Genomic DNA, 144179 nt, shown 5'->3' on the forward strand with positions numbered 1-144179 from the left:
GCATGATCAAGGAAGTCCTCGTCTAGTGGAAAGACACCTCTGTAGAAGATGTGACCTAGGAACCAACCATTATTCTTCAGCAGTTTTCGTAGCTTCAACCTTGAGGGCAAGGTTTCTTTTGATGGGGGAGGGCATGTTAGGGTCTCACCCTAACCCCTTTATTTATGTAATAAGACCAATAGGCTGAGTCATAGTCATAGTTAGTTAGAGATTAAATAAAGCCCACATTAGTAGTTGTAAGTGGTTGACCTGCATTAGGGAAAAGGGACCACAGTTAGTTGTAAATGGGAAAAGTGGTTAACCCGTGTTATGTAAGGGACTACTAGTTAGGGTTTTGGATGTCATTTAGCTATAAATTGTCTTAGTTAGTAAAGGAACGATCATCGAGTCTTATTGTAATCGAGCTCTTCTCTGCTGGAGGTTTCCCCCTCAAAGAGGTAAGTGAACATTAAATCTATTTTTGAATAATAAAATACTTGCAGTTTTTCTTTGTTTATTTTGTGTTCTGGGCTATACTTTTTCGCATTTCTCGTATTCTGGAATTTCTCGTAGGTCAATAGCATAAAAAAAATAATTATGCAATTTGCTTGGTTAAGTTTGTTTTCTTGATGATGCTCGATGTGATCTTCTTTGTTCTCTTGTTTTCTTGGTTAAGTTTGTGCTCTTCTCTGTTGATGATGCTCGATGTGATCTTCCACTACTTGAACCTTATAATTTTCTGTTAAAGATGATGTGATGGATGGTGGATGATATCCATAAAGTGCTAATGCATTATAAGATATGGTTAGATTCATTTATTTTTTCTCTAGGGTTGGTTCCTGGTGTATATCCTCTTCTTTTGATGTTTCTTGATCCTTTTCTTCCTCCTCTTCACAATCTATGTAAATTAATTTCTTCTTGGCACACTTATGACCTTTAATGTATTATTATCACCACTGTAAAAAATCCCTTTCACTCTTTTTTCCTCCAATTGTTTTGGTGTCAACCTTGTAGGTTGTGGAAGGATAGGAGCAATAACACTTTCATCTTGATAGTTGTGAGTGGTAGACTTCCTTATTGCGATAATTTTTCTTTCCACTTTTCTTGCCACCCTAAATTCCTTCTCCAATGAATTAGGTTTCCAAATGCGAACCTCATGTTGGATTTTATCCTTTAAAGTCCCTATTAAGACTTTAATCCTATTCTTCTTTGGAATATTATTTACCTTTATATTCAACTTTTGGAAGTCCTCAATGTGCTCTACCATTGAACCCTTCTGTTTCAGATTTATCAATTGGTTAAAGAAGGTGTTGCTCTTTGTATCCTCATAATGTGCTATCATTTCCTCCGTGAAAATTGACCAGGTGACAAGTGGTTTATGAGAACAAATCCATCTATACTATACAAACTAATTCGATTCTAAATATAAATATGCAATACAGTCCTTTTGTAATGGTTGCACATCATGTAGATCAAAATATTGCTCCATCTATAGTATCCAAGTTACCAGATCCTTGCCATCAAACTTCCTCACATCTATCTTTGGAATATGGTGGGTATTCAATCCAACGTTAGATTCTATGAAATCTTGATTAACATTTATTTTTTTATCATTATGAATTTCCTCTACTACCTCTTTTCCATCAAGAAGCCTTTCTTGTAGCAACTTTGTCCCACCTTCCTTCAAGCCTTCCTTGTCTTTCTTCAAATCTTCCATGTTTCCTTTCAATTTTTCTTTTATACCATCAATATTAGCTTCCATACCATAGATAAATAATTTATCTTAGCTTCAATCACATTCTCCAAATCATCCATCCAATTTTTCTTACTAGGTGTTTCTAATTTCTTTATTCGAATAATTATTTTTCTTGCTTTTAGGAGCTCTATCTTCAATCTGTTATATCTTTGTAATCTCACATCTCCAACTCTCAAAATTGCGTCCTGTGGTAGCCCTATGAGTCCTCTTTCCAAACCCATAGGTCTGATCTAGAATTTATTCTCCAAGAAAGAGTTATGCCCAATCTCTTAGGATGACCTGAGTATAGACTGGTTCAGTAGAGAGAATTTGTACGAAGTGCCACGTATCCCTGTTTCGCTTTCAACCCTGAAAATGATATCCCCAAAACTACATTCTATCCTCTTTCTGTCTCTTTTTATGAAATTTAATCCGATGCTCAGAGAGATATTTATGATGAGTTTCCCAAGGTCACCTGTTTGATATGGAATTCAGGAACCTACAAAAACCCTAAATTCCTTGGATCATATCTCTGAAAATATATCGAACAAGATTTGAAATTCGTACACGAGATTTACCAAGATTTCATCTCAAATGTATTTTAATTTCTGCTTCTGAAGCTTTATAGAAACACATTTATAATGCAAATTCCATGATGACCTATTTGAAGCAGCAACACCCTATAATCCAAAGCTCTGATACCAAATGTTATGCAACCATCTCACAAAATAGAAGAAGAGATGGATCAACGACTTCAAAATAAGCCTCTTCTAGGGGGAAACCTCCTTTACATTACACAAATGAATAACTCTTTGATGATACAAATGAAAAGACCTCCTTTCTATATAAAGGATTCTAAGGGGTCACAATATAATCAAAGCCTACATAACAATAATATTCCAAGGGCACAACAATAGCAATAGTGGGCTTCTACAAAGGCAAAACAATACAATAAGGGGTTGCACTAATAACAATAAGGGGCTACACTAGTAGTATAGGGACCTAACATGAAGATTTTTGTGATCTGTACGAATCGAGAATTTGCTTCCTAATAGATATTAACACCACTTATTTAGTGCATGTATGATGGAAAGAATCTCTTTTTGGTAAGTAGACTTCAATATTTCTCTTTTGTTGAGATTCCATCTCTCGGAAGTTATGTAATTACTATCTTGCATTAACACTGCTCCAATACTAAATCCTGAAGCATTACACTCTACCACAAAGGGTTTAGAGAAGTCTAGGGTTGCTAGCATTGAGTAGATGACATTACCTTTTTAACGACTCAAAACACTCATATGCTTTGTTATCCCATTGAAAGGCATTTTTATTTAACATGTAATTTAGGGGTGCAATTAATTGCACATAGTTTTTTATAAACCTCTTGTAATATCATGTTAATCCAAGAAATCCTTGCAATTTCAATATGTTTTTTGGATTTTTACATTACTTGATTTCCTTTATCTTAATGAGATTTACTCTAACTCCTTTATTGGATATGATGTTCCCGAGATATTCAACTTCCTTTTTACCAAAGGCACACTTTAATAGTTTGGCGTAAAATTGATTCTCTTCTAGTAAGGAAAGTACCTCTTCTAGATGCTTTAGATGCTCCTTGTAAGTTTTTTTGTAAATAAGGATGTCGTCAAGAAAAATAGTACAAACTTTCGTAGGTATGGGCAAAAAATCTCATTCATTGTTGCTTGGAAGGTGGTTGGTGCATTACCCGAATGGAATTATCTTGAACTCATAATGTCCTTCATGATATATGAAAGCATTTTTCTCAATATCTTCCAACCTTACTTGAATATGATAATGACCTGATATTAGATCTAAATTGGAGAAATATTTTGCACCATGGAGCTTATCTAACATTTCATCTATAAATGGAATTGGAAATTTGTTTTTAATAGTTATTTTTTTCAATCCACGGTAGTCTATGCAGAGTCTGAAAGACCTATCCTTTTTTTGAATTAGCACTACTAGAGCAACATATGGGCTTCTACTCTTTTTAATAAATCCACATTGTAGCAAGTCTTGAATTATCCATTCTATATATGTTTTGTGAAGATGAAAATAGTGATATGGTTTGACATTCATGGGTATCTCATCTGGTTTAACTTTAATGATATGTTCTGTCTTCCTTTCTAGAGGTAATTTCATAAGTAACTCTTTAAATACTTAGTTATATTTCTGGATGTAAGTTGTTGGTGAATTCATTCCATAGATAACAATTCTATCTTTTTTATTATCACTTTCTAACTCCTCTTGAGTTTCAATCATCTTCTTATGTCCTTATTCTAGACATGTCTATCTTTTTTCCACATTATCAAGGCGATGGCATACCTTATCAAGTTCTTCTTGATATTTAATAATTTCTGTTTCATCATTATTATTCCTGATTTTCATTTTTTTCTTCTTGGAAAAACCCAATTTTTTTATTTAATATATAATTAAACTAATTATATCATTATAAAACTATATAAATATTAACTATATAATATAATTATATAATTGGTAAACTATATAATTATAACTCTATATATTATAATTATATGATTGTAAAGCTATATAATAATTTAATAATTATATAATGCATTTTAAATATATATATATATATATATATATATATATATATATATATATATATGAGATACAAAGATGCAAATGACCAGGCGATGAAATGCACCTGATGTGAATGGTCCGGAGATGGACAATTTCGACAACTGAAATTGGTCAAGAGGATAACAGCACAGTTCGGGGAAGAAAATTAAACGAACGGTGATAGGGGGGATAGGTTTTAATGGAAATCGAGAAGTGACAGACAGAGGTTTAGGAATGATGTCAGAACAATAGAAACGACTAGATAGGGAAGCACAATCGGCAGTAGACTAGGTTGGGTTTTTTCGGATCATGAGAACAAGGAGCCAGTCACGATGTGATTGGAGGGATTGTGACACATGAACGGGTGAAGAAAAACCATGAGAATTGTTCACAATGATGGCTTGAGTTTTTTTGACCAACAGGGGACGAGATGGTTGGAAACAGAAGTGGGTAGCGACAAAATATGTTAGTAGTGGATGGGAAAGGCTGGACGCGGTGACATGGAACATATGGTGGAGTAGAGGAGCACGAAGTGGTGGCGAAGATCAATGGATGAGTAAGGTTGGTTTCAACGAATGCAGTGAAGGCGATGTCAGAATGACAGGATGCAGTTGTAATCAACGTGGCTTTGATATCACTATTGCAACAGAATTGATGATGGAGACACAAACTTTGTAATTACGCCGTAAGGCGTTCCTCTGGGAAGAACTCCCTTCCATTGCCACTCTGTACCTTTCTGCACCCTTGATTTCGTTGTTAGACGATGGAATTGATATTAGCCGTTTGATTTGATTCGATTCGAGGGGTTCGATTCATTATCCCTCCCCGCGCATAGCACCTGGCATTTGGCGGCTCAGGGCATATGGTATCTGGCAAGCATGCGCGTATGGTATATGGTATCTGGCAAGGATTGCATATGGTTTTTGTTCCCAATTTGTCTTTTCTACTGCCTCTCGGTCATTTGCGTGTCTTTTCTACTGCCTCTCGGCCATTTGCGTGTTTTACCAGCTTCTGGCTCATCTTTACATTCAGCGCCCTCTCCTCTTTTCGGTTCTCTGTTTTCTTTTGTTCTGTAGGTCAGGCAATGTTAATGAAGCTCTGAAAGCCTTTAATCAATCGACATCTAAAGGATGTGCTCCAAATACAGAGTCATGCAAGATTCTGGTTGATACTCTTCACAGTGCAGGCAGAAATAATCTAAGTTTTGTTTAAAATTGGATTATGAGGGCCAAATGCCAACTTTGGGAGAAGAAGAGAAAATTAATTAGGCCCAGAGTATTGTCTTGAAAGCCACAATTGTTCGGCTAATTTTGTTGTTGGTATTGTGACTAAGGTTCATAAAGCTTGGTTATTATCAGAGGGCAATGCCAATCCAAATCATTGAACGAGTGTCCAAGGAGAGCAAATCACCAGTCGAAGGCCTCATTACTTACTCTGCGCAGATTGAATGAGAGAGTCGATCTGTAGAAGTAAATTGAAGTTTCTTTCTCTTATTTAAAGGCCGCAATCATCCGCTTAAAGAGACCAGAATTATTGTGCCAGCACAACGAAGATGCCATAGCATGAGGAGCTAAATACACCATGCACGGAGCCTGTGTGACAGTGCAATTACAATGGTTGTACATTTCCCGTTGATCGAAAAGGAGTGTATTGCAGCACGTGACCATAAAATAAGATGGAGTGTGCGAAGTAAAGAAGCCAATTACTATTCTGCGGAGCTTCCATTTTCATAGTCCAATTGTGTTTGTTGAGCGAGTGCCAAAATTTGGTGTGATTAGCAAGCATTTCCTCTTCTGATCGAATTCTGGGCAGAGTAGAATCAAGGGACGCGTTGCCTGGGCTGGAGGGATGAAGTCCTTTGTATAATTTGTTGGACAAGCATCCTGTGGTATATTTTGCATGAGTTTCATAATTTTTTTTTGAAGGGATGTGTATTTATGGTGCGTTGTGGGACCAGTTAGACTATTCTATCCGTTGGGCACAATTTGAAGCAAAGTAAGACCACAGCCTGCTTAGAACCGAGCTTACTTTGCTGCGTGGAGTTTTCTCAAAGCCTGAACCCCTCATTCTGAAGTCAAATGAGTTGAAGAGTTGACTGTTCAAGCTTATTCAGGATTGCATGCAACTCAGTGGCTACATGATTGAGGAACATTCCAGAGGCATCCATAACCAACAATGGTCCAATTTCAAGAGAGGGGCGCAGTTACTTGTTTCACTGCCCATGAGTTTGCTTATCTGGAATGGTCTACGTGGTTCTAAAGGAGCTATAACAGAGGCTGGAACACACCCAAAATCCCTCCCCACGCATAGCATCTGGCATTTGGCCGCGCATGGCATATGGTATCTGGCAAGCATGCAAATCAACTTAAGTTACAGTTTTTGTTCCCAATTTGTCTTTTCTACTGCCTCTCGGTCATTTGGGTGTCTTTTCTACTGCCTCTCGGCCATTTGCGTGTTTTACCAGCTTCTGGCTCATCTTTACATTCAGCGCCCTCTCCTCTTTTCGGTTCTCTGTTTTCTTTTGTTCTGTAGGTCAGGCAATGTTAATGAAGCTCTGAAAGCCTTTAATCAATCGACATCTAAAGGATGTGCTCTAGATACAGAGTCATGCAAGATTCTGGTTGATACTCTTCACAGTGCAGGCAGAATAAAAGAAGCCCAGACTGTATTAACAAAGCTTTCCCGTGATGGTTCAAATGAAAAGCTTTTTGTTATGAGTCAAGCAGTTCACTCTCCATTGAATTAGCTGAAATTTGGAAGAAGGTGGTGTAGAAGTAAATGCTATTTTGAAAGCCTGCAAACCAGGGAGCAAATGTTAGTTCCTATCCAATATTTGTGTGTTTGACATCTTAGATTTGCCATTTTTGAACAAGGTCTGTGTGGGAGGAAATCTTCTGAGAACTGCTTCTTGTATTGCTTAGTTACATTAGTTGCACATCAAAAGAACATGCATTGGGACTCATTCACCCAGATAGCGGCACTTGTTGGAATGACTTATTCCTATTTAAAGGTTGAAGTACAGTTTGTTCAGCTATCTTCTTTAACTGGAAGGGGAGATGATAAGGCTAGAAATTTGTTGAATCAAATTCCCACAAAGGGCTGCATGCCTAATTTTGTTGCTTTCAACATTGTCCTGTGTGGGCTTTGTAATGTCAGAAGCCGAGGAGCTTATGAAGACAATGTTTTGTAAAGGTCATCCACCAGATGCCACCACCTATACTGCAATGATTATGCGGTACTGCAAAAAGGGAGATGCAGAGAAAGCTCTACACATTTTCGATGAGATGTCACAAAAGGGTTTTAGTCTTGGGCTTGAGAATGGCTCTGCTGTTATTGGTTGGTTGGTTGTGCAAGGAAGGCAAGGCTTCAAAGGCAAAAAATAGTTCTGGATGGAATGTGCAAAATGGGAAATGCACCTGATACTGCTATCTATACACGTGCTGCATGCCCTCTGTAAAGAGGACATGTTGCATGAAGCAATACGGTCCTTGATGATGTGGTGAAAAATAGAGGGGTGCCTGATCTTGAAACATACAGGACTCTAATTGAGGGCTTTTCTAAGAAAGGCGAGATGTTGCAAGCATTGAAGCTTTTGCGTGCAATGCTAAAAGAAGATTGCTTACCTGAGATCAATACCTGCAGTACCTTGATAAATGGCTTTTGTTCAAAGCAGCAGGTGCCTGAAGCATATATGCTTGTTAGCTTATTGCTTGACAAGGATTACATTGTAGATAGTGACATTTATAGTGTATTTATAAGTGCACTTTGTAGGTCAGGCAATGTTAATGAAGCTCTGAAAGCCTTTAATCAATCGACATCTAAAGGATGTGCTCCAGATACAGAGTCATGCAAGATTCTGGTTGATACTCTTCACAGTGCAGGCAGAATAAAAGAAGCCCAGACTGTATTAACAGAGCTTTCCCGTGATGGTTCAAATGAAAATTCTATTACATAGAGAAATGAAATTTAACCGGAAGGATATGGTATTCAAGTTAACATCCTCAGGAAAAATAATTTTTAAGGTACATCAAAAATAATTTGAGCTAAAAGAGGGCAGGTCTGATTGTTTGGGGTACCTCAATTGGTATGCATGTACCATTCGTATTCAGTTTAGTGGCTTACAAAAGTAAGTGGACTAGACCAGGGTTTCAGTTGGAAAGGGTAAGGTATTTGCTTTTTTGTTTTCTCTTTAGATTTCAACTTTTAGATTTCAGCTTTGGTATTTCAGTATTATACGAGGGAAGAAAAGAATATTAGATAACTGTTAATGTTCTACCTTCTACCCAATGCTACATGGCTAATATACAACCAAATCACCTTAAAAAAGTTTTTACTCCGACAGATTCCGAATGGCCATTACTAATATCCCACGTGGTTATTACATCCATGTAGAAGAGCAGCAAAAATAGAGAGAATTCAAAATCACAAAGTGGCTTTTTAACCATCTGATGGTGATTTGTAATTCACAACCACGTTTATGCCTCCAAGATTCCTATTCCAAATGTTGTATATCCTGACGGTCTGCTTCAGTGAACCATCTAGAGTCTTGTCTGCTTCATTAAGGTTTTATGACTCTAATTAGTAAGCAATCCCTCTACAGCCCGTGGAAGAAATTTTGAATGGTAATACCACTCCCTGATGATCAGAGACCTCGTTGTATATTTGACGATGGCTACTGTGGAGTAAGTGAGACTTGCCAGCACTACACAACGTGTCATCCACATTCAGATCTGATTTGGAATGTCCATCTACAGACAGTCAGAGAGGAACTACCATGGTTTCTTAATGCAATGTGTAATCTTCAGTTTGTTGAAAAGTGGGTCATGGTGATTACACACCAAGAGTGTTGACCTCAAAGGATATGGGAATGGAGTAATTCAAGCACCACACCAAGAGTGTTGACCTCAAAGGATATGGGAATGGAGTAATTCAAGCACCACACCAAGAGTGTTGACCTCAAAGGATATGAGAATGGAGTAATTCAAGCACCACAACTGAGTACATACGAGACACACCTTAAACAAACGAAGATTTTAATATTTTCCTAAACGCAATGAAAGCTGCAATGGAGTTGGCTCTGGAGCTTGAGACTCTTTAAAGGTTTCAGATTTCTCATATTCTGTGTTCTATAGATTCTTTGAGCAATACTTGTACAGTTGGGCTCGGTGCCATGTTTATTATTCGCGTTGTCATTACTTGGAGTTTATGGATTTAACCACTAACAATTTTGCTTATACTGAGAAATGATTGTACTGAATATCATGGATTCGATGGCCCTGCTAGGTATTCAATTAAATGTGAAACTCTAATGTCGTTGCTCTGGAAGCCAAGTTGTGTGTCCACATCACCCCATACTGCATACATTCTCTGTGAGTGAAGGCAACAAGGCACCATTCTCAAAAAAAAAAAATTACAATCATGGTGACTTATCTCTTCAATGGATTGAGTGCTACTTATAAAATAATTTGTTGTGCTTGTAATGTGCTTTGCACGGTCAGCAATATTCGAGGTCTACTACTTTCGAATGTACGGTCAGCAATATTCGAGGTCTACTACTTTCGAATGTACCTTGCCCTTGTGTTGCTATGAACACACTTTTCTATTAGCGTTGTTGAGTTTCTATGGTCTCCCATCTATCAAGTCTATGATAAGTAGAATAGTTCTATAACGCTTCCAGATCAGCATGATAAGAGATTGTATAAAATGCAAAATGAATCGCCAGCTTCATAATATACTATCCATAATTACACTCAGTTGTTGAGTACATGGTATGTAGTTAGAATACTATGTAATTTTATTTCTAAATACATGGTATTATTCGTTTGGAATTGTTCACACTTCATTTATAGTTGATTATTATAATGATTACTATGACTTTGAACCAATTAATTATTATAATGATTACTATGACTTGGGGTCCTGTATAAAATTCTAGGAAGTGACAATGCTAGAGTTGTAGTGATCTATGGTTCTATACTTTTAATCTGCAAAAACTTCTGCAATGATGCTTCCAAACGCTTTTTGTGTGTTAAAAACATTTACATTGATGAAACAGAAAGATGCCTTCAAACCATGCCACCATCGACCTAGAACACTAGAAAATATACTGAAGAAATTCCAACTCCTTTACCATTTAAAACAATAGAAAATACACTGAAGAAATTCCAACTCCTTTACCATTAACATTTGGAAAAGTTTGTACATAAGCCGGAAGACAAAGGATAAATTTTAAAAGGGGCTATACCTAATGACAAAGGATAAAGCTTAAAATGCCATGTGCTCGTGGATAGTATTGAATTCCTTGAAAAGGAATACAAATTAGAAGCTGTATACGAAGGATAGTTAAAGTTTAGAGCAATAGAAATTACACTGAAGAAATTCTGACTTCTTTAATGTTACAAATTGCAGGGTCAATTTATATGAAATTGTGAGGCTTTTGCATGTGCTATTTGGTAATGTATTGGCCCCAAACAAAATCTTACAAAATCTCTTATTAAATTGCTAAGACTATATACAAGGACAATCAGAGAATGAATCCATAATATCATACACAACAAGTGCCTCTCTGGCCCAAAAACGTTCGGATTATCTACCTACCTACTTGAATTCTATGATCTAGATACTTGCACTTACTTGAATTCTATGATCTAGATACTTGCACTCACTTAAATAAGGTGACTGTACTTCAATAAAACCCTGCTTTGAAAAAAGGGATGTAGCGATGCAACATCATTTGAGTTCTGGAAAGAGTTGAAGTCTGCTTCAGTAGTGTGCACAGAATGCCCTTATTGCCAGTGAACAGGTTTATGGGGCAAAAACTGTCTAACAAACTGAACTAAAAATTATCCATGGTCATTCAAACAACTTCAATTCTATGATCTGGATACTTGTACTATCTTAAACAAAGTGGCCATACTCCAACGAAACCCTGCTAAAACAAATTGATGTAATCTAAGCAAAAAAAGTCCTTTAGATAAACTTATAAACCTTTTATTCGAGGAATACAATGTTTCAATTACTGTTGTTCACCTCAAATTTTGCAATTCTGTACACTCAGAGAGAGAAAGTGATACTTGCCAGCACTACACAACGTGTCATCGACATTCAGATCTGATTTGGAATGTCCATCTACAGGCAGTCAGAGAGGAACTACCATGGTTTCTTAATGCAATGTGTAATCTTCAGTTTGTTGAAAAGTGGGTCATGGTGATTACACAACAAGAATGTTGACCTCAAAGGATGTGGGAATGGAGTAATTCAAGCACCACACCAAGAGTGTTGACCTCAAAGGATATGGGAATGGAGTAATTCAAGCACCACACCAAGAGTGTTGACCTCAAAGGATATGAGAATGGAGTAATTCAAGCACCACAACTGAGTACATACGAGACACACCTTAAACAAACAAAGATTTTAATATTTTCCTAAACGCAATGAAAGCTGCAATGGAGTTGGCTCTGGAGCTTGAGACTCTTTAAAGGTTTCAGATTTCTCATATTCTGTGTTCTATATATTCTGTGAGCAATACTTGTACAGTTGGGCTCGGTGCCATGTTTATTATTCGCGTTGTCATTACTTGGAGTTTATGGATTTAACCAATAACAGTTTTGCTTATACTAAGCAATGATTGTACTGAATATAATGGATTCGATGGCCCTGCTAGGTATTCAATTAAATGTGAAACTCTAATGTCGTTGCTCTAGAAGTCAAACTGTGTGTCCACATCACCCCATACTGCATACATTCTCTGTGAGTGATTCAGTTGGAAAGGGTAAGGTATTTGCTTTTTTGTTTTCTCTTTAGATTTCAACTTTTAGATTTCAGCTTTGGTATTTCAGTATTATAGGAGGGAAGAAAAGAATATTAGATAATTGTTAATTGTCTACCTTATACCCAATGCTACATGGCTAATATACAACCAAATCACCTTAAAAAAGTTTTTACTCCGACATATTCCGAATGGCCATTACTAATATCCCACGTGGTTATTACATCCATGTAGAAGAGCAGCAAAAATAGAGAGAATTCAAAATCACAAAGTGGCTTTTTAACCATCTGATGGTGATTTGTAATTCACAACCACGTTTATGCCTCCAAGATTCCTATTCCAAATGTTGTATATCCTGACGGTCTGCTTCAATGAACCATCTAGAGTCTTGTATGCTTCATTAAGGTTTTATGACTCTAATTAGTTAGCAATCCCTCTACATCCCGGTAGAAATTCTGAATGGTAATACCACCCCCTGATGATCAGGGACCTCATTGTATATCTGACGATGGCTACTGTGGAGTAAGTGAGACTTGCCAGCACTACACAACGTGTCATCCACATTCAGATCTGATTTGGAATGTCCATGTACAGACAGTCAGAGAGGAACTACCATGGTTTCTTAATGCAATGTGTAATCTTTAGTTTGTTGAAAAGTGGGTCATGGTGATTACACACCAAGAGTGTTGACGTTTAAGGATATGGGAATGGAGTAATTCAAGCACCACACCAAGAGTGTTGACCTCAAAGGATATGAGAATGGAGTAATTCAAGCACCACAACTGAGTACATACGAGACACACCTTAAACAAACAGAGATTTTAATATTTTCCTAAACGCAATGAAAGCTGCAATGGAGTTGGCTCTGGAGCTTGAGACTCTTTAAAGGTTTCAGATTTCTCATATTCTGTGTTCTATATATTCTTTGAGCAATACTTGTACAGTTGGGCTCGGTGCCATGTTTATTATTCGCATTGTCATTACTTGGAGTTTATGGATTTAACCAATAACAGTTTTGCTTATACTGAGAAATGATTGTACTGAATATCATGGATTCGACGGCCCTGCTAGGTATTCAATTAAATGTGAAACTCTAATGTCGTTGCTCTGGAAGTCAAGTTGTGTGTCCACATCACCCCATACTGCATACATTCTCTGTGAGTGAAGGCAACAAGGCACCATTCTCAAAAAAAAAAAAAAAAAGTTACAATCATGGTGACTTATCTCTTCAATGGATTGAGTGCTACTTATAAAATAATTTATTGTGCTTGTAATGTGCTTTGCACGGTCAGCAATATTCGAGGTCTACTACTTTCGAATGTACCTTGCCCTTGTGTTGCTATGAACACACTTTTCTACCAGCGTTGTTGAGTTTCTATGGTCTCCCATCTATCAAGTCTATGATAAGAAGAATAGTTCTATAACGCTTCCAGATCAGCATGATAAGATATTGTATAAAATGCAAAATGAATCGCCGGCTTCATAATATACTATCCATAATTACACTCAGTTGTTGAGTACATGGTATGTAGTTAGAATACTGTGTAATTTTATTTCTAAATACATGGTATTATTCGTTTGGAATTGTTCACACTTCATTTATAGTTGATTATTATAATGATTACTATGACTTTGAACCAATTAATTATTATAATGATTACTATGACTTGGGGTCCTGTATAAAATTCTGGGAAGTGACAATGCTAGAGCTGTAGTGATCTATGGTTCTATACTTTTAATCTGCAAAAACTTCTGCAATGATGCTTCCAAACACTTTTTGTGTGTTAAAAACATTTACATTGATGAACCAGAAAGATGCCTTCAAACCATGCCACCATCGACCTAGAACACTAGAAAATATACTGAAGAAATTCCAACTCCTTTACCATTTAAAACAATAGAAAATACACTGAAGAAATTCCAACTCCTTTACCATTAACATTTGGAAAAGTTTGTACATAAGCCGGAAGACAAAGGATAAATTTTAAAAGGGGCTATACCTAAAGACAAAGGATAAAGCTTAAAATGCCATGTGCCCGTGGATAGTATTGAATTCCTTGAAAAGGAATACAAATTAGAAGCTGTATACGAAGGATAGTTAAAGTTTAGAGCAATAGAAATTACACTGAAGAAATTCTGACTTCTTTAATGTTACAAATTGCAGGGTCAATTTATATGAAATTTTGAGGCTTTTGCATGTGCTATTTGGTAATGTATTGGCCCCAAACAAAATCTTACAAGAGCTCTTATTAAATTGCTAAGACTATATACAAGGACAATCAAAGAATGAATCCCTAATATCATACACAACAAGTGCCTTTCTGGCCCAAAAACGTTCGGATTATCTACCTACCTACTTGAATTCTATGATCTAGATACTTGCACTCACTTAAATAAGGTGACTGTACTTAAATAAAACCCTGCTTTGAAAAAAGGGATGCAACGATGCAACATCATTTGAGTTCCGGAAAGAGTTGAAGTCTGCTTCAGTAGTGTGCACAGAATTCCCTTATTGCCAGTGAACAGGTTTATGGGGCAAAAACTGTCTAACAAACTGAACTAAAAATTATCCACGGTCATTCAAACAACTTCAATTCTATGATCTGGATACTTTTACTATCTTAAACAAAGTGGCCATACTCCAACGAAACCCTGCTAAAACAAATTGATGTAATCTAAGCAAAAAAAGTCCTTTAGATAAACTTATAAACCTTTTATCCGAGGAATACAATGTTTCAATTACTGTTGTTCACCTCAAATTTTGCAGTTCTGTACACTCAGAGAGAGAAAGTGATACTTGCCATCACTACACAACGTGTCATCGACGTTCAGATCTGATTTGGAATGTCCATCTACAGGCAGTCAGAGAGGAACTACCATGGTTTCTTAATGCAATGTGTAACCTTCAGTTTGTTGAAAAGTGGGTCATGGTGATTACACAACAAGAATGTTGACCTCAAAGGGTATGGGAATGGAGTAATTCAAGCACCACACCAAGAGTGTTGACCTCAAAGGATATGGGAATGGAGTAATTCAAGCACCACAACTGAGTACATACGAGACACACCTTAAACAAATAGAGATTTTAATATTTTCCTAAACGCAATGAAAGCTGCAATGGAGTTGGCTCTGGAGCTTGAGACTCTTTAAAGGTTCAGATTTCTCATATTCTGTGTTCTATATATTCTGTGAGCAATACTTGTACAGTTGGGCTCGGTGCCATGTTTATTATTTGCGTTGTCATTACTTGGAGTTTATGGATTTAACCAATAACAGTTTTGCTTATCTAGGCAATGATTGTACTGAATATCATGGATTCGATGGCCCTGCTAGGTATTCAATTAAATGTGAAAATCTAATGTCGTTGCTCTAGAAGTCAAATTGTGTGTCCACATCACCCCATACTGCATACATTCTCTGTGAGTGAAGGCAAAAAGGCACCATTCTCAAAAAAAAAATTACAATCATGGTGACTTCTCTCTTCAATGGATTGAGTGCTACTTATAAAATAATTTTTTGTGCTTGTAATGTGCTTTGCACGGTCAGCAATATTCGAGGTCTACTACTTTCGAATGTACCTTGCCCTTGTGTTGCTATGAACACACTTTTCTACCAGCGTTGTTGAGTTTCTATGGTCTCCCATCTATCAAGTCTATGATAAGTAGAATAGTTCTATAGCGCTTCCAGATCAGCATGATAAGAGATTGTATAAAATGCAAAATGAATCGCCAGCTTCATAATATATTATCCATAATTACACTCAGTTGTTGAGTACATGGTATGTAGTTAGAATACTGTGTAATTTTATTTCTAAATACATGGTATTATTCGTTTGGAATTGTTCACACTTCATTTATAGTTAATTATTATAATGATTACTATGACTTGGGGTCCTGTATAAAATTTTGGGAAGTGACAATGCTAGAGCTGTAGTGATCTATGGTTCTATACTTTTAATCTGCAAAAACTTCTACAATGATGCTTCCAAACACTTTTTGTGTGTTAAAAATATTTACATTGATGAACCAGAAAGATGCCTTCAAACCATGCCACCATCGACCTAGAACACTAGAGAATATACTGAAGAAATTCTTCTTTGTAAGCACTCGGGCTTTAAGTCCCAGAATGACAGGAGCAGCCATGATGCACCCTACTTTATACATGAAGGTATGGATCCTTAAGTCATCAATCTTATCTTTATACAAAAGGGATCTCAGTTTTAGTTTTATGCCCAGGGGCACACCATTTGGCTCTAGTAAAATTATTTTCGAACTCTTTGCATTCGATCACTCTGACTATAGGTTAATGGATTTAATTTCATTGACATAGCTCCATTCCTGTAAATTGAATTGCAGTGTCTTTTTTTTGACTTAATGGACAACAATACTATGTGCAGTGACGCCGATGTTTGGAGCAGATGATAAAGGATGATTGTCAGCCCAATGTGTTGACCTTCAATGCTGTCATCAATGGCCTCTGCAAAGCGGGCAACATTGAGGAGGCCAGGAATATGATGACTCAAATGCTGCTCAGCCGTGGGAAAGCTGATGTCGTGACTTATAGTACCATTATCAAAGGTCTCTGTGCAGACGGGAAGATTGAAGATGCCATGGAGGTCTTGAAGGAGATGACGAAGAAGGAATTGTGTCCAAATCCCATCGCTTATGGGAGTATAGTCTCTGGGCATTGCAGTAGAGGCACGGTAAATGATGGTATCAAGGTTTTTGATGAGATGCTTGAAAAAGGACTTGTGCCAAATATTCGAACTTACAATTTACTAATCAGTGCTCTTTGTGAGGAAGGGGAGATGATAAGGCTAGAAATCTGTTGAATCAAATTCCCACAAAGGGCTGCATGCCTAATTTTGTTGCTTTCAACACTGTCCTGTGTGGGCTTTGTAATGTCAGAAGCCGAGGAGCTTATGAAGACAATGTTTTGTAAAGGTCATCCACCAGATGCCACCACCTATACTGCAATGATTATGGGGTACTGCAAAAAGGGAGATGCAGAGAAAGCTCTACACATTTTCGATGAGATGTCACAGAAGGGTTTTAGTCTTGGGCTTGAGAATGGCTCTGCTGTTATTGGTTGGTTGTGCAAGGAAAGCAAGGCTTCAAAGGCAAAAATAGTTCTGGATGGAATGTGCAAAATGGGAAATGCACCTGATACTGCTATCTATACACGTGCTGCATGCCCTCTGTAAAGAGGATATGTTGCATGAAGCAATGCGGTCCTTGATGATGTGGTGAAAAATTGAGGGGTGCCTGATCTTGAAACATACAGGCATTTTTTAAAATGTGGATGTGACAAAAGGTTGTTGTGGAAGGTGTTGTTTGTATATGGGAAATTTCTTGATCATTGTGTATAATCCTAATGTTGATAGATATGTCTACTAAGTGGTTCCAGTTAATGGAGGATTAATTTGAGCGTTCAATATATTTTTATTCTTTATCAAAGTATTCTTGTGTTGTATTTGTGTTCTTCAATTTATGCCTTACGGCGTTTCCTTTGCAGCATTTGATGCAAATGCTAGTATATATTTTATTAATGAATGAAAAATTGAATGATGTTACAATTTCCTTTGTGACGATTTTGTATATAGGCATTGACTAGTCACAAAGGTGACGACCCAGGTCTTTCTTAACCTAAAAACCCTTCATAATTAATAATAATTACAAATGATTAAATAATTTATTTTTATTTTTATTATTATGATTATGCATTATTTATTCATAACTATCTCCTAAAAAATCCCTTTGATAGTTAAATGAATTAAAGCCTAACAAGAATAATCTTTCATTTCCCCTTCCTCAACTTTCTTTTTGTTTTAGTTCTTTTGTTTTTAATCATTTGTTTCTCTTTTTTTTTGTCTTATTAAGCTTTGATATTGCATTAATTTACGTGGTTTGTTGAACTTCATAAATTGTCAAATATATATTTCTTTAAAGAACCAAGTATTACAACCATTCATTAGTTCGGATCCACTTCATATGCCACCTTTCCATTGAAAGTAATTTTGAATTCCAAAAACTAGGAAACTAATCTGGATCAATGCACCAATTTTCTTCATTGAAATGTGGCTTATAATGGCTACCCTTGCATCAACTTATTATTGTCAATAACCTCCTTCACCGTTATAGATCCTTGACTATCTTTTGTTCATTGGATTGGAGATGTGTGACACGTCATAATCTCTAATATTCATATAGTCCATATCCTTCTCTTGGTGTTACGAGATAAAATCTCTGGGACTGGGGTTGGTAGCCCCAACATAGAAAAAGTAAAATATCAACAAAGAAAACTTAATCAATCTGAACATTCACTTAGAATTCACAAAGTAGAACATGGGTACTTATCGGTCGGTCCTGCGCTTGATATAAATATTGAAGGGTTCAAAACCTCGTTCTTCCTCCAAAGGTGCAAACCTGCAACACAAATACAAACTGGAGAGTAGAATGAAGAATTCAAAGCGGACAAAGAGAAATATTCTTTTTTAATCCATCATTTGTACAATAAAACAACATAATCATAGCATATGACCAAGTTGGAATGGAAAATGAGATTCTTTATTGAAATTTGTGGTAGCGGGGTAGATACACTCACTTGATCCTAGCTACAGGCACCAAGTGGAATCTTCATACGAATCCTCCCTTCTCGAGCGACTGAATTTATCCTCCAACAAAGCTACATGAGAGTCAGATATAGGAACTCAACACCACAACAAGGAAACTAAGGTTTCCTGAAGCAGGGGATGTGCTTAAAGACACAAAGAAAACATACTTAACCTGGGACAACTTTGTTAGAGTTTGGATGTGAAAGCAAATCATGACTTCGAGGACCACTCAAGGTGCATATAAATACCACCATCAATTGGTTTGGGTGGTTATGCCATGGGTTGGAGTAGGTGGATTTCTGGTCCAACCCATAAATCGCACATGAAAAAACGCATTATATATATATATATATATATATATATATATATATATATATATATATATATATATATATATATGGGTTTCTTTGGGAGTACCCATGTATATACATGTTTTACATTTGGTCAGCTTTTGTATAGAACTTGAAAGAACCCTTTTAAGTTAAGGTCAAGATTGCATAGGGAAGAGCAAATGTTGCCTTTCCCAACAAGTGTATCTAGTGACATTCGAGGCAAAAGGTGTTATAATAGATGTCCCCTAATGTATGAGGTTAGAAGGGGGTTTGATGGTCGATATACATTATGTATCCACGTATACACACAAGGACACATCAAGAGGGTTTGGGAAAGAAAGCATGGCTACCAATAAAGTACACTATGGATCCATGGTGATGTTTTTACAAAAATATTGTCAAACATTTTATAGCGCGCATATTAGGGACTAGTAATATTTGTGCAAGTGTATCTTTGTGATTTGTGAGTTTTTATTTTGTTGTTCTCTAATATTTGTATAGTTATAATTTGTGCACATATACAATTAACAATACTTAACACATCTATAAAATATAAGAAATGAACTCTCACAATTTCGTATTTTAAGCATGATTTTATCATATCTATTGTGAAAAATTGTCTAATAAAATATAAATGCAAAAGCCTCTAAAAATATGTTATATTGTTTTTTAATATTATATAAAAAGAATAAGATTCCTTCCATTTCAAAGATCAACAATATATCATATTTATTATTTATACTTATCTTATAATTATTATTTATAATTATCTTATAATTATTATTAGATTTCATTCGACTATTACCCATATATATCATTAACATAAAAATATATTTCCTAAATGAATAAAAGATTATATAACATCAAAACTCTTACTAAATAGTATATTTATCACGTCAGAATACATTTACATAAAAATTAAAAATTATTATATATTCATAGAAAAAATAATCTAATAATAAAAAACAAACGAAAAATAATATGCGTATATATTCTATGTTGTTTTTCAAGAAATGAAATTACTTTAGAATGGGAGGTGAAATTTTTAAATCTTTTCAAAATAATAAGTTACGTGATGCTTTATATTTCTTTAATTATTTTTCCAAAATATATATTTTTTTTCAATTTAATATTTATTTTTGGTGTAAACATCCCAAAGTTAATGGTGCAAAAAAATTATGAGAATGTTTATCATGTGAACGACACTAAAGTGTTAAAAAAAAACGAAAAGAAAAAGAGCAATTTAAGATTTTTGTTGATATAACTATTTTTAACAATTATTAAGGAAAAAAAAAAATTAAAATGCAAATTAATAATTAAGTCTTACTTGTATTTTACCATGGATTTCTTTTACTTCTAATCTTGTTTTATCTAACTAACTATTAATTTCCTTTTCTAACATAGTTCAGAATAATTTGATATAAAAAAAACACATCCAAATAATATAATTAGAATGCTTATTTTTGTTTTCAATTTTATAAATAAGTACGGAAATATTTTCTGGTTTGTTTTCATGATATTTTTAATAGGACATGGTTGTGAGAAATAAGATAAAGTTACAAATTTTAAGAATTTCAAATGTATTTTTGTTTTTTGTTTTTTTATGTTTATTTATTTGTTTTATTTGTTTTTATCTTTTTATTATAAATTTTTTCATATAAAAGAAATAAGTTGATTTGAGTGTGTAAGGGAAGAGAAACAATGCTAATCATATATTTAGAGTTAGAATTGTTTAATATAACACTTATATTTGTTTAGTGTATAGAGGGACATTTTACAATTTATATGATGGTGATGTGTGATTATGTAGGTGCTTACCATGGTGATATATATCTATATTAAAATAAAAATTAAATGTTCTTTAAATAGAAAAGCAATGTCAATTATAGTAAAAAACAAAAATGAATATGGATGTTTAGTTAATGTTAATTAAAATCATTCCATTTGTTGTTGATATTACAACCCAATGTGGTAAAAATATTTCACTTGCTCTTAATCATAAATAAAATATTTTCATTTATGAGCACATGACATAATATCATTTATATGAACTTTAAATTGATGAAGTAATTAGAAATTTAAAAACAAAGTGAGTAAAATGTTTAAACTTTATACTTTTCAAAAATATTTAACACAAGATTTAAATAAACTATTTAAAAATCTATGTTAATTAATTTATGTTCAACTTCATATATATATAGAAAGAAAATGTTAATAGAAAATATTTTAATCTCCTACATTAAAAATATTGAATGTACAAAAAAAGTAATTCAAAGTTAAAAAATTAAATAAAAATATCAAGTACTTCTTAATAGCAATAATAAGAAGGAGATGTGTAATTCATTTAATTCTTAATATAAAAGTAATGTGGTACTTCAAAATTATTCATAAAAAAATAAATAAAATAAAATAAAATAAAAAATCAATGTGAGACATCAATAAAATATTTTAAGTAATATTCATGTATGCTTAAAATATATTAATAACTAAAAAAAATTATCATTTTAATGTGGACAATGTAATTTATAAATAAAATGTCTCATTGTACATGTTATGTAAAATATTTTAATGTCAATTATGTATATATTATATATTGTTTTAAAAATTTGTGTATATATCTTATAAAGCAATCGAAAAAATGAACTTTTATGGTTAAAATGTTTGAATTAGTTCACTATTTTACATTTTGGTCATTTTTTGGGTATATTTTTTTGTCAATTTTCTTTGAAACCCAACAAAGAATTTTTGGACTTGTAAGTTTAAATTATGTATTGTATATAGCATTTAAAACTAAAATTTAAACAATGAAAAAGTATACATTGTATATAGAGAGAGGAGGGGGAAAAAATTGCGCTCTAAAAGAGGTTTTCACCTAAAAAGATTTGATCCCTCTTAAGGCATGCTAGATCCATCCTTAAGAAGGATCTATACTGATAGAAATCTCAAGCTCAAGTATAGTTTTTCTATGAAGAAATTGTTTCTAAATTTGTTTTTTCTAACTTGCCAATAAAAATTTAAAATTTTATATTTTATATTCTTTCATCTTTTACCTATTATTTATACTATTTTAAATTTATATATGTATTTATTATTATTATATCATAAAACTTATATATTTATGCTAATAAGCATGTATATTTTGGAATATGCCTATTCAAATTTTAATTTAATTACCAATAATTATTTGGTAGATAGTAGGAATTTAAACTCCACAAAATATTATGTAATATGTTTACTAATAGTTATATATTAAAGGTTGAAATTTATTACCAAAGTAGTTATGGTCTTTCCACCTTTTTAATTAAATTGGTTAATTATAAAAAAAAAGACCATATAAACAAGTGTCATATGAAATGAATTAAGACATATTAACATGTTATATTAATAAATCATGATATTAGTCCATGATATTGAAACAAATCATATTTACAAATTAAAAATATATATAATAAAATTAAACTAAATCACTATAATTAAAAAACTTATTACATATTTAAATCTATATATATCTAACTCACATATTACTTTTTTATTTTTTATATCAAACTAAATATTTTTTTTTTTAAATTATATTAAAAAAGAACAACAAAATTAAAACAACCCCTATTAAATACTTTTATACTTCATTTTTATTAATCAATCCACACATACACATTTAAATATATATAATTGAAATAAATTAAAAAACAAACAAACAAAATTTTATATTTCATATTTTTAATCAAGACTCATACTTATCGAAATACATACAATCTCAATGAGTTAAAAGCACATAACTTTCTAAAAACATAACAAATAAATTTACGTACCATTCATATTTTAAAACATATCAAACAAAATAAAACATTTATATTTCATATTTAACAAAGATATTTTTTTGCCAATCATTTTCCATTCAATAAATATTTTAATTATGTGTATAAATAATATTTTTTTAATTATGTGTATTTATTTTGAAATAAAGATAATTTAATTATTAATAATTATTAAGTAAATAATTGAATTTTAATTTCTATAAAATATTTTAGAATATTCTTAATAGTATAGATAAATTAAAATTTAAAATTTATTTCTAATTTTTTTTTTTTTTTTTTTTAATTAAATTGATTAATTAAAAAAATTGTTATATGAAGAGGTGTCATATGAAGTGAGTTATGGTTTTTTCAGGGTATATGGTAGTGATAATGGATGGTATTGGCCCATGATATTGTAATAAAACATATTTACAGATTAAGAATCTTCATAATAAAATGAGGATAAATCGTCATAGTTAATACCATGCTTAATACTTGGTACAAGCATGGTATTAAGCATTTGATTTTTCCTTTGACTAGGTACTACTTTGTTTTTACCAAAAATTAACATTATAGATTGAATTTCATTATTTTTTATTAATATTCAAAATTATTTACCTGTAATATTGGTTCAAATCTTATTCTATAATAATTGTTTTCGATACTCTTATGACATTTTCATGCATTCTTCGCCCCTCATAGTGCCACCTTGCCCACAATGTATTCGAACATGGCTATAGTTCTGGCACATTTGGCGTTCCGAGATGACACAAATGATGTCACTCTACTTATTTTTTGACGTATGTAGATGAACGAAATTCCCAAATTTAAAACTAAAACTCTACTTTGGATCATAATCTAGCCAATAATAAACTTGTTGATCTCAAACAACATTTAGCAAGAAAGCAAACTTACTAATGTAACTTGGACGATGAATGTATTTTTTGACGTATGTAGATGAACGAAATTCCCAAATTTAAAACTAAAACTCTACTTTGGATCATAATCTAGCCAATAATAAACTTGTTGATGTCAAACAACATTTAGCAAGAAAGCAAACTTACTAATGTAACTTGGACGATGAATGTACAGAGTCAAATACATCATATTCTTCCCATGGTCCAAGGTAGTTGGTATTGTGATATCGCACATCAGCAATCAGTTCCATGTATTGGAGCTTTGAGCAAATCGAAGCCGTTATGCGATATCGCACATCGGCAATTGGAAGTGAAGTGATATTGCTCATCGACGATCGGAAGTTTCAAGTTGTGACACATAATAAAAATGTTGATACGATATCGCCGAAAGGGTTTTGTTATATGCATTGCGTTATGTTACAAAAATATTCCAAAGTATTATTTTATCACTCCATTAATAATTTATTATTCAAAGCCTCCGTTTAACTTTGGTTCAAGATAAAAGGATTAAATGCATAGGATAATAAAAGTCTTGGACTCGTGGGCTATTTGATTCAATTATTCTAAAAGAAGCCAACAATTTCACGGTTGGAAAACACTCGCCTAATTGCCTTCTCTACCTCCTCTACAATCACCAACTCATTCTCATCCACCTTCGACCACTTCTTCACTTCCACGCCCATATTTAACTCCCCTACCACTAGAATAAAATTCGCAAAATTATTTGAATGCAGAAGCCAAAGAACCGGTGGAACCCCAATGTTGATGCTCTCCAATGTTTAATTCCACCCAAAGTGAGTTACAAACCCTCCTGTGGCCTTATGTGACAAGATATCAAGCTAGGGCACCCATTGTCTCACAAAAAACCCGTGTCCTATAATCCGACACTCAAATCCTTCCGGACGCAGTTTGAGGCATGTCGTTCCTTGAAAGAGGATCTTCTGATTGAAATCCTCCGATTGTGGTGCTCCAAACCAAATCAAAGAAATCATATCAATGCTTTTTATTATGTGCCACCACTCGAAATTCTGATTTCTGATGTTTAACTCTGATCTCCAACTCCAACTCCAATCTCCGATATGCGATGTGAACCTCCAATCTCCAAAATGCGACATGGACCTCTGATCTCCAATATGTGGACCCAGCCTGTTTTCTTTAATAACTATTTAATTATTAAATCACATCTGCCTATATCGAAACTTTTTTAATAGCACCTCCAATAAAATCCCCCGATAAAACCAAAGCTCCAATTGTCGATATGGTTGCGTACCTGACTGGCCTTTATCATAATGTTTTAATGTGATATCGCATATGCCACGTCACAACTTTCCTATCACAAGTTTTGCAAGCATGTCATGTTAAAACCTCTGATAATATCATCCAATGAGGCCTAATCTTTGATTGTGATACGCTTTTTGGAATTGACTACCCTTATTATAGAATTTTAAAATGTAATTTCGCGTTCGTGCATCAGAACCTTCATATCGCAGCTTTGCAGGTCATGTGATGTTAAAAGCTCTGATTGCGATATGTTGCGGACCCAATGGATATATCAAAACGATTTTATTGAAATATCGCATCCGCACTTTCGGTGTGGTGACAGGTGTTGCCCGGATATGCCCCCATAGGACCCCTAAAAATGCAAAAACTACATGACATGTGGCCTTCCTCACTGCCATGTCACGGTGCCATCATCCACCACGTGTCCTTATCAGAGCCAAGCTTGAGCTGCCACGTGAATCTTATCAGGACTAACCAGATGCCACCACACGTCATTATTAGAGCCAATCCTAAACCGCCACTCGTAATTTATCGGAGCCAATCTTATGTCATCATGTGTCCTATTAGAGAAGAGAGAAAAGGACCTACCCTCCTTTGGTTTTGCGATGAAATTCTTTGTTAAACTTCTTCGGTGTTCCCTATGGTTTAACACGCAATCAGAACTTTTCCATGTCACAACTTTTAAAAGGTTGTCACCTTCAAAAGCACTAATTGTCAATATTGCGATGCTTCGATGTATTAGACCTCTGATGTTTGGGACCTTCGATATGCAAGCCCTCTGATTTGTGATCGTCAATATCTCTGATGTTGCAATCGCAGATATTCATTCACCTCCAATCCTCGATAGGCATTCACTTCAACCTCTGATCTCCAATATGGACTATAGGAAAGCTCCGACAAAGCAGATGCGATATTATATTAGAAACGTTATGATAAAGCCAGTTGGGTCCGTGGCCATATCGACAATTGGCAATCGAAGGGACTTATCGTAGATGCCATTAAAAAGTTCTGATAAAGTGGTGGATGTAATTTAATAATAAATAATTAAATTAAATCAAGTCGAGTCCATATATCGCAAGTCGGTGATCGGAGGTCCATATCGCATCGGAGGGCCATATCACACATCGGAGATCATAGATCAGAGATCGGAGATCAAAGATCAAAGTCGGAGATTAGAGATCATAGTTTTGAGTGGTGATGCACAATAAAAAAATGATGATACATTGTGAAAATCCTCCTTAGACCTTTGTATATTGTCCTTCTGCCTTTGAAACTAGCGAAATAGCTGCGGAATCATACACTTTTTTCTCTTTGTATGGTCTTATCAGAGTAGTTTTCACCTTAATGCTTCACAGATACCTCCCCAACCCCTTGTGCTCTGTTCCTTTAACATTTATTAGTTGGATATCCTCGATATCATAAGTCTTGGGTGCATTTAACAATGGTTGTATTTTATTTGACGAAGTACCCACATATCTTGTAATTCTCCTACGCTTAAGTATATCGAAGAATCCCTATCAGATTTTCATTATGTGTCTCCACTCAAAACCTCTAATATCTGATATGAAATAAGTATTCACCTCGATCATTGATATCCCTAAAGGCTTCTGCTCTGCTCCGATTTGTCGATATTCATCCATCTCCGATCTTTTGTTGCTTGATAGAAGTGAAGACCTTGACCTGAATTGTCATGTGCCATGTTATTGCTGCAAGTGTTTATCGCGAAAATTTCCCTTGTGCCTCCTTTTAATATTTTTTGGGTTTCCGCCCTCCGATATCCTTAGTTCCCAATACTGAGTTGTTATTTCACGTGTCAAGAGGGCTGTGACCATAGGAAAATATATCGAAATTTTTATGAAATGAGAGACTTTAGTTGTATTGTCACTTTGAATTGCGTGGGGTGTGACCTTTGCAATATGCCTAGCCCTTGGGTTTAGGCGAAAATTACATGACTGGGACCTAGGGACTCAGGGTCAAAACCTTTAGGAGCTTTAACCCTATGGCTGGGACGAAGGCTGATTCTTTGAAATACCACCTTAATGTTTGGTCCTTTGGAACCATAATTCTACTTATAATAAATATTCAGGACTTGGTGAAAAAAGGGGGCAAATTGTTTGGAATATTGTGTTACAAACAGTCCCCATGTGTAACACATGATACCACAGCATATGCGCCTAGGCCTTTTATAATATCAAAAATTTCTAATCGATGATTTTATAATGCTACATTTTCACCCCCCACCAAGACTTGTGATCTCCAATATGCAATAGCCCTTAGTTTTCAACCCCGACCTTTGGTTCTTTGAACTATTTGTGATCATGGGCTAACCCCCACATCGGATCCCCTTAATCGAAGCATTTCAATCGGCGAACTTACTTTGATGCAGTGACATTACTTAACCTCCAATCACCAATTACCGATTTGATGTCACCCTCTACCATGTAGCTTATCCAATGCTAAGTTTTTATTTCATGTCTCCAGAGCGTTGTGACCATAGGCTAATATATCGAAAATTTTATGAAATCAGAGCTTTTAGTTGTATTGTCACTTTAAATTGTGTGGGGTGTGAACTTTGTGATATGCCTAGCCCCTGGGGTTTAGGCAGAAACTACATGACCGAGGTCTAGGGACTCAGAGCTAAAACATTTAGGAGCTTTAACCCTTTGGCTAGGACGGGGGCCAATTCTTTGAAATACCATCGTAATGTTTGGTCCTTTAAAACCACTTATAATAAAGATTTCGGGAGTTGGTGAAAAAGGGGGCTAATTCTTTGGAATATTGTGTTACAAATAGTCCCCATGTGTAACACATTGAACCATAGCATATGCACCTGGGACTTTTATAATATCATCACTTTATAATTAGTGATTTTATAATTCTGCATTTACACTCCCCCCAAGACTTGCGATCTCCGATATGCGATAGCCCATGGTTATCAGCCCTGACTTTTGGTTCTTTGAACTATTTGTGACCGTGGGCTAGCCCCCACATTGGAGCCCCTCAATCAGAGGATTTCAATCGGCGCACTCACTTTGATGCAACGACAATTCTTAACCTATGATCATCGATTGTTGATTTGAAGTCACCCTATGCCTTGTAGCTTATTGGAACCAATCACTGCGGTGAATAAAGAACATGATCAAACCTTAGAATTTAGTTTTTGTTTGACAAAACAAGGTATTTCGAGGCTTACAATGCACATCTTATGATCTCTAACTGTTGGATTTCATTGATTTTATGTACATCCACAATTTTCTATAAGTGTTTGTACAACAACGTATGAATTCCCATGAGAAGGTGGTATCCCAAACAATGTTTTGATAGAGTTACTAGATTAATGACGAAATATTCATTTACAAGCGATTATTATATGATTAACCACTAAGGGTAGTGATTGCATTTTATTGTGCATATTTTATCTCATTAAACAAGATGAGTAAAGAATAAAGGATGACTTTGAACTATGCACTCTTATAAAAATAAATCAAGAACAATAGACATATTAAGAAACCATAATGAAAACATAATTTCTACTGTGGAAACCCGAATGGGAAACATAACTTTGACTGGGGCTTAGCTTTACATTTTGACAATCTATAGTACAAGTAGATTGTGGTTTTTTATGCATCTTTGTTGTAGCAGAATTCATCCAGAAGACACAAACTGTGTAATAGATATTTTTTTAATGAATGAAAAGTTGAATGATGGTACAAATGCCTTCGTGATGGTTGCATATATAGGCATTGACTAGTCACGAAAGTGATTGGTCATGTCTTTTTTACCATAAAATCCCTTCACAATTTATAATAATTAAAAATGATTAAATAATTAATTATTACTATTATTATTATTTATTATTACTTGTATGAATGACTTATTCATAACAATCTCTCTTGGCTAACAAAACTCACTTTTACAGTGAAATTAATTAAAGGCTAACAACAATAATCTTTCATTTCCCTTCCTCAACCTTATTTTTCTATTTTCTTTTATATCATTTATTTTTCCTTTTCCTTTTGCCTTATTCAACTTTTATATTGCATTGTTTTATGTGGTTTTTGGACCTTCATAAATTGCCAAAATTTTCGTATAAGCACCAATTCTTACATCCATTCATTAGTTCATATCCACTTCATATCCCACCTTTCCATTGAGAGTAATTTTGCATTCCAAAAAATAGGAAACTAATATGGATCAATGCACCTATTTTCTTCTTTGGAATGTGGCTTATAATGGCCACCCTTGCATCTATTTTTTGTTGTCATTGACCTCATTCACTTTTATAGCTCCTTGGCTATCCTTTTTTCATTGGATTGGAAATGTGGGACACTTAATCATCTCAATTTCCACTGTCCACACCCTTCTCTCGATGTTATGAGATAAAATCCTTGGGGCTAGTGTTGGTAGCCTTAACAGATAAAAAGTAAAAGATAAACAAAGAAAACTTAATCAATCCAACAATTCACTTAGAATTCACAAAGTAGGACATGGGTACTTATCGGTGGGTCCTATGCTTGATATAAATATTGTAGGGTTCAAACCCTCGTTCTTCCTTCGATGGTGCAAAATCGCAACAGAAATACAAACTACATAGTAGAATGAATAATTCAAAGTGTACAAAGAGAAACATTCTCTATTAATCCATCATTTGTACAACAAAACAACATAAACATAACATATGAACAAGTTGGACTAGAAAATGAGATTCTTTATTGAAATTTGTGGTAGTGAGGTAGTTACACTCATCTGATCCTAACTAAGGGCATCAAGTGGAATCTTCATCCAGATCGTCCCTTCTCGAGCCATTGAAGTTCTCCAACAAAGCTAGATGAGAGTGAGATAAGGGAACTCAACATAACAACATGGAAGCTAAGGTTTCCTTAAGTAGGGGGTGTGCTTAAAAACACTAGAAACAACAAACTTTATCGGTGACAATTTTGTTAGAGTTTGGATGCGAAGGCAATTCATGACTTCGAGGACCACTCAAGGCGTGTATAAATACCACTAGAAATTGGTTTGGGTGGTTATGCCATTGGTTTCAATAGGCGGGTTTCTTGTCTAACCCGTAAATCCCACTTGAAAAATCACATTATATATATACATATATATATATATATATATATACATATATATATATATATATATATATATATATATATATATATATATATATATATATATATATATATATATATATATATATATATCTAAAAGCATATGTGGGTTTCTTTGGGAGTACCCATGTATATACACATTTTACATTTGGGTGGATTGTGTATAGAATTTGGAAGAATGTTTTTGAGATAAGTTCATGGTTGCATAGGGAAAAGTAGATGTTGTCGTGCCCAAAAAGTGTATCTAGTGATAGGTGAGGCAAAAGATTCTATAATAGATGCCCCCTAATGTATGAGGTCAGAAGGGGGTTTGATGGAATATACACATTATGTATACATGCAAGGACACATCAAGAGGGTTCGAGAGGAACTCACCAAATTTGGGACCAATCAATACTTGCAAAAGGAACTAGAAATAAAACTCATATCCAAGTATATTGTTGATCCATGATGATTTTTTTACAAAAATATTTCCGAACATTTTACAACGTGCATATTAGGGACTAGTAAGATTTTCACAAGTATGTGTTTGTGATTTGTGTGTTTTTATTTTGTTGTTCTCTAATTTTTGTTATAGTTTGCATACATATGCAATTAACAATATTTAACAGATCTAGTAAATCGAAGGAGAAAAAAACTTTCACAAATTCGGATTTTAAGGATGATTTTTTCATATTTATTGTGACAAATTGTCTAATAAAATATCCATGGAAATTTACAAACTATTAATACTTTTGAATTCAAAGACCTCCAAAAATATGTTGTGTCACCTACAAACCAATCAGGCTTTTTATTGAATATGATAAAATTATTTTTTAGTATTATATAAAAAGAATAAAATTCCTTCCATTTCAAAGATGAAAACCATATCATATTTGTTATTTATATTGATCTTATAATTGTTATTAGATTTCATCCAACTATTACTCATATATATTATTAACATAAAAATATATTGTCTGAATAAACATCCAAAAGGAAATTTTTATATAACATCAAAAATCTCATCAAATAATACATTTATCGCATAAAAATACATTTACATAAAAACTAAAAAATATTATATATTCATAGAAAAATATTTAGTTATTTTTCTAGGATATTATTTTCAATTTTATATTTACAATAGTGAAATTTTGAGGTCTAAAATGGACCTCAAATAAAAAAGGTATAACCAAAATCAAATTTATAAGAACCAATAAAATTCAAAATGTACAACCAAAATCAAATTTATAAAAACCAATAGAATTCGAGATGATGATGTACCATGCGGATGGTTCACCATTTTTAGATTAAAAAAAAAAAATATTAAAAAAAAAAACCTACTTGTATTCACAACTTATCTCCCTAGAGTTTCAGTCAAATTTTAATCAGGAGAACTCATTGGATGCATTATTTAATTCCTCATCCAAGGAGTACCCATGTTGCATACTTTCGATGTAACCTGCTACATGAAAAATGAGAATACATGCAAAATGTAACTGCAATCATGTTTTTTTCTCGTATTTATCTTTTTTCATGTAGCATGGTCCATCGAAAGTATGTAACATTGGTATTCTTTGGATTAGTAGTTAAATTATGCACACAATGAATGCTCACACTCAAATTTGAGTAAAATCGTAGGGAGATAAGTTGAAAAAGAAGTTTTTGCTTTTTTTCCTCTATGATTTGATGATGTAACCTAATCTTATTGTATTATTTCCACTATTATTTTATAATATTCCTTATGATGCCTATTTTAGAGCTCAAAATTTCTCATTAAAAATGTTAATAATGCAAAAAATATATATGAAAATGTTTTAGATGAGTATCATTTTTTTCCATTATATATAAACTTACCATATGAACAACATTAAAAGATTTTTCAAAATCAACAAAGGAAGTAACTTAAGATTTTTAATTTTAATAATTATTTAAAAACAATAAAAATGCAAATTAATGGTTAAGTCTCACTTGTATTTTACTTTTTTGCCTGTAGCTCTAATCTTGTTTTATATAGCTAACTATTAATTTTCTTTTCTAACCTAATTTAAAATAACTTGATAATTAAAAAGAGCATCCAAATAATATAATTAGAATGATTATTTTTGTTTTCATTTTTATAAAAAAGTATGGATGGATTTTCTTATTTGTTTTTGGGGATATTTTTAATAGGATATAGTTTTTCTGGTTTTTTATTGGGATATTTTTAACTGGATTTGGTTGCGATAAATAAGGATAAAGTTACCCATTTTAAGAATTTCAAACTGATAGTCTCCCATGTTTTTTTATTTTTTATTTTTTATTATAAATAAATTTCTATATCCTTTTTTTAATTTCATATAAAGGAAAGAGATAAATATGTTGGAAATAATACTGAGGGGGGGGGGGGTGAATCGGTATTAGCAAATCAATAACTTTTTATTTACATACTTAGATTCATATACACTAACTTCAGTTAAGGGAACCCGCGTGTACACGCAACTGTGTCTAATGCAACTAGCATATATCCAGTAAACTTATGATTCAGTTAATCCATTAAATGTTGATCTTTAATCAGTGCATCGAAACTTCATTAACCATATGAATAGTAAACAGGTGTAGTAAAACAAAATAGATCATCACACATGAACACCATGATGTAAGGTGGAAACCCAATGTGGGTGAAAACCACCTGATGTAATTCGTCTCTATCTTCTTTTAATAAGAAACTTCTTTTTACAATATTTCTGTACTGGTGTAGTCTTATACCAGTACGCAGGCTTCTACTTGCAGAAGGCTACTACCTTCTCTCATTCTCCAGCTTCTCCTAGAAGGGAGCTACAACCCCCTTAGCTCTTGTTTAGCTGATGTACTAATACGTAGGTGCTGACCTATAGAAGGTTACAACCTTATTTCTTCCTCCAGGTACCACATTTCATAAATTTTCAAACTGGATACTCTGGAAAACAACATCATAATCTGAAGACCACATTTCATCCAATTTTCATACTGGACCCATCAACAACATTGAAGCCCAAAATCAATCACAACTACAATACAACTATTGCATCAACCAATCACCCAATACTGAATCACTGAAACCCTGTCACCAAAATAGAGCAAAACCCAGAACTCTGCAACAACATTCAGAGACAACTGTATCACCAAAAATCATGTACTAGAGTGCATACGCTACTTGGAAGAGCCGAACCACCATGTATACGCAACTTCACCAAAGCAAACCAGCGTATATTTCATCAAATACTTACTTATAACTTCACTGCACTTCCCGACTTTAGACATACCCAGATCATTACATATAAAAGGATAATACGTGTGTTAGCAACCAGATCTAGTCCATCAGATCACATAAAGATAAGTCATTATGATCCTGATCCATTATTAGATCTCATCCATCAACACTGAAGCTAATCACAATCAACCAATCTGAATATGCAGAATACTGTCACCAGTAAACAGTCACCAGAACAACTAGAACCATTTGTAACTTCAAACATCATAGTTCATATGGTATACGCTACTTAGATGTATCTAACCTGCATGTGTACGTGCTTTTATCAAAGTCAACAAGCGTATACATCTGTAAATATTCATTCATAATTTGCAACTATTCCAGACTTGAGTTAGATCATAATATTTACAGAACATTACATGCGTCAGTATACAGATCTAGAATAAGCATGATCAAACCATATAGAGATGATTCATTCCAAGCCATAAGATCCCGATCCATCATTAGATCTTTTCCTCCATCAACCGCTGAGATTCCTCCTTGGCTCAGATCAAGTAAAGCATCATAAACCCATAACCTGCATACTGGATCTCACACTTCATCAGATATTTGAGACTTTCTGAGTATCTTTGCCTAATGATCTTCTCCTCCTTTTATAGTCTTAGGCCTTACTCAATACCATGGTCCAAAACCACTTAGAACCAATACCTTGGTCTAAATACCTGGAATCAATACGTCAGACCAATACTAAAATACCATGGTCCAAATACCATGGAACAAAAATTTAGTTTCCGACATGTATGCGCTTTTCCTTGCGTGAAAGTGCGTGTATATGCATATGCGCCTTCTGGTCAATGAACCTGCATGTATACGCAGCTTGGTCAAGGTAAACATGTGTATACCTCTTTTTCTTTCATTTTGTGAGCCTAAACTATAATTCAATACTGTTAACCTGTAGTATTTTTATCTTCATAATCAAGGACAGCACCAATATCATAATGTTAACTTGCTGCACTGCGAACTGTCATTTCCTTTGAACTGCCATGCATCACATCTGTTAACACAACTACCATGTATTAATGTAACATCTGATATCTCTTATGGAGATTCTTCTAGTTACCATGTATAAGTGAGTTGTTCTGCTACAAGAGGGTTGCCATCAAGTAGTACAACACATTCATCATAATGCCAACAATCTCCCCCTTTGGACTTGATGGTAACGACAACACCAAGTCACTCTCCCCCTTTGACATCAACAGCAAAGGGTGGACCAAGATCTTCTCCCCCTAAGAGCAGAAGACTTTCATATCTAAATAGATAAATATTAATCATGCCCCCCCTAGGCACATGTTGAAGTCTTTGATTGAACTCCCCCTTTGTTCATGCTGAGATGTACTATATCATCCATACTCCCCCTGAGCACATGCAGAGTCTGAAAACATTTTCAAGAAAATGACTCTATAACTCAACTATGTGAGTTTGACCTTCCTATCGCTAATGACTCATACATTCATTTTCCTAACCAGGTGGGGATAAGCTTGACTCATCCACCAACCAAGTGGGGATATACCAGATACCAATTGTTTATACATGACTGAAATATTACATCATCCTTCCCATGCATAGTGGGGGTACAAATTACATCATATGACTAAAAGGTATTCATCAGACAACTATAATAGACGAAGACAAACTATTACATCATGAGTCTTGATATGGCCTTTACATTGAATGATATACATGACATTTATAACAGAGACCAAATATCTAAACAAGACCATGATAGTCATCAACAACTATCATACACAATGTATGATCTACTCCATAGCCATCTGTCAATAGCATCCAGAACAGCAACATGTATATGTCCATTAGTGTAGATATCATCAACATGTAACAAGGTATGTATGCATATAGATATCAACTCATCCTTTTGAACATTATCATAGCCTTCCATGAATGAATTCTCCATATGTCATACAAAATCGTTCACATTATATCATATGTGAAAAACACCATAGTCATCACATCATCATCAAGATCTGCATGATCTTTTATACCATCCATGTATCATCACTCGAGAACATCCCTCATCTGATAAGCATCAATCAACATATGTGAGTATCAACCTATCATCATATAGGTAATGCAATATTTGAGTAATCATCCATGTATCCAGCATACTGTATATAGCACTATGTATCTTGAGCTCAAGATCTTTTGTCAAGACTTCTTGATATCATCAACAGCAACAATCCTCAACCATGTGAGAGCCAAGAACTATAGGAATCCTGCATCATAACTATATTATATGATCTTTATGCATATGACGACAATAGCATATGAGTGACTCATCATCAAGTAATGAAGTTGTGTATTCAAGCTTTGTACTTCTCCTTATCCTTATGAAGATCACCATGTAAGCAACATATATGCATCATCAGAGAATCAACCACAAATCTAATCTGAACACCAACTATGTAACCCCAAGAATCATATGAGATTTTGTCATGGACAACTCATAACCATATCATAACAAGATGTATCATAAGCATCATCACTAAGGACTTCTAACCATAATGCCAACAATGCATTATTCAAAGCATATGCTCCCCCTGAACCTGTGCCATCTATTTACTGTCAGATCTGATCATGCATATATCAGCAAGAAGTATCAAGGCATCATCATCATCAAGTTAGGATAAAAAACACTTCTAAACATCTTATGAGTATCAAGACATTTCCACACATCATCAGCAGATTGTAACCATTATCAAACAGAGCAAATAATGGACTGAATCATATCAGGCCCTTTTTCCTGAGTCTGTATTATTGCATTTCCTCAAATTATCATATACGCGACTGTGCAATGTCTCACTCGTGTATATACGCGACTTCTCTTCATGAAACTTGCATATGAGATTTAGAACACTGATGTTTCACACTTTCATCTCCCTCTGAGTCTGTCATGTCTGTGCATTGTGTTGTGCCACCTCTTTCTGACTGTACTTCCTTTTTCTTCCATATCTTCAAGTGTGATGATGTTTTCTCCTTTTGGTATGGTGCTCGTACTTTGTTCCTGCATTCCTTTGCTATATGTCCAAGCTTGTTACATGCATAACATCTCATATGTTTCATATTCCTTCTATAGAAGTCAATGGCTTTGTGACCAAACATATTGCAAGCAAAGCAGTATCCCTTAAAATACCTGGAACGTGATGATCTTTTTGTGTGATGGTCTTGAACCATTCTTCTTCTACATCTATCTACCACATGTCCATAATTATGACATACAACATTCAACGTTATTCATTTGAGGAAATGACCGACTATCACTTCCATAGTTAGGATTAAAATATTTTCTTTGTTGTTGATGGGATTGACCTCTCATCTCCTTGTTGAGCATTTCAGATTTTGCATTAGATTTCCTTGTCTTACTGTGTGAACTAGATTCACCTTCAATAGATTCATGAAAACCAAGACCAGTTTTGATAGCAGGAGACCTTTGACTACTAAGAATATCATCCAAGATCTTAGTACTATCTTGATCCTAGTCTTCTAATTTATCTTTTAGAATATTTACCTCAACCTGATGTTGCTCTTCCTTTTCAAGATACTGCTTCTTCATGTTCCCTTCAGCTTTTCTTCCTTCTTCCAACTAATGTCTTAATTCAAGAACTTCGTTTTCTTGTTTTTCAATAGCTTGGAGTAGTTCTTTGTTCTATTTATTTGATTCTTCAAGATCTTATTTTAGCGAGAGGATCTTAGCCTCAAGACTTTCATAGTAATTGGATCTATCTCTGAGTTTCTTGATTGTTGTGCTCCTTTCATTTACTTCATTTCTTAATGATGTCACTTCATCCTGCAACTTTTGACATTGATCTTCCTTTTCCTTGAATAGCTTCCTTACCTTGTTTCCTTCCTCTAGTTGAGCCTTTAGTTTGGGAACTTCTTCTTTGGAGACACATTCCCTTTTGTGCAATAGATCTTGTTGATCTATAATTTTGTCTGTAAGCCTTTTAAATCTACCTCTATTTGATATCTTTCTTTCTCACCCGTAAGAGCAAATTCAGTTGTTTCGCTATCACTTTCATCATCTGCAAATGGATGGAGAAATGTATCACCAAAGGATAACAGATTCATACCTGATAGTAATTTTGCTTGTTCATCTTCATTCTGAGGTGATTCTGAATCTAAAGTGTTGCTTCCACATATCCCCCAATCAATTCTTCCACTGTCATAGTTCCTCTGAGATGTCTTCTTCTTCTAAGGCGCTTTCTTCTTTAGCTTCTTTCCTATTGTTTTACGGATCTCCTTCAAGCGATCAAGCTTCTACCAAAGGACCTGCTCTGATACCAATTGTTGGAAATAATACTGATAAGGGGGGGGGGGGGGCGTGAATCAGTATTAGTAAATCAATAACTTTTTCATTTCCATACTTAGATTCATATACGCTAATTCAGTTAAGGGAACTCGCGTGTACACTCAATTGTGTCTAATGCAACTAGCGTATATCCAGTAAACTTATGATTTAGTTAATCCATTAAATTTTGATCTTTAATCAGTGCATCAGAACTTCATTAACCATATGAACAGTAAACAGGTGTATTAAAACAGAACAAATCATCACACATAATAAGTACACATGAACACCATGATGTAAGGTGGAAACCCAATGTGGGTGAAAACCACCTACTGCAATTCATATCTATCTTCTTTTAATAAGAAACTTCTTTTTACAATATTTCTGTACTGGTGCAGTCTTATACCAGTACGCAGGCTTCTACCTGCAGAAGGCTACTACCTTCTCTCATTCTCCAGCTTCTCCTAGAAGGGAGCTACAACCCCCTTAGCTCGTGTACTAGGTGATGTACTAGTACGTAGGTGCTGACCTATAGAAGGCTACAACCTTCTTTCTTCCTCCAGCTACCACGTTTCATAAATTTTCAGACTGGATACTCTAGAACACAACATCATAATCTGAAGGCCACATTTCATCCAATTTTCATACTAGACCCATCAACAACATTGAAGCTCAAAATCAATCACCACTGCAATACAACTATTGCATCAACCAATCACCCAATACTGAATAACTGAAGCCCTGTCACCAAAACAGAGCAAAACCCATAACTCTGCAACAACATTCAGAGCCAATTGTATCACCAAAAATCATGTACCATAGTGCATACGCTACTTGGAAGAGCCGAACCAGTGTGTATATGCAACTTCACCAAAGCGAACCAGCGTATATGTCATCAAATACTTACTTATAACTTCATTGCACTTCCCGACTTTAGACATACCCAGATCATTACCTACAAAAGGATAGTACGTGTGTTAGCAACCAGATCTAGTCCATCAGATCACATAAAGGTAAGTCATTATAATCTTGATCCATCATTGGATCTCATCCATCAACACTAAAGCTAATCACAATCAACCAATCTGAATATGCAGAATACTGTCACCAGTAAACAGTCACCAGAACTCAGAACTTTGCATCAACAACTAGAACCATCTGTAACTTCAAACATCATAGTTCATATAGTATACGCTACTTAGATATATTTAACCTGCGTGTGTACGTGCTTTTACCAAAGTCAATAAGCGTATACATCTGTAAATATTCATTCATAATTTGCAGCTATTCTAGACTTGAGTTAGATCATAATATTTACATAACATTACATGCGTCAGTATACAGATCTAGAATAAGCATGATCAAACCATATAGAGATGATTCATTCCAAGCCATAAGATCCTGATCCATCATTAGATCTTGTCCTCCATCAACCGCTGAGATTCCTCCTTGGCTCAGATCAAGTAAAGCATCATAAACCCATAACCTACATATTGGATCTCACACTTCATCAGATATTTGATACTTTTTGAGTGTCTTTGCCTAACGATCTTCTCCTCCTTTTATAGTCTTAGGCCTTACTCAATACCATGGTCCAAAACCACTTAGAACCAATACCTTGGTCTAAATACCTGGGGTCAATACCTCGGACCAAATACCATGGACCAATACCAAAATACCATGGTCCAAATACCATGGACCAAAAACTTAGTTTCCGACATGTACGCACTTTTTCTTGCGTGAAAGTGCATGTATACGCATATGCACCTTTTGCTCAATGAACCTGCATGTATACGTAGCTTAGTCAGGGTAAACATGCGTATACCTCTTTTTCTTTCATTTTGTGAGCCTGAACTATGATTCAATACTGTTAACCTGTAGTATTTTGATCTTCATCATCAAGGAAAACACTTGTATCATAATGTTAACTTGTTGCACTGTGAACTGTCATTTCCTTTGAATTGTCCTGCATCACATCTGTTAACACAACTACCATGTATTAATGTCACATTTGATATCTCTTGCGAAGATTCTTCTAGTTACCATGTATAAATGAGTTGTTTTGCTACAAGAGGGTTGCCATCAAGTACAACACATTCATAATAATGCCAACAAAATAATGCTAACCACATATTTAGAGTTAGAATTGTTTAAGATAACAATTACACTTGCTTATTGCTTCACATTCTATAGTCCATATGAAGGCTATGAGGGCAATGTGTGATTATGTTTGTGCTCATGGTGGCGCATGTCCCTATTAAAATAAAAATAAATTATTCTCTAAATAGAAAAGCAATGTAGGCTATAGTAAAAAAATAAAAATGAATATGCAAGTTTAGTTAGTTTTAATTAAAATCATCATAAAACATCAATAATCTCAACCTCATTATGGTCACTCCATTTGTTGATATTATAACCCAATGTAGTAAAAATATTTCACTTACTCTTAGAGTCATAAATAAAATATTTTGATTGATGAGCACATGAAATAATATAATTTTATATCAACTTTAAAAAGAGATAAAGTAATTGGAAATTAAAAAACAAAGTGTGAGTTGGATGTTTAAACCTTATACTTTTCAAAAATATATGCAAGTTTAGTTAGTTTTAGTTAAAAGCATCATAAAACATCAATAATCTCAATGTCACTATGGTCACTCCATTTGTTGATATTACAACCCAATGTGGTAAAAATATTTCACTTGCTCTCAGTGATAAATAAAATATTTTGATTCATGAGCACATAAGTAAGATGTTTAAACCTTATACTTTTCACAAATATTTCAACGCATGATTTAAATAAACTATTTGAAAATCTATGTTAATTAATTTATGTTCAACTTCAAAGAAAATGTTAAAAGAAAGTATTTTAATGTTGTATATAATAAATATTAAATGTACAAAAAATAAGTAGTTGAAAATTAAAAATAAAAATAAAAATATCAAATACTTACTAATAGCAATAATAAGAGGGAGATGTGTAATTCATTTAATTATTAATATTAATGTGCCATTTAAAAATATTCATAATAATAAAAAAGTTTCAATGTGAGTCATCAACAAAATATTAAGTAATATTCATATATGCTTAAAAATATATTTATAACAAAAGAAAAAATCATCTTAATGTGGACAATGTAGTCTATGCAATAGGATAAAGTCATTAATAATTAAATGAAAATGAATTCAAACCATAAATATTTATTTAATATATGAAACTTAAAAAAAATTAACATATATTTATTTAATTATTATATAATTATTTTAAAAATAAAAACCAGTGATATATATTATCTAATATTTATTGGTTATTACAAATTTTAGTTTAAGCTCATGAAAATGAAATGAATTTTAACAATTTAATTAAATTATAGGGAAACAATTATATAATTTTATTTAATATAATAAGAAATAAAAAGAATTAATAATAAATTAAAATGGTTACCAATTTAAACAACAAATAATTAAGTAAATAAAACAAATTCATTCCTAATATTTATATTTTTTTAAGGGAAAACCTATTTTTTTAACAGATATATTTGGCAAGAACAAGTACCCTTTCAAATATATTTATCTACACTTTATGTAGAAAATATAAAACATTATAGGTAACCTTCTCAACAAAAACATTGTCATTATAATAAAACATTATTATTGTGGTTGCTTAGGGTTATATTCTCCATAGCCACCATCCATCATTATAGTTAAGAAAATGCCTTGATTTACCAATCAATCAGTAAAACCTAAATTACTAAATTATAAACCTTAACACACTTGAATTCAATATTTTTACTTTAGTTTAGCTATATTGAAACTAAGTGGCAAATATTGGCTACAATGTAACACTTGTTATTATTTTGTAGTATTAATAATAATTTACAATAATTTATTTAGTTTTTAAATTTTGACAAAGTGAGATGTATCATATAGTAAATGTAAGTATTTTAATACTTATTATGGATTGATTTCTATCAATTTTTACCAATCATTTAAATTATATAATTACTCTAATGGTAAAAAATATTTAAACTTTTTTTTAACATTATTATTATAGAAAGAAAATATATTTTCCTTACCAATAAAAATTATGTACTATTTAAAAATCTAACTTAATTGTAAATTTATAATTTTATTATTATTATTATTTCTTAATATACCGAAATAATATTAATATATAATGTAATTCATATAAATATATTAAAATATATAAAATATGATTTATCCCATTAACATAATAATCGAATCCCAAACTCTTCCTTAAAATGGCATGAAAGTGCTTATACTTTAATCCAATTTAGTTGTGATAATTATAATAATTGTGACTTAGACAAAGCACTCTGACTACATATACGCCATCAATTCAATGGTATATTGATTGCAAATCAGTCAGTTTTTCAAATTTCCAAAGCATAACTACCTTACCATCACATGCTAACAATTCCATTCATATCTATCTCACAGGAAAGTGAGAAAAGGTGCGGGCAATACTTCTACCCTCTTGAAATCAATGACACCCGAGCATTTAAATGTGTGCATATTTTCAAAGCATTCGCGGGAGATGATCAAACTGTCAAACTGTAGACGTTCAAATTGTATTAAGTTTCCTAACGAATCTAGAAGCACCTGTAGACTAGAGCACCCGAACAAGTGAATAGTTTGGAGATTTGTCAAGTTTTCAAATGAATTTGGAAGCACCCTCATACTACTGCACTTGGATAGGTCAATAGTTCGGAGATTCGTCAAGTTCCCAAACGAATATGGAAGCACCTGCAGCCTAGAGCACTAGAACAGGTCAATAGTTTGGAGATTCGTCAAGTTCCCAAATGAATCTGGAAGCACCCGCAGCCTAGAGTAGTGGAACAGGTTAATATTTTGGAGATTTGTCAAGTTCCCAAACGAATCTGGAAGCACCCGCATACCACTGCACTTGGACAGGTCAATAGTTCGGAGATTCGTCAAGTTCCCAAACAAATCTGGAAGCACCTGCAGCATAGAGCACTCGTAAAGGTAAATAGTTGGGAGATTCGTCAAGTTCCCAAACGAATCTGGAAGCACTCGCATACTGCTGCACTTGGACAGGTCAATAGTTTGGAGATTCTTCAAGTTCCCAAATGAATCTGGAAGCACCTGCAGACTAAAGCACTCCGAAAGGTTAATAGTTTGGAGATTAGTCAAGTTCCCAAACGAATCTGGGAGCATGTTCAAATTGGAGCACTCCACGAATCCAATCTGACATTGGAGTCCTACAAGGTAAGATAATGGAAATTCGTTAAGCTCCGAAAAGAATTCAGCATGGACTCTATTTCAAAACAGGTCCTTGAGTTCGCAAAATAATTTGGTAGGTAGTCCATTTTTAGATAGTAATACCAATATAAAAAAGGGAATTGTACCTTCCATTAATTCGAAGTGTTTCAATGATTGTAGATGGAACAGTTCGTCTCATAAAGTTACATGCTCAGAAAAAGAGACCACAATTTTTTCGAGATGGGTCAACTTCCCAATAGACTTCGGAACCTCCACATGTGTAGCGTTGACATACAATTCCCTCAACTGCTCAGGTGCCTGCAATCTTTATATTATCAAAATTGGTTTGACCCCTAGTATGCTAACAATACTAAAGATGAAAGAAAATCCCCAAATAAAAATATCTTATGTTAAGAACTTCAAATGAGTACCTGTGATTCATGTAGCCACAACGCTTGAGATTGCCCCCAGCACCCCTCTATTCTTAGAACTCTTAAATTCTTGAGTGAAATCCAAGAAGGTAGGTTGGAGTACGGAAAGTCAACCCAACAGAGCCATATGGGTGACATGGCACCTCTGAATATGCTTTTCATGAATCTCTTTTCCCCAAAACAACCTTCAACCCTAATCAGCTGCAACCCCCTCACATAATTTGTGAAACGACTACCTGCGAACTCCGCAAGCTTTCTGAACAATGGTTGAGCCCTTTAGCAACCTTGTGAGTGAACGGTGCTAATTCCGCGCACCTTATATATTGTTTTCTCGAAGATGTTTATTAGAATCACGATTAAGAATTGTTTTCTCTTAGACGGACATCCTTGCGAAGGTTAAGTATTCAAAACATAACGCACACAACTTTGATGTAATGCCCCGGGATAAAAATGTAAATATTTGATTTACTGTGGTAAATATAAACTGAACCTGTTATTATTATCTATTTAAAAATTTAAATATAATTTGTTTTCATTATGAGATGAAGAAAGTGTTTCCTTAAAAGGAGGTAATTCTCAAGGAGGAAGTTTTCCTCTTGAGGTAGAAAGACAGTTGCTGTGAAAGCAACCCTAACTACCTCCCCTAACTGGAAAAGTTTCCAGAGAAAAGGGTGGCAGGAGAGGAAAATCTGAGCTGTAGTGACAGGCAGAGGAAAAAAAAAAAGAATCCAATAAGGAAAGAAAAGTGGCTAAGTCTGGTGATGACCAGATAGCCCTGCTCACTGTACGAGCACTTGCGGGGGACTGCAGTCTAGCAAGAAGCAAGGGGGGAGATTCTGGTCCTAAAAGATGAATCTCATGGTCGAGTGGCTTGAAAGACACCAGACCCTGATTCGGGTGACTGTCAGGAACGACTCTTCAGCTGGAGAACTCCAGGTACGTAAGAAACCTCTATGTTGGGACTATTTAGAAAGTTGTATAATGTTATTCTTTTTCTCTGTTTCCTCTTTATATTGTGAAAGGGGAGTGGGAGAAATTTTCTTATAGGGAATCAGGACGGGAAAATGAGCGGAGGTATGGTTGTCCTCCTAAAGAAACCTTTACTGATGCTAGTGTTTAGTAGCTTGTGAAGATTTTTTAATCTTGTTCCTTTTTAAAAACAAATCTGGGAGTCGTATGCATGAGTGGTCTGCTAGGAAATATTTTCAGAGATTATAGAAATAATGGAAAAACAGAAAACTCACATGCTCTCCATAGATTAAGAGTCTTCAAAAAGATTGTCATTATAGCAAAACGAAATACATTCCATTAACAACAGAAAGACCAACAAGGTTCTTTCTTTATTCTCTTCACATGCCTTATTTCAAGAAACGCAGAAAAGTATAACATTTAAAATTTGAAACCTCGGAAACATTCATGGAATGAAAAATATAATTAGACTATAAAGAAAACCCTGAGTGGCAAAGTCGCAACCGCGAGGGTATGCAGACTTCATTCCCAGATTTTAATTGCTTCCACTAGCATGCAGATAAAATCTATTAGATAGCAATGTAAGCACACGAATATACATGTACAACGATAGAAAAGAAATCTTTCCAATCTCGGCACCATTCGGTGACGAGTAAAAAAGAGAGAATGCATAAAAGTATAAACCTGGCTCTGAGGAGCGAATTCAGGTAATAATCCTGTAGGTTATATGAACAAGAATCTAGTAGTGCGAAGAGCCAGACTTATATTCATTGTCGAAAAAAGAACATAAACCTGCTAAGCATAAGCCCTTTACCATCATGCGAAGAGCACTACGCCGTGCACCATACATTATGAAATGTCGTGCACCATACATTATGAAATGAAAACCCCACTGGCAAATGGAGGAATGTACAGAACAACATTATATATATATTTACAAATATGCACTGTCACAATGATAAAAACATCATAATTCAATAACTCATGAACCTTAACAATATCAAGGAATATGGTAATGTGCCGCATAGAAGGCGCCCATCCCTCAACCGACAGAACTCAGGTCGTAAAGACCAGACCAACGGTAGAAGAACTGGAGCATATATAAATACAATTTGCATGGACAATCTTGAAAAAAAAACGTAGGGAGCCACAAAATGTTCACCAAGGGAAATAACCCGAATACAATTATTTAACAGAGGACCCATTACATAAGCACATGTATAAGAGAGCTCGAGGGCTTGTCAAAATATAGTTAACAGTTCAAAAACCATTTCAAGGGATGGATTCCCAACCCTTATATGAGCTGGGCGGACCTGCCAGGCTCAAATCCTGCCAATACTCTGTACATTAAGCAAAAAGGAGAAGTCGTAAGGGACGGGGCCAAAGGGCCATTACTAACCGACAGAGATAAAGAGCTCTTCATATCATGCTAAGAACCCTTACTTCTTACTGCAGAATTTTTAAGTAGGAACTTACCTGTCAGCCGAGCTCTCAGAAGATAGGACCGGAAGTTGGGCAGCTACACTCGCACCCATGCATAACTTGTTAGAGTAAGACCCGTATTCCTCGTCCATAGGAAACCGAGACAAGCCTGAAGCATATTAGAAGTACGGGCCGAACAGATAACAAGGAAATATAGTAAGGGTGTGAAAAAAAAAAAAAAAACTTACAGACAGTAGAGTGAAATTCTTGCCACAAGGCAACTGCTGCTGAAAACCCGGTCCCAAATCAATCTGGAACTTGGAAAAGCTCCAGAGCCAGAACCATTAATCGTCAAGCAAAGGTTCTTAACGTGTTTGGCACCAGGAAGGAGAATGGAGTGGTTGCAAGGCCTAGGACAAATTCTTTTGGAAACATCAATGGATCGATTAACTGAGTTGATGTGTATCGAGCCAGCCTCACCCTCGGATGGGCTACCTTGCCTCCACACCGTCGATGCGGGGAGGAACAAAAGGGCGCGGAAATAGAGGGTTCATAGACCATACCCTCATCATGTGAGTGAGCCAGCAGACATAAATGCTAAGGCCAGGTGTAGGGAGCAGCTTTGCCAGCATTAAATTCGACAGACAATTCTCTGCCCTCCACGGGATATTTCCAATTGCGCTCATAACTGACCAGATAATTCTATACATAGTCATTTCTATTGTGTTGCCTGCGTGTAGGTAGCATTAAAATTGAAATGTTTGCATTCAGAAGCATGCAAGGGTGGTATAGAATATGTGTATTTGTAAAAAAAAATAAATTATTACACGCAGGTTAATTCGTGGGGACATTACAAGTGGTATCAGAGCCAGTATCAAAAACTGTGGCCTCTGGGAATTGGAATTGATATACAGATTGAATATAATTTATTTCCATCTCTAACGAGAAGTTAAAAAATAAATAAATAAAATTGATGCATGACTACTCACCTGTTATTTTTATGTTTAAGTACAGGAGAAAGATTGACAATATGAGGAGAGCAGACAGTGCGTCACACAGATTTGTAGTGGGACAGGGACCTGCAGAGAATAACCCCGAATTATGGGTACAGCTTGGAGAGGAGGCTCGCAATACAAACCTTGCAATTTTGGAGACGGTGCAGGAATTGAAAAATGAAATGGCCCAATTGCGGGAGGATAACGCAAGGTTAATAATGGAATAGGAGAGAATTATAAAGAGCCTATCTGACAAGCAAAATCAGCAGTCACTAAATCCCAGTGCGAAGCAAAAAAGGGTGTCAGGGGAACAGAATCAAAACACAGAACCCGATGAGTCAGAAGGAAGGGAGGAGGAACGATCTGATAATTCCTCCGAACAGCAGACATCAAAAAGGCAACGGATAGAGTTGCAAGGGGAATTCCGCAAGATCAAACCACCACACTTTGACGGAAAACAAGAGGAGGCAGCTGAGGCATGGTTGATTAATATGAACAAATATTTCAAGCTGCATGAATATGATCACAATCTTAAGTCAAGGTTGGCCATTTTACAATTGCAGGGGAAAGCCACCCTGTGGTGGGAAGAGGTTAAGATGGTAAGAGGAGTGAGTGAATAGACTATCACTTGGGAAAAATTTCAAAAATACTTTAAAGAAAGATACCTGACAAAACGCTTCTATGACGAAAAACAAAGAGAGTTCCATGACCTGCGATTGGGACAACAAACTATGGACGAGTTCATCACTTTTTTTACTTCATTACTACGTTATGTGGCTTATATTTGGGAAGAAAAAGCTAAAGTACAAAGGTTTGTCAGTAGTTTACCCTTGAGTATGAGAGAAAGAATCAAATTTGACAACCCAAAGATGATGGACGAGGCTATATGCAAAGCCCGAATTTGCTACCAGCAAAGCAAGCAGAAGGGAGAAATCCTGGGTAAGAGATGGGTCGATAAGAAAAGCAGCACGCTGGCTAGAAGTGCTAAAGGTAATTGCAGAGGTGGTAACAAAGGATTCGCCAAGGGACAAAACAGCAGAAGCATACAGAAGAACTCACTCCGATTAAAGCCCCCCATTGAGTCCAGAACCAATGAACAACCCAGAAAAATAGACAATGAAGGGACAACAAGGCCTCCAGTGCAATGTTGGGGCTGTGGTGGACCCCATTACGTTAAAAACTGCCCTCAACGAAAAGGAACCGAACAAGTTTCCCAAGTCTATGAAGCTTCTATGGTTGGCGATGTAGGACGGAGTCTACCGAAGATTAATGCTGCTCTGGAGGATCGTCAGGCAGAGTACCAGTCGACCATGGTGGAATTTGAAGGTAAACTCTTAGACCTTGCTGTAACTATTTTAATTGACCCTGGTGCAACATTAAGTTATATTAGTCCTAGAATTGTGGAGCATTGTAAGTTGCAACCTATTAAGTTTAAGGACCCTTGGCTAGTTCAGTTGGCAACAGGGGCAAAAAGACAGGTAAATGCTAAGATCAAAAACTGCCCTTTAAAAATAGCAGGATAGTCAATTACAACAAATTTAAATGTACTTCCCCTTGGCTCGTACGATATATTGATTGGTATGGACTGGTTAGAAAAACACTGGTCCATAATTAATTGTAAAACCAAGACTATCAGTTATAAGGATGAGCTTGGAATAAAGCAAGAGATGCAGGGAATCAAGCGGCCAGTGCAAATTCGGCCCATAACCGCCTCACAGTTAGCAAAATGCATTAGGAAAGGATGTCAGATTTATGCCGTCCAAGTGGGCTATGCCAACTCGAAAGATAAAACAGCCACAATGGAGAATATTCCTGTGATACAGGAATTTGTTGATGTGTTTCCGGAGGAGATTCCCGGACTGCCACCTAAAAGAGATATAGATTTTACCATCGAATTAGTGCCAAGAGCAGCCCCGGTATCCCGAGCACCCTACAGAATGAGTATACTAGAATTGACAGAGCTAAAAATTCAATTACAGGAGTTGTTGGACAGACACTACATCCGCCCCAGTGTGTCACCCTGGGGAGCCCCGGTGTTGTTCGTTAAGAAGAAAGACGGGACCCTTCGCCTATGTATAGATTATCGTCATCTAAACAAATTAACGATCAAGAATAAATATCCTCTGCCCTGTATCGATGAACTGTTTGATCAAGTAAATGGAGCAACAGTTTTCTCAAAGATTAACTTGCGATCAGGGTATCACCAAATCAGGATTAAAGAGGGGACATAGCTAAGACAGTTTTTAGAACACGATATGGCCATTGTGAGTTTGTGGTGTTACCCTTTGGGTTGACCAATGCCCCCGCAACTTTTATGTGTCTGATGAACAACGTATTTCACCAGTATTTGGATAAGTCCGTGCTGATTTTCATTGACAATATGCTGATTTATTCTCGGTCTATGGAGGAGCACCATGAGCACCTCAGATTAGTATTGCAAACCCTCCGAGAACACCAACTATACGCTAAGTTCAGCAAATGTGAATTTTTCAAAGAACAAATACAATATTTGGGGCATATAATTACTAAGGAAGGAATCGCAGTGGATCTCGAAAATATAAGGACCATAATGGAATGGCCGGTATCTAAATATGTGGCGGACAATTAATCCTTCATGGGGTTATCAGGCTATTATAGACAGTTTGTGGAAGGGTTTTCGAGAGTAGCTTATCCCATCACTTCCTTATAGAAAAAGGGAAGGGCTTTTAAGTGGACCCCTGAATGTCAAAAAAGTTTTGAGCAACTTAAATACCTGCTCACCACAGCACCCATTTTAAGCATAGTTGATCCCAACAAAGATTATGTGGTGTGCACGGACGCAAGTAAAGAAGGAGTAAGAGGTGTGTTGATGCAGGAAGGGAAGGGAATAGCTTACGAATCAAGAAAATTAAAGGAACATGAGTAGAAATATTCTGCTTACGATCTAGAGTTGGAAGCTATGATTCACGCCCTGAAAATGTGGCAACATTACCTTATGGGAAGAAAATTTCTGTTATTGACAGATCACCACAATTTGACCAATTATTTTAGCCAGCGCACTCTAAATGCAAGGCAAGCACAGTGGGTGGATTTCCTAAATGGTTTTGATTTTGAGATCAAGCATTTAAAAGGGAAGGAGAATCGTGTGGCAGACACTTTGAGTTGGAAATTGCAATGCCTATACGAAATTTCTTGTAGTGAAGGGAAAAGCCCTTTCGGGGAAATGATTAAAAAGGTAGCCAAACAAGATGCTATTTATCAGCAAATAAAACAACAAGTGCAACAACCAGCCAGCAAAGAAAAATAGTTGGATTATGCTTTGGATGCTGCTAGAATGTGTATTATAAAGGGAGGTTGTACGTGCCCAATCAGAACAATATTAAAAATCTGATATTGGACGAGTATCACAAGAGTCATTACGTTGGACACCCAAGATATCAAAAGATGATCACTGCACTTCGAAAAGAATATTATTGGCTGGGAATGAAGAAAGATGTGGCTGGTTATTTGGCACGATGTCTAGAATGTCAGCAAATTAAAGCAGAACACCAACATCCTGCAGGTTTACTACAACCGTTACCCATCCCGGAATGAAAGTGGGAAACCATCTCTATGGACTTTATAACAGATTTGCCTAAGTCAAAGAAAAATAACGACTCCATCATGGTGGTGGTGGAAAAGCTAAATAAGTCAGTGCATTTTATACTAGTGCAATCTACCTATAAAGTTGTGCAGATCGCCCATGTGTTCATACAAAATATATTTAAGCTGCATGGGTTACCAAAGACAATAATTTCAAACCGTGATGTAAAATTTACATCGGTCTTTTGGAAAACATTGTTTGAAGAATTGGGAACTTAGCTGAACTTTAGCACTGCTTATCACCCTCAAACTGACGGGCAAACTAAATGGGTGAACTAGGTGGTGGAAGATATGTTAAGAGCATATGTGATGCAACAACCAACCAAGTGGGAGGACTATCTACACTTGGTTGAGTTCGCATACAATAATGGCTACAGAACATCATTGCTAATGAACCATTTTGAAGTATTGTATGGGCGGAAGTGCCGCACCCCCTCGAGCTGGAGTGGAACAGAAGACAGATTGATGTTAGGTCCTGAAATCCTTAAGGAAATAGAGGAACTAGTTAAAAGGGTACGATCTAATCCGAAGGCAGCTCAGGATAGGCAAAATAACTTCGCTGACCGGAAAAGGAGATTTAAGGAGTATCAGGTCGGTGATCATGTGTATGTGAGAATTCGAGCAAGAAAGAGCACATTACAGTGGAGCGGGTGCGCTAAGTTGGCACATCAATACTGTGGACCATTTCAGATCTTAGCAAGAATTGGGCCGGTGGATTACCAACTCGCTCTGCCAAGTCACATATGAGTCCACAATTTCTTTCATGTCTCCATGCTAAAAAAATATGTTTATGATCGTAAACATGTGATTAAATGGTAGGATATTCAGGGAGAACCGGAAGGAGGAATCCAGGTCGAACCGCTGAGCATCCTCGACCAGAGAGAAGTAACGCTGTGGAAGCGGGACATTACCCAAGTTAAAGTGCAGTGGCAGAACTTTGGGCCTGATGAGGCCACTTGGGAAGATGAAGAACTTATAAAAAGAACTTATCTAGGGTTGTTCATAGCTGAAAGACATCGGGATGATGTCCAATCTCAGGGGGGGAAGATGTAATGCCCCGGGATAAAAATGTAACTATTTGATTTACTGTGGTAAATATAAATTGAACCTGTTATTATTATCTATTTAAACATTTAAATATAATTTGTTTTCATTGTGAGATGAAGGAAGTGTTTCCTTAAAAGGAGGTAATTCTCAAGAAGGAAGTTTTCTTCTTGAGGTAGAAAGACAGTTGTTGTGAAAGCAACCCTAAATACCTCCCCTAACTGGAAAAGTTTCCAGAGAAAAGGGGGGGAGGAGAGGAAAATCTGCCCTGTAGTGACAGGCAGAGGAAAAAAAAATCCAATAAGGAAAGAAAAGTGGCTAAGTCTGTTGATGACCAGATAGCCCTACTCACTGTACGAGCACTTGCGGGGGACTGCAGTCTAGCAATAAGCAAGGGGGGAGATTCTGATCCTGAAGGACGAATATCATGGTCAGGTGGCTTAAAAGACAATAGACCCTGATTCGTGTGACTGTCAGGAATGACTCTTCATCCGGAGAACTCCAGGTACGTAAGAAACCTCTGTGTTGGGACTGTTTAGGAAGCTGTATAATGTTATTCCTTTTGTCTATTTCCTCTTTATATTATGAAATGGGAGTGAGAGAAATTTCCTTACAGGGAATTAGGACAGGAAAATGAGTGGAGGTATGGTTGTCCTCTTAAAGAAACCTTTACTGATGCTAGTGTTTAGTAGCTTGTGAAGAGTTTTGAATCTTTTTCCTTTTTAAAAAAAATTCTGGGAGTCAAATGCATGAGTGGTCTGCTGGGAAATCTTTTCAGAGATTATAGAAATAATGGAAAAACAGAAAACTCACAGGCTCACCATAGATTCAGAGTCTTCAAAAAGATTGTCATTATAGCAAAACGAAATACATTCCATTAACAACAGAAAGACCAACAAGGTTCTTTCTTTATTCTCTTCACATGTCTTATTTCAAGAAACGCAGAAAAGTATAACATTTAAAATTTGAAACCCCGAAAACATTCGTGGAATGAAAAATATAATTAGACTATAAAGAAAACTCTGAGTGGTAAAGTCGCAACCGCGAGGGGTATGCATACTTCATGCCCAGAGTCTAATTTCTTCCACTAGCATGCAGATAAAATCTATAAGATAGCAATGTAAGCACACGAATATACATGTACAACGACAGAAAAGCGATCTTGCCAATCTCGGCACCATTCGGGGAGGAGTAAAACAGAGAGAATGCATAAAAGTATAAACCTCGCTCTGAGGAGAAAATTCAGGTAATAATCTTGTAGGTTATACGAACAAGAATTTAGTAGTGCGAAGAGCCAGACTTATATTCATTGTCGAAAAAAGAACATAAACCTGCTAAGCATAAACCCTTTACCATCATGCGAAGAGCATTACGCCGTGCACCATAAATTATGAAATGTCGTACACCATACATTATGAAATGCCATGCACCATACATTATGGAATGTAAACCCTGCTGGAAAACGAAGGAATGTACAGAACAACATTATATATATATTTACAAAGATGCACTGTCACAGTGATTAAAACATCATAATTCAATAGCTCATGAACCTTGAAAATATCAAGGAATATGGTAATGCGCCGTAGAGAAGGCGCCCATCCCTCAACCGACAGCAGGGAAAATTTTAAGAACCCCCCCTAAATTTATAAATATAATAAATGGGCGAATCTCCATGGTATATAGGAAAAATGGAAGGCGATTTTATCATTAATATAATATGTATATATAATTTTTTGGCGAATCTCTCACCAGGCATGGCGAATATTTTACTCAATTATAAAATCTTGTAAGATCTTGGCGAGTCTTTCACTAAATAATAAAACTTTGTAAAGTCCTAGTGAATCTTAGCATAGGCTACACGCTGGTATAATTCTCCCATTTAAATAGGCTACATTCCAGGTCAATACCATGGGTCAATACCATGTGCCATTTTGGTGAATACCATGGGTCAATACCATGTGCCATTTTTATTTTTATTAATTCTAATATTAGGGTTAATAATGGTTTTTTTGCATGGTATTAATAACAATCTAGTCCATGGTATTTGTCCCATAGTATTTTGGCCATAGGTTTCACCTAAATATAACCCATTTTTTGAGTGTTGGTAAATATAAGGTGACTTATGGAGTAAATATAAAAAAATGTTTTATATCATTTTTTGGGATTCAACTGCGTTAAGTAAGTCATTAACGTATGACCATTTCCATGAGAGGTAGTCGTAACTGACTAATTTCTCATGATTTTTGAATTGTTCACTTAGCACCCATTGCATCGGGTGATGCTCACAAGGGTGAAGAAGTGGGATTGAAACTAGTGAAATGAATCACATAGCATCAATCGTCACTTCCGGGGCTTGCACCCGGTAACCAGGACTTCCCCGGGAGGTCACCCATCCCAGATCTCCTCTGGCTCAAGCGCGCTTAACTGTGGAGTTTTTCCCACAATCAAACCCACTTAGCTTGCTACCCCATTTGCAAAACCTTAGCAAGTATTGTGCCTCATGAACCATTCAAGTAGAGATCCCTTCACTCTTTTTGAATTTAAGTATTAAGGGTTTACGCAGTGCATTATATATCATTTTTTGGGATTCAACTGCGTTAAGTAAGTCATTAACGTATGACCATTTCCATGAGAGGTAGTCGTAACTGACTAATTTCTCATGATTTTTGAATTGTTCACTTAGCACTCATTGCATCGGGTGATGCTCACAAGGGTGAAGAAGTGGGATTGAAACTAGTGAAATGAATCACATAGCATCGATCGTCACTTCCGGGGCTTGCACATGGTAACCAGGACTTCCCGGGAGGTCACCCATCCCAGATCTCCTCTGGCTCAAGCGCGCTTAACTGCGGAGTTTTTCCCACAATCCAGCCCACTTAGCTTGCTACCCCATTTGCAAAACCTTAGCAAGTATTGTGCCTCATGAACCATTCAAGTAGAGATCCTTTCACTCTTTTTGAATTTAAGTATTAAGGGTTTACGCAGTGCATTATATATCATTTTTTGGGATTCAACTGCGTTAAGTAAGTCATTAACGTATGACCATTTCCATGAGAGGTAGTCGTAACTGACTAATTTCTCATGGTTTTTGAATTGTTCACTTAGCACTCATTGCATCGGGTGATGCTCACAAGGGTGAAGAAGTGGGATTGAAACTAGTGAAATGAATCACATAGCATCAATCGTCACTTCTGGGGCTTGCACACGGTAACCAGGACTTCCCGGGAGGTCACCCATCCCAGATCTCCTCTGGCTCAAGCGCGCTTAACTGCGGAGTTTTTCCCACAATCAAGCCCACTTAGCTTGCTACCCCATTTGCAAAACCTTAGCAAGTATTGTGCCTCATGAACAATAAAAAAATGTTTTATTTGTTTACCATACCTCTCGTTTATTTATATTTTATTAATTTACCATACCTCTTTTACAAATATGGTATTCGGCTCATAGGATTCACTTAAACAAAACCTCTTTCTTGAGCCTTCATAAATAGAAGGAGGGTTATGGACCAAATATAAAAAGAGGTTTTATTTATTTATGATACGTCTAGTTTATTTATATTTTTATTTATTTACCATACCTTTTGGGTAAGTATAAAAAGACGTTTTATTTATTTACCATACCTCCACTGTACTTATATTTTTATTTGTTTACACCCTTACATGTATATAAGGTGAATTATGGAGTAAATATAAAAAATGTTTTATTTATTTACCATACCTCTCATTTATTTATATTTTTATTAATTTACTATACCTATTTTATAAATATGGTATTTGGCCCATAGGATTCACTTAAATAAAACCTATTCTTGAAAATGGGCGAATGGATTCACTTAAATAAAACATATTCTTGAAAATGGGAATGGAAGGTTGTAAGTCCTAATTTCAAGGGCTAAATTTACCTTTTTTACCCTCTCCCTTAAAATAAGGTGGGCTGTTTGAGGTGATTTGTAAAAATGTACTATGATACAAAATATTCGCCCACTAAATATTTAAAACCCCTTAATTTCGCCAAAGGGCGAACATTCGCCCCTAAAATTATCCTTGACCGACAGAATTCAGGTCGTAAACACTAGACCAACAGTAGAAGAACTGGAGCATATATAAATACAATTTGCATGGATAGTCTTGAAAAAAAAACGTAGGGAGCCACAAAATGTTCACCAAGGGAAATAACCCGGATAAATTATTTAACAGAGGATCCATTACATAAGCACATGTATAAGAGAACTCGAGGGCTCATCAAAATATAGTTAACAGTTCAAAAACCATTTCGAGGGATGGATTCCCAACCCTTATATGAGCTGGGCGGACCTACCAGGCTCAAATCCTGCAAATACTCTGTACATTAAGCAAAAAGGAGAAGTCGTAAGGGACGGGGCCAGAGGGCCATTACTAACCGACAGAGATAAAGAGCTCTTCATATCATGATAAGAACCCTTACTTCTTGCAGCAGAACGTTTAAGTAGGAACTTCCCTGTCAGCCGAGCTCTAAGAGGATAGGACCGAAAGCTGGGCAGCTACACCTGCACCCATGCATAACTTGCTCGAGTAAGACTCGTATTCCTTGTCCATAGGAAACCGAGACAAGACTGAAGAATATTAGAATTTCAGGCCGAACAGATAACAAGGAAATATAGTAAGGGTGTGAAAAAAAAAACAAAAAAAAACTTACAGACAACAGAGTGAAATTCTTACCACAAGGCAGCTGCTGCTAAAAACCTGGTCCCAAATCGATCCGGACCTTGGAAAAGCTCCAAATCCATAACCATTCATCATCAAGCAGAGGTTCTGAGCGTGTTCAACACCAGGAAGGATAATGGAGCGGTTGTAAGGCCGAGGACAAATGCTTTTGGAAACATCAATGGATCGATTAACTGAGTTGATGTGTATCGAGCCAGCCTCACCCTCGGATGGGCTACCTTGCCTCCACACGGTCGATGCGGGGAGGAACCCGATGGTGCGGAAGCAGAGGGTTCATAGACCATACACTCATCATGGGAACGAGACAACAAACATAAATGCCAAGGCCAGGTGTAGGGAGCAACTTTGCCAGCATTAAATCCGGCAAACAATTCTCTGCCCTCCGCGGGATATTTCCAATTGCACTCATAAATGACTAGATAATTCTATACATAGTCATTTCTATTGTGTTGCCTACATGTAGGTAGCATTAAAATTGAAATGTTTGCGTTCAGAAGCATGCAAAGGTGGTATAGAATATGTGTATTGGTAAAAAAATAAAAAATTATTACACGCAAGTTAATTCGTGGGGACATTACATTTGAAAAAAACACTATTTTGGATATGGGTCTAAAGCTTCAAAATCCATACCAGTGATTTGTCAGACAGAAACCGAAGTCCGTGGGTTGTGACAAAAAAGGTAGAAGACTCTATCAAAGAGCTTGATATTTCATTACTAAACATAATTATTTATAGATACATATGAAGGAGAATTAATAATGACTTCCGCCGATCTCCGTCGTCTTGAAATGATGTTAATTCGTGGGGACATTACATTTGAAAAAAACACTATTTTGGATATGGGTCTAAAGCTTCAAAATCCATACCAGTGATTTGTCAGACAGAAACCGAAGTTCGTGGGTTGTGACAGAAAAGGTAGAAGACTCTATCAAAGAGCTTGATATTTCATTACTAAACATAATTATTTATAGATACATATGAAGGATAATTAATAATGACTTCCGCCGATCTCTGTCGTCTTGAAATGATGTTCTACTAATTTATGCAGAGTCACATTAAACTCGCTGACGTGTGAACAATGGACGGCTCTGTTTGCGCAGTCATGATTAAGGTTTTAACACCTCCCCTTAATCACAACGACCTAAAATTTAACTTGTCTGCTGCTCTAAGTCTCAGCTAGGCTTACAACAAAACATTTCATTTTTACCTTGTTGCTAAAGGGTCTATGCTTGTTCATTTGTTGGTGCAGTTTCATCTTCACCTTTCTGACTTTCCTTATGACCTTCCTCATCGCTTTCCTTATGAGCTTCCTCTGCTCCTTGCTTACGTACTTAACATCAGAAACCTTTTCTAGATTTGGATGCAATGCAAGATCCCGAACAAGGTAATCTAATTCATGTTCTCCCCATTTTCCATGAGGAGCCACCAAAATGCACTCATCTTCGAACACGAGTGGCCTCTGAACAACATCCATGGTATTATCCTCCATAGTAGCAGTCATTTTGAAAGCAGATCCAATAAAACTTCTAACAATTGGGTTATGAGAAAAACAAGTTTTACTCTGAGTGATTGCAGAATCATGTGGAATATATTTTAGCTCGTGATCAACATAATCCTCAATATCATCACATTGTTTGTCAAATATTTCATCGAACTCAAAAATACTACAAGACCCAAAAATGTTTCCAAATGGGTTCCTGAGAAAATAATCATCGAAAGGATCATTGTCAAAAAAGTCTAAAAAGATAGACATATCAGCTGGGCTCCACTTTACCTCTGCCACAGAGAAAACAATGCAGCAAATAAGACACGTTGGAGATCTAACAATGCTCCCAGACAACTCTTAGCTAGGCTCAAAATTTCCTTAAACTCTGGGAAGATTTGACTTCAAAATAGCACTACTCTCAGCTCTGCCTCTCACTTCCCCAAATGTGCACCACACTTTCGCTGCCCCACTCTTCTGATCAGCGTTTTCCAATAATTTCTTCAAAGGGATCGGACAGCTTCACAGCGCTCGCAGGTGGCACACAATTCACCACTCTTCACATACAAATCGCTTCCTGAGACCTTCACAGGTGTCTCCACGACACAGCCTTCAAGCTCCTTCACGCTGGGCAGTGCACTATCACACTTGAACTCCACCGTCACATCATCTCCAAATACACAAAAAACTCCAAGATTAACATCAAAGAGCACAAGGCTCACCGCATTTCACAATGCAATGCCCCTAGCCGGCCCCTTTCGACTAACAGCAACCATATAACTAACAGACTCGGCCCTTGGCTTTATTCCATAGTGGATTCTCTATATTCAAAACACAACTCCACACTGCTCTACACACAGCATCACATCAACACTCCCTCACTCTGTTCTACACACAACAGAACAACGACACTCCCTCACTCTGTTCTACGCATAGCAATTTCTTCATGCGTCTCATGCTCCTTGTGTGATCGTTCAACAAGAGCACAACAATTGGCCTCACGCAGCTAATACCACTCGGCCTCTCCTCACAGCGAGTTTTGTCTCCTCAAGCTCACCTGAGCTCTGATACCATAACAGAAAACAATGAAGACTCTATGAAAAGAGCTTGTTTATTGCATTACCAAATACATAAATTTATACAAAACTCAGCTACAGAAGTTTTATGGACTATCATTAACTTCTTATCTAATTCGGCCGACTATCGTCGACTTTCACCGGCTGACACCAACTACTCGCCGTCATACAAAAAGGACAGACAACTCGTGATTATTATTCTAACAGGTTGGGCACGAAAGGCGAAATGTCCATTCTAGAGGTTCAGTCTCCGCAATATGTCTACCCAAGTCCTTCAGGTGGTCGTGCATTCTTATACAATTTTTATTGTCTACTTCCATGAGACACCTACTCTCCAAGTTCCAAAGACGAAGCCATCCTGCCCACTCTGTTCCATCCCAGATTCTTATAGCGTTATCTTTGTCCTCTCCTATAAAGAAGCAGACAATGTCTAAGGAAATGTGCGTCTCTATTTTATCGAGACTGTCATAGCTAATTTTGAGTGTAGCCATTATATCTTCGGGAAGAATTTTGGAGATATCGTGCAATAGGGCTTTCCCATACTCCAAGTCTTTTCTACTAAGAAGAGATCCAAGCACTTGAAGGGATAATGGCAATCTAGCCCAAGAATCCACAAATGCTTGAGCCACTTGTTCAAATTCTATAGGAGGATCTCGTTGGTCGAACGCATGCCAGCAGAATAGCTCTTGGGAATGATATTGGTCGAGTCCTTTTAGTTTGAAAATGGAAGACTCCCTCTAGGAGTAGTCTATACTGCGACTTTCTGAACTTGACGTGACCTCCTTATGGATGGTTATACATGCATTCCATAACATGTATTCAACATCACATCCAATATCTTCGACGTCTTAGCCTAATTTCTAATGACCGAGGAAACAGGCCCTATACGGTCCAGTCTCCATCGCCGCCATCGTCCTGTCCAGACCGTGCATGCAATTAAAGAATGGATGGACCAGGTACCATGTGAAATCTAAATTTTGAATTTTCAACCTGCCCCGCCACTGGCCTATCGTGCCTTCAGTGTCACTATTTGAAATTTGAATTTGGATTTTGTGCACGTGTACATGAATGCCCATGCCTCGGAGGTTGGCTTCCTAGTGTGTTTCTTCCTCTTTTGGGCTGGGTGCTGCTCGACGATGGCCTTGCTTTGCTTGTGCAAATCCTCACATCTCATTGAAATTTTTAGTGAGATAGAATTGACAAGCATCAACAGGGATGTTCCCTCAGGTTATTTCAACAATGGGATAGCATGAGTGGTAAGATTCACTTGGCAGGTTTCAAAACTCACAAGAATCAAACAATGAAAGAGAATGTAAAGCTCTGTTTACTCTCCTTAATTTGCAATGAAAAAAATTCAAAATTTCTTGACTTGCAGGTTTCGAGAGACTTATATCTCACTATGTAGTGGATGAACGATCAAATCCAAGGGACAAACTTCGGCCCTTCTACAAATTGATCATCGATTAAAACTGGTAGCAAATCAGATTTATCAAATCAGTTTTATTCATTTATTTTTTTGGAATTATATGTTGCTAACTCTCTCTCTCATTTTCCCATAATAATCCTATTCACTAATTTTTTTATCATCCAGCAAGATATTTTGATAGAGCAGCAAAGGCTAGAGCAGCAAATGCAATGAGCCGTGGATATGGGGCGCACATCGTTCTACAGGGTCACATACATATTTTCCAAAGAGTTAAGTTCAGGCAATTGCGATAGATCCAGATCTGTGCGAGCCCTGAACCAATTCCGGTTCCCGAATCAAAGTTAGCAGGTTAGAACCCACTAGGAAGTGAAGCACCAGCAACAGATGAAACGAGTTAGACAACGTCTGAGAGGAAGCCAGAAGCAAATGGAATAAATTAGATTTTTTTGGTCATTAGACTAATTAATTAATGCATAAGACGCTGGTCTATGAAACCAAAGATTCTGGGTTCCATCGACAATATGGTCGTTTGTTCCAATTTCACCTTTCCTGCTGTTTAATGTCTTCCGATCTTTCATCGATTGGTAATCCTTACCGTTTCAAATCGACCTTGGAACAATGGTTAATACAAAATATCATTCTCGGTAATCAGTTTCAAGAATTTTGAAAGATTCTTGATGATAAGAGCAGAGTCTCACTGGAAGAACAAGAAGTTGAGATAAACAAACTATAATTAGTTTTTTTTTTGGTCTTTACTTTTACTTGAGTAGATGGTGAAGCTCAAATTTCCAATTCATTTTTTTTTTATTATTAGATTAAATATCTTTTCTGTCATGAACTTTTTCCTAATATTTAGTTACATTATTTTTACTTGAGTAGATGGTGAATCACATTGAATTTTAGTTATATAGTTATTTTTGTTTTAAAATTTTACACATGGTATATATAATTAGTTTTCTTATAAATTAGTTAGAAAAGAATTTGCTACTATAGGAATAATCTCTTGAAGAGAATGCAACTATACTTTCTAAAAATGTAATAAGCGCTACTTTGGTCTCTACTCTTGTTCCATTCATTTTTCAACTAAAATATTGAATATATTTTTTTGACAAAAAAATATTATGAACATTCGTAAAAATAAATATCTAGAATAGATAATGTCAATATTATGTGCTTTCTTTTTAACGACATGAAAAAAGTACGGTTATTAATTTTTCTCAATAATTTCTACGTGCAAAATAATTACATTCAACAATATTGGCATCGATGGTGAGAGTCAATGTTTTTTTAATTACATTCTTTGTAGGACTCAAGCAGTGAGAAGCATCGACACTTTGATTACGGTTTTTTAATAACAGAGAAAGGTTATTGCTTTTTCACAATAGCTTTTACGTGTGAAATAATTACATTCAACAATATTAACATTCAATGTACGAGTCACATTAAGAATATAGTTAAAGAATTTCACAAATTCTGAATTTAAATGATAATTACAAATTTAAACCACTTAAAATTTCAACTATGGGTAACAAAATTTACCTATAATATTATGTCTCCTAAATCCAACTCTTTATAAAAAAAGGTAGGATTGCTTTCTTTCATGTGAATGGATTTTAAAACATGGAATGAAATTTGTCAATGCACAGTTTAAAAGTATTTACTCATTGTCCAAAAAAATATTCCATAAACGTCTATTAATAGGTGTGAAATCATATTAGCACACTAAAATTGTGATTATAGACACCAAATGATGTGAATGGATTTTAAAACATGGAAATGAACTTTTTCAATGCACATGTTAAAAGTATTTATTCATTGTCCAAAAATATTTCCATAAACATCTATTAATAGGTGTGAAATCATATTAGCACACTAAAATTGTGATTATAGACACTCAACGTTGATTAAGAGAAGTATTAACTGTTTCTTAACCCGTGTTTTTCTTAAAATATCAATTAAGTGAATTTTTTCAAGGTAAAAAATTAAATTAAATTAAATGCTAAAATTGTGATTATAAACATTGAATGTTTATTAACAGATGTATTAAATGTCCCTTAACTAATGTTTTTCTTAAAATATCAATTAAGTGAAATTTGTGAAGGGCAAAAATTGAATAAAAAAAAATAATCACAATAACCAATAAAAATTTACAAATTGCTACAATTTTCATTAACTTTCAATATATATATATATATATATATATATATATATATATATATATATATATATATATATATATATATATATATATATATATATTGAAATATAAAAAACCTTAATCAAATGTAGTAATGAGTATATTCAATATCTGAATGTAGTAATGAGTATATTCAATATCTGATTTTCTTTTTCTCTGAAATAAAAATTGTCATTTTTTTTTTCCAAAAAAAGTAGTTGATGTAAAATTTCAGTCCCTAGATCCAAAATATGCATGAAGTAGTTGTTACATATAAGTTGTAGAAAATAAGATTATGATTTATTTTTGTATGACATTAGAATACAAAAGTATTATGAGGTAGATTTTTTTTTACCAAATTCTAGTTTATTATTAAATAATTACACTTTAGAAATTCAACCATAAAAGCACAAGGATAGTAGAGACCATAATGCACAAAGAAAACACATTTACCCTAAAAAAGCTATATGGGGAAAAAGCCAACAACTTTTGACAAATTCCAATTTATTATTAAATAATTACACTTTAGAAATTCAACCATAAAAGCACAAGGATAGTAGAGACCACTATGCACAAAGAAAACACATTTACCCTAAAAAAAGCCATTTGGGGAAAAACCCAACAACTTTTCCTTCGATAATTTTTTAATGTAGTTAGTCAACTATGAGATTAAATTTTCCAACAAGTTATGGTCAAACTTGGTCAAAAAACTCTCTAATCAAGTCAAAATTGTACCCTTCAATATTTGACCCTTTTAATGTAGTTAGTCAACTATGAGATTAAATTGTCCAACAAGTTATGGTCAAACTTGGTCAAAGAACTCTCTATTCAAGTCAAAAAAATTTCCTTCAATATTTTACCATTTTTTATTTGCCTAGGTCGAATTTTGGCCTCCCATAATATGCCTAGAATTTGAGCATTCCCATAATATGCCATCGGAAAACTTCCTAGAATTCTTGCTTATGTGTGGTTGAATTGTGCCTTGATGAGGTCGAATGCTCTTTATATATTGTTCTGCCTTTGCGAATGGGTGTCTCTACACTGGGGCCGACTTGACTTGAGGGATAGTCGACTTGACTAGTTTGAAGCTAAAAATTCAAAATTAGAATTTTGAAATTCTCTTTCAAATCTAACATGAAGAACATGTCTCATATTAATTCTTCCAAGAACTAATCAATGAAAATGAATATTTTTAATTCAATATTCAAAATTTAAGTGACCATAGCTACACAAATTCAATATATATAAAAAAAACCAATAGACTTTCATATCAATAACACCATTCTCTAGAGAAGACCTTGTTAATAATATAGTCCATGTATCTCATGTAGCATATGTTATAAAGACATTCTAAAATAATATAAATTACATATATGTTCACTACAACTTAAAGAGAAATAGTTAGTTCTGATTATCGAAATAAAAACAAAAAGGTCATGATTCTGCAAAAACGTACTCATGGAAAGTGGATTTTCCAAGTCGCATGATAATTGTCATTGATGAAAGCAGAGTAGATGATCTTCTTAGGATGTTATCTATGGCCAACTTTAGATAGAGCATGAACAATTCCATTATGTTCTTGGAAAATATGGGTGAATGTCAACCCACCAAACAAACCAATCATCTTCCTAATCGTTTTCATCTAATAGGAAAACATAGGAGAATCGAAGGGAATATTCTCTGCAGGCCATTCAATAATCACTTTGGCATCACCAAATACATCAATCAACTTAATGGATAACCATTTAGTGCAATATAATACACCCCATAGTCCAATTATCTCCGCCCTAGCGTTGGACCCCGCCCCAATAGTCCAACAAAAATAAAAGTATTCACTAGACTTTAAAACAATGTATGCCCCGCTGTGATATATATTCATATTTGCAGCGCTATCGAAAAACCCTTGTGAGTATTTTCACTATATGTCCATAAGTTTGATGCACCTCAGCGGTCCCTTGTTGGCCACAGATCCAATCTCGTTGAAGTATGAACAAATCATAATGCATATTCGATTTACTTCCAGTGAAATATTTTAAAAAATGCAAACATCTCTGCACCTCCAAATGCCTGACATAAGATAGAAAGTAAGAGATAGATGGTCATTGTAGCCCATATTATATTCCTAAATACAAGAATCCACAAATGTTGTATTGCAACCAACAAATATATTTAAAATGATCAACACTGCAATCCATATGGATACTGCAAATGGACAATTTAGAAATAAGATGTGTCATTCCCTCAAGTGCAACCCTACATAATACACACTTGCCCAGTCCAATAAAACCCTGTGACATAAATTATCTCAGGTTAATATTTATTTCGCCTGACCAGCCAACCAAAACATTTTAGCTTTAAAGGAAGTTTCCAATCCCAATATTTTCTAAACCACCCGTAATCTATAGGACACTATTGAACATGTGTGATATACCTATAAGCCTCCTTTACAAAGATCAACCCTTATTCAATCTTGTTATCCCATGTGAAAATGTCTTCCTTATCCCTTAATATGATCATACCGTCCATAGATAAGTTTTGTATGTACATGTACCAACACACAACCATTTCCCCAAAAACACCCAAATCTTGAGAGCATACTCAGGATGGATATTGAAAAATAGGATCATATGCCACTTAGATATGATTTAAATAATATATTCCCATATTATGGATATGTCGAATGAGTGTTGTAAGCAATGTATGATCAGCATTGAATCCTCGAATGGGATATTCCATCCCAATCTCCAACAGTGTGCCCGATTTAATCTCCCATCTTAAGTTCCCAATCAACCAATGTTTAATTTTCATCAAACCATTCCATATGTACGAAACTTAGCAAGGTGCTCGAGCCTTTGCCTTTATCCACTCAGCTACCGACATATTCCTTTGATATATCTCCTTTATAATACATTTTCAGATGCCATTTTTGCATAATGCATGCCATATTCTCTTCACCCCCAAAACCCAACTAAACTTCTCAATATTAATTATACCCTATCCGCCATCCTATTTCATCTTGGATATATCTTCCAACTGAACCATATGATTTTTTTACGATGTTGGAACCAACCTAGATAAAATTAGAAATAATAGAATTAATCCACTTGATGATATTGCGAGGCAATAAATATAGATGCATCTAATAAGAAATGATACTCTACAAGACCGAATGAATTGGAATCAACTTGCCACTTAGTGTCCACCACTTTAGAGACCAATTTGATAATCTCCAATCAAAAAATTCAATTAGCCAACCCCCATCTCTATTGCCATAATTATTTGGTTTCAGAAGGAAATCGATGTATTTAAATACCAAATCTATTGGGACTACCTTGACAACAAATATATCAACAATGTTCAACTCCAATGTTGCATTGGTTAACATAGATTTTACATGGATCATATAAAATCCAAAGGCATGACCAAAAGAAGAGATAATCTGGTATAAATATTTCCATTCCCTAGCAGAAGCCTTCCCAAGAAATAAGAGATCATACACAAATATTAAGTGTGTGATGGAAATATTTTTGCTGATCTGCAACCCCAAGAAATAATCCTGGAGATGAGCCTCAGAAATCATTATGCTTATCCCATCAATAACTAGTAAAACTAAAAGAGGGGATAAAGAACATCCTTGTCTCAAACCCCTAGAGGCATTGAAAATCTAAGAAGGCACCCCACGAATCAATACTACAAAGTTTACAGAGGTGATACAAGTCGTAATCCAATTGACTATCTCCAACGAGAGACTAATCTTGTGTAGGATCACTTGTAGAAAACACAAGTCAACACATTCATAAGCTTTAATCAGGTCTAATTTTAATAATAAAGCATTCTTCTTTTTCACTTAAATGGAGTGCATAGATTTATGTGCAATCGCCACTACATCTTGTATTTGTCACTTTTTTAAGAACCCAAATTGTTCCGGTGCAATATATTTTGACAGGGTATCCTTTAGTGACATTGCTCTAATCTTTGAGATCATTTTGTAGGGAATATTGCACAGTGAAATTCGCCTATAATCCATAAAGGATTTTTCCAATGATACTTTAGAAATCAAAGCAATAAACATGGAGTTTATAGCGCCAAAAGCAATAAACATGGAGTTTCTAGCACCAAATATCTTACAGAAGACCCTTGATTCATATATATCTTGTGAAGGGAGATTGAGTGTGCTTTATGCCTACCACTTCATATTGCTCCATGAGTTGAGATTCAAGGCATAATCGCCTCTCCCTCAAAGACTTAATGTTCCCCATTTCATCCTACAGCTAATCATGGAGATGAGTCAGTTGAGGGAAGGAAAGCACTAACACTTAGCTCACTGTGGCCTCATCAAGTTAATTGTGATGGATGTTTTGAGCCACTTAAGGAACCTTGTTCTATGGACTAAATTTGTGGACATGGATAGGGAAAATTTCATAAAAACCCAAGCCATCACACCTCGAGAAACCCCAACCTCTAGCACTGGTGGTAAAGAAGGAAAAATAGAGGAAGAAGAAGGAGAAAAAAGAGAGGAAGAGGCAGCAAAAATAGAAGAAGAGGAAAGAAAAAAAGAGGAAGAGGAGGAAACAGAGACAGAGGAAAGAGAATCATAAATTAAATGAGAAGAGGGGAAGAAACAAGTAGAAGGAAAAGTAAGCCCTAAGTATACTTCTAAACCCCAAGAAGCAGAGAAACAACCACATCAAACAAGTCTATATCTAGGGGACACTGAACAAGAAGAAGCTGAAACATTGGCTACATTGGGCACACCTTTCAAGCCCAATAGTTGGAAACCAAGACAAGGTCCCCTGTATTTTAGAACCAGGAAAAGCACCAAAATTAGACAAGGGAAATCACAAACTCCCACAAGGGACACTATCATTATTGATGAATGACCAAGTAAAAAGGAAGAAGTAGGACCCAGTGAGGGAAATATTGAAGAGGTCACTTCTCCTAAAACCAAAACCAAGTCACATGTAGCATATGTGGGTAGGCCCACCACTAGGTCAGTGACCTTCAAGAAACCCAGGATACAAGTTGCCTTTTAGAAAGTAGAAGAAGAGAAGCTATAGGAGAGATAGGGTTTGCTACAGGAGAGGAAGAGTTCGCTACAGGAGGAACATGGGAAGCTACAGGAGTAGAAAAATGAGCTACAAAAAGAAGAAGCCACCTCAAAGTTAGTTGGAAAGGACCTCCAAGAGCTCCAAGAGCCTGATCCACAACCTAGCTTGGGGTCCTACTACAAATTTATTGGAGGAAGGATTATCCCTGGAAATTTTGCAATCCCACTCCTCTATGAGCTGGAGAGAGAGAGAGGCAGAACCCATAGGTGGATGCAAATTTCCAAATCCAAGAATGTGGAATATGTGGGCCTCATGGAGGAGAAAGTCATTGAAATGAGAAAGGAATTGAGTGATTTGAGACAAAGGGAGTCTATTATGAAGGAGCAGCTACAGGCATAAAAAACAAGGTTGAGAGAGAGGTTGCATGAGAAATAAACACAACTTTCCACCATGCCGAGTCTCTCTATGGAAGCCTTGCAATGTAGGATGTATATTTTTACTTGTAGATTCAATAGCTTATGTGATATGCTAAAATAAAAGACAATAATGTAATCTACTCATCAGCGGAAACCAAAACTTATCGATGAAAACACTAAGAAGAAAAGGAAGAATTTCAATCGCACATAACACAATATTTTTCTGGGGAAAGAAACTGCTCAAAACCTCAACTATCTATATTGCATTAAGGAGAAGATCTGAGAAGAAAATAAAATACTTTTTCAACCCGAACAATCCCTGCACAAGTACAATCTATCTCTCTCCTTCACAAACCAGCTCAAGCCAGCACTTAGCCAATTTTTTTGCCTGCCAATCCCTAGCTCCCTTGTGCAATTCCCAAGAGAACTAGCCCATATTTAATTGGGAAAATGCCTCACCACAACTCTGCAATCCATCATAGGCCTCCTATTGATTGCATGAACCATATGTACAACTCAAAAAAATATATAACTGATAGTATGTTTTCGCTGTACTCTAATCTCAACTAGGTCTTCCTCTGAGATAACATGCATGAGTTATTTATGAGTGAATCTTCGGTTAACTAGTGGATCAGTGAAGCTGCAATAAAGTTGGTCCCCACTACAAGACCTCCTACTAGTTCCTCCAACTGTTTGAACTAGTTTAACTGAATTTAACTCAGTTAAATTGAATTAAATAATTACAAATCAAAAGAATTCAACTTAGGCCCCTAAAATTTAGGAATCACTCTACATGACTCTAGATAGAATTCAAACTCGAACTTATTGAGCTAACTAAGTCAAATTAACATAGTTAACTATTACAAGTTGCTATGAGAATAGAATTTAGATTTAATTCCTAATTTAATTCAAGGACAAATTAAATTAGGATTTCTTGTTGCTATTTTTAACACTCCCTCTCAACAAGAAAGGTATTATCTGCTACCCTGATCCTACCTTCGTGAAACTCAAATTTTCATCTTGACAATGCCTTTGTCAAAATATATGCATCCTTCTCCTTTGTGGGAATTTACTTCAGCAACATGATTCTCCCCTACACACAATCTTGAAGGTGATGATACTGGATATCAATATGCTTGGACCGATCATGAAAAACTGGATTCTCAGAGAGTTTGATACAACTCTGATTGTCACAATAAATCAATGTTGGATCCTTCTGTTGACAAAACAAACCAACTAGAATCTTCCTCATCTAGATAGCCTCACAATATGCTTGATTGACATCCATGTACTTTTCTTCTGCTGAATTAAGTGCAATTGATATTTGGTTCTTCTTGTACAAAAAAACAATTGTTGACCCAATACTCAAGATCCCACCTGATGTGCTCTTCTTTTCAGATGGACTCCCTACCCAATCTACATCAGTGAAGTATTGAAGCTTCACTCCCTCTATCCATCTCTACCAATGACCAAACTAAGTGGTGCCTTTGAGGTATCTCAACACATGTTTGGCTACCTTCCAATACAATTTGCTAGGCTTAACCATAGCTTGACTAAGCTGGTTAACAGCATAACACATGTATGCCCATGTTTTCACTAAATACATGAGCGAACCCACAAGCTGTCTATAAATAGTAGCCTCCACTACTTCACCTGAAGTAGCATCCTCCTTCCTCTAGTTACCAGCTAGAAGAGTCTCCATGGGTTTACTGCTCTCCATGTGGAACTTCTTCAGTATCTCGTTGGCATACCTTCCCTAAGAGACAAACCCTTCCTCATCTCCTTTCCATACTTCTATCCCTATAAAGTAGTGCATGAACCCCAAGTCCTTCATTTCAAACTCTCTTGCAAGATCCTCTTTGCAAGACTTGATCAACTTATCATCACCTGTCAGAATCAAATCATCGACATATAAAACAATAATCAACAATTTTCCTTCAACCATAATATGGTAAAGTTTTGCATCTACTTCACTTTTGGTGAAGCCTACCTTGGTGAAATAGCTATCGATCTTGGTGTACTAAGGAGGAGGTGCTTGTTTTAGTCCATACAACGCTCGCTTGAGTCTACACACATGTGACTCTCTGTTGAAGGTATCAAATCCTTCATGCTGCTCAATATACACCTCTTCCTCAATCATGTCGTTGAGGAATGTTGTCTTTACATCCATCTAATGTATCTTCCATCCCATCTACACTGATAGTGCTAGAATGGATCTGATTAATGAGTACCTTGATATTGGAGCAAAAGTATCATCGTAATCAATCCCCTCCACCTGAGAGAACCCTCTCACCACAAAATTGGCCTTGGGTTTCTCCACACTACCATGAGCTGCTTTTTTTACCTTGTAAAGTCATGTCGAACTCACCAATGACTTGTATGTCGGTCTTGGGACCACTTCCCAAACATTGTTGTTGATAATTGAGTCATACTCCTTAACCATGGCATCAACCCAAACTAGTTGTTGCACTGCTTCCTCAAAAGAGGATGACTCAATCTCTACTCTCTCGCTCATCAGAGCCATGTAGCTAGTGTTCCTCTCTGGTGACCTCCTCTGCCTGCGATGCTAATTGGTGGAGTTGTGAAGCTGCACTGAAGCTGATCCCCACTACTAGACCTCCTACTAGTTCCTTCAAATCTTTGAACTAGTTTAACTGAATTTAAATCCATTAATCTGAGTTAAATAATTACAACTCAAAAGAACTCAACTTGGACCCCTCAAATTTAGGAATCACTCTACATGACTCTAGATAGACTTCCAACTCGAATTTTCTAAGCCAACTAAGTCAAATTAACTTAGTTAACTATTTTCTATGAAAATAAAATTTCGATTTAATTCCTAATTTAATTCAAGGACAAATTAAATTAGGATTTCTTGTTGTTATTTTTAACATAGGAAACCATCAAAATCTTATGCTCACTTCCTCAAAGAAAATTGGTTGTATCTCCAAATAAAAACTATAACACAATATGGGTCTCTTCCTTTTGAGGACTACAAACAGTTTATTGAGTTTTACAAACAAACTAGTATGGAAGGCTCAATAAACTGCCTAGTATGGAATAATAATTTGTCTGCAAAACTTGTGGATATATAGCGCAGATACTCGGAAGGGTTTCTTGATAGCGTTGCAAATATGAATATATGTCGTAGCGGGGCATAAATTATTTTAAAGTCTAGTCAATACTTTTATTTTTTTTGGAATTGTGGGGCGGGCTCCAACACCAAGGTGGAGATCATTGCACTCTGGGTTGTATTATATTGCACTAAATGGTTATCCATTAAGGTTATCAATGTATTTGGTGTCTCCAAAGCGATTATTGAATGGGATGTGGAGAAGATTTCCTTTGATCCTCCTGTGTTTTCCTATTAGATGAAAATGATTAGGAACATGATTGGCTTGTTTGGTGGGTTGAAATTCACCCATATTTTCCAAGAACATAATGGAATTGTTGATGCTCTATCTAAAGTTGGCCATAGATATCATCCTGAGAAGATCATCTACTCTGCTTTCATCAATGACAATTATCATGCGACCAAGAAAATCCACTTTCCATAAGTACATTTTTGCAGAATGAGGACCTTTTTGTTTTTATTTCCATAATCAAAAATAACATATTTCTCTTTAATTTGTAGTGAACATATATGTAATTTCTATTGTTTTGGAATGTCTTTATCTCAACTTCTTGTTCCTCCAATGAGACTCTGCTCTCATCATCAAGAAGCTTTCAAAAGTCTTGAAACTGATTACTAAGAATGATATTTTGTATTAACCATTGTTCCAAGGTCGATTTGGAACTATAAGCATTACCAATCGATGAAAGATCAGAAACCATTAAACAACAGGAAAGGTGAAATTGGAACAAACGACCATATTGCGGATGGAAACTAGAATCTCTGGTTCATAGACCAGCGTCGTATCCATTAATTAATTAATCTAATAACCAAAAAATCTAATCTATTCCATTTGCGTCGGGCTTCCTCTCAGACGTTGTCTAATTCGTTTCATCTATTGCTGGTGCTTCACTTCCGAGTGGGTTCTAACCTGCTAACTTTGATTCGAGAACCAGAATTGGTTCACGACTCGCACCGATCTGGATCTATCGCAATTGCTTGAACTGTAGATTGCAAACGAACTTAACTCTTTGTAAAATATGTATGTGACCCTGTAGAATGATGTGCGCCCCATATCCATGGCTCATTGCGTTTTCTACTCTAGCCTTTGCTGCTCTATCAAAATATCTTGTTGGATGACCAAAAAATTAGCGAATAGGATTATTACAGGAAAATGAGAGAGAGAGTTAGCAACATATAATTCCAAAAAAATAAATGAGTAAAACTGATTTGATAAATCTGATTTGCTACTAGTTTTAATTGATGAGAAATTTGTAGAAGGGCCAAAGTTTGTTGCCTGGATTTGATCGTTCATCCAATACATAGTGAGATATAAGTCTCTCGAAACTTGCAAGTCAAGAAATTTTGAATTTTTTTCATTGTACATTAAGAAGAGTAAACAGAGCTTTACACTCTCTGTCATTGTTTGATTCTTCTGAGTTTTGAAACCTGCCAAATGAATCCTACCACTCATGCAATCCCATCGTTGATAGGGGCCATTGAAATAACCGGAGGGAACATTCTAGTTGATGCTTGCCAATTCTATCTCACTAAAAATTTCAAATGAGATGTGAGGATTTGCACAAGCAAAGCAAAGCAAGGCCATCATCCAGCAACACCCAGCCCAAAAGAGGAAGAAACACACCAGGAATCCAACCTCCAAGGCATGGGAATTCATGTACGCGCACACAAAATCCAAATTCAAATTTCAAATAGTGACACTGAAGGGACAATAGGCTGATGGTGGGGTAGGTTGAAAATTCAAAATTTAGATTTCACATGGTAGCTGATCCATCCATGCTTTAATTGCATGCACGGTCTGGACAGGACGATGGCGGCGATGGAGACGTGGACTGTATAGGGCCTGTTTCCACCGTCATCAGAAAATTAGGCTAAGACGTCAGAGATATTGGATGTGATGTTGAATACATGTTATGGAATGCATGTATAACCATCCATAAGGAGGTCACATCAAGTTCAATAAGTCGCAGTATAGACTACTCCTATTCTGATAGCGCAACCATTAATAGAGTACGGCGTTTGTTTTTGTTGCAAGTATGGTTACTCAGGCTAAATGGATAGGGAGTAGTCTATACTGTGACTTTTTTAACTTGACGTGACCTCCTTATGGATGGTTATACATGCATTCCATAACATGTATTCAACATCACATAAAACGTTGCACAGCAGATTCGGTGAAATGAGTGAGGTGGTACAGGGGTCAGTCAAATCCGTGTGGAATATAGGGATGGAAAATCACGCATGGAAAGATAAGCATTTGGGGGTGTACAACATCCAATCAAAAGTATATTTCAGACATTGTAGGTCGGTCGTACCTCCTGCTGACAAACTGGAAATTCATTTTACAACGTGTGGAACAACTGTCAGGACTTATCCTTCTCAGTGACAAGTGACTTAATGGGCATCATTTTATTTATTTATGAGATTTATAAATATAATGTAAAATATCATTATGTATTTTTTTATATAAATATAATGTAAAATATTATTATGCATTTTTTTATGGATAGGAAAATTTATCATAACTTAGTTGTCAAACCAACAATGAGGATAGTCATTTTTGGCTACACTCATAACTCTTATTCAAGGAAAACCATTTAGCCACCTAAAATAACCCACTGGTGTCAGTAAGTGGGCAGGGTTTCAATCCCGCTAGATGCCTCTAGGGGCAGGGTTTCACTCCCGTAGATGCCTCTAGATCTTGCGTCGTTAACATGTTTCCTTATGTCCAAGGAAAATGAGCTTTTAGCAAAGCATTTAGGGCATACTCCAGGCACATCATTATGTATTCTTATAAATTAAATGTTTGTATATATTGTTTATCCATTAAAATTTTTAATTTCAAAATATTAACAAATAATATTATTAAAACTCTATGCTATTAACTATAAATAAATAATATCATTAAAAAGTTATATTATTATTTAAAAATAGTTAATAAATATTTTAAAATTTAAATAATGTTATTAATTAATTTAAACTAATATTTTTATTATTAAACATTAGTTTATTTGGTATTATAAAAATATAAAATAAAGCTAATACAATGTTTTATGTTCAAATTTCTAACCATATATTTAGGCCCAAGATTGTTCACCTAAACAATTATAGTGGTAACAATAAAAATTGCCCTCATGTGAGGATAGTACAAAACCATGTTATAGACTCATCTAAACACACACATATAATTATCAAATGCAAATATATAAAAAACTTTTTAAAAACTTACTTAAACACAAATTTGTGACTAAAATTTCAACAAATTTCATATATCACATATAATTATCAAATGCAAATATAGAAAACTTACTTAAAAACAAATTTGTGACTAAAATTTCAACATATTTAATATATGTGGAATTAAATTCCAACAAATTTAATATACAAGGAGTTTTTGGATTAATTTAATGTTCATTTTTAAAAAAATAGTTATAAATTTGTTTTCTTAAAATTATTATAATTCCTTTATATAATTTTTTTGCATCACTTTTTTTCCAAGAAAAATATGTTAAACTTGGCAACTAGGGCCAAACTTGATCTTGGACAACTCATATGAGGTAGCTGATATTTTTATTGGATTCCTCTCTCCGAGAGGTGTAGGATTGATCTAAAAATCATGCCATTCTTACATGTACAAATGGAATGATGAATTTATTTTGATTATGGACAAATTGTCAAGGTCGGCAAGCAAACTCATGTAGGCTCAGAAGCCCAACAGTCATGTCTATTCATCCTGAACGTTGCATATAAATACACGGTGCCTCCTCCTCATTTGGGCACTTCATTCACTCACGCATCTCTCTTGATTGGGTATGGATTTCTAAGGCCTCTCTCTCTCCACACGTGCGAAGAAGGCACTGTTTTTTTGTTGTCCAAGCGTTGAACAACAATGACCATCTTTGACTGCATTTTTATGTGGGGAATTTTTGTTTGGGCAGACCATAGTTCTAGGCACGAAATCAAAGTCTATTTGACCAGCGTTGACTGTACTAGAGCTTGTTGTTGCATTGACATTTGTTGACTAGACTTTTTCGGACTATTTTTGGTCTGATTTGACTTGTTGCTAGAGGCCAAGTTGACCGAGTTTGACCGAGTTGTTTTAGAGGCCAAAATATGCCTTGTTGACCAACGTTGACTTTCTGGTTAGGGCTTTCTATTTATGTTGTTTGACTGATCAGATTCCATTGTGATTGGGCAATTGAATATTGTATATTGTACTCTCTCTCTATGCTGAACTTTTGAAGAATTATAAAAATTGATCAAGGGTTTCCCCACATTGGCATTTGTCCCTAGCTGGGGTCATATCATGTGTCCTCTTGTCTTGGCTTGTCTTCTACTATTATTGTTTATGTTCTATCTGCATTTTACTATCATGATGATGCGATTTCTAAACTGTATATATTGATATTGGGCTCATAAAGAAATAGAAGTAAAATTACTCTTAACATAGAGTATACCATTGTTAACTAGAATTAACACGGTATCAGAGGTGAGGTGAAGACAAAGCACAAGCAAGAGTGAGAAGAGCAATCACTAAGAGGATCAATCACTGATCAAGGATAAGATTCAATGGCCTCCACATCCTACTTCAAGTTTGATGATAAGCTTCATGATAAGTCTGTTTATCATGCATGGAATATGTCTCTTGATTTGACAATAGAAGAGCAAGATGTTATGGATTATGTGCAGGGAAAGATTTCAGAACCTCCTTCAAATCATCGGCTGCTACTAAGACAAAGTACAAGAAGGGTGAAGTCAAAGCCAAGAAGATCATTAGGGATTCTATTCATAAGCATTTAGTTGCTTACATCTCTAATTTGAACACATCAAAGGAGATATATGATAGGTTGGTTGGCATGTTCAAATCTAGCAATGAAAACCAAATTCTTTTCCTCAAGAACAAGCTAAAGGATATAAAGAAAGGAAGAAATGAAGATATTCAATCTTACTTCATGAGGATTATTGAGATAACAAGCCTACTTCATGAGGATTATTGAGATAAAAACGATCTTCTTTCGATTGGAGAAGCTATTGCTGATAAGGAGCTTACTCTCATTACCCTTGGAGGACTCCCTCATGAATAAAACATGTTCAACACTACTATTAACAATGACATGATTCTAGGTTTTGAAGAATTGTTGAATAGATGTTCTCAAGAAGAAAAAAGGATGATGGAACTAGATATGCCTTCAAATAGGAATGGTCCTACTGCATTCTTCACTCGTGCTAAAAGGAAGAACAATGTAGGTTCAAAGAAGCAATGTCAAGGAAGGTCAGGTTTCAAAAATGGAAGGAAGAGAAGATGCTTCATTTGCAACAAGTTTGGTCACTATGCTAGCGAGTGTCCTAATAGAAGGGATACACCTCATGATGATGACAACCATAACAACAACAATTTCAGGGGCAACAACAATCAAAGGAATGGCAGATTCAACAAACAAGGAAAAATGAATGCTCTCGCTCCTCATAAAGGAAATGGTCACCCTCCCAAGATATCAAGAAACACCACGTATGATGAATCTAATGTTGTTGATAAAAAGCAAAAATAATTCTATCTTATATATGATGTCTCTATTGCATCTCCTCCGGACACTTTAGGAAACTAGTTGATTGTTAGTGGTGCCTCAAGGCACTTCACGAGTTATAAGGAAGCTCTTTCAAATCTGATTGAAAATGATACAAATTTGGAAATTATCCTTGGAGATAATTCCACCTATCCCGTAAAGCGATTTGGGAATGTTACTCTTCAATTGAATCAAGGTAACACCATTCTTCTACAAGTAGTACTATATGTACCCAATCTAAATAAGAACTTGGTATCTATCTCAGCGATGGAGGAAAAAGGATTCAAGGTGGCATTCATCGATGGAAAGGTACATGTGTGGAATAAAAATTTCAATGATGCATTTACACCTGGCTTTAGGGTTGATAGCCTATATCAAGTTGGAGGAAACCCATTGGGAGATATGTCTTGCGACACATCACTTCAATCCGAATTACAACACTAGAGGTTTTCTCAGCTACATTATAAGGCTCTACCCGATGTGAGGAAGATGGTGACAGATATGCCCAAATTTAAAGTAGAACATGAAGGTGTTTGTCAAGGGTGTTCTGAAGGAAAGCATACAAGGGGACCATTCCCCTCAAGTGATAGCAAGACTACTGACATATTGCAATTGATTCATTCTAATCTATCTGGTGCAATGCCCATTAATTCATTAGGAGGATATCTATATTGTGATATATTTATGGATGATTCCTATCACAAGATTCTGTTCTTTCAAAGCTTTGGTTGAAAATCAAACCGGGAAGAAGATAAAAATATTGAGGACCAATAATGGAACCGAATATGAATCAAATGAGTTCAAAAACTATTGTAGAGAAGTTGGCATTAAGAGGGAGACTACTACCGCATATACTCCTGAGCAAAATGGTGTTGCTGAAAGGAAGAACTGTTTTATCGTAGAAGCCACTCGTGCCATGCTTCATGATCAAAGCCTTCCGAAGTTCTTATGGGTCGAAGCTGCAAACATTGCCGTGTATGTTCAAAATAGATGCCCTCATCAAGCATTGGACTCCAAAACTCCTGAAGAAGTTTTCACCGGTAAGAAACCTGATGTTTCTCACTTTAGAATTTTTGGTAGTCCCATATATTTTCATGTGCTGAAAGAAAAGAGAAGCAAATTGGATGCTTATGGGAAGAAAGGAACATTTGTGGGATACAGTGAAACTTCTAAGGCATATAAAATCTATGTGCCGGGGCAAAGAGAAGTGGAGATAAGTCATGATGTCACCTTCGATGATGATGCTGCCCTTGGGAAGGTCAGTAACCTTCCTCTTCCAAGCAAGGACAAAGAAGAAGATTTAAGAAAGCAGGGAGAATCGCAGGATGAGAAAATGTCTGATGTTGAAGAACCAGTGGATCCCATTGATCCACCCCCTCATGAGCCCTCCTCCTCGAAAGGGAGGCCCTCATGGCTTAGGGAGACTCTCGAAGATGCTGAGAGATATGTTGCACCTAGTGGGACTTTCGTGAAACCAAGAAGCTGAATAGGTACCAAGGGTACTTAACTGCAATGAGCACCATTGTTCAATCTAAGCCTTGCACATTCGAGGAAGTTGCCAAACACCAAGTTTGGAAGGATGAAATGAACAAAGAGTATGAGTCAATTATGAAGAATGATGTCTAGGATGTGGTTCCTAGACCCAAGGGAAAATTTGTTGTCACCTCGAAATGGCTCTACAAGATCAAGCATGGAGCTGATGGAAGTGCTGAAAAGTTCAAGGCCAGATTCATTGCTCGAGGATTCTCTCAAAAGGAAGGTGTATGTTATGATGAGATATTTTCACCAGTTTCCTACTACACCACCATTCGTTCGATCATTGCCCTTGTTGCCTTGCAAGCCTGATGGAATCTACACCAGATGGATGTCATGACTGCCTTCTTGCATGGTTCACTTAAGGAAGAAGTCTATATAAAACAACCTGAGGGGTTTGAAGTTCAAGATCGTCAAACACATGTATGCAAGTTGAACAAAGCACTATATGGGTTGAAGCAAGCACCTCGGGCTTGGTATGAGAGGATTGATATCTATCTAATGAAGTTGGGATTTACGAGAAGTGAAGTTGATCCAAATCTTTACTTTAAGGTTGAGAATTATAGACCTCTCATCTTGGTACTCTATGTGGACGATCTCTTTCTGATAGGTGCAGACCCTCTTATCAATCAATGTAAGAGGGAGTTGGCTTCTGAATTTGAGATGAAGGACCTAGGATTGATGCATTACTTCCTAGGGTTGGAGGTCTGGCAAAAGCCAAGTGAGATTTTCCTTTCTCAAGGAAAATACATTGTAAAGATACTTGAAAGATTTGGGATGGTGGAGTGCAAGTCCATGACTACTCTGATGGAACTTAACTTCAAGAAGTTATGCGGAAGTGTTTTTGGGCCCGATTTGGGAAATCCTTCTAAGTAACGTCAACTCATTGGGGCCCTGATGTTCTTGGTGAACTTTTATCCAGAAATATGTCTTGCAGTGAATACATTGAGCCAGTTTATGGTTGAGCCTCATCACATACATTGGATTGCTGCCAAGAATCTCTTGAGATGTATTCGAGGCACAATCACTTATGGACTGAGATACATTGTTGGGAATGTGAGGCTCCATGGTTACTCTGATGCAGATTGGGTTGACAGTGTAGTGGATCGTAATTTTACATCTGGAAGTTGCTTCACTCTAGGTTCTACTTCGATATCATGGATGAGCAAGAAGCAGAAGTCGATTGCCTTGAGCATTTCTGAGTTTGAATACGTTATTGCTAATTTGGCCTCCTGTGAATTTGTTTGGTTGAGGAAGCTCTTTAGTGAGTTGTTTGGACATGTGTTGGATACCACCATGATCTTCTGCGAAAACCAGAATGGGATTCGTCGTTCTGAGAATCCTATGTTTCATGATCACTCCAAGCATATCGATATCAGGTACCACTTTATCCAGGATATGGGACAACGATGAGCAACAAGGCTCCAACATATTGGGATTGATGACCAGGTCACCAATATTCTTACGAAGCCCCTAGGGAAGGTCAAATTCTTAACCTTCCGTGCATGACTTGGAGTCGTGGAGAGACCCTCTTATGAGGGTCTCGTATGAGATGGATGTTGAGCTCTGGGAGCTCTGGGGGGCTTGGGGTACTTATTGGAGCAATAAGCGACCATAGGGTGAGTGGTTCACCTTTCCCTAATGGTCTCTGATGTACAGGGTGAGTAGTTCACCCTCCCCTAATGGTGCGCGATGTACAGGGTGAGTGGTTCACCTTCCCCTGTGATACCCCATGGTGACTTATCCATAGGTTGAGTGGTTCACCTTCTCCTATGGCATATGAGTAGGATGAGTGGTTCACCTTCTCCTGTCGGCACATCCTACCCATGCAGTTTAGGACCCATGGGAAGTACCTCTCATCTGGCCAATGAGTAGGGAAATGAGGATAGGGACCATAGTACTACAGATGGACGCATCGTGTACTACCATACTCCCTATGCTAAGATGTTGAGATTGATCTAGAATTAATGGAAACTAACTTCGGGTCTGTTAAGAGTGGTATGACACACTTTATATTATTGTAGACTGACTTCGGTTCAGTGGAGAATGGTATGATACATTCTCAATCATTTATTCTTTCTTCATATTCAGCAGAGCAAAGAAGAGAAAAGCAAAGACAAGGATGGTATAGTTTGGCAAGTGAAGTTCTCCCTAGTTGAAAGGGAGTGTTAAATTTGGAAACTAGGGCCAAAATTCACCTTGGACAACTCATATGAGGCACCTAAGGATTGATCTAAGGATCATCCCATTCTTACATGTACAAATGGAATTATGAATTTATTTTGATTATGGACAAATTGTCAAGGTCGTCTAGCAAACTCATGTAGGCTCAGAAGCCCAACAGTCACGTCTATTCATCCTCAACATTTGCATATAAATACATGGTGCCTTCTTCTCATTTGGACACTTCATCCACTCACACATCTCTCTTGATTGGGTATGAATTTCTAAGGCTTCTCTCTCTCCACACTTGCGAAGAAGGGATTATTCTTTCGCTGTCCCTACGTAAACCAGCGTTGACCATCTTTGACTACGGTTTTGTGTGGGGAATTTTTGTTTGGGCAGGATGCAGTTCTGGTCATGAAATTTGAGACAGTTTGACGAGCATTGATTGTGCTAGGGCTTGCTGTTGTGTTGACTTTTGTTGACCATATTTGACTGGACGTTTTTGGACTATTTTTGGGCTGATTTGACTTGTTTTTGGAGGCTGAGTTGACCGAGTTTGACTGAGTTGTTTTGGAGGTCAAAATATGCCTTGTTGACCAACATTGACCTTTTGGTTAGGGATTTCTATTTATGTTGTTTAATTGATCAGATTTCATTGTGATTGGGAAAGTGAATATTGTATATTGTACTCTCTCTACTGAAATTTTGAAGAATTATAAGAAGAATTGATCAAGGTTTTCCCCACATTAGGGTTTGTTCTTAGCTAGTTCCATATCATGTGTCCTCTTGTCTTGGCTTGTCTTCAACTATTATTGTTTATGTTCTATCTGTATTTTACTATCATGATGATGTGATTGCTAAACTGTATATTGATATTGGGCTCATAAAGAAATAGAAGTAAAATTACTCTTAGCATAGAACATACCATTGTTGACTAAAATTAACATGGTATCAGAGGTGAGGTGAAGACAAAACCCAAGCAAGAGTGAGAAGATCAATCACTGATCAAGGACAAGATTCAATGGCCTCTACATCCTACTTCAAGTCTGATGATAAGCTTCATGATAAGTCTGATTATCATGCATGGAAGATGTCTCTTGATTTGACAATAGAAGAGCAAAATGTTATGGATTATGTGCAAGGAAAGATTTCAGAACCTCCTCCAAATCACCAGTTGCAGCTAAGACAAAGTACAAGAAGGGTGAAGTCAAAGCCAAGAAGATCATCACAGATTCTATTCATAAGCATTTAGTTTCTTACTTCTCTGATTGGAACACATCAAAGGAGATATATGACAGGTTGGTTGGCATGTTCAAATGTAGCAATGAAAACCAAATTCTTTCCCTCAAGAACAAGCTGAAGGATATAAAGAAAAAAATAAATGAAGATATTCAATCCTATTTCATGAGGATTACTAAGATAACAATCCTACTTCATGAGGATTACTGAGATAAAAAATAATCTTCTTTCGATTGGAGAAGTTATTGTTGATAAGGAGCTTACTCTCATTGCCCTTGGAGGACTCCCTCGTGAATAGCACATGTTCAACACTACTATTAACAATGACATGATTCTAGGTTTTGAATAATTGCTGACTGGATGTTCTCTAGAAGAAACAAGGATGATGGAACTAGATATGCCTTCAAATAGGAATGATCCTACTGCATTCTCCGCTCATGCTAAAAGGAAGAACAATGCAGGTTCAAAGAAGCAATGTCAAGGAAGGTCGGGTTTCAAAAATGGAAGGAAGGGAAGATGCTTCATTTGCAACAAGTTTGGTCACTATGCTAGCGAGTGTCCTAATATAAGGGATACACCTCATGATGATGACAACCATAACAACAACAATTTCAAGGGAAACAACAATCAAAGGAATGGAAGATTCAACAACCAAGGAAAAAGGAATGCTACCACTCCTCATAAAGGAAATGGTCGCCCTCCCAAGAGATCAAGAAACACTAGGTATGATGAATCTAATGTTGTTGAAAAAAAACAAAAATAATTCTATCTTATATATGCCCTCTCTACTACATCTCCTCCGGACACTTTAGGAAACTGGTTGATTGATAGTGGTGCCCCAGGGCACTTCACTGGGTATAAGGAAGCTCTTTCAAATCTGATTGAAAAGGATACAAATTTGGAAATTATCCTTGCAGATAATGCCACATATCCTGTAAAGTGAGTTGGTAATGTTACTCTTCAATTGAATCAAGGTAACACCATTCATCTACAAGAAGTACTATATGTACCCGATCTAAATAAGAACCTAGTATCTATCTCAGCGATGGAGGACAAAGGATTCAAGGCAGCATTCATCGATGGAAAGATACGTGTGTGGAATAAAAATTTCAATGATGCATTTCAAATGATGGAGGGTTTAGGAATTTCCATCCCTTTTTATTTTCGGTCTCTTCTTTGTTATTTTCTTTGCTTGTTTGCATGTGTTCTGCAAGTGCCCTGTTTGATGGCAAACCCGACATCTAAAGGCAGTGCTTTTGAAATCTAATCACTATGTCCACTTGAAGTCTTGATGTGTCAGGTGAATAAAATTTGGAAGGCCTTTTCTTAAATCCATCTCCACACAAATACGGGCAAAAGTGAAGATCCCTTTGTCCATTCTTTCTCGATCCATTTTTAGGAACCTTCCCAAAGAGTTTCCAATGCCTTCTAGGACCTAGTGGTGCCAAAAAGGGAGTGGAAGGTTATGTAGCCTTACCCAAACCGACATTTTGTAACCACCATTGAGTTTGCATCAAAACCAGGAAACCATGGGGTTACAAAGAGACCCGTCCTTCCCTAAAACCATGGTCCTTCATTTATGACATAATTGAAATATTTTTGAGTATCAAACTGAACCACAAAAAAACCTTTTGCACACAGATAAATATCACAATATCTGGTCCAGTTGATGGAGATCCATTCATTCAGATCTTTAGATTTGGGCTCGAAACCATTAAATCAACAAATAATAGCTTTTGCTTGTAAAATAGTGAATAGACCACTAAATTTTGGTAATTCTATGGACAAAACTAGGGCTTTTTCCATCTTATCTACAACTTACGGGCCTGGGATTGTTAGATTTGGATTTTGTTTGTCCTATGTGGTAGCTTTCCCTCTCAATGCAACCTTGAACGAAGTCAGACCCTTATCTGTCGAAGATGATCTAGATGGTGTGCTTGCTTATGGGGCACCTCCTTGTAGTCTTAAATTCTGGATAATGGTAGAGTTCCTTTGAATACCATATTCTTTCGAATGGGTCTCATCTTGCAGCACTTTTCCGAAAATAATAATAATAATAATAAATAAAATAAATAAATAAATAAATAAAAATAAAATAAAATAAATAATAATAATAATAAATAAATAAGTAATCAAACTTTGTAATGAAGTAGGAATACCTGTAACATTTTGGGCCTTTTGTTTCAGATTTGTCACTAGATCCATTCCCTGGGCCCTTAACAATATCGATTTTCCAAGAATGGTTTTGATAAAAATTTGAAACAAAACCTCTAAATTTGGGTCCTCACCTCTGTCATCGCCCCTCGAGTTTTGTCCCCAATTTAAATTAGTACTGATTTTCTCTCTGTTTGATGGTTGGGAACAAAACCCCAAGTTGCATGGGGCATTGCTCTTCTTGGCCTTTGCTCTTGCAATTCCATTAGTCACAACGGTAGCGATGCTAATTGATGTTCCTCCAACCCCGATTGCAATGCCTTCAGTCTCAGATCCAAGCATCGTGGGATTTGGGGGTTCCATTGAACTATGCCCGTAGATTATGGTTTTTTTCTTTGCATGCAACACATAAACATGGATTAACCATGGATTTGCTATTGCATGGACGTAAACTGTCCCAAAGGAGAAAACACATTATCTTCAACCCATCTCTCTGCCCATAAACAAATCTGGGGATTTGGGCGAGAAGAGAGGGTATACACAAACTTTGAAACTGATCTCTCTACACATAATCGGATATGGGATTCTTGCCAAGAACAATGGGTGTATGCAGACTCTGAGGTGTCGAAATAACCATTGCTATAGAACCTATTGCTTCTTGCCTCCATCGTGTCTCCTTTCTCACATTTCCAGTTGCCCCCAACGAAGAACTTCCTAGTGCCTACCATAGTAATAACTCGCAACAAACATTTCCAATGGCTTGAACATTCCTCTACACTTGGGCAAATAATCAGAGCCTGGTACCCTTTTCAAGCACCGAATCTAGTCACCGCAATCCAACAAACTCAGATCGAATCGATGACGATGCGATGGAGACGAAAACAAACTTCCTACAACCAATGTGGAATGTTGCAGAGCTGGAGCTGATTTCCATGGTCGCCATCGTCCTAACTTAAAAAATCCTCGATACTCACTTGTATAATTGTTAATATGTATTTGTTATTATTATTATTTTTACGTCAAATTTTTCTATTAATTCTTGAAAATGATACATTGTGAGGAGATCTTCTACCATATAATTAAGGCTTCACTCCTACTAGATTTGTTGGCCATCAAGTACAAACAAAATAACATCGAGATCATAAAAAAAAGCTATAGGACCACATGTTAATGGCCCAGAAGGCCCAAAATTGTTCAAAAAACAAAATGCAACCCTCTCTTCTCTTCTCATTATACATTAACATTATCGAGACCTTGGTCAGCATTACCTCCCTTAGCTAGGCGATGAAAAGCATCATGAACATGGGATTCCTTATGAGCCATGTGGCCCTCGAAGTTTTCCATCCGATCTTGGAGCCCCTTTTGGCCATGACGAAGTGAGTCACGTTGGTCAAGAATGTTCCACCGGTTATGTTGAATATCATTGAGAAAACTGATAATTTCATTACTGTCTTTGTGTCGATCTGGGGCTTTCTCCTCAATTGATATCTAGACAAGGCAGATTTGAGCTTCAAAATAATCGAAAGGGGGGTCAGGTCCACCCATCTAGGAGAACCGCCAATTGGTTGTTCTAGCTCACCCTCATCTGCTTGTTACCCCACAGAGTGACGGTCCTCTTGACCCCTCTGTCTGCCACCTCGTCGCGGCCTGCCTCATTGATGTTGCATGGGGAGGCCACGCACATTGCCTCTCAACACCTAACCACACCACCAAGTAAAAACCTAGATTCCTGCACCCTTAGCTCTCATGCATGCCCACTACGAGGGGTACCAAATGTCTCTCCTACCCCACCAAATCAGAAAAACACCCTCTCCCCAGCTAATGATCTCCACTCCCTTCCCAGAAGAACCACCATCTTCTACTTCTAGGGCCCGAGGTGGCCACAACCTGCCTAGATTATTGGCTACTCCAGAGTTATCCCCACTCTAGGTCCACAAAGAAGGTCCAATTGTAGTGCCCACAAATGCCTCGGTGAACCACTCTACCTAAACCCCACCTAAACATTCACAATTGAATTGAAACATGGGGTGCCTAAAAAGCACCAATACCCCAACCTCTCTTGGTTGAAAACGACTACCTTCCAAATTGAAACTAAAACCAGAGAAACAAAGAAAACACACTCTCTTGGGCTACCAACCAAAGGAAAGTGGGACTGGAAACCACTACTCACACTGACCGTTAAGCCATAAAACTAAAGCATAAAATGTAAAGATTGTAACAACCAAGAGTATTTGAATTACCTGAGAGACAACTTTATCCCCTTCACTAATGGCGACAACATAACTATGCCTAGGTATCGAGGTTAGCCTCTCGTCGATTTAGGCAAAGACATGAGGTCGACTACCAGAAATATCCAACTCCCAAGCGCGATTCGACTCAGGTTCCCATAATACAATTTGAGCTACCACTTCATGTAGAGCAACTTCATAAGGTCAGTCTAAAACCATAGTTGTTCTTCTTCACCCGTCAAGACCACAACTTGGCTCTCCATAGAGGCTCCTTCAATGAATCAAGCTAGTAATTCCGGCCAAAATCAAAGCTCACATCTCCCGGTCACTGCATCTACTCGCAAATGCCATAGCCATTGGAATAATAACCCAGGTGATTTCGAGAACATTCCCCTACAGGCCATCAGACCCTTCGTACTCTGCACACTTAATCATCATTGTTGTCACGTGGGAGGCAGGTTAATGCCCCGCTTTGGCATACTTACTAAGTTCGTCACCCCCAACAGGGAAATATGTATTTATTATTATTAGATAAAATAAATATTGTCATAAATTGTCCTTTATTGTAATGTCTCCAAAACCTTTACTAATAAGAATTACAAAAATAATTATATATCAACAAGTAAAAAGGAAATCCTTTAGTGTTAGTAATTTGGAGCTATAGTTTATTAGAAAGAGTAGCATAAAAGGCTCAATTTGACTTTAGTCTTAGTCAAATTAAGTTAATCAAAATTCCACATCAGTAGGACAACTTGGAGGGAGTTAACTTGTGTAATGTGGATCTTGTCACTTAGTTAGATCCGTGAATTCGAGTTAGCGGACTTGGAGTTTAGATATGCATGCATTGATTGCTAATTTATAGCAATCTAATTCATTTATTTGTAGTTGTACTCAGTTAATTTACCTCTAACAATTAATATAATTAGTAGAGGATCAGTGGTGTAGTGGGAAAACATTCTAAATCAGAGATCTATCAGTTAACTGATCAATCAATCCAAAATAGCTAATGCATGTGAGGAATTAGAATTACTCAAATGTGGTGGAGATTCCAAGGAAGTGTAACATTAATTGTATACTACTTGAGTGTATAATTGTTGCATGCAAGCAAGAGATCAATTCCTTAGGAATTGCATAAGGAAATATGAGACCAATGAGGGCATAAAGTCGCTAAGTGTTGGCTAGAAGTTCTCATTCAGAGGGAGAACAATTTTACCTTTGTAGGTTGTGCTCAGAGCTCGAGCATGCAAGTGTAATAAATTTTCTATTCTTCTATATTAATGCAATAGATCGAAAGGGGTTTTTCCCATTTGGGTTCCCCTAGACAACATTGTGTACTTGTGTTTTCAATTGTTGAATGTTTATGCATGTTGTTTTAAATTGTGAATTCCTTTCCGCAGATTAATAGGGTAGAATTGTGTCTCTTGATTTAGTTTAATTTCTTAAGCAATTGCAATTCTATCACAAAATTTCTATTCTGCGGCATCTAACAGAGAAATTTTGTGTTTATGTGAGAAGAAATATTATTTCAGATTGCTCATATTAGCATATCAAAATTTTGTGGAAATTATACATGGTATCAGAGTTGGATTCACATTAGAACCAATATTTCAAAGTTGTTCCCCAGGAGGTTCGAATTTGCAGCTTCAGTGTAGCAGGATTTCTTAAGATTTGGGAGAATGGCCTTCAACGAATTGAGATTAGAGTATGCACTTGAAGGAAGCTCAAATTTCATTGCCTGGAAGGACTGCATGGAGGAAATGATTGATGATAATGGTGTGTTAGAATATGTTAAAAGTGACATTGTAAAACCCTAGTAGTCTAATGCACAAAAAATGGCCCAATGGAAGAAGGATGTTGCTAGAGCCGGGAGGATCATCCCGGAGGGTGTGAGAGACCACATAGTCTCAAAGATACATGGCAAGGAGACTCCCTTTGCTATGTGTAAGACCCTCACTGAGCTATTTGAAAATAACAATGGCACCATAAAACTTGGTTTGATGAACAAATTGAGGATTGAAGACAAAGGGTATGTGGTAGTCCTCAACAATGGGAAGGCATGCCTCAAGAATTTTTCTTCATGTCAGATAAAGTAGATTGGTGTCAAGATCAAGAGCCTCTACACATTAGAGGAAGATGCATTTGCAACTTTGAGGAGAAACTCAGATATTAGGGATGTGGTGGTTGAGAGGGAGCAATACAGAGATCTCAAGATGGAGCCTCAGCCAATTAGAAGTTTGGCTAACCAATAGGATGATGATAATGATGATGATGACCAGTCAGAGGCGTCCAGTAGAAGAAGAGTTAAAGCCAAGGGAAGAGGGATAAATTACAACTATACCTCCAAGAGTGAGGTGGGGCGATGTAGAGCCTTAGCCCCAGAGTTGTAAATATTTGGGTAGGGTCCATTGAGGTGTCATCCTCATGGATCATTACCTTAATATAGGGGTCCAAAGTATTCAATAGCAGGAGGATCAATGTTAGTTAAATATTGAGGAGTGCAGAGTAGTGTTGACAATAGAACAAGAGGCTCAGTAGTAGAGTCAACAACAACACAATTTTCCCAATAGACAGACATAGTTGATTCAATGTTTTGGATGCTTCTTAATTGCAATTGTTGCACTGGAAGCAACACAAATGAGAGGTAGTGCTACAATACATTCCATAGGTGTTGGATAGGGGTGGTTCAAAATCCATTTCTTGCTAAGAGGGAGTGTTAGAAAGTGTACCAAGAAAGGCTCAATTTGACTTTAACCTCAGTCAAATTGAGTAAATTGAAATTCCACATCAGTAGAACAACTTGGAGGCAATTAACTTGTATGACATGGACCTTGTCACTCAGTTAGATCAACAAATTTGATTTAGTGAGCTTGGAGTTCAATTATGCATGTGTTGATTGCTAATTTATAGCAATCAAGTTCAATTGATTTTTGTTGCACTCGGTTAGTTGACCTCTAACAATTAATAGAGTGAGTGGAGCATCAATTGTGTAGTGGGACAACAATCTAACTTAGAGATGTGTCAGTTAACTGATCAATCAACCCAAAATAACTAATGCATGCAAGGAATTTGAATTGCTCAGTTGTGGTGGAGATTCCAAGGCACTGAAACATTAATTGTATACTAGTTGAGTGTACAATTATGCATGCAAGCAAGAGATCAATTCCTTGGGAATTGCACAAGGAAATAGGGACTTCCCTATTATTCAAGAGCTCCAATTAACTCATATTTGTGCAAGGAAATATAAGGATAGTGAAAGCATAAAGGAAATTTTTTTTACCTTTATATTAATGCAATAGATTGGAAGATGTTTTTCCCACTTAAATTCCCTTAGAACCCAACTGGCAAAGTGGCTACCCGTTGTTCTCTCTTTCTCAATACTTGAAATTTGAGAATTACTTATGTTATTAAATGGCCTAAATCATGACAGAGTATATATAGAACAAAATTTGTTGATGGTCAGGTAAAGTAGGTGTATGATATACCATTTCTTGCTTTCCATAAATTATGTGAATGACGTGAAATAAATCTAAAATGATTGCAAGTTGTCATATCAAAGTTGGATATTTTATTAAATATTTATTATTAAAATGATTATTCTTCTGAGTTATTAGGAAACTCGTTCCTTATCAAAATAATCAAACTTTACGGTCAATTTTATCATGAGTATAACATTTATGATCCCACCTAATTTCATTTATGTGAGGTTGAAGTTTCATATTCTAAATTCATAACGAGGAATTTGAAATCAATTATTGAAATTTTAGTGAACATTGTTGCCTTAACTCTATAATCAAATTTTACAATGAGTTTAATCATTGTATAACATTTATATCCCACTTAAGTTAATTTATGTGTGGTTGAAGTTTCAAATTCAAATTTGATAATGAAGAGTTTGAAAGAAAGAAAAAAGAAAGAAAGAAATTATTTTAACGTCCACGAGGCTAAAGATAGCCTATGGGACATATTGCTTCTTCATCTGCTTGATGTATTCGGCCCTTTTTCTTTGAAGTTTCACAATAAATGCTCTGAGCTTCTCGACAAACCCCTCGCTAAATAGATTATCCCAAGAGCTAGTTGCCAACATATCTGCATAGTGTTCCCTGTTGTCTTTGAAGGCCTCACATTCTAAAATGAAATGTTTTTCTGTTCCCACTTTTCTGGAAGAACAAAAAATGCATACTCTTTCCTCCCACACTTCTTTTGGCCTTTTCCAGCGCCCTGTTTCACAACAGAGTTGATGAAAATTAGTCCTTAACTGAGCAATAAGAATATTGGCTCTCCAAGAGATATTGGCCTCTGTGTATGCTTTTGGTTGATGACTATGACAGGGATTTAAACACTTCAATATAGTACTTTTTCTTTCTTCCTAGCTCCTTATGCCAAGTACGCTTGTGGAACTTATCCATAACAAAATATTTTATCTCTTTGCTATTTATGGGGCACGTGTTCAAGTGTGTTCAAGTAAATACCCCATTTACTAAACCATTTTTTATTTTGTTGCATCCAATTTTTTTTTTTTGCACAGTCTATCATTAAAGACAACCTTATGCCATCTACCCCCTTCCATTTGCTTAATTTTTTTTAAATATTTTATGACTCGCACCATAGCAATTGCTTCAATATGAGCAACCCCTGTTTCACTTAACAAGATATCATAAGGAACTACACTTTTAATCTTGAAATTGTTTGTAATCAAACACTTCTGAATTTTCTCAATTTGTCTCCATTGCATGTCAGATGTACTATTGGCCCATAGTTCACAACCATAGAGAATCATCGGAATCACTAGAAGCCCAAACATAGTTTGAGTGGTTTTCTAGTCCCATAACTCTGCCTCTCTGCACCTATTTTGAAGAGCATAAATTGCTTTCCAACCCCCAAAATTTATTTTCTTTCTACAACCATCCTGGCTTAATTTTCTTTGCTGAATTTTTGACTCTAATTGTTTCTTTCTAGTCCAATAGAAACATAAATAAATTGGCTTGTGATTTGATTTTAAGTCCCACAACCGATCTCCAATCAAAACTTCCTCCATTTTATCACACAAACCATGCAAGAAAATCACATAATCTACTACACTTGCTCCATTGTAAGTATTGCAAGTGAAATTACTGGACTTTTCCCATCTAGTCAAGCGATTACAAATGACTAAATCAAAGGCCCCACATAGAGTAAGCAATTGTTCACCAAAGAGATTGCAGCGCTTGTTCTCTGAAATTCTTTCCTACTCTCTCTTAAGTCATTACTCTCTTCTGTAAGCCAAATAGGATCGCAATCATCTTTACAACAAAAAATGCTAGCTTGCTCACTTGCAGTCCTAGCATTGAAATCACCCACTATAAGGACTTCAACTAGCTACGAATATGTTGCAATATCCGCTTTTAAGGTTGCACGTAGATTTTTATGGTCAAGCCCTCTACCTTTATAGATTTTTGAAACTTGCGAAGTAAATTTTAATGAACATTATTTTCTTATATATATATATATATATATATATTAAATTGAAAATAAAAAGAAAAAGAAAAATTAACGAAAAAAAATAATTTTTTTCTAAAATTTAATTAAATTCAATATATTCTTATAATAACATTTTACAATTAAATAAATTGTTTTTATCTATGAAATATATCACTTTACTGTATATGAATTTATTAATTTACCATTTATGAATTTAACATCCGTTTTTCATAATTTAAACTATATATTTATTTTTATTATAATTTTTAAATGTTTTGATTTATTTATTTCTGATAACTTTTCTGAATTGATGTGGATTTTCTTTGACAACCCTCACAGGTGTAATTAATTTGATCTTTAAATAAATATTGGAGGAAGGTTAGGTTGAAAACAACAGGAACAGATGCGAGAGATGCGGTACAGCCATTTTTGACTTAACAAAACGTGGAAACTCAGGGACGTGTGGTAGATTCCTGGAAATTGGTCAATTATATTTATTTACAGTAAAATTTACAGTCAATTGGAATTTTCAAATTTAGTTACAGTCAATTATATTTAGAAGAAGAATTTTTTTTCCTAATTTAGTTGTTTTGTTTGGTGAGATGTTTTGGAAGTTTTTTAATGAGATTTTCTAGCTTAATTTCTTTAAAATTTCGTTGGAATTTATTGAAATCATAATTTTGATAGATAATCTCTGTACAATAGAAATGACTTAAGGTTTTTCAGGGTGTTGAATCAATATATACAATCAAAAAACCAGTTTAAATAGAACTTAAAAATTTTAACCAGATTCTAATTTGGGAAAGTTCAAAAAATCTTAATAAAAACAGCTTTTTTTTCTAAACATAATCGTGAATTAGTTTAGTTTTATAATTCAGTAAAATATAAATGCTGAAAAAAAAAATTATGTGGAGCGTCATATTCTAGAGGTATCCAATGCCTTCACCGTTGCAACCGCTGCACTGCAGATTCGGTGAAATCTGTGTGGAATACTACGGGGATTGCAAATTCCGCGTGAAAAGATAAGAATTTGGGTGTCTACACCTTCCAATCAAAAATATGGCAGACTTTAATCGTCGCTCTCGCTGGTACCCGACACTGGTAATACATTTTACAACGCGTGGGCGGCACAATGGTCAGCGTTTTTTCTTTTTCCTTTTCTTAAAACACAGTTTTTTTCAACAGTAGTAGGCACTTTTTCGTCTCAGTGAATCATTCTTTTCTTATGATAATTTAATACGCATAGTCTAATGAGGCAGAGGAGTTGCCCAGAATGTTATGCAAATTCTGGTCATATTTGGAGAAAATCTTGTAAGGATTTTTGTAAATCCAAGTTATAGTTGTTAAACTTCAAAATTTTAGGTGTCCTAGGCATTTTTGATAGTGCTAAATCCATTTCCACCATCAAAAACACGATTCAAATACTACCTCTACAAGATTTTTTGAAATTTTTTTACCCGGATTTCGGCCATGGCCGTATGGGCAATTCCTTTGCCTTAATATGATAGTTTAAATGTTTGGTATGTTTCTTTTGAAATGAAATAAATTTTATTTAAAGTTTGGTAGAGAATTTTAAAAATCATAAATTGAAGTTGTTTAATAAGTAAATTTTGATTATTTGGCTGTTTTTTAGAGAATTGAATTTATTTATGCATTCAAATATGAGTTTTTAAATAGCAATTAAATGTTTGGTATATTTTTTTTGAAATGAAATAAATTTTATTTAAAATTTGGTAGAAAATTTTAAAAATCATAAATTGAAGTTGTTTAATAAGTAAATTTCGATTATTTAGCGGTTTTTTAGGGAGTTGAATTTATTTATTCATTCAAATAATGTTTTTAAATAACAAAAATCACAATCTTGCTCCAAATTGTATTGTCTAAATCTAATAAACAACACTATTTATTAAAGTATTGTGTAAAGTAAATGTAAGTTCAAATCTCTAATGATATAGTCAACTCACTTCATCCAAGAAATTAGAGTGGTAATGGTCAAAATCAACTTAATACCATTAAAATGCAAAATCCAATTATATATATATATATATTTCAAAAATACCACCCAAATGTAGTATTATCAAATGTAAATATATAAGGAAGAGGCCATTGATGTCATAAATCAGATCACTGAAAATGACACTCACTTCATCCAAGAAATTAGAGTGGTAATGGTCAAAATCAACTTAATACCATACAAATACAAAACCCAATTATATATATATATATATATATATATATATATATATATATATATATATTTCAAAAAATACCACCCAAATGTAGTATTATCAAATGTAAATATATAAGGAAGAGGCTATTGATGTCATAAATCGGATCACTGACAATGACACTATCAAATTAGTTGATCTCTGCCTCACCTCTACCCTTTTCAATTTCCAAGGTGAGTTCTTTGAACAAACCTGTGGGTAACAATGGGTTCTCCTCTTTCCCCTATAGTTGCTAACTTATTTATGGAAGATTTTGAGACTAAAGCATTAGCCTCCGCCTAAGTGAAATTTTGAGGTGTGTTTGAGTGTTAGCTCTTAGGGTCGTTGAAAGACAATATGTGTGCTCTTGCCTAGCTTAAGGAAGTTGAGAAATGAGTGGAATAATGTTTGATAGAGATCTTTTTTATAATGTTTTTTTAGAAAGTCCATTTGGAAGTATTTTTGGGCTAGGCAATTTTTTTTCCGATAGAATTTTTGAGTCTGAAGAATTATTTAATAAACATGATGGTTTTATTGATGAGCAGTCTATTCCACATGATCCAGGAATCACTCAGAGCAACACTTGTTTTTCTCAGAACCTAATTGTTAGAAATTTGATTGAATCTACTTCTAAGATGACTGCGACATTGGAGGATACGACCATGGATGTTGTTCAGAGGCCGCTCATGCTCGAAGACGAGTCCATTTTGGTGGATGATGTTCCAGTTGACCAGTTTGTGCCACTTGATCACATACTTTACAAGGATCCTTCTCATGGAAAGTTGGGAGAGCATGAATTGGATTACCTTTTTTGGGATGTTGCCTTGCATCCCAATTTGGAAGAGGTTGTTGATGTTAAGTACATAAGCAAAGAGCAGTTGAAGGAGCTCATAATGAAAGCAAGAAAGGTGAAGATGAAACTGTATGAGCGAATGAACAAGCATGGACCTTTTAGCAAGAAGGCAAAAATGAAAGATGTGTTATCAAGTAGTGTGTTGTAGAAAATCCAGATTATGTTGTAAGCCTAGCTGAGACTTAGACCAGCAGGCATGTCAATTAAGAGTATGTTTGTGTCTTATGTATTGTACTATAGTGTATTTTGTGTGTTTATCTTATGGTTGGAATTAAGGGGGAGTGTTGGAAAAACATTAATTCCGACCACCATTAACATTAACTTTGTTAGGTGACAAGTATTCTCGAGAGTTCAGGAGATGATCTCGAGACTTCTGGAGACTTCAGGTAGCGTCCTGAAGAAGCCACTGACAACCAGAATCCAGAAACTTCTCTGTTGTGTATAAAACTCCTTGCTTGGTAATGGAATGAGCAAGTTGTGTTTTTGTGTTTAGTGTTTTATGTTGCGTTTTCTGATAAGAAGGGGACATCCTTCTAAAGGTTAAGAATTCAAAACATAACTGACGCAACTTTGACAAAAACACTATTTTGAATATCGGTCTAAAAGCTTCAAAATACATTGGACAGAAGCCTAAGGTCGTGGGTTGGGCACAAAAGGTGAAGTGTCCATTCCGAAGGCTCAGTCTCCACAACATGTTTGCCCAATTCCCTCAGGTGGTCGTGCATTCTTATATAGTGTTCATCATCTACTTCCATGAGACACCTGCTCTCTAGGTTCTGAAGATGAAGCCATCCTCCCCACTCCGTTCCATCCCAGATTCTTATAGTGGTACCTTTGTCCTCTCCTATAAAAAAACACAATGTCTAAGAAAATCTGCTTCTCTATTTTATCGAGACTGTCATAGCTAATTTTGAGTGTAGCCATTATATATTTGTGAAGAATTTTGGAGATATCATGCAATTGCGCATTCCAATACTTCAAATATTTTCCACGAAGAAGAGATCCAAACACTTTAAGGGATAATGGCAACCTGGCACAAGCATGCACAAACTCTTAGCCCACTTGCTCAAACTCTGTAGGATGATATCGCTGGTTGAACACATGCCAACAGAATAGTTCTTGGGAATGATCTTTGTCTAGTCCTTTTAGTTTGAAAACGGAAGAATATGCAATCCCTGAGCTTGTACGTACATCCTTATTTCGAGATGTGACTAGAATTAAGCTACTTTGCTGAAGTGCATCTTTCACCGGTAAAAGCAATGCTTCCACCTGCTGAAGATGGTCAACATCATCTAAAATTAGGAAAGCAGGAGAATATTTAATATACATATGAAGCTTCTCTATACCATCATCAATGTTGTCTATTTGCACATTCTCTTTTATAACAAAGTCACTAAGAATCCTAGTCGACAAGGATTTTAAAGATTTTCTGGCTACGTTTTCTCTGACATCAAACAGAAAGCAGGATTGCTTGTAATTTGATTTCTGACGATTGAACATCTCCTTTTCTAAGTTCGTTTTGCCAGCACCACCAAGCCCGACAATTCCTATAAATCTACTCTCCCTTTGCTACTTTACTGGTTGAGTAACATCGCCCCTTCAAATTCTGCAACTTTCACATCCAACCCAATTGGATATCTAGACACATGTAATGTCCCTTTAACTTTTTTCAACACTCCTTCCACGATCTATTCAAGGAGCTACCGTTCATCACTGAAATGATATTACTAGTCAGAAATGCCTACAATATTAAACTCTCTATCGATCCAACAAGGAAGAAGGTAAAGAGTAAGAGGGAGAGTTGGGGTACTTACCCATTATACGTCTCCATATCGAAACCTTTTATTTCTGCAGCATCAATGAGATCTTTCCTCCATTTCTGGATGGTGCTGGGGTTGTAGTGTGGTTGAGAATCAAACGTTCTCTTCTTTTCGAGTGTTTGCAGGGCTCGACCATAGACTCCTTTTTCACCCTGCGTTCCCCATCGAAGATCTGCAGGCTTGACACCACCATAGAAGACTGGAAGAATAGTTGACCACGATTCGAACATGAGCAAAAGCTCATCAAGACACCAATTTGAGTCGGCATAGCGAGGAGAGAAAATAATGATATGCACCGAAGTTGTTCGAATTGCACTCTAGATTTGAGGAGTTATATACTCTCCTCCTTGCAATTCATCTTCATCAAGAAATACTTGCAGTCTGTGTTTGTTAAGGTGGTCATAGAGATGTTTGGTGAGGGTTTTCTTTCAGTCGGGACCCTTGTGGTTAATATAGATATCAAAGGCAAAGTTGTTGGTGCTGGAAGATCCATATGAGGTGGATGCCATGGGACACATAGTAGCAATAACCTCAAGAGTCTCCTTCTCGTTTGGCTGATCTCTCAAATGGAAAAATGGCTACCCATTGATCTCTCTTTCTCAATACTCACAATTGAGATTTTTGTTCAGCAGATTTGTTTCCATTATATAGAACAAAATTTGTTAATGGTTGGGTAACATGGGCATCTGATATCCAATTTTGGCCTTACATAATTTATGTGAATGGAGTGCACCTCTTAAATAAAACAAACCTTAAATTATTTCACGTTGTCACTCAGTTCACTATACTTAGTCAAATAATTATTATTAAAATGATATACTTTGTAAAATATTTATTTTAAAATGATTCTTCTTCGGAGTTATTAAGCAACTCTTCTTTATCAAAATATTAATTTAAGTTGTCAATCAGTGCGATATACTTTGTCAAATAACTATTATTAAAATTTGATATACTTTGGTCAAATCATTATTATTAAAATGATTCTTCTTCAGAGTTATTAGGAAACTCTCCTTTATCAAAATAATAATTTAAGTTGTCACTTAGTGCGATATACTTTGTGAAATAATTATTATTAAAATGATTCTTCTCCCGAGTTATTATGCAACTCTTTTTTATCAAAATATTCAAACTTTTGGTTTAAGTTAAAATTCAAATTACATAAATTTAAGGAAGTATCAAAATATTCAAACTTTCTTGCGAGTTGATCCTAGTTAATTTATGCCAGTTAAGTTTCAAATCCAAACAAGGAGGGCTGCAGAGGCAACAAGTCCCTATCGAGTAGTAGTTTAGGAACTTCATTATCAAGGGAATAGCGCATGATACGAAGAAAATATTTTGACCTCACAGGTTTATTCAGAGACAACAGAAAAAGCAGAGCAGGGAGCATGTTATGAAACTAGCTCAAGAAAATATAAAAAAGATAGATCGACGCCTTAGAATTCAGCCTCTTCGAGGGGGCAACCTCCTTTACATTACATAAATGAACAATTCTTGGATGATACAAATGAAAATACCTCATTTCTATATATAGGAGTCTAAGGGGTCATAACATAATCAGAGCCGACATAACAATAATAATGTAAGGGCACAATAATAACAATAGTGGGCTTCTATGGGGCACAATAGTAACAATATGGGCACTACATGGGTACATAAATATAATAAGTGGGTTATACTAATAACAATAAGGGGTTACACTAGTACTATAGGGGCCTAACATGCCCCTCTCCTTCAAAAAGTGTTGTCCTCAACGCTTGAGTAGTTCTTGATGCTTCTGTATAAAATTCTTGTCCTCCCATGTGGAATATTCAGCGGGTAAGTTCTTCCACTTGATGAGATACTCTGAAATTGATCGATTTTGTAGTTGTCGGGTTCTTTCTTCTGTGACTGCTCTAGGTTCCAATATGATTTTTCCTTCCTCTTCAATTTCTGGCAATATTGTTTGAATTGGGATCTTTTGCAACTTTTGACTAAGTGGCCATACTTCTACGTCCTTCTTCCATTCATCCCTTGCTTCGTTTATCCAATCTGGTTGGATAATATAAATAGCACAAAACAATGCTTCCACATCCTCATCCTTGAAGAGTCTTCCCATTCGGTAAGGTTGCCATTTTTTAAGTGCATGTAGTATTGCCAACATTTCCTTCTCATAAATAGCTTGCTTGAGATGTAGCGGTAAAAATAACCAATCACCTACATCAAAACATTTTTCACTACAATGTTGATCTACCTGTTGTTTTATTTGATTTTCCACTGAAGTGGCGTTATCCTTTAAAAGTTGGAGAACTTGTTGTTGATGCTCGATGTGATCTTTCACTGCTTGAACCTTTTTCTTCTTGATATGTCCTTCTATCTCTAGAGGTTGAGGAGTGGTAATTTCTTCCAATCCTTTACAAGATATGGTCGGATTCATTTCTTGATGCTCGATGTGATCTTTCACTTCTTGCACCTTTTTCTTCTTGATATGTCCTTCTATCTTGAGAGTTTGAGGAGTGGTAATTCTTGCCAATGCTTTACAAGATATGGTCTGATTCATTTCTTCTTTCTCTGGGGTGGGGTCCTGGCGTATATCTTCTTCTTTTGTTGTTTTTTGATCCTTTTCTTCCTCCTCTTCATATTCTATGTAAAATAATTTCTTCTCAGCACACTTAGGGCCTTTAGTGCATTTGCTATCACAACTGTAACAAAGCCCTTTTTCTCTTTTTTCTTCCAATTGTTGTGGTGTAACCCTTGTAGGTTGTGGAAGGCTAGGAGAAACAACACTTCCATCTTTATAGTTGTGAGGGGTACACTTCCTGGTTTCCATAATTTTGCTTTCCACTATGTCACAAAGCCCTTTTACTCTTTCTAATTGTTGTGGTGTTGCTCTAAAGAAGGTGTTGCTCTTTATATCCTCATAATGTGCTATCATTTCCTCCGTGAAAATTGACCACGTAACAAGTTGTTTACGAGAACAAAGCCCTTTGTACCATAAAAATTGATCTAGTTCTAAATATGAAGATGCAATACATACCTTTTGTAACAATTGTACACCATGTATATCAAAATATTGCTCCATCTGAAGTATCCAATTTACCGGATCCTTGCCATCAAACTTCCTCATCTTGATTTTTCTTGATTTTAGGAGCTCTAACTTGAAACGACTGTAACTCTGTACTTTTGGATCTTTAAGTTCTGAAATTGTGATCTGTAGTAGCCCTCTGTGTCCTGTTTCCAATGCCACCAGTCTGATCCAAATTGGATTCTCCAAGAAAGAGTTATGCATAATCTCCCAAGATGACCTGATTATAGACTAGTTCAGTAGAGCGAATTTGTACGACGTGCCACGAGTCACTGTTTCAACCTTTGGATCTGAAAAATTCATACAAGAAACTACAGTCCGTCCTCTTTCTGTACCTTCTTACAAAATTTCAATCTGATCCCCAGAGAGAAAGTTATGACGATTTTCCCCAGGTCACCTGTTTTGAATGTAATTCAGGAGTCTGCAAAAAGGCCAACTTCCTTAGATCATATCTCCACAAATCTCGTGCGAAAAGCTCTGAAATTCGCACCCAAGGTTTAGCGCGATTTCTTCTCAAATGGGTTTTTTTTTCGACTTCTGAAACGTCACATAAAACAAGTTATAGTGAAAATGCCACGATGACCTGTTTGGAGCAGCGAAACCCTAGAATCCAAAGCTCTGATACCAAATGTTATGAAACTAGCTCAAGAAAAAATAAAAAGGATAGATCAACGCCTTAGAATTCAGCCTCTTCGAAGGGCAACCTCCTTTACATTACATAAATGAACAATTCTTGGATGATACAAATGAAAATACCTCATTTCTATATATAGGAGTCTAAGGGGTCATAACATAATCAGAGCCGACATAACAATAATAATGTAAGGGCACAATAATAACAATAGTGGGCTTCTATGGGGCACAATAGTAACAATATGGGCACTACATGGGTACATAAATATAATAAGTGGGTTATACTAATAACAATAAGGGGTTACACTACTACTATAGGGGCCTAACAGAGCATCTATAAGAAAGAAGTGTGGAAGGATATGTCTGAGTGAACCAACTGCAATATATCGGAGGCCTTGCTTTGGCTTGAGGGGAATGGTACCCTTTTGAGCCTCCCTTCATCACATCCAGGACATACACCTTCTTGCTCTACTCGAAACTCGGGCATCCCTGTCACCATTTGTCTTGCATTGGGTAGAGCTTTATGATGAAGGTGAGCAAACCTCCGTTGCCATAGTTCGGACTGAAGTGATGTGTCACAAGACATGACACCCAGCAGACTTCCTCCGACCTGATATAATGAACCGACCTGAAACCCAAGAGTGAAATCTTCTTTAAAATTATTTTTCCATACATGTACCTTACCATCGATGAAGGTCACCTTGTAGCCTTTGTCTTCCATTGTCGAAACGGACACCATGTTCTTTTTGAGATCAGGTACATATAAGACTTCTTGCAAATGAATTGTATTACCCTGATTCAATTTAAAAGTGACATTCCCTACGCCTTTCACGGGATATTTTGCGTTGTCCCCAAGAACAATTTCCAGGTTGATCTCCTTCTCTACCAGATTAGAGAGAGCTTCTTTGTAACCAGTGAAGTGCCTTGAGGCACCACTATCAATAAGCCAATTTCTCAGCGAGTCCGGGGGAGCAGTAGTAGAGAGGGCCGCTTGTAGACAATATTCATCTTGCTTATTATTAACAACGTTAGATTCATACATGGAGTTTCTTGCCTTCTTGAAGGGTTGTCCTCTTCCTTGATTTCCGACATTTATTTTACCTCTGCCATTGGACCTACCATTCCTTTGATTGCCTTGAGAGTGACTTTGGTCATCGTCATGGTGTGAGTCCCTTTTATCAGGGCACTCCCTCGCATAGTGTCCCATTTTGTTTCAATTGTAACATCGTCCTTTGCTTCCACCCTTCGGTGCAGCCTTTCCTTTGGATTTAGCCCCATAATTGTTTCTTCTTTTAGCATGAGAAGAAAAGGCAGAGGGATTTCCTTTAAGTGTGGGCGTTTCTTGCTCTTCCATCCTAGTTTCTTCTTGAATACATCTAGCAATCAATTCCTCAAATCCTGGGATGACATTATTGTTGAGAAGAGTAGTCCTGAATATATACCATTCAGGTGGAAGTCCTCCAAGAGTTGTGATAGTCATTTCCCTGTCAGGAACTACTTCCCCAATAGATAGGAAATCATTCTTGATCTCGGTGATCCTTAAGAAATATGCTTGCATACTCTCATATTTTCCCTTCTTAATTTCCTTCAACTTATTTCTAAGGAGCAAAACTTGATTTGCATCATTAACTTTAAATAAACTCACCAGTCTATCGTAGATTTCCTTGGAGGTGGTCAACTCGGAAACATAGGCCACCAGGTGCTTGTCGATAGAGTTCCGGATGATCTTCTTTGCTTTGACTTCTCCCTTGGTCCACTTGCTTCTGGCAGTAGCAGATGCATTTGATGGAGGCACAACAATATTGCCTCTCACATGGTCCAACACTTCCTGATCTTCTAAAGTCAGATCAAGAGACATCTTCCATCCGTGATAGTCAGACTTCTCACGGAGCTTGTCTTCAGCGGGGAAGAGTGTTGAGGACCCCATGAAGTTTTTAGGATAGCTTTGCCAACTTTCGGTGATTGCTCTTGCTTGGGCTTTGTCTTCACCTCAACTCTGATACCATGTTAAATTATGGTATGTTTTATGCTTAGAGCAATTTACTTCTTTTCTTCTTATTAGCTACTGATTAGCAATCACATATACATTAAGTAAAGTGCAGATAGAACATTAAACGATCAACATAAAATAAGCCAAGACAAGAGACACAAGATGTGGCAGCTAGCCAAGGACAAACCCCAATGCGGGGAAACCCTTTGATCAAATCTTCTTTTATCTTCAATAGTTCAGCAGAGAGAAATAGTACAAAATCAGAATTCTGTAATTTTATATCAGCAGCAGCAAACCCTAGATCAACAAAGTCAAACTTAGTCAAACGAGATGAAATTGACCTCCAATATGCTTGGTCAATTTCCCGGTCATCTAGTCCTCGAACAGCCTGAAGAAGCAGCCTTTAAACAACCCCAAATACATAGTCAAACTGTAGTTGACTGAAGTCAACATGCTACCCCAAACTAGGGCAGTCAACGTTGGTCAAACTTGAGGTTAGATTGCCTCGATTTTCATGACCAAAACTGCGGCCTGCCTAGGAGAGGCAACCACACCAAAACCGCACTCTTCTAAGGTCAACATTTGGTCAACACTAGTCAAAGAGACCTTCTACAGCTTCTGCGTCCTCCTTTCTACGTCCTTCTTGCCCTACTGCATCCTCCTTCTTCCCACGTGTGAGCTGCTCCTTGTGTAACCCAAAGCTAAGGAGAGAGAGAGAAGAAATGAGTGAGATGAGATGATGATAAAATGAATCAACCTCACTTGTATTTATATGATTCATTGGGCATGTGTTCCACACATTTAACTGCTGGCCAACCTTGACAATTTGTAAAGTAAATACAAATAAATTCATATCTCCATAAATACTTGTTGGAATTAGATGATATTTAGATCAATCCTACACCTCTCGATAAGAGGAATCTAGAAAAATGTCAATTGCCATAAATGAGGTGAACCACATGGAGTTTGGCCCTAGTTGCCAATTTTAACATATTAGCTTTTAGGGTTTTGGACAAACATTACCTCTTGAACTCTATACAAGAAAGATGAATGTTATTGTAATAGTATAAATTATTTTGTAATATAATATTGTTATCATTCTTTGTCAGGTGTCTCTTTTCGACCCTATCTAGGGCTTTAAACATTTGGTGATCTAGCTCATTTCATAGTATAAAGCCCTCATAACAGACCTTTTGATTAGGTATCTTTGTTTCAACCCTATCTAGGTTTTTAAACATTTGGTGATCTAGCTCATTTCATAGTATAAATCTTTCATAATAGACCGTTTGAGAAAGTAGTATAGAAAATTGCATATATGTATTTTTGCAATTATTTCTATCCCTTGGCAAGCACCACTTGATAAATTACCTCAAAATGTTGCAACTTTGTGTGATGGATTTGAAACATGGGGACTTCTCTTGTGCACCATTGCAAAGGAGCCCATATATGCGACCACTGAAAACCACAAGAGGACCAGCATAGGTTTCAACTCATACAATGGACAACAGATGCCAAGAAATGAAACCAAGGACTCTATTTAAACGCAAAAGGAAGGGGGCCTGTATATCCTGCCAATAAAATAACCAATAGGATTATTGGCATAGGTTTTAGCTTCCACAATGAGAGTTAGATGCCAAGAAACAAAACCAGAGATTCTATTTACACGAAAGGAAGTGGCCCTGATTATTTGGACTAGCCAATCCTAGGGGAAAGCATTATACATGTGAGACTCTTTATGAAGGAAGAGTGACTTAAAAGTTAACGAACCAGATCAAAATGATGAGGGAACCCTCTGAGGCATAGGCTAACACCATGTTATAACCGTTGGAACAAACAATTTGGTTTATTTCACTTTAAAACTAGACTGGGTTTCTTGCAATATTACCAGGATTTTTATCTAGAGTTGTACAAATGGACTACTAAGGTTTTACACATCACTGAATAGAGGATACAGCCAATAAGAAATACTTGGAAAGAAAATTAGGTGATGTGTATCTAAATGTATTGTGTTATTTATGTGAAGTTGTATATGAACTTTTATTATGTCACGAGTTTTTGGTACTAAAACAAGATGTGCTAATTAGTAGTTATTCCAGGCTTTGTTAGCTATCTTAAAAAGGCTTTGTGGATCCTACAAATTATTTTGCTAACACATTCTTAGCCTTATTCATTTCGGACACATATTCTTACTATGTCACAAGTTTTTTGTAATAAAACATGATGTTTTGTTTAGTAGTGAGTCCAAGATTTTTTATATTAAATATTAATACTAGATCTGATTTATTTATACCTCAACAATTCTTTTATTTATTCAACAATCACTGAAAACTGCTGGAAAATAAAATTACTGGTATTTTAACTTTTAGAAATAAAATAGGGAAATCAATCACACTACAACAACAAATTTTTTCTCAACACAATCTCCCTTCATATTAAACGTTTCAAGAAAATTTGGGCCTAGATCCACAGAGAATACACAAAAAAAATACAACTGCTAGGAACTTGGAAATTGGCCTTCAAGGAAATCGGTCCCTGGAAATCTGTACCACTGGAAGACTTCAACCTCTGGAAAACGTAGCCTCCCTCACCAGCAATTCGGTCCCTCTCTTTCCTCTCCTACGATCCTCGCACACTTGAGAAATTTGGCCTTGGATATTTTGGCTCTCCAATAATTTGACCCTCCTTTTCAGTTGACTCGGCCTCTCTCTTCTAGCTTTGGTTTCCCTGAAAATTTCCCCTAAAATTCCCCTGCTGCAATTCTTCTCCCTTCTCTTCAGTCTTGGAGTCTCTCACTCCTTGAGAAAATCACTTTCTCATAACTTTGATGTTGTTTCTTCATCCTCTCCCATATGTTCTTTTTATAATTGCTCCATGGACCAAATCCCTTATCTCCAAGGTGATTGAGGGCTATGATTAAATCTTAGCTTTTTTTTATCAACGATGGAGATTAGATCTAAGTCACTTAAATAATTAATTATTTATCTTTAGGAAAACATTAGCCCAAAGTTACATAATTTAAATAATTAATCAATGTACTTTTTCCGAAGTTAAAACATAGGAAGGAGATCATATTAGTTGCTTCTCTCGAACAACCACCTAAAGAAGATTTCTTCTCCTGCATGCAAGACACCAGCCTACACAGAAGACTTTCGGATGCTACAAAATCAACATGTTAGCTATCTTAACAAGGCTTTGTGGATCCTTCAAATTTTTTTGGTGCATTGGTTATCGCATGTTTCTATTTTTAATTCTGTGCTACAGTTTGCAATGAGTATAAAACATTAATTTCCTGAGTTTATGGTAATATACTTCCAACATTCTTGGCCTTATTTATTTCAGATGCAAATGCTTACTAATGAAGCCTTTGTGACAGTGCATCATTTGACTCAAAAATCAAACTATGGGGTGTTGATCAAGGAAGCCAATTGTTCAGCTTGACTAGTCATAGGTATGTAAATTGAATTTGTGCTTCTTATTGTCGTCGTGCGGAACCATTTACTTTTTATTGTTTCATGTGATTTTATATATATATATATATATATATATATATATATATATATATATATATATATATATATATATATATATAATGCTGAATGCTTAGTAGATACTTGAGAACTTCAGTTTTGAGAGCCTCATGCTCTAGTAAAGTGAACCACAATCCCAAGGGCATGGTACTTTTGTTTCACCGCAAAATATAAGGCAGAAGGAATGTGTTCTTGATTATATGCATCTTATGAAATATGTGTCTTATGAGATACATATCATATGAAATATATTTAGTAGTGGAAAGATCAAAGTTGGTGTGTGTGTCTGTGTCAGAGAGAGAGAGAGAGAGAGTTCAACCTGTTCGGTTTTCACTTCTCTTGTTTGGTTTGAATTCATTTCCATTTCGATGTTTGGATTTTTTTATTTTTTTTCTAATCATTTTCCTTTATTCCCCCAAAATTTGGAGGACATCATTATGTTTTCATCCAAAACAATTATTTTCGACTCTACTGTTCCCTTGTAACATGTGTATAGCAAATTCTGGTAGCTGGGTGACTTGCATTATGAGTGGGTCTTGTCTTCTTTATACAACTCCAAAGTTGTCTTCTTTATATAACTTCTTGTTTTGGAAGGTGTTTTCCCTCTTCATCTTCAATCTGCTCTTAAGCCAAATAATTACTTTGGAGGTTTCCCACCCTTCATCTTTAGCCTACCAAATTTCTTTAGATGTATAGAACTGTACTCATTTTGAGCATTTTGTTTTTTATGAAAATCTTGATGGATTTTTCTCTAATTTATGTGGAGGATTTGGATTATGCATCTTAGTGTGGAGGGTTGTGGCCTCTACCCATTCCCAGTTTTTTTGTCTATTTTCTATTATTGTTACCGCTGCCAAAAATTTTGTGCAACACACATGAACTGCCATGTTTGTTGTGCTTAGTTTGAATCTGTGCTTGGTCATGCTTTATCATCTCAACTAGCCATAGTATACTCACCAGTAGAAAAAAGAACACTAGTATAAATGAGTATCAAATATTGGTAGCATAAATAGATTTGATGTTGTGCCATGATTAACATGGGGATCACGCTAGTGAAATCCTCTTTTTTATCTTATGAATCTTAAACCAAGTTTCTTAATAAATTTATCTGATGTGTACCTTAGCATGTTTCGAATACAAATGATGCATGCAATCCTACCGGTGGGTTGGATTAGAGCTTAAGATTGCGTGGCTTACATGATTTACAGTTGGTTCTTGTTAGCAATTATAAAATAAGATGTTTGATTCAACTGCATAATAAGAAGTAAGAACAAAGCAAGGGTTAGAGAATTATGTCTTGTTCTGCCATCCTTGCCAAAAATAGGTAGATGGTCCTTTAGGGTGCTTTGTCTTGGAAAAATAGAGGTCAAAATGCATAACAATCCACCTCTTCTGTAATTGTTTTTATTATTAAGTGTACATACCTAGTACCATATACAATAATTTGCTTTTTTGTTTATTTTTCATGTCATCGTCTTTCATATTACCATGATGCCTGTCTCTAAATGATGGTGGCTAATTGAGTTTCACTGGAATCTTAGATTTTTCCTGTCTATTGGCAAATGATGGGTTGGGCATGGTGATTGTTATGAATTTTTGGGCTATTTTGGACCTCTTTAGTACTCTTCCATATCTGTTTGGGTTTGACACGAACTAGGCATTGTATCACTGGTAGTTAGCGTTCTGGTCCCCGTGATTTACATTCGTGATTCCTGGTCAGTAATGTTTTCAAGTATTCACTTAAGAGAGAACCATAAAAACTTTTTTATATCTTGTTGCTTCTTTGTTCAGTGAACCTGTATATTCAGTTGCTTTCAGTGCAAATGGAGAGTACCTAGCAAGTGGATCATTTGACAGGTCTTTTCATATCTGGTATGTGAAGGATGGAAGCCTTGTCAAGACATATAGAGGAAGTGGTGAAATTTTTGAAGTTTGCTGGAATAGAGAAGGCGATAAAGTTGCAGCTTGTTTTTCAAACAACACAGTCTGCGTATTGGATTTTAGAATGTAGCTTCAGGAAATAGCAATTATTCTTCCCCGGAAGGATGTTTCCTGCTGGGTTATAAAATAGATTCATTTGGTTCATTCTACATTATTTTGTCTGATCGTTAAAATTTCTTAGTTATATTTGCATATGGCTTCCTGTTGATCTTGGTGTTGTTTGAGTTATTCCAACTAACTAATAATTTACAAGTTGAGATCCCATAATATTTATATATTGTGCAAGGTTTACTGTTTGTAAACCATATGTATATCATATCAGGCTAACATAATGAAAGTATTCAATTGTGATACCAGGAGCATTAGAAGTAATTTTGTTTTTTATTAGTTGTTAGATGTAAACTGGTTAATGACTTCACTTCCATTTTTGGTGCTTTGGAATCTGCTTTTCACTTGGACGGAATGAATGTTCTTCATATTTGGTGGTTTGGAATCTACTTGTCACTTGGTAGAATGAGCATAAGGAGTCTTATATCCTTTATATGAAGGAAAATAAGAATGAAAATGTAAGTTAAATTTTGTTACGAAACTAGGTTTTGGTGGTTTGGAATCTACTGGTCACATGGGTTTGAATGAGCATAAGGGGTCTTATGTTTTGTTTATATGAATGAATATAAGAAATGACAATATAAGTTAAATTTTGTAACAAGACTATCGTATTTTATGCCGCTGCTTTAGATTGTAATGCACACCGGGGCATTCATTTACAATAATAGAATTAATAGGGGCATGCCTAAGATTGGGAGGGACAAATTTGTTTTATGAATTTAGTATTTGGATGGTGTATAATTTTTTTCTTTTAGACTAGGGAGTATTTTGCAGAGAACTTTTAAACAGTTTAATTCATTTTGAGGATGGTATCTGTGGTAAACTTTAGATTTTTCAGCCTATGTCAACCACAAGGCTCAAAGCTGTTAGAATAATATACTTGCTTAAAACTACTAAAACTATTATAACAATATAATTGGTAAGAACACATTTTACTTGTGGGAATTGAATCTGAATGAAGAAAATAATACAACTTTGAACAACATGGTATGATATTTGTTATGCGGGAATTGAATTTGAAAGAAGAAAAGAATACAACTTTGAACAACATGGTATGATATTTGTTTCATTCCTTCTAATATGTGCTTGAACAGTACTAAACTATGCAAAATGGTCCTTTAAATGCTAGCATGCACTAGTATGGCTGAGTGATTTTAGAATGATCGGATGTTCCTAATTAAAAAGAACGAATATGGAAAGAGGTGGAAAAAGTGAACGAAGGCTACTTTATTCTTGTTTGTTTTCTCCAATTTCCTATATTATGATACTAAGGAAGTATTTGGACCAGAATGTGGACAAAGTTGTTCGAGCCTATGTTAAAGATTGATTACCACTTACTGTGGCATGCCGTCTTCATAGTCTTGAGGTTAGATCCCTCTCGTATTTTTGATACACTACTCAATCGAGCTACGAAACTAAAGGAAAAGGGACCAGTCCTCACATATATATTGATACTCTCTTCTTTTCTTTTCCACAATATCCCTATTTCACTGTTGGAATATAGTCTAACAAATTTATATGCTATTACATAATTTAGTGTTTGGTTTTATATTATTAAATAATTTAGCGTTTGGTTTAATTATTTCAATGAGAACATAATCTAACAGATTTGTACTGCAGTGTTATTAAACAATTCTATGTTTAATTGCTTAATTATGAATAAAGTTAATGCAGTGTTATTAAACAATTCTATGTTTAATTGCTTAATTATGAATAAAGTTGGAGATATAGGTGGAATACTAATAGCAAACATTCCAAAGAATAACATGTAAGAGGGGTTTTCGTTCCAAAGAATGACATGTAATAAGGGGTGTTCAGGTCGTCAGTCTTTACCTTTTATCAACCATAGATTAATATCTCATCACACCCTTAGATTGCTCTCTCATTAGGGTTGTAATTTGAAGTTTGGTTAATTGAATTTGGTAGTTGATTGGGTGCTTTGACTTGAAATATTTTCCATTGAGTTTGTAATGTAAATGTAGATTGTATTGGAAATTTGCTAATTCTTGTGTGTGAGGTTGTAAATGGATTGTATTCCTAAGGGATAGTTTAGTTGGTCGAGTTCCTGTATTTCACCAATGGAGGTCATAGGTCAAATCTCCTCGAGCCCCTTGGAGTTAGGCCCTACTAATTTCGCTGAAGGGTAGATCCCTTCGGGTTGATTTGTTGAAGAATCTAGGGCAAGGAAAGTTAAGATGATTTTTTGTTACATGACAACAATTTGTGAAGTATTTAAATAATTTATCATAGCTTGATGTTTACTTCATTATTAGCATGTGTGTGTTAACTTCATCAAACTGCTATCAAGAATAAAAGAGACAGGAACACAAATGTTTGGCTTCTGCCAGGGCCAAAACCTCTCCCTCTTGGAGAGGAAAACCCATGCAAAATTCTTCTTATAGAGATTCTATTGACGAATACCAAGACCATGACCCTTGAAACTATTTGCCTCTCCAAGACCAAGTCATCAATCCTTTTTTCTCGAGCACTGTTGAGATCATCATCTTGCTGCTCCTCTGACACCATTGCATTGTTGTAGCAATGTCATTAGGTTTATCATGGCTACACCATGGTTGTCTCTATCATGACAACACTTCACTGTACTGCTTCTTTCATCATACTTGCACTGTAATACTTCTTGTGATCTTTGTCATTGTGATTGCCTTTGAAATCATATTCATATTGAGATTACTATCTTGAATGATATTGTAACCATGTTATAATAGAGATAACTTATTGTACCTTATCTAAGATTTCAAACCTCCAAGAAGGACATTCTAAATTGTTCTCTATCCATCCATCACTGCACCTAGTCACTGAGGTCTTGCACCTAATTCTGTAGCTATGCCGAGACTGTAATACATATAAGGCAAAGATGTGATCTTCGTTGATCCTATAGAATAGATCCATGACTGCACCTAGTCACCGAGGTCTTGCACCTAAGTCTGTAGCTATGTCGAGATTGTAATACATATAAGGCAAAGATGTGATCTTCGTTGATCCTATAGAATAGATCCATCACTGCTCATCCTTGTACCTAGTATCCTACTGGGATACCATGACTGCTCCTTGTCGTACTTATCCATGTAATGTGAAGACTGTCACTATAAGGGTTAGGTCTCTATATAGTTTAGACCTTACTGCAATAACCTCATCCAAAGTCTTTACTTCCTCGTCCATTCGAGCATTGATTCATAGGTAGCATATAGATCAGATTTGCGTCCATATTATACTTTCAAGTTCTGGTCATGACTGCACCTAATACCCTAGCCGAGGTGCAGTCAGACCCTTCTTCTTCATGCGAGATCTTCTTCCTTGATTGTGTGCTCTCTGCCTCCTTGACTGCAGCTCCCTCACCTGAGTCCTTGTTTTCCTGCGGTGACATGAGATCACGCTGCCTGCACCCATACGAAGCACACCTTCCTGCACCCTATACCCTATTGACATCTCAGAGAAATGTGAGATCTTCACAACTTATTTTTGGATACCTCAACAGGGTATTTATAATGGTTGTGCACATATATATTAGGCCGACATGACCTTCTGAACCGACGTGTCATTTTATTCAAGTCGACATGTCATATATTTATATATTTAATCCATTTTTGAGCCGACATGAAGATCCTTTGAATCTTTTGCTTGCAGACTTTGGTAGGCTTGCTTTTGAGGCATTGATCTTGGCCTTGGAGGGTTGTTTAGACAACTTGAAGACTTGTACATATTTACATAAACTCATGAAGAGTTTTTATACACATGACATGACTCTTTTACATATGAATAAATCTTAAAGACATCAAGAAGAAGTCTTTCACCTAGAGACACTTCTTTCTCATGAAACCCATGTAGCAAGATTACAAAAAATAATTTATTACATCATGTATTACATCACTAACAAAGATCATGTCATTATGAAGACTGAAACTAGTTACACTTTCTTCAACATGATCCACATCGATTTTCCCATGGATGTAATGGGCACTCAGTGTCCACGAACCACATTAAAAAAAGAGAGGTTGTAAATGGATTGTGTAATAGATAATCCATTGTAATTGGCCAATAATTATGGATATGATATTTGTATAAAACTTGTAATGCTTTCTATTTTGAATTAATTTTATGTTTGAAAGGGAAAATAAAGATATGCACTTAAAATAATATTGCCGATAATAATAGTAATGATAGTAATAAATATAATAAAATAACTAATTAATTATAAACAAGAATATATATATATATATATATATATATATATATATATATATATATATATATATATATATATATATATTAATTACTGAAAATGGAATTAAGAGAAAAAATTAAATAAAGTGTCAAATAATGCATATATTCTAAATGCTAATTGTTTGATGAGTGAAATGTATGAATGGAGTTTTTCACCGTGGAATGAAAAGAAAATATGAATAGAAGTTAGCACAAGTTATTAAATGAAGACTTGGTGGTCTTGCATTCTAGTGATTTAGAGGTTGGTTGGGAGGAGGGTTGTCCCCCATGCATTGTTGTGACTAGCAATTGTGGTTTTGTTAGAACTTGATGGTTCTATGTTCATCCACTTGTAAGTCAAATTCTCTTTGAAACTTTTAAGCATGATCCATAACTTCTCATCTCATATTCGATTATGCTGATTTATTTAATAAAAATTAAAAAGTCTACAAATGTGACTTACTTATACATGTTCATATTTAGCAATTTGAACATGTCATATAGTGTTATAACTTTTTCTCTAACCCTAAGGGCTTATGAACCTCTCAATTAACCCCCCAATTAGAATATGGGTTGGAAAATATATTGATCTAGTTATTGATATTAAGTGGCCATTATGATTTTTGATGTCTCATTATCTCAATCCATAGATTTTGAAGCTACTGTAAATTTATTTATTTGTTATTTTTTTATAATAAAAAACACTAATTTTTTATAAAATGAAAAATCAATACATATATCATAATATTGTATGTCAGCTCAATCTAGACAAGAGAAGAGATATGTCGAAGTCTCTACATGGTCGAGAAACAAAAACAAACAAAACAACATAATCCTCCACTAGGATAGATAAAGTGCAAAAACACATTACAACATTAAACAATTGCCAGCATTAAAATACGTTATTCTTTGGCAGTCGCCAAATAGGAAAATTGGAAGTTTCTATTACATAGTTAAATGATTGAATAAGATCTTAATTATTACTTATCACTATTGTTGACAACTTTAATGAACTTGAATTTAATAGTTTTAGACATTGTCTTTTTTTGTTCAGAAAAACCAATATAGATGATTTGGAAGAAAAGATAACAAATACTCCACCAAAAGAAAGACCATCAATACAACTGTGAATAAAGAACATGCTCAAATCTTAGCATTTAGATTTTGTTTGACAAAACAAGGTATTTTGAGACTTACAATGCACATCTTGGGATCTCTAACTATTGGATTTCATTGGTTTTATGTACAGCGACAATTTGCTATAAGTGTTTGTACAACAACATATGAATGCCCATGAGAAGGTGGTATCCCAAACAATGTTTTGATAGACTTACTAGATTAATGAGAATATTCATTTACAAGGGATTATTATGTGATTAACCACTAAGGGCAGTGATTGCAATTTATTGTGCATATTTTATCTCATTAAATAAGATAAGCAAAGAATAGAGTATGACTTTGAACTATGCACTCTTATAAGCAGATTGTTTTTTTTTATGCTTCTCTGTTGTAGCAGAATTGATCCAGAAGACACAAACTCTGTAATAGATATTTTATTAATGAATGAAAAGCTAAATGATGGTACAAATGCCTTTGTGACGGTTTCCTATATAGGCATTGACGCGTCATGAAGGTGACGGGTCATGTCTTTTTGACCATAAAACCCTTCATAATTAATATAATATATTATTTATTATTGTTTGTATAAATTATTTATTCATAACAATCTCTCTCTCTTGGCTAGCAAAAATCCCTTTCACAGTGAAATTAATTAAAGGCTAACAACAATAATTTTTCATTTCCCCTTCCTGAGCCTTATTTCTATTTTTTTTAATTTATTTATCATTTCTTTTTTCTTTTGCTTTTGTCTTATTCAACTTTTATATTGCATTGATTTATGTGGTTTGTTGACCTTCATAAATTGCCAACTTTTTTGTATAAGCACAAAGTCTTACATCCATTCATTAGTTCAAATCCACTTCATATCCCACATTTCCATTGAGAGAAATTTTGGATTTCAAAAACTAGGAAACTAATCTGGATCAATGCACCTATTTTCTTCTTTGGAATGTGGCTTATAATGGCTACCCTTGCATCGACTTCTTGTTGTCATTGACCTCCTTCACTGTTATAGCTCCTTGACTATCCTTTTTTCATTGGATTGGAGATGTGGGACACTTAATCATCTTCAATCTTCACTGTCCACACCCTTCTCTTGATGTTATGAGATAAAATCCTTGGGGCTAGTGTTGGTAGCTGCAACAGAGAAAAAGTAAAAGATCAACAAAGAAAACTTAATCAATCCAACAATTCACATAGAATTCACAAAGTAGGACATGGGTACTTATCGGTGGGTCCTACGCTTGATATAAATCTTGAAGCATTCAAACCCTCGTTCTTCCTTCGAAGGTGCAAACTTGCAACACAAATACAAACTAGAGAGTAGAATGAATAATTCAAAGTGTACAAAGAGAAACATTCTCTGTTAATCCATCATTTGTACAATAAAACAACATAAACATAACATATGAACAAGTTGGATTGGAAAATGAGTTTATTTATTGAAATTTGTGGTAGTGAGGTAGTTACACTCACCTGATCCTAACTAAAGGCACCAAGTGGAATCTTCATTCGGATCGTCCCTTCTCGAGCCACTGAAGTTCTCCAACAAAGCTAGATGAGAGTGAGATAAGGGAACTCAACACAACAACATGGAAGCTAAGGCTTCTTGAAGTAGGGGGCGTGCTTAAAAAACACTAGAAACAACAAACTTGATCGGTGACAATTTTGTCAAAGTTTGGATGCGAAGGCAATTCATGACTTCGAGGACCACTCAAGGCGTGTATAAATACCACCAGAAATTTGTTTGGGTGGTTATGGAATGGGTTGCACTAGGTGGGTTTCTTGTCTAACCCACAAATCCCACGTGAAAAATCACATTATATATATGTGTGTGTGTGTGTGTTTCTTTGGGAGTACCCACATATATACACATTTTACATTTGGGTGGCTTGTGTATAGAATTTGGAAGAATATTTTTAAGATAAGGTCATGGCTGCATAGGGAAAAATAGATGTTGCCTTGCCCAACAAGCGTATCTAGTGATAGGTGAGGCAAAAGATTCTATAATAGATGCCCCCTAATGTATGAGGTCAGAAGGGGGTTTGATGGTAGATGCACATTATGTATACATGCAAGGACACATCAGGAGGGTTCGAGAGGAACTCACCAAATTGGGGACCATTCAATACTTGCAAAAGGAACTAGAAAGAAAACTCATATCCAAGTATATTGCTGATCCATGATGATGTTTTTACAAAAATATTGCCAAACATTTTACAACGTGCATATTAGGGACTAGTAAGATTTTCCCAGGTATGTGTTTGTGATTTGTGTGTTTTTATTTTGTTGTTCTCTAATTTTTGTATAGTTATAGTTTTCATACATATGCAATTAACAATACTTAATAGGTCTAGAAAATCTAAGGAGAAATAAACTTTCAGAATTTCGGATTTTAAGCATGATTTTTTCATATTTATTGTGACAAATTGTCTAATAGAATATCCACGAAAATTTACAAACTATTAATACTTTTGAATTCAAAGACCTCCAAAAATATGTTGGGTCACCTACAAACCAATCAGGGTTTTTATTGAATATGATAAAATTATTTTTTAGTATTATATAAAAAGAATAAGATTCCTTCCATTTCAAAGATGAACAACATATCATATTTGTTATTTATATTGATCTTATAATTGTTATTAGATTTCATCCAACTATTACTCATGTATATTATTAGCATAAAAATATATTCCCTGAATAAACATCCAAAAGGAAATTTTAATATAACGTCAAAATTCTCATCAAATAATACATTTATCACATAAAAATTAAAAATTATTAATTATTTAGTTATTTTTCGAAAATATTATTTTCAATTTTATATTTACAATAGTGAAATTTTGAGGGCTAAAATGGATCTCAAATAAAAAAATGTACAACGAAAATCAAATTTATAAGAACCAATAAAATTCAAAATGTACAAACAAAATCAAATTTATAAAAACCAATAGAATTCAAGATGATGATGTACCATGGGGATGATTCACCATTTTTGGAGTAAAAAATTAAAAAGATTAAAAAATAAAAAATAAAAAATAAAACTATTTTTCAACTCATATTTTCAACTTATCTCCCTGGAGTTTTACTCAAATTTCAAGCAAAGGCATTCATTAGATGCATTGTTTAATTCCTCATGCAAAGAGTACACATGTTGCATACTTTTGATGAAACCTGCTACATGAAAAATAAGAAATACATGCAAAATGTGATTGCAATCATGCTTTTTTCTCGTATTTCTCATTTTTCATGTAGCATGGTCTATCGAAAGTATGTAACATGGGTATTCTTTGGATGAGGAGTTAAATTCTACATACAATGAATGCTCCCACTCGAAATTTGAGTAAAACCATAGGAAGATAAGTTGAAAAAGTAGTTTTTTCTTTTTTCCCTATAAGATTTGATGATGTAATCTGATCTTAATTTATTATTTCCACTATTATTTTATAATATTACTTAGGATGCCTAGTTTAAAGCTTACAATTTCTCATAAGAAATGTTAATAATACAAAATATATATATATATATATATATATATATATATATATATATATATATATATATATATATATATATATATATATATATATAATTGATGAGCACATGAAATAATATAATATTATATCAACTTTAAAAAGAGATAAAGTAATTGGAAATAAAAAATCAAAGTGTGAATAAGATGTTTAAACCTTATATTTTTCAAAAATATTTCAACACACTGAAAATCTATGTTAATTAATTTAATGTTAAAAGAAAATATTTTAATGTTGTATATAATAAATATTAAATGTACAAAAAAATAAGTAATTGAAAATTAAAAATAAAAATAAAAATATCAAAACTTCCTAATAACAATAATAAGGTATTATATAATAAGTCTTTGGCATAACTCCATCTGTGCCGAATACTATTGGAAAAGCAACATACATGTGCGTAGCACCAATGATCCGCGTGAAATTTGAATTTCTGGGTTCATCTACACGGGCATAATGTCATGTCGGAATGAAAAAGGAAGAAGTAAAAGTATAATACTCTGGATGAGTTTTATTGATAGTGATTCATATCCTTTGCAAGCAGCACTCATCCTCTTTTTCGGCTCTAACGCCACCTGTATGCAAAAGCTAATTCCAATCGAAAATTTCCACAGTCTATGCTATTGTTACAACATCGATTGAGGGAGTTGGGGTTCCTTACGCCCGGACGGACCTCGGAACATGCAATATTCTCTTCTTTCTGTTGGGATTTAGTCGACCAAACGGAGATAGAATAATTGCTGGTAGGAACAGAATCATTCTATCTCGTTCCTTCTCGATACTCATCAAAATTGTATTGTTGTGTGAGAGGAAAGCTACAATAATAAGAGGGAGAAGTGTAATTCATTTAATTCTTAATATTAATGTAACATTTAAAAACATTCATAATATTAAAAAAGTTTCAATGTGAGTCATCGATAAAATATTTTAAGTAATATTCATATATGCTTAAAAATAGATTTATAACAAAAAAAACGTTTAATGTGGACAATGTAGTCTATACAATAAGATAAACTCATTAATAATTAAATGAAAATTGATTCAAACCATAAATATTTATTTAATATATATTAAAAAATAACATATATTTATATAATTATTTTAAAAATAAAAAACAATTATTTTAAAAATAATTTATTGTAAGTTTATAATTATATTATTATTATTATTTTAATTAAATAATATTTTTAATTTAAAAATATTATTAGTAATACATTTTTATAAAATATATTATTACTATTATAATTTTTTATTATTATTAATTTAAAAATATTATTAATAATACATTTTTATAAAATATTTTATTATTATTATTATTTCTTAATATATATATATATATATATATATATATATATATATTATGTAATTCATATAAATATATTAAAATATATTAATATGATTTATCCCATTAACATAATAATCGAATCCCAAGACTCTTCCATAAAATGGCATGAAAGTGCTTATAAAAGGATTCCACTTTAATCCAATTTACTTGTGATAATTATAATAATTGTGACTTAAACAAAGCACTTACTTCCACTACATATAAGTCATCAATTGAACGGTATATTGATTGCAAACACGGTCAATGTCAATTTCAAATTCTCATAGCATAACTGCCTTACCATCACATGCTAACAATTCCATTCATATCTATCTCACAAGAAAGTGAGAAAAGGTGCGGGCAATACTTCTACCCTCTTGAATTAGAGACACCTAAGCATTTAAATGTGTGCATCTTTTCATAGACTTCGTGGGAGATGGTCAAACTGTCAAACTGTAGACCTTCAAGTTGTATTAAGTTTCCAAACGAATCTGGAAGCACATGCAGACTATTGCATCCATGCAGGTCGATGGTTTGGAGATTCGTCAAGTTCCCAAACGAATATGGAAGCACATGTAGACTATTGCAACCGCGCAAGTTAATGGTTTGGAGATTCGTCAAGTTCCCAAACGAATCTGGAAGCACCTGTAGACTCTCGCACCAAGAGAGGTCAATAGTTTGGAGATTTGTTCCCAAACGAATCTGGAAGCACTTGCAGACTCCAGCACCAAGACAGGTTAATAGTTTGGAGATTCATCAAGTTTCCAAATGAATCTAGAAGCACGCGCAGACTATGGCACCTGGACAGCTTAATAGTTTGGAGATTCGTCAAGTTTCCAAATGAATCTGGAAGCACACGCAAACCACACCCGGATAGTGTAATAGTTTGGAGATTCTTCAAGTTCCCAAACGAATCTAGAAGCACCTGCAGACACAAGCACCAGGACAGCTTAATATTTTGGAGATTCGTCAAGTTCCCAAACGAATCTGGAAGCACCTTCATACTACTGCACTTGGACAGGTTAATAGTTTTGAGATTCATCAATTTCCCAAACGAATCTAGAAGCACCTGCAGACGACTGCACTGTGGCAGGTCAATAGTTTGGAGATTCGTCAAATTTCCAAATGAATTTGGGAGCATGTTCAAACTAGAGCACCCCACGAATTCAAACTCACTATGGGATGCTGCAAGGTAAGATAATAGAAGTTCGTTAAACTCCCAAAGGAATTCGGCAGGGACTCTATTTCGAAACAGGTCCTTAAATTCGCAAAATAATTTGGTAGGTAGTCCATTTTTAGATAGTAATACAAATATAAAAAAAGAAATTGTACCTCCCCCTAAGTATAAGTGTTTCAACGATTGTAGATGGCAGAGTTCGTCTGGTAAAGTTACATGGTCAGTAAAATTGACCATAATTTTTTCGAGATGGCTCAACTTCCCAATAGACTTCAGAACCTCCACATGTATAGTGTTAACATACAATTCCCTCAACTGCTCTGTTGCCTGCAATCTTTATATTATCAAAATTGGTTTGACCCCTAGTATGCTAACAATACTAAAGATCAAAGCAATTTCCGAGATAAAAACATCTTATGTCAAGAACTTCAAATGACTACCTGCGATTCATGCAGCCACAGCTTTTGAAGTCCGTAACTCTCTATTCTTAGAACTCTTAAATTCTTGAGTGGAATCCAAGAAGGTAAGCTGGAGTACGGAAAGTCAACCCAGCAGAGCCATATGAGTGACATGGCACCGTGGAATATGCTTTCAATGAATTCGCTCTCCTCAAAAAAACCTTTTGTACTAATCAGCTGCAACCCCCTCACATAATTTGTTAAACTACTGCCTGCGAACTCCTTGAGGTTTGTGAACAATGGTTGAGCCCTTTAGCAGCCTTGTGAGTGAACGGTGCTAATTCTGTGCACCTTATATATTGTTTTCTCAAAGATGTTTATAAGAATCACGATTAAGAATTGCTTTTTCAAAGATGGACATCCTTGCAAAGGTTAAGTATTCAAAACATAACACACACAACTTTGACAAAAACACTATTTTGGATATGGGTCTAAAGCTTCAAAATACATACCACTGATTTGTCAGATAGAAGCCGAAGTTCGTGGGTTGGGCACGAAAGGTTGTCCATTTTGGAGGTTCAGTCTCCGCAATATGTCTGCCCAGGTCCCTCAGGTGTTCATGCATTCTTATACAATTTTTATTGTCTACTTCCACGAGACACCTACTATCACGCCCCTACACTGGAAGTACTCTTCCAATCGGACTATAGCGAGGTGCGGAACTACCAACCATTTTCTTTTCACCAATACTTACAATTGTAGACTACGCCTAACATTCATACTTAGTTTATTTTCGTTACCAAGTATTATTATTAGCCTTTATACAGATGAAAACCCATACATATTCATCATCAACAACAATTAACACATATACAATTGCACAATAGTATAAAGGGAGGGGCAACTCCCTAGAATATGAGTCTACCCGAATCAATATATATAATATTCTTTTATAAGTACAAGTTAAATCTTGGGAAACCCCAAATTTACACTTAGCCAATTTTCAAACTTCGGCAAACTCGGTTGCCCAGCTCGTCGATGCCTCCGCACGGTCGCCGCACGACTCACCAACCCTTCGTTCACCTCGTCGCACGATCGTGTTGTTTTCCCAACTTGGGCGCGCCTCGTCGTAACCAAGTCGCGACACATGGGCACCTCTGCACGACTCACACCTCCGTTCACAACTCCAACACTTCACCCGAGTCGCCACACAACTTCACCTAGGTCGCCACATGACTTCACCTGGCTCGCCCGAACGACTTCACCCGGGTCGCCCGACGACCTCATCCGGCTCGCCCGAATGACCTCACCCGGTTCGCCCGAACGAACTCGCCCAAGTTTCCTGCCCGATGACCTCACCCGAGTTCTGCCTGAATGACCTCGCCCGAGTTCTGTGCGACGACCTCGCCCGAGTTTCTCACACGACGACCTCGCCCGAGTTTCTCACCTGATGCCCTCGCCCGAGTTTCTCACCCGACGACCTCGCCCGAGTTTCTCACCCGACGCCCTCGCCCGAGTTTCTCACCCGACGACCTCGCACGAGTTTTTCTGAACGACTTGCCCGAAGTGCAGGCACATCTCCTGCGCCCTTTGCACTTCCACACCTGCGTCCAACTTCGCACTCCAACCAACTCGTAGAAGAACTGCGTGGTGGAATGATGGCTTGTCTCCACAAACCATTCACCTATGTATATGAGTGGGTGGCAAGTTGTGTCACCCGGCCGACCCACGCCAAATGCCCGGCTGACTCATTCATGTGGTGATGTCTCGCCCAAGAGGAGGGTCGACCTGCCCAACTCGTGGGACCGCCCCCCTCAACGCTCGCCCAACGCTTATATGAACTCGTCCAGGCTCGTTCAACCTCATTTCACACATGCTCCTTCGCACGGTGGAGTCACCCTTCTCGTCGCACGGACTATAGGTCCTTACATCCTCCCCCACTTGAAGTCATTGTCGTCCTCGACAATATCTCATCCCGGCAACCACCTATCACCAAGACATCCATACCACGGCATATACTCCATCGGTATGTGATATATCGGAAGATCATCTCAATCCATGATCATCAACCATCTCGTCGCAATCTCCACATGTTGCTCTCCATCGTGGAAGGCTAATCCCTCCATCTCAAGCTACATGTCCACTGCAACATATCATGTCAACCTCATCATCTGTCGTCCTCGTGTGAACTGCTGCCATGATACTCCAACATAATGCTAACACATCTTTGTACATGCTAGCCCCCATGTTTGAACTAGTTGGGTAGCTAATCCAACTGTCATGCTCAAACCATGAGAATGCACATCCTCATGCCACCATCAGTTGTTTCTCTGAACATCCCGTCACATCACCACCTCGATCAAGAATCCATCTCCATATAAGTGTAAGCCACGCTCAGGTCCATGAAATAGCCCTCATCTCATCTGCAACATGTTGTCCATGATGTTTGGTGTCAATGTGCTGCATGAAATCAACTGCATCTATCCCAACATCATCCATCTGCAAAACATCCATCTCCTCAAGGTGAAGAGATCCTCAAACTCCAACTCTCGATGTGCCACATCCAGGTCCATGAAGCTACCTCCATCATATCTATATGTGCCATCCCTCAAGTATGCCATAGAAACAAGTATACACCTGTCTCATCTATCCATGTGCTGCCCATGATCATAGATCAATCAGCTCCCATGTGTCAAAAGTGGTTAAGTCTTAGCTCAACCCATGCCCAAGTGTTGCCACCAAGGCATCATCATCGTCGTAACTCCATCACTCCAAAGTGTCTCATATCGATCCTCCACATCAAGTCACTCTTCCAAGCCACACCCATACATGTACTCGAAAGTATGCATCCCATTCTGCATCAAAGTCTCTGACCTCAACTCCTCAATGCATCAGATCCCCCAAGTCCACCATATATGAAGCCTCCAAAAGTCACAACAATCTCATGTCATCATGAGCTCTATGTGTCATCTCCAACCAACATCCAGCAAGCATACAAGTCTCGGCCCAAAGGTCTCTGCAAGATGCCTCAGCTCTCCATGTAGTAGGAATGCTCCATAGTCTGCTCACAACTCCATCCAAGTCCATGGCCTTGTTGTACAAGAGTGCACAACCTCTCCATCGGCTCATAAGTAAAACATCTCCATGTCACACCAGCAAATCTACCTGCACAACATCCTTGCCTTGGCACTCCTCATTGGATGCCCATAAGTGACACCTCTATAAGTGCTCCTGCATAATGTCCCTACATAAGACTGCCATGCTCCATGTCTCCAACCTGATGTCCATGACTAAGTTGTCCATGTAGTCCAACCAAGTAGACCCATCACAACAATCGGTCATCCTCATCCAAGTCTGCAAATCCGGTCTAGTGAACTCGATCACCCAACCATATCATCATCACATGAGTCTCTCCATCATAGCTCCCCCACTAAAGGTTCCACCAAGACTTGCTCTTGGTCTCGGCCATGAGAAGTCCACCCAAGTATCACCATACCTCAAGTGTGTGCCCTCCTCCAATCTATCCATGAGTCATGCTAGGCACTTAGCCAATTCTCCATGTGGCTAAAGCATGACCCAATCTTCCGCAATGATCATCATGTTCCTCCCTTGTCACGGGCCTTTGTACCTTCTATCATAAGGTCACAAACAACCCCAACAAGTCCTGCAACAGTCAACAATCCTTGCTTCTCCATACAAGGTCTCATCATAGTCATCCATGGTAAGATGCTCCCCAGCATCGGCAAACTGACTTTGCTCTTCCTTGCATATGGTTCATCTATCAAATGCTCAAGTGAAACACAAGTATCAATAGTACTTACATCATGAGGCTCCTCCATGTGAGTATCCTCATTCATCCATGTCTGCAAACTGCATGATCCTGGTCCAACTTGATCAACCTCAAGTTCATCCTCCATCGTTGTCACATCTGCAACTTCCTCAAACATAACGGCTTCCTCTTCCTTGTTAGCACAATCTGCAACTTCATCCTGCTCCATTGTCCAACCAAGTTGAAGAAGTTCGTCTTCAACATTCCTTTCCAAGACTTCAAGTTTATCTCGAATCTAGGGGTTCTCTTCTTTCATCCACTTCAACCTGTATAAGATAAGCAAGAGCTTCCCTTCGCATTCTTCCAAACCTGCCATGCCTTGTCGTTCAGCTTGGCCCAAGCATAATGCTTCACCACTGCTAAACATGTTTCACCATTCACCTGAATCACCCTGATATTCCACTTGTCACCTGCAAAACTTGAACTTCCTGCCAAGTCTTTGGTCTTCGTAGAATCAGCTCCTTGATTCAGTTCACCAAGTTTCTTGCAAAACTTGGACCAGCTCTGATACCACCTGTCACGAAGTGCAGGTGTGTATCAGCTTCAACGCTTCAACACCAGCACCAGCTCCCCGACACTAGCTCTGATACCACCTGTCACGCCCCTACACTGGCGGTACTCTTCCAACTGCACTATAGCGAGGGAACTGCGTGGTGGAATGATGGCTTGTCTCCACAAACCGTTCACCTATGTATATGATCGGGTGGCAGGTTGTGTCACCCGGCCGACCCACGCCAAACGCCCAGTCGACTCATTCATGTGGTGATGTCTCGCCCAAGAGGAGGGTCGGCCCGCCCAACTCGTGGGACCGCCCCCCTCAACGCTCGCCCAACGCCTATATGAACTCGTCCAAGGCTCGTTCAACCTCATTTCGCACATGCTCCTCTGCACGGTGGAGTCGCCCTGCTCGTCGCACGGACTGTAGGTCCTTACACCTACCCTCCAGGTTCCGAAGACGAAGCCATCCTCCCCACTCCATTCCATCCCAGATTCTTATAGCTCTATCTTTGTTCTTTCCTATAAAGAAGCAGACAATGTCTAAGAAAATCTGCTTCTCTATTTTATCGAGACTATCATAGCTAATTTTGAGTGTAGCCATTATATCTTCGGGAAGAATTTTGGAGATATCGTGCAATAGCGCTTTCCCAGACTCCAAGTCTTTTCTGCGAAGAAGAGAACCAAGCACTTTAAGGGATAATGGCAATCCAGCGTAAGCATCGACAAATGCTCGAGCCACTTGTTCAAATTCTCTAGGAGGATATGGCTGGTTAAACGCATGCCAGTAGAATAGCTCTCCGAAATAATCTTTGTCGAGTCCTGTTAGCTTGAAAATGGAAGACTCTGCAATCCCTGAGCTTGTAAGTACATCCTTATTTCGAGATGTGACTAGAATTAAGCTACCTTGCTGAAGCGCATCTTTCACCAGTAAAAGCAATGCTTCCACCTGCTGAAGGTGGTCCACATCATCTAAAATTAGGAAAGCATGAGAAGATTTAAGATAACTATGGAGCTTCTCTATACCATCATCAGTGCTGCCTATTTGCACATTCACTTCCAAGCCACTAAGAATCATACTCTACACGGATTTTAGAGAGTTTCTCCCTACATTTTCTCTGACATCAAATTGAAAGTAAGTTTTCTTGTAATTTGATCTTCGACGGTTAAAGATCTCCTTTGCTAGGGTGGTTTTTCCAGCACCACCAAGTCCGACAATTCCTATAACTCTAGTCTCTCTGCTGCTTTGTTGGTCGAGTAACATCGCCCATTCAAATTCTGCACTGCTTCCACGACCTGTTCAAGGAGCTGTTGCTCATTGCTGAAATGAAATTACTAGTCAGAAATGCCTACAATATCAAACAGTCTATCAATCCAACAAGTTAAAATGGAGAGAGTAAGAGGGAGAGTTGGAGTACTGACCCATTATACGTCTTCATATCGAAACCTTTTATCTCTGCAGAATGAAAGAGAGCCTTCCTCCATTTTTTAATGGTGTTATAGTCATATCAAGGTTGAGAATCGAGCGTTCTCTTATTTTCTTGTGTTTGCAGGGATCGACCATAGACTCCCTGCATTCCCCATCGAAGATCTGCAGGCTCGACACCATAGAATACTGGAATAATTGTTGACCCTGATTCGAACATGAGCAAGATCTCATCAAGACACCAATTTGAGTCTGCATATCGGGGAGAGAAAATTGTTAAGTGTGAAGCCAAATTCACGGAGGATTCTATATCTTTCTACACCGCCATTAGTTTCTAGAATCACATGCAGGATTCTAGATCCTCCTACACCACCAGTGGTTTCTAGATCATTCCAGATCTCCATCCGAATCACACACAGGATTCTAGATCCTTCTTCTGCCTCTATAAATTTGTAATTTCTCTGGCCAAGGAAAGCAAGCCAAGGCCCAAGCCTGTTATGTAATGCAAAGTGATTTCTGTTCTCCAGTGATTGTTTTATCTATTCCGTTGTTTCTGATTGAGTAATCTTGTTGTTTCTCCATTTGTTTGTCTCTGTGAAATTATTCTTTGCTATTGCCGTCTAAGTCTCTGAGTATAAATCCGCTGTGTGTTATGTATGCTCTGAACTAACAACTGGTATCGGAGCATGTTCGAATATCCACTGTCCAAGCTGCTTAGTGCCATGCCTTACTCTCGCAGCGTTTGCTCAAACGTTGGTTGTTACCCCTAGAGCTGTTGAAGGATCTATCCAGGAAATAGCTGAGGAACACTGGAACTAAAAGATAGTTGCTGCAAGAAAAACGATGTCGTGGACCTATGTTGAAACGTGTTGCTGAAATTTGAAAAGTGGAGATTCGTGGAGATTGGAGTTGAAGCGTGGTGTTCGTAAGTTTTTTTTACATCAAGCTTGCACGTATACGTCAAGTTTTTTTCTCAAACCAACATATGTATGTGTGAAATGTGAAAAGGTTAAAACATTATATATGTTTTTATATTTATTATGAAACATTTATAATTATATGTTAGAATTTTGAAAAGTATATTTTGAAAAGGAGCAGGAATTTTGAAAAGGGTATTTTAAAAGGAGGAAGGTCATTATTACTAAATTTTAAAGAGTAATAATTAAAGTTTTATTTTTAAGTGGAGTTTTTCTTGTGTTTTGGGGCGTGAATTTGATTGAAAATGGAGACAACACTTACAGATATGGAGAAGTTGAGCGGGGCTAATTTTGCCCTATGCAAATCACAGATGGAGGATATACTGATTTTAAAGGATTAGTACTTGCTGATTGAGGGCACAACAAAGAAACCCTCATCGATGACAAATGAAGAGTGGAATAAGCTAGATAGAAAGGCGATTGCAACAATCCACCAATATTTAGCAAAGAATGTTTATTTCAATGTGTTCGGAGAAAAGACGACTGAAGGATTATGGAAGAAGCTCCATGATCTATATGAGAAGAACACATCATCAAACAAAGTGTTTTTGATGAAGAAGCTTTATAATCTCAAAATGAAGGAGGGTGCTTTAGTTGCTGAGCACTTGAATGCATTTAATATTATTACTAATCAACTTGCCTCTGTTAAAATCATTTTAGATGATGAAATTAGAGCTATTTTGCTAATGTGTTCTATGCCAGACAGCTGGGAAAATTTAATTGTAGCTATAAGCACTTCAACAACTACAGGGACCCTGAAGTTTGATGATGTCAGCAGCAGTTTAATGAATGAGGAGCTGCGATGCAAGTCAATTGCGGAAAACCAGGGAGGAGAGGCTCTAGCTCTAGCTGATCGTGGTAGGAGAATGGATCGAGGCCGGCAAGGGCGATCAAGATCGAGAGGTCGATCAAAATCAAGGAGAGGAAGGATCATCTGCTTTCATTGTGGCAAACCCGGGCACATGAAGAAAGAATGTTGATTCTGGAAGAAAGGACAAAAGGATCAGAGACCGTCTAGTACAAATCACAAGTCATCCAGCATAAATGAAGGTGAGACCACTGTTGTAGCCACAGATGGTGATGTGTTGTTTCTTGTTTCAGTAGAGGATGCATGTGTATATACATCTAGCAGTAGCTTTGATTGGATCCTTGAGTCTGGGGCATCTCACCATGTAACCCCATGCAAAGATAGTTTTGTTTCATATAATCTTGGTGATTATGGTAGAGTGCATTTGGGGAATAATCATTTTTACAGTATTGTTGGAGTGGGAGATGTCCAGATCAAGATGAAAGATGGACAAAATATATTGTTGAAACAAGACAGGAATGTACCAGAAATGGGCATGAGTTTAATCTCTATGGGACGACTGGATGATGAAGGCTATTCGACAAGCTTTGGAAAATGAGGCTGGAAAATTAGCAAAGGTGCATTTGTCGTGGCCAAAGGACCCAAGATAGGAAAATTATACACATTGAAGACACTGATAGGGAAATCAGATTTGGCTGCTGTCACAAAAGAAGGAAATTCAGCAGATCTGTGGCATAAGCGTTTGGGTCACATGAGCGAGAAGGGCTTAAAAATCCTTGTTGGTAAAAAATTATTGCCAGGTTTGAAATCCTACAATCTTGATCTTTGTGAGCATTTTATATATGGTAGACAAAGAAGGGTTTCATTCCTTAGAGGTGGCCATGACAGAAAGAAAAATGTGTTAGAATTGGTACACTCGGATGTGTTTGGGCCTGTTAACATCAAATCATTAGGAGGAGCATCATATTTTGTAACATTTATAGATGATGCATCCAGGAAAGTTTGGGCATATCCTATGAAAAATAAAAGTGAAGTGTTTGGAATATTTCAAAAATTCCATGTTGCTGTTGAAAGAGAGACTAACAAATTGCTGAAGTGTTTAAGAACAGATAATGGTGGAGAATATTGCTCAAATGCATTTAAGGAATATTGTAACAGGTTTGGCATAAAGCATGAGAAGACTGTGCCTAGTACTCCTCAACAGAATGGTGTCGCAGAAAGGATGAATCGCACCATTATGGAAAAGGTGCGAAGTATGTTGTCCAATTCCGGTTTGGAGAAGAATTTTTGGGCTAAAGCAGTGAGGACCGCTTGCTACCTCATAAATAGATCTCCAACTACAGCCTTGGATTGCGGTATCCCTGAAGAAGTTTGGACTGGTAAGAATTTGAATTATTCTCACTTGAAAATCTTTGGATGTGAAGCATTCGTACATATTCCCAAAGAAAATAGAACTAAGCTAGATGATAAATCTATGAAATGCATTTTTTTGGGATATGCGGATGAAGATCTTGGTTATCGTCTATGGGATCCAGTCAAACATAAAATTATTAGAAGCAAGGATGTTATATTTAATGAGTTAGAAATGTTCAAGAGGACTATAGGTGAGTTGGAGGTCAAGAAGGTTATTGACAGGTTTGAAGAGCAGCAGGAAAACATACCACCAATACAAGAAAATGAACAGTGAATTCAGGAGCATGAAGAACAACAAGTGGAAAATGATGAACAACAAGAAGAAGGAATCTTGCAGGAACCTTTACAGGAGATTCAACCTGATAATGCACCACCACAGTTGGTTCGCAGATCTTCTAGGCTTCATAAGCCTTCACAAAGGTATCCTCCTTCAAACTATATTTTGTTCACTGATGAAGGTGAACCTAATTGTTTTCAAAAAGCTTGTAAAGTCGAGCACAGTAAAGAATGGAAGAAGAAATGAACTCTTTGCAGGAAAATAAAACTTGGGAGTTGGTAAACCTCCCAAAAGGAAGAAAGGCTCTATAAAACAAATGGGTGTACAGGATTAAGCATGAAGGTGACGAAAAGAATGAGAGGTATAAAGCAAGATTGGTGGTGAAAGGTTTTGCCCAAAAAGAAGGTATTGACTTCACTGAAATTTTCTCACCTATTGTTAAAATGTCATCCATTAGAGTCATTCTTGGTCTAGTTGTTGTTTTAGACTTAGAATGTGAATAGTTAGATGTAAACACTGCTTTCCTTCATGGTGAATTGGAGGAAGAAATTTGTATGGAGCAACCAGAAGGCTTCATAGAAAAAGGCAAAGAAGGCCTTGTTTGTAGGTTGAAGAAGAGTCTTTATAGGTTGAAACAGGGACCTCGACAATGGTACAAGAAATTTGATTCATTCATGTTGGAACATGGTTTTCAGAGGTTGGAAGCTGACCATTGTGTCTATATCAAGAGATATGATCAAGGAAAGTATATCATATTATTGTTATATGTGGATGACATGTTGATTGTTGGGCATGATAAGAATAAGATCAATAGGTTGAAGAAAGATTTGGGTAGAAAATTTGCAATGAAGGATTTGGGACCAGCACAACAGATATTGGGCATGCGGATTATGCGTGACAGGAAAAACAAAAGGTTGTGGCTGTCACAAGAAAAATATATCAAGAAGGTGCTTGACAGGTTTAATATGAAGGATGCCAAGCCAGTTGGTACACCCCTTGCAGCCCACTTCAAGCTGAGTACTGAATTATGTCCTAGTAATGACAAAGAGAAAGAAGAGATGAGAAGAATTCCTTATGCTTCAGCAGTTGGTAGTTTAATGTATGCCATGGTATGCACACGACCAGACATTGCATATTCAGTGGGAGTAGTGAGTAGGTTCCTTACCAATCCAGGCAAACAACATTGGCAAGCAGTGAAATGGATTTTAAGGTATCTCAAGGGTACTAGTCATTATTGTTTATGTTTTGGTCATGATGAGACTGTGCTTGAAAGATTTACAGATGCGGATATGGCTGGAGATATGGATACTAGAAAGTCCACTACAGGTTATTTGTATACATTTGCAGGTGCAGCAGTGTCTTGGGTGTCAAGGCTACAAAGAATAGTAGCCCTCTCTACAACAGAAGCAGAGTACATAGCTGCAACAGAAGCTTGTAAAGAGATGTTGTGGATGCAGCGATTCCTAGGAGAGATAGGAATAAAGCAGGAGAAGTATGTGTTATATTGTGATAGTCAGAGTACCATTCACTTGGCAAAAAACCCAACATTTCATTCAAAAACCAAGCACATTGACTTAAGGTACCATTGGATCCGGCATGTGTTGGAGGAAGAACAATTATCCTTGGAAAAGATCCATACAGATAGGAACCCTGCTAATATGCTCACTAAGATTCTACCACGAAATAAACATGAGTTATGTAGAGGCATGGTAGGACTCGGTGTGACTTGATCACTCTTATTTGGCTTCAAGTGGGAGAATGTTAAGTGTGAAGCCAAATTCATGGAGGATTCTAGATCAGATCTTTCTAGATCTCTAGGATTCTAGATCTTTCTACACCACCATTAGTTTCTAGAATCACATGCAGGATTCTAGATCCTCCTACACTGCCAGTGGTTTCTAGATCATTCCAGATCTCCATCCGAATCACACACAGGATTCTAGATCCTTCTTCTACCTCTATAAATTTGTAATTTCTCTGGCCAAGGAAAGCAAGCCAAGGCCCAAGCCTGTTATGTAATGCAAAGTGATTTCTGTTCTCTAGTGATTGTTTTATCTATTCCGTTGTTTCTGATTGAGTAATCTTGTTGTTTCTCCATTTGTCTGTCTCTGTGAAATTATTCTTTGCTATTGCCATCTAAGTCTCTGAGTATAAATCCGCTATGTGTTGTATGTTATGTATGCTCTGCGCTAACAAAAATAGCAATATGCACCGAAGCTGTTCGAATGGCACTCTGGATTTGAGGAGTTATATACTCTCCTTCTTGCAATTCATCTTCGTCGAGAAATACTCGCAGTCCGTGTTTGCTAAGGCGATCATAGAGATGTTTGGCAAGGGTTTTCTTGAAGTCGGGACCCCTGTGGTTAGTGCTGGAGGATCATATGAGGTGGATGCCATGGAAGAGGGAGTAGCTGCAATAACCTCAAGAGTCTCCTCCTCGTCTGGCTGATCTCTCAAACGGCAAAGCGGCTACCCGTTGATCTCTCTTTCTCAATACTCGCAATTGAGATTTATGTTGAGCAGATTTGTTGCCATTATATACAACAAATTTTGTTAATGGTCAGGTAACGTGGGCGTCTGATATCCATTTCTGGCTCTACATAATTTATGTGAATGCAGCGCATCTCTAAAATAGAATAAACCTTAAATTATTGCAAGTTGTCACTCAGTGCCATATATACTTTGTCAAATAATTATTATTAAAATGATTCTTCGTCCGACTTATTAGGCAGGTAGATTTTGAAATTAATTATTTAAATTTTAATGGACATCGTTTCCTAACCAATAATATTTATTATTGGTTATTATATAAAATGAGTTAAAATTAATTAATTTATTAAGAAAAGGGCGGGAGTGATTTGTGAAAAATGTTTTTAATTAACAACTCTCACCGAGTGTAATAATTAAATTTGATGTGTTTAAATGAGAATGGGAGGAATGTAGGTTGAAGGAAGCAAGCGGGAACCGAGGTCAGATTTGATTGCGGCACTGCCAATTTAGAGTTAGCAGCAGTAAAAAAGACGTGGAAACTGACAGACGTGGTGACGATAGAGGCAGGAAAGTACCAGTTATGCACTGTCTACAACTGGTATCCAAAGCCTCCAAAACCGTTGCAGCCGGTAAAACGTTGCACAGCAGATTCGGTGAAATGAGTGAGGGTATAGGGGTGAGTCAAATCCGTGTGGAATATAGGGATGGCAAATCACGCGTGAAAAGACAAGGAATTGGGGTGTACAACATCCAATGTCAGCCCCTTAAGTCCAAAGAAAATGAACGCTTAACCAAGCATTTAGAGCATACCCCAAGCCCACCATTACATATTCTTAATTTACTTATAATTTAAATGTTGGTATATATTGTTTATCTATTAAAATATTTAATTTTAAAATATTAACAAAAAAATATTATTAAAAATTTATGCTATTAAATTTCTGAGTTGTCTATAATGTGATTTTTTGGAGATTCGGGTGACGGAATCCGGAGGAAGAAATTGATATTAAATCATGATTTGTTGCAGTTAAAATGGTTTTTTAACTGCATATTTGGATTCAGCGCCCTAAAAAACCCCTGGGACGCTTGGATTGTGTAGAAACTAGCTATCAAACTTGCGATTCCAATAAAACGCTGCCAAATTTTCACCAAAAAAACCCGTTAGAAAAACTTTCAAAAAATCACATTATAGACAACTGCTTAAACTTCACTGCTTATTGGGGTGGGCTTTTCCGTGATAGCTACGGGAGGACGCGTTGGATATATGCGGAGTGGGGAGGGGAGCTGTCAAATAATGAGGCCGAGCTTTGGGGTGTATACCATGGGCTACGCATAGCAGTGAGGAATGGTTATCAAAATCTGGTTGTGGAGGGGGATTCCCAACTCGTTATCGACATGCTGAGGAAACTGCAGCAAGGAAAGCCGTGGGATCAAGTTGCCAAGAGCTGGCGGGTTGCTGCTATTATACAGGATATTGAGGAGCAACTGCGAAGGATTGATTACATAACACTTGCTCATGTGTTACGCCGTGGCAATCGTGCGGCAGATTACTTGGCCAACTGGGCTACTGCTGATTCAGCTCGTGTGCTGGATGGTAGTTGGGGCTCCTCCCCTCACGACCCACGTTGGGGTGAGCTGGCCGCCATCCTCCGCCAGGATAATGATGAGGCCATGGGGGGCGACAAGACAGCATAACATTCACCATATAATGATCATGGCATGCGGGGATCGGTTTCATAAATCTCTCGGTGGTGGGATTAGGTACGACTCTGCAAACCTACCCGCCTGGCAGCTTAATTTATTGATGACATGCGCGGAATTGCCCTTCTCAAGATTGACGGCAGTTTGGGTACAGTGGTGGGTATGTGGTGGCATGGGGAGGACAGACTGCACATCATATCCCAGCTCTCCTCTTGCGACGTGTGCAAACGACATTACTTACCAAGATGATCGAGGGTGGTGGACAGGTATTAATCTCCATGCAACTGGCTTCTTCCGCCGTGCTTATATTAGGCTTCTCAGTTTAACGTCTCGCCTATCTGCTTTGTGGACTTTCGACATTGCGTTCTCTGCAAGTATGGCTGCACTTCACTCTGAGGGCCGACGAACGCGCAGTTAGGGACTGCCTCTGGGGATGCAGGCCGAGGATGAAGGTCTGCGCTATATCCCTATAGACCTCTCTGAGGACTCTGCAGATTTGGGTGACCCCGCAGGAGAGAGGTCTGGAGTTGCATCTCGCCGCATGCCTACGGGTGGCAAGGTTGGCAAGTGGGTGCGGCGAACTGAGGTTGGAGCGGCTGAAGATGTAGATGAAGAAGATAGTAGGCCTGAGGATGTTGATGACGAAGTAGTCCGTGGTGGACGTGGGCGCGGCAGAGGTCGGAAGGGATGAGGTAGGGGCCGAGGAAGGGGTCGTGGTCCTGGCCGGGCGGAAGGGGATAGTGCAGGGATTCCAGGACGGGGGCGAGGAAAGAGGGATATCCACCGAAGACTGGCGGAAGCTGAGCGTGCCTATCTGCATGATACTCATCCAAAAATTCGGCGGATTGTCGACCATCTTGAGGAGGAGGCCCTGCAGGAGCAATCCGATCCGGAGATGGAGGATTGGGAGCTTTATCTCCCTGACCCCGGCCACACCAGGGGGAGAATGTCGCTGTATAAGCAATCCCTTCATGTTTATTGGGGTCTTAAGCGTCTGCTTGCCAAGTCCATGGAACAGGTAGCAGCAGAGATGGTGGACATTGCCCAAGCCAATCTGCAAAAAGAACTGAAGAACCTCCAGATTACTCTTATGATGCAGGATAGGAAGCTGGATAAGTTGACTCAGCTCATTCGCGTCGCAGGCATTGTAAAGGTGGATCCGGATCTCCTGCCGGAAGATAAGAAGCAGTAGCGACTACGGTTAATAAACATCACTCCTGTTCTTACTTTTGCAATCTTTCCTGGCTGTTTTTAGCGTAGTTTTTCTAAGCATCGTTTGCAGTTTTTTAGGCTAGCCTTGATATGGCTGAACTGTAGTATTATACTTCTTTCTTAGATAAGCAGTTTACATACTTACCTTTGAAGTTTGCCTGGTTTCCCTTCGGGGCAGGTGTGGACATGGATGAATTTGGGTGTTTTTGCCGGGTTTCCCTTCGGGGCAGGTGTGGACATGGATGTTTTTTGATGTTTTGCCTGGTTTCCCTTCGGGGCAGGGGTCACTGTTTCTCATTGTACATAGTTTTCGCGATTTATATATTAATGAATCATACATTAGCCTAAAAAAAAAAACTTCACTGCTTATTTCTTCAATTATTTATGCTGTGCCTCTCGTTAGTCAGACCGCGAACTATACACAGTCCGATGCCAACAATTCCAACCATATTTTTAAATTGCATTGCCGTGCGTGACACCAATCGCGATGCACCAGCGTGCAAAGTTTGTTGGAGGTTCAGTGTAGAGTATAAAACATTTTTAAAAAATTAACATTAAAAAAATATATGATGTGCACGCCTTTTGATGGCACCGGAATCGTTGTACACACATAAAATATGGAACAGCATAATGTGAAATACCCAGTCTTTTAAAAATGGAAAATAAAATATGGAACAGCATAATGTAACGACTTTACATTTTGGAGTTTTGCCATGGAATGCGGAATTTGGTGATATGATGTTAAGGGATTGTGGTTTTTATTGATAATATAATAGATTTGGTACCAAGCATTTCTAAAGTTTTGGTAATATCTGAATGGTATAGATTATATAATTTTAACAAATATTTATCAGATATTATATAAAATTAAATCAATAACAAATATCTTAAAAAATGTTTAACATTTAGATTATGTATAACCTGAAACTTATAATTGTAAGAAGTATTTACTACATTTACAAAAACATATATATATAATTTTCCAAAAAAAAAAAAAAACTTAAAATAATTATGTTTGTGAGAGATTTTTCGGCGAAAATCACATGGAATACCATTTGTCGACACATTTCGAACCAACTAGTGTTGTTCATCAGGACAAGTTGAAGAAACAGATCCAGCTTAGCCAGCTAAGCTGGATCTATTTCTTCAACTTGTGCTGATGATGAACCACACTAGTTGGTTCGAAACGCGTCGACAAATGGTATTCCATGTGATTTTCGCCGAAAAATCTCTCAGAAACTTGATATGGATCACAGAAGCCTGAACTCTTTAATTAAAATAATTATACTACAACGTAGTCAGCACCTTAAATCTCAAACGCCAATTCCTTAAGTTCAAAGAAAATGAACTCTTAATCAAGCATTTAGCGCATACCCCAAGCCCATCATTATATATTCTTATAATTCAAATGTTTGTATATATTGTTTATCCATTAAAATATTTAATTTCAAAATATTAACAAAAAAGATTATTAAAAATCTATGCTATTAACTATAAATAAATAATATCATTAAAAAATTATAATATTATTTAAAAATAATTAATAAATATTTTAAAATTTAAATAATATTATTAATTAATTTAAACTAATATTTTTATTATTAAACATTAGTTTATTTGGTATTGTAAAAATATAAAATAAAACTAATACAATGTTTTATGTTCAAATTTCTAACCATATATTGAGGCCCAAGATTGTTCACCTAAACAATTATAGTGGTAACAATAAAAATTGCCCTCAGGATAGTACAAAACCATGTTATAGACTCATCTAAACACACATATAATTATCAAACCCCAAACAAAAAAAAAAAATTGTGACTAAAATTTCAACAAATTTAATATATCACATATAATTATCAAATGCAAATATATAAAAAACTTACTTAAAAACAAATTTGTGACTAAAATTTCAACATATTTAATATATGTGGAATTAAATTCCAACAAATTTAATATACAAGGAGTTTTTGGATTAATTTAATGTTCATTTTTTAAAATAGGTATTTATTTCATTTTTAAACCATTTTATTATTCATTCTTTTTATAAATATGAAAAATAGTTATAAATTTGTTTTCTTAAAATTATTATACTTTCTTTATATAATATATAATTTTTTGTATCACTTTTTTTTCCAAGAAAAATATGTTAAATTTGGCAACTAGGGCCAAACTTCATCTTGGACAACTCATATGAGGTAGCTGATATTTTTATTGGATTCCTCTCTCCGAGAGGTGTAGGATTGATCTAAAGATCATCCCATTCTTACATGTACAAATGGAATTATGAATTTATTTTGATTATGGACAAATTGTCAAGGTCGGGAAGCAAACTCATGTAGGCTCAAAAGCCCAACAGTCACCTCTATTCATCCTCAACGTTGCATATAGATACATGGTGCCTCCTCCTCATTTGGACACTTCATTCACTCACACATCTCTCTTGATTGGGTATGGATTTCTAAGGCCTCTCTCTCTCCACACGTGCGAAGAAGGCACTGTTCTTTTGTTGTCCATGCGTTGAACAACAATGACCATCTTTGACTGCAGTTTTGTGTGGGGAATTTCTGTTTGGGTAGACCACAGTTTTAGGCACGAAATCCAAGTCTATTTAACCAGCGTTGACTATACTAGAGCTTGCTGCTGCGTTGACATTTGTTGACTAGACTTTTTCAGACTATTTTTGGGCTGATTTGACATGTTATTGGAGGCCGAGTTGACCAAGTTTGACCGAGTTGTTTTGGAGGTCAAAATATCCCTTGTTGACCAATGTTGACTTTCTGGTTATGACTTTCTATTTATGTTGTTTGATTGATCAGATTTCATTGTGATTGGGCAAGTGAATATTGTATATTGTACTCTCTCTCTATGCTGAACTTTTGAAGAATTATAAGAATTGATCAAGGGTTTCCTCACATTGGCATTTGTCCCTGGCTGGTGTCATATCATGTGTCCTCTTGTCTTGGCTTGTCTTCTACTATTATTGTTTATGTTCTATCTTCATTTTACTATCATGATGATGTGATTTCTAAAATGTATATATCGATATTGGGCTAATAAAGAAATAGAAGTAAAATTACTCTTAGCATAGAACATACCATTGTTAACTAAAATTAACATGGTATTAGAGGTGAGGTGAAGACAAAGCCCAAGCAAGAGTGAAAAGAGCAATCACTAAGAGGATCAATCATTGATCAAGGACAAGATTCAATGGCCTCCACATCCTACTTCAAGTCTGATGATAAGCTTCATGATAAATCTGATTATCATGCATGGAAGATGTCTCTTGATTTGACAATAGAAGAGTAAGATGTTATGGATTATGTGTAGGGAAAGATTTCAAAACCTCCTTCAAATCACCGGCTGTTGCTAATACAAAGTACAAGAAGGGTGAAGTCAAAGCCAAGAAGATCATTAGGGATTCTATTCATAAGCATTTAGTTGCTTACATCTCTGATTTAAACACATCAAAGGAGATATATGATGGGTTGGTTGGCATTTTCAAATCTAGCAATGAAAACCAAATTCTTTTCCTCAAGAACAAGCTAAGGATATAAAGAAAGGAAGAAATGAAGATATTCAATCCTACTTCATGAGGATTATTGAGTTAACAATCCTACTTCATGAGGATTATTGAGATAAAAAATGATCTTCTTTCGATTGGAGAAGCTATTGCTGATAAGGAGCTTACTCTCATTGCCCTTCGAGGAATCCCTCGTGAATAGCACGTGTTCAACACTACTATTAACAACGACATGATTCTAGGTTTTGAAGAATTGCTGACTAGATGTTCTCAAGAAGAAACAAGGATGATGGAACAAGATATGCCTTCAAATAGGAATGATCCTACTGCATTCTCCGCTCATGCTAAAAGGAAAAACAATGCAGGTTCAAAGATGCAATGTCAAGGAAGGTCGGGTTTCAGAAATGGAAGGAAGGGAAGATGCTTCATTTGCAACAAGTTTGGTCACTATGCTAGCGAGTGTCCTAATAGAAGGGATACACCTCATGATGATGACAACCATAACAACAACAATTTCAAGGGCAACAACAATCAAAGGAATGGCAGATTCAACAACCAAGGAAAAAGGAATGCTCTCGCTCCTCATAAAGGAAATGGTCGCCCTCCCAAGAGATCAAGAAACACCAAGTATGATGAATCTAATGTTGTTGATAACAAGCAAAAGTAATTCTATCTTATATATGCCCTCTCTACTGCATCTCCTTTGGACACTTTAGGAAACTGGTTGATTGATAGTGGTGCCTCAAGGCACTTCATCGGGTATAAGGAAGCTCTTTCAAATCTAATTGAAAATTATACAAATTTGGAAATTATCCTTGGAGATAATTTTACCTATCCTGTAAAGCGAGTTGGGAATGTTACTCTTCAATTGAATCAAGGTAACACCATTCATCTACAAGAAGTACTATATGTACTTGATCTAAATAAGAACCTGGTATCTATCTCAACAATGGAGGACAAAGGATTCAAGGTGGCATTCATCGATGGAAAGATACGTGTGTGGAATAAAAATTTCAATGATGCATTTACACCTGGCTTTAGGTTTGATAGCCTATATCAAGTTGGAGGAAGCCCATTGGGAGATATGTCTTGCGACACATCACTTCAATCTGAATTACGACACTAGAGGTTTTCTCATCTACATTATAAGGCTCTACCCGATGTGAGGAAGATGTTGACAGATATGCCCGAATTTAAAGTAGAACATGAAGGTGTTTGTCAGGGGTGTGCCGAAGGAAAGCATACAAGGGGACCATTCCCCTCAAGTGATAGCAATAATACTGACATATTGCAATTGATTCATTCTAATCTATCTGGTGTGATGCCTGTTAATTCATTAGGAGGATATCTATATTATGATATCTTTATGGATGTTTTCTCTCGCAAGACTTGGATATATTTCTTGAAGAAGAAGGATGAAGAATTCTCATGGTTCTGTTCTTTGAAAGCTTTGGTTGAAAATCATACCGGGAAGAAGATCAAAATATTGAGGATCGATAATGGAACCGAATATGAATCAAATGAGTTCAAAAATTATTGTAGAGAAGCTGGAATTAAGAGGGAGACTACTACCGCATATACTCCTGAGCAAAATGGTGTTGCTGAAAGGAAGAATTGTTCTATCGTAGAAGCCACTTGTGCCATGCTTCATGATCAAAGCCTTCCGAAGTTCTTATGGGTCGAAGCTGCAAACACCGCTGTGTATGTTCAAAATAGATGCCCTCATCAAGCGTTGGACTCCAAAACTCTTGAAGAAGTTTTTGCCGGTAAGAAACCTGATGTTTCTCACTTCAGAATTTTTGGTAGTCCCGTATATTTTCATGTGCCAAAAGAAAAGGGAAGCAAATTGGATTCTTATGGGAAGAAAGGAACATTTGTGGGATACAATGAAACTTCTAAGGCATATAGAATCTATGTGCCTAGTCAAAGAGAAGTGGAGATAAGTCATGATGTCACCTTCGATGACGATGCTGCCCTTGGGAAGGTCAGTAACCTTCCTCTTCGAAGGAAGGACAAAGAAGGAGATTTAGGAAAGCAGGGAGAATCGCAAGATGAGAAAATGTCTGATGTTGAAGAACTAATGGATCCCATTGATCCACCCCCTCATGAGCCCTCCTCCTCGAACAGGAGGCCCTCATGGCTTAGGGAGACTCTCGAAGATGCTGAGAGATATGTTGCACCTAGTGGGACTTTTGTGAAGTCAAGAAGCCGAATACGTACCAAGGGTACTTAACTGAAATGAGCAACATTATTCAATCTGAGCCTTGCACATTCGAAGAAGCTGCCAAACACCAAGTTTGGAAGGATGCAATGAACGAAGAGTATGATTCGATTATGAAGAATGATGTCTAGGATCTAGTTCCTAGACCCAAGAAAAAATCTGTTGTCACCTCGAAATGGCTCTACAAGATCAAGCATGGAGCTGATGGAAGTGCTGAAAAGTTCAAGGCCAGATTCATTGCTCAAGGATTATCTCAAAAGGAAGGTGTATATTATGATGAGATATTTTCATCGGTTTCCTACTACACCACTCGTTCGATCATTGCCCTTGTTGCCTTGCAAGCCTGATGGAATCTACACCAGATGGATGTCAAGATTGTCTTCTTGCATGGTTCACTTAAGGAGGAAGTCTATATAAAACAACCCAAGGGGTTTGAAGTTCAAGATCGTCAAACACATGTATGCAGGTTGAACAAAGCACTCTATGGGTTGAAGCAAGCACCCCGAGCTTGGTATGAGAGGATCGATATCTATCTAATGAAGTTGGGATTTACGAGAAGTGAAGTTGATCCAAATGTTTACTTTAAGGTTGAGAATGATAGACCTCTCATCTTTGTACTCTATGTGGATGATCTTAATCTGATAGGTGCAGACCCTTTTATCAATCAATGTAAGAGGGAGTTAGCTTCTGAAATCGAGATGAAGGACCTAGGATTGATGCATTACTTACTATGGTTGGAGGTCTAACAAAAGCCAGGTGAGATTTTCCTTTCTCAAGGAAAATACATTATAAAGATACTTGAAAGATTTGGGATGGTGGACTACAAGTTCATGACTACTCTGATGAAACTTAACTTCAAGAAGTTATGCGAAAGTGATCCAAAATGGATCTAACATAGACTTTTAAGTCTAAAAATTTTCCTCACAGAGGAAAAATGAAAGTCAAAGGATGCTCTTGGAAATAGTCTCATTGCAGAGATCTCTTCATTCTGGATCTAATGCAATTTGAATGGGTGAAAACGGACTTCGGATGAAGAAGTTATTGTAAAAAAGAAAATTGCCCAATGTCCTTAGAAAAGGAGGCAATTTCTTATAAATGGGACTTAATGGAGAATATGCGTTCCTTAAGGAAATGTTGCATCGGAAAGAGTTCAAAGGGAGGACTTAAGCAAAGGTGGAAGGACTCCCCGATCAGCGATCTCCGATATATCCCATCGGAGGAAGGCCTCATGCGATATCGGAACCCCAGGCCATTTACATATGCGATTAGCGATTGCGATATCAGCGATCAGCGATCGGGTCACGCAAATACCAAGGGGGCCATTACATGCGACATACGCTGATGCGATACACCAATAGCAATAGCGTCGATAGAGTGATCGATGATCAACGAATCCCTGATACAAGGGTCGTTGTGACTTGCTACATGCGATTGCGATCGGTGATCGGCAATCGGCACGAAGGAGCCATGCTAATGCAATGTACGATTGCGACATGCGATAAAGGCCGGACCTGATAAGGTTATGGAGGTTATTTCATAATATTTGAAATCCGGATTTGCAGATTTTCTTTGTATTTTCTGTGTATTTGGGTTTTTGGCCATACACAATGTGATTGTGATCTGCGATAGAATGATGGACCCGAGAGGATTATAGGGGCGATTGCATATTATTTGAAGTCTGGATAAAAGGCTCATGATGTGTTTTGCGTGTGTTTTCCTATGTATTTCCATTATTTGGCTATTTCGGCCAGGGGAAGGCAAAACGATCGGATGGCCATGACCACTGGTTCCTTTCCATTGTAAACGGATTCTTGTGATGAAACAGTCGGGTTCTTCAATGATGGAGGTGACTGTAACTGATGTATTAAAAAAAGCACAGGGAGCTCAATTGACAGGGCAGCTAAAGGTTGCTGAGATTTGCTTGGAGGTCGAGCAAACCACTGATAACACAGAGAGGCAGAGTTATGCTCAGGAGAAGCGCAGAGAAGCCTAAGAGGCTCAAAGATGCTTGAATGTTGAGTGTAAGCCCAGAGGAGGCAGTCTGCGGAGTCAGGGTGACTCAGAAGCAGAGGGTCGCTTGGAGGTCAAGCGAAACCAAAAGCTTGTGAGAGCCAAGAGTCAGAGCCAAGAGCAAGAGCCAAGAGCCAGAGCTTAGAGCCAGAGCCAAGAGGCAGAGCTAGAGAATAGCAAAGAGATCAAATGATCAAGCTATTGCTGATGTCCGAAGTGTGTTGAAGACAGAAGAAGGAATTCCAGAGACAGTTCACAGAATTCTGAGGGAGTTGGTGCAAGCTAGAGCTCAAGATAGCTCAGAGCACTAATTGAAGGAGTCCAGTCCAAAGAGGCCTAGATTTGTCTGCAAAGTAAGGACATCCAGGGGTAAGATGGTATTCTAAGCCCATAGGCATAGTTGTAAACCTATGGAGTTGAGTGTGGAACTTGTAAAAGAAGCATTACCATAATCCCAAAGAGCCTAATCGAGTTGATTAGTGCTCAAGGAGACGTAGCCCAAGATATCAGGGTGAACTCCATATTATATTGTTGTCTCCTGTGGTTTTCTTATTTGCTGCTTTATTTACTGTTATATGCATTTCATATCAGTTTAAGCAAATAAACTTAAGGCAATTAAGCAGTTAAAGGCAAACACAAGCATACACCTATTTCAAGTGCTTATTTCCGCAAATTATCAATCATAAGCATAGATCTTGGGAATATATATAAGCTTTGGAGTGGGAGAGGTTCTTGTAAGCTGACAAGAATCCTTTAGGTCCCCATTTTAGATCAGGTGGTATCAAAGCTGGTTATATTAGAGTAAGTTATACCAGAGCAGGTTGTATCATGATGCAAGTGATATCAGATCAGAATGCTTGATTGACAGAGCAATCTATTTGCTTGTTTAACTTGAAAGGTGTTTAAACAGTCAAGGATTGATTGTTTGATTGTTTGTAAACTGACTATTGTGTGAGTTTGCAGAGGTGAAGGGAAAGCTATTGATAGCTAAGTCTAGGAGAGGACAAGAAGGAAGAAGGGTTGAAGGCATTCTTCTTATCCCAAAGGACCTCAAAGCAATCCTTGAAGTACAAGAGGTTTGTTGCAAAAGGTTTCTTGAATAAGCTCTTTGTTAATCTTGTTTGAAGTTCTTTTGTTCATTTGCATAATGACAACTTCTACAAGTGAATCCTCAAATTCCTCCTTCATCACAAGATTCTTTGATGAAGACATGAAGCAAGACTTGTTCATCATGATGGATATGGTGAGAGAAATGTATGAGGATGGAAGGAAGAGCATCACCCTTAGAGAGCAGTTGAATTCCCTGAAGGAAGAGAAGCAGTTGCTTTCTGACAAATTGCAGGAAATGGAGAGACAACTTCATATTGCAAATATGGATCTGGAAAGGATGCATGAGTTGGAGACACATCCCTTTGTTGCCAAAGAAGCTTTAGTCAAGTATCAACTTGAAGAAGAGGTAAATAATTACAGTTTGTCTTCAATTTCCTCTAAGAATGTTTATGTTGGTTCTTTTGAAAAACATACTAGAGGCATAGGTTCCAAGTTAATGTCCAAGATGGGCTATGAAGGAAAAGGCTTGGGAAAACATGCACAGGGTATTGTTGAGAGTTCAGGAAAGGCCTAAGTATTTGGGTCTTGTCTATGGACAGTCTTATGGAGAAAGTTCTAAAGCTGCCATGAAGACAATTGAAACAGTTCCAAGAAGGAGTTTCATTTCAGGTCTTCTACCTCAAGAGTGTAAAGATTGTATTCATGGAGAATGCAATAGCTTGAAACATCATTTGCAGGATGCAGGTGTTCATAAGCATGCACTTGAACCAGAGAGTTGTGGAAACTCTGACAGCCTTGAAGAGATTGATGGTGTTCCAAAGGGAGCTACTTCTTCATTCAATTCACCTCCTCATGAAGGCAATAAAGGTGAAAAAGAAAGGTATAAATATGGTTCTAATCATATTCCTTTTGATTATGTAAAGCATGATAAATTTCCATATAAGCATGGGAAAAGAATTGCATGTTCCTTTTGTGGTTTGGATAACCATAATGTTTCTAGATGTTGGAAGAGAATGGCCACATACAGGAAACTTTTGAAGGAAAGGAAGCAAGAAGCCAAAGGTCCATTGGACAAGGCAAATCATGTTGTCAAGAAGATGCACATGTGTTGCACTTACTGCCATAAGCAAGGACATATTGCTGCAAAATGTTGGACTCTGAATCCAACAATGCTTCCACAAAATTTGAAGAAGGTGGAAAGAGAAAATGGCAGAAATGGAAAGAAAGATTCCATGAATGATGTGTTTCAGGATGATTCACATGTTGATGCTGATGTGTAGACAAAGGTAGCACCTTTGAAATGGATTGGCAAGAAATGGTTAGAGTTCTTATCCAATTAAGGTTGCATGTCTTTTTGAGAATGCATTTCTTTGTTAATGAGATGCAAGTTGCAGGGTTTTACCAAGAAGGTGAATGGAAAAGTTGAGTAGGGGACTCACTTTATTGCTGCAACATTATATTCATTTCAGCTTCAAAAGTACAGTGTGTTCAAGCAAAATTTGAAAGGATGAAATGCATGGATGAGAATGATGTGCATGAACACAGGGATGTTGATGATTTCCTTGTATTTGAACATGTATGTGTAAT

The 144179-nt window shown here is 36.4% G+C and overlaps 1 protein-coding gene and 2 pseudogenes across 1 annotated transcript; 1 reads left to right on the forward strand and 2 right to left on the reverse strand.

Moving 5' to 3' along the window:
• The first annotated feature begins 16180 nt into the window (after positions 1 to 16180).
• LOC149200071 (uncharacterized) lies at positions 16181 to 17261 on the forward strand. Its single transcript, XM_089399514.1, has 2 exons — positions 16181 to 16253; positions 16483 to 17261. The coding sequence occupies exon 2, from the start codon at positions 16504 to 16506 to the stop codon at positions 16915 to 16917; it is 414 nt and encodes a 137-aa protein (XP_089255640.1). The 5' UTR covers positions 16181 to 16253; positions 16483 to 16503; the 3' UTR covers positions 16918 to 17261.
• Positions 17262 to 35514: 18253 nt separating this feature from the next.
• On the reverse strand, positions 35515 to 100558 carry LOC149200072 (uncharacterized; annotated as a pseudogene).
• Positions 100559 to 117919: 17361 nt separating this feature from the next.
• Positions 117920 to 130920, reverse strand: LOC149200073 (disease resistance protein RPV1-like; annotated as a pseudogene).
• Positions 130921 to 144179: the final 13259 nt, after the last annotated feature.

This window comes from Pinus tabuliformis, chromosome 2_1 (genome assembly GCF_031772625.1).
Source record: "Pinus tabuliformis cultivar Carrire ecotype Pingquan chromosome 2_1, CPIR1, whole genome shotgun sequence".
In the NCBI taxonomy this organism is placed as follows: domain Eukaryota; kingdom Viridiplantae; phylum Streptophyta; class Pinopsida; order Pinales; family Pinaceae; genus Pinus; species Pinus tabuliformis.

Excerpts from the sequence above, each read along its gene's own strand:
- LOC149200071 (XM_089399514.1), top strand. The coding sequence starts at position 16,504 with ATGATAAAGGATGATTGTCAGCCCAATGTGTTGACCTTCAATGCTGTC.